General features: G+C 43.8%; 1 protein-coding gene across 3 annotated transcripts; it reads left to right on the top strand.

Annotated features, from left to right (window-relative positions):
* Positions 1-11634: 11634 nt before the first annotated feature.
* LOC147881476 (uncharacterized) lies at positions 11635-75892 on the top strand. 3 transcript variants are annotated; one of them, XR_015540472.1, is made up of 7 exons: positions 11635-12132; positions 31013-31187; positions 31294-31421; positions 31506-31829; positions 74718-74941; positions 75020-75161; positions 75252-75733. XR_015540472.1 is itself a non-coding variant. In XM_087369933.1 (6 exons), the coding sequence occupies exons 1-6, from the start codon at positions 11719-11721 to the stop codon at positions 75063-75065; spliced, it is 1290 nt and encodes a 429-aa protein (XP_087226059.1). In that variant the 5' UTR covers positions 11635-11718; the 3' UTR covers positions 75066-75892. The 3 variants fall into 3 exon arrangements, 2 of the variants coding, with proteins under 2 accessions (XP_087226059.1, XP_087226057.1); XM_087369933.1 differs by having other exon boundaries at positions 74739-74941; positions 75020-75892; XM_087369931.1 differs by having other exon boundaries at positions 75020-75734.
* Positions 75893-111316: the final 35424 nt, after the last annotated feature.

The raw sequence follows: 111316 nt of genomic DNA on the forward strand, positions 1-111316 counted from the left end.
CCAGGCCATGGAACCCCCCCACGTAGTCGAAATTTGGATTATCGCGTGGTTCATTGATGTGATGGTGGGAGTTCTTTGATCTCTGGTAGGACTTTCAAAGATTGTGTTTTCAATTTCAATGCCGATGCCATTAGGAAGAACAAGTGATGTTTATGTCATATCTTTTGTGATGAAAATTATATGGTTTTGAGATGTAATGGCTGTTAACTTTACTATTACCAGTTACTAGGTAACAAGATCAATTTTTTATTAATATAAATGGTAGTTGGTTTCTTTATATTGGTGCATCTTTTAGTTTGGTTTATTACTTTTCAGTATGTGGTTTAATGTACTCTATAATTCCATTGAGTTTTTGCTTGTCAGCTAATCGTTGTTTGTCTTAGTGTTTGATTTGTCAACATCTGGTTATTTATTTTCCCGATGGTTAGTTGCTTGTCAGATTAGTTAGCTTTATTTTCTTAGTTATAGATGAATATGATCAGAATGTTGAGATTTGATCTCTACCAATAAGTGACCTTGATAGCTTGCTAACTACTCCTTGAGGTGCTTGTGTTGGATGTTTCCCCATTGGGCTCCATTGTTGTTTGGCATCCCAATCCATGGGGTTTTTGTTCCTTTGCTCCCTTGGGTGTCTTGTGCATTTACTTCTCACCATGGGTCCCTTTTTGTGGTTGTAGAATCTCATTCCTCTTTGTGTTTGTTTTGACCCTCCCGCTAGTGCTCCTTTTGATTATTCATGTGGTGTGCTTCTTTTGTGGCTAATGGCTATCTATTGGGTCTTGTGTTTCAACCCTACTCCTACAAAATGGACAATCCTTTCCTTCTCAATGATTGAAATTCAAGAAGACTTTGAACTTTTTAAACCTCAATAGTCATTTGTTTCTCCTCCTACGTTCATCTCAACGGATTCTTGATATTTTCTTTAACGGTTTCGAATCCTTTAAAGTTTTGATGTTTGCCTACTGGTGTTTGGAAAGACTAAGGTTAGGGAGGACGTTGCTATAAGCTATAAGCCTCGACAATCATTCTCATCCTTGCCCATAAAAGAACTATGTTCATTTTTGTAGCAAAGACAGAACCTTGGTTGCCTAAAGCTAGTTTCCTTAAGCCAGTCTCTATGCAAGGGGAACGACACTTTGTTTGATATCTCCATTGATTAGCAAGTCCCCATTGAAAATTTTAATGGCCAAAATGGGGGCCTTCCATTATAGGGGATTGGTAGAGGTGAACCCTGGTGCCCAAAAGTTTTCACTCAGTGCATTCTTCACTAAATTAGGTGTCCATTTATGGATGTAGCATGTGAGCATCCTATTGCTGAAGATGACCTTGCCTATGAGCAGCCTATCTAGCTTGCCATGGGGAATTAACCCAGCCTATGAGAAGCCTATCTAGTGATTTGGCCATTTATGATTTGGAGCCATCATCCCATACATATTCCAATGCATGGGGACCGACTCGTAACTTTTGTTAACCATGTGGCAACAAGGGCTAGAAGCACAGCCTAGAGCAACAAAGATGAGATCGTTATGTGTGTAGAGTAGTGGCAAAGCTCTACTTGTATACCTTGAACTTGAAAGATGGTATGTTGAACCTAAAAGGATGAAGATAGCCAAAATCCTCTCTAGAAAATATCCAACCATACTTGCAAAATCAAGATCTAGATAGAGAAATACTAAAACTAGAGAAAGAAAGACTAAAAGCCTATACTTTTTGAGGCCCCCCCAAAAATTGTAAAGACTCTTACCCCATACCTACAAAAGAGGTCCCACCCTTGACGTTCCTACAATTGAACATGTATAAATCTATTTCAATGGAATGAAGCTCCCACTCTGTGATTTAGTGTTCAACTTCACTTATGTGTTCATGTGATTGATCTCCATGCGTCCATGCTTCCATACACTACCATGTTCTAGTATGCCCTTATCCTAGCACTCCCTACCCTGGTACACCTTGATCCCATCTCCTCCCTCTCCTCCTCCTCCCTCCTCCTCCTCCTTCCTTTCTTGATCATCCTCCTCAAGCCTTTACCCCTTGAAGTCATGAAGGAGATTATCTCTCCACTCCCCAACCTTGAACTCCTCCTAAACCCTGCAACCCTTTCCAAACCTTGGAGCTTCTAGTTAGCTTTCTCAACCTATCCCCCTTCTAAACCTGTAACCCACTTGTAAACCCTTGAACCCTTGTGGAAGTGAGAGCCTCCATCCATCGTCATGATCAAGGCCTCTTCCTCACCTATATGTGCATGAGAGCTACTTTTGATGCTTCAATCCACACCTCTCTCTGGAATATGACCCAAGGACCTATGCTACACTTGTGAACACCTATGCTACAATGAGCAACAATATGATTGTAGGTGACCAACATGTTAGAAACTAGACTTGGGAGAGATAGTGACAACATTTTGGCATTGCTGTCAGGGAGGTTAGTGCTTCAAGCATGTCGCATGTGTGAAAAAGGCAAAGAAGTGCAAAATTGCTTTCAATTGATGCAAAATGATGAGATTTACATCCTAAATAATGTTGACTTACATAAGTACATTAATGCACTAATCACAAAAATTAACCTTTAAACCCCCCATATCCTATAAAAGCTACACCTGTCACCCCTCCACCCCCTCTTTTCTTTCCCATCATGTTTTCAAGCCACTTACATCTCCCCTCCATCTCCAAGCTTCGTCAAACCTCCGAATTTTCCATTCACCTCCACTTTCTATCCACCCTCTCCATCCCCTCCACAACCACTTGGTCCATCAAGATCATCCCCTCCATCCTCCACTTTCTACCCACCCTCTCCATCCCCTCCACCACCACTTTTTCGATCAAGCTCCCCCCCTCCCTCCTCTATCTTCCATCCACCCTATCGAGATTGAGAGCATCGAGAATATTAGCACCAAGATTGGGTCTTGTGAATATATACGAGACTAACATATTACCAAAATGCCAATGGTCGTATTTGTATTGCAAGTCAAGCATTTAAATTCTTATATGCACCAATCACATAGTTATCTTTCACTTTTTTAAAAGATGCAAAAAATACATTCAAAAAAATAGGCATATTAAAATACGGTATTATTGAACAACGAATTATTAGTCTAGCTTTTATCAAAAGTTTATATATGAATTACTACATGGAGTGTTGGAATCTAACACAAATTTTTATAGAATGAGCTTATGAAAATATATTATGTTTAGTTTCTTATTAAGGTACACACATATATATGCTTTTAACATACAAGAAGAATCAAAATTTCGACTTTAGTTCTAAGCAAATTGATTTTCTTCTTTAGGAAATAGATTTTAAAAAGCTTTAGCTCAAAATATGTTGTATTTAGTTTGTCATTTAGGTACATAGATATATATGATTTTTACATGCAAGGAAAATAAAAATTTCCTTCACCATATAAGTGTAGCACTTTAAGATAGGATGATGGGATCCACTTTAAATTTCTATTGCATGTTTTTACTTTAGGTTGAAACTTCATTTTCTTCTTTTTTGTATGTGAGGCTTCTTTTGATTAGTAGACTTTTGGATAGTCTTTCAAAAAGGCTTATTTTGATTAATGGGCTCCTGGGTACTTGTTGATGATGTCATTGTTATCAATGTAATGAACAATTCAAAGTTTGAAAATGCTTGATTATAAATAAGCTTACTCTATCAACTTTAAGGCACGGGGTCCTTTCTGAATATTAAAGAATCTCCTAGATCTAGATGAATCACATACCTAAAATCATGCAAATCACTACATCATTTAATTGACAAAGAAAATCATGCAAAATTTCTAACCCTTTAACTATGCAAAAATAGACAATACTATGAAAAACAAAAGAAGGTAATGTAACCATAAAGGTTTAATGCCAATAAATAAAATAACAATCCAACATAATGGTAAACCAAGTTTTACATAATGTCCACAGTATCTAACAGTAAATCACAAAATCTCAATAGTGAGCTCTCTCATTCAACCATCTCCCAACCACCCACAACATCATGCCAGTAGAACCAGCCTCCTCATCCCTTCTTTCATCTTCCTTTTTGGCCTCTTCAATTTCGATCACTAACGAGAGCTAACAAGTTTGCTGTTTTGCAAAGCAACTGCTACATTGCTTCGCTATTGCAATCCTAGGATTTGCATTGCATTGCTGCTTCAATCTGTTGGTTCATATTCAGGATTTGCATTGTGTTGCTACTTCAAAATCTATGGTTTGAATTCAAGATTTGCATTGCACGATGCATAGACACCTCGTGCGCTCATGGTGATTGAGACCACCTTTGACTCTTGCCCTAAACAGAATCAATGGCAACCACTAGCCAACTAGGGACCCCCACTATTGAAGCTCATTGTCCTAATCAAGCAAGAGATGATTTCCACAACATCCTCATCACTTTGATGTCGTCTATGAGGGCACGCAATAAGTGCTGCTGCTTAAAAGCAAGCTGTTCACACTTGATAACAAGATTGGCCTCATGGACCCATTTGCAGTGTTTCAAAGCTTGTTTATAGTTAGCATCCTTGTATTCTTTATGTGCAAGTGTAAGCACTATCCACCATTGAAGTTGCAAGTGACATCAGTGTTGTTTCTGAATTGTGACTCTTGGAAGCACTCAATGAAGATGAAACGATGGATTCTTCTCTCTCTCTCTCTCTCTCTCTCTCTCTCTCTCTCTCTCTCTCCCCCCCCCTTCCTCCCTCCATCCCTCCCTCCCTATGTGTGTGTGTGTGTGTGTGTGTGTGGCTCTTCAATCCTCTACTACACTAACCAATGGTGCTCTCTGCATTGGGATTTGGAAATAACTTGGTTACTCCTCCACCATCACTAATTAATCTAACACAATTCCTCTACTATATTTATCAACCTACATACTTTGCTTACATCACCTTCTAGTCGATTCCCCAGTGTTCTTGTAGCTATCTGATCCTATTGCTCATTTAATCTTGTGATGCTACCTCATTAGATTATTTTGATATGACCATTCTCATTGGTTCCTTCCCTTGCTTATGCTTGGATTTTCTCCACTCCTACTATCGCACTCTTTCTTTGGCTACTTGACTTTAAGAACATCAAATGTAATTGCCTTCATGCTCTTTGCGGATGCATAGAACATATTTGTCACCAAAGGTCTACTCTCCATTGATTTTTGCACCCTACGCTAGCCTAATTTTGCATCATAAGCCATCACCTCCTCAGCATGTACCATGCCTAGTAGTAGCAGAGTTGGAATTTCCAAAGGAAGCTTCCCATCATGCATCTCTACATCCAAACCCTGTGTAGCAACGTTACTTTCATAGAGGTCGCCATAGATGTTCCTCTTGCAAAGTGGATAATGATTCTAGAAGAGCCAGAGTCGCAAGTTGCATTGATCCATATTTAGGCTTTTAATCTTTCATAGTTTCAGCGTTTTGATTAACCACTAGAATCATGACCTGTGGTTATATCCTCCACTTAGAATTCCAAAACTCCAAACTTGTCTGCCAAAAAGTAAAGCAAATAAAGCAAAAATCTATATGATTTCCACCTTTAGATCATAATGAAGATCAATGTCTAAAAGATTGTGACATGTGGCCTCATGAGGGCCCAGAAAGGTAGAACTTCCCTCTAGGCTACCTGCCTGCCGTAAAGAATGAAATTGCTTACATGAATGTATGCCAATGTTTTAATTATTAAACGTTGAAGAAGGAAAAGACCTCGCTACGAACTAAATAGGCAATAGTATGTTGGAGCAAACGAGCTTTATGTTTGCAAAACTAAATAGGCAATAGTATGTTGGAGCAAACGAGCCCTATGTTTGCAAAACGGTAGCATTCCCTTCCGCGAGTACCTCAAGACACAAACAAATGAAAAAGAATTTAGAATATGTAAGAACAAAAGACAACCAAGAATGAGAAATGAAAAAAAATGTTTATATGATAATATATAATATAATTAGTATCAATACACGTAGTATAGGCAGGGAGGCAGCATTCTTCCTTCCCCCAAAGTTATAATCTGAGGGAACAAGCACTTCCCCATGCATCGAGATTGAAAGCATCAAGAATATTAGCACCGAGATTGCATCTCATGAATATATAGGAGACTGCATATAACCAAAATATAAATGGTTGTATTTGTATTGCAAGTCGAGCATTCGAATTCTTGTATGCACCAATCACATAGGTCTCTTTCACTTTTTGAAAAGATGCAAAAAATACATTCAAAAAAATAGGCATATTAAAATATGGTATTATTGAACAACGAACTATTAGTCTAGCTTTTATCAAAAGTTTATTTATGAATTACTACGTGGAGTGTTGGAATCTAACACAAATTTTAACAAAATGCACTTATGAAAATGTCCTCTGTTTAGTTTCTTATTAAGGTACACACATATATATGCTTTTTACATACAAGAAGAATCAAAATTTTGATTGTATAGTTATAGGCAAATTGATTTGCTTCTTTGGGAAATAGAATTAAAAAAGCTTTAGCTCAAAATCTGTTGTATTTAGTTTGTCATTTAGGTACACAGATATATATGATTTTTACATGTAGGGAAAATCAAAGTTTCCTTCGCCATATAAGTGTAGCACTTTAAGATAGGATGATAGGATCCACTTTAAATTTTTATTGTGCATCTTTACTTTACATTGAAACTTCATTTTCTTCTTTTTTGTATGTGAGGCTTCTTTGATTAGTGGACTTCTGAATACTCTTCCAAAAAAGGCTTCTTTTGATTAGTGGGCTCCTGGGTACTTGTTGATGATGTCATTATTATCAATGTAATGAACAATTCAAAGTTTGAAAATGCTTGATTATGAATAAGCTTACTCTATCAACTTTAAGGCATGGGGTCCATTGCTCAATATTGAAGAATTTGCCAGATCCAGATAATCACACCCCTAAAATCACGTGAATCACTACATCATTTAATTGATGAAAAAATCATGCAAAATTTCTAACCCTTTAATTATGCAAAAATAGACAATTCTATAAAAAACAAAAGAAGGTAATGTGACCATAAAGGTTTAATGCCAATAAATAAAATAACAATCCAACATAATAGTAAACTAAATTTTACATAATGTCCACAATATCTAATAGTAAATCACAAAAGCTCAATAGTGAACGCTCTCATTCAGCCATCTCTCAACTGCCCACAACATCATGCCACTAGAACCAACCTCCTCATCCATTCTTTCATCTTCTTTTCCAGCCTCTTCAATTTTGATCCCTGACTAGAGCTAACAAATCGCTGACTAGAGCAAGCCCAATAGCTTGAGAAACAATATGGATATTACGATGCTAAGCAAAGCTTGTTGATAGAATGAGACTAGAAGTGAAATTTGAGAGACAAAGCTGATAAAATGAGACTACAAGCCACATCAAAGAGATGGAGACAAAACACTTTACCTCATGCAAGCCTTTGGATGCCACGAATGAATTTAGATGCCACACCAACCGAATCTAAATGCCAGTTATGCCACCACTAGAAGCTTGTTATGAGACTTTGTTGCTTCTATAGAAATAAGAAGCACTCACATGAAACGCTTATCTAAAGCTTGAAAAGCTTAAATAAGAAAAAGATTGGATATATTGAAAAGCTTTAATATCCTTAAAGCTTCAATATCTTTTTGACAGTTAAAGATCAACCCATATCAATGGGTTACACATAGGACATGTGGCAGAGTTGAACAACCCCAAACTTCCCCCTAGACTGCATACATGGGCACCTAATTGCTCCTATGCCTAAATCTATTAATTAATTTGTCGTCTCCTTCGCTCCCCCCCCCAAGTCATAATCAATCTATGCTTTAAAACCCCTCAATCACAGTTAATTCAGTCTCCTTCCTCCTTCGTTGGTGTGATTAATGGTGAGTCCTCCTTCCCTCTGCTTCCTCCTCTCGTTCCCTCCCCCTCTCTACCTCCTCCCTTGCCTCTCTCACTCCTCTCCCTTAGCTTCCCCCTTCCCTCTCAGTCCTCCCTCCCTCCCCCTTAGCCCCCCTACCTCTACCTCACCCTCACCCTCACCCCCACTTCTCTGTCCCTCCCCCTCTTTCCCCCTCTCTGCCTTCCTCCCTCCCCCACTCCCCTCATATACTCGCGAGAGGCGATTGACGGAAGGATCTGGAAGATTGTAGCAATGGGTGATAACCCACCTCTGTTGAATGAGCTTTGTTACATCTCTAGGACTGAGTCTACATTGAAATACTACCTTAGTTCGCTTGGCATTTTGTTAATGCACATTCATTGATAATCAACTTCACTATTCCTCGGAGTGAGGAGTTCCACGATCAGAGAAGTATGATGAATACGACAGAGTAACTGTCAAATCAAAATAAACCCAATACACCAAGTCGATGTGCTTGCCTCTGCACAATGAGAGCTACAATTAGGCTATAATTGCAGTACGATAAGTTCTCCACATAATCTTTCATTTAGTGCCTGAAGTTTGTCTTTACACTTTAGAATGAATGCTCTTTTCCCCTTCTCATTTGTGTTTATGAATTGGAAGTTCCTATTGGATCTGTGAAACAATAGTGAGAGAGTTATGAACGCTACAAGCTTTGCGCTCATTTGATGGGCGTGTAGAAAAGTATTCCCCATTTTCCTTAATCTCTCTTGCATGGGGTTATTCTCTTGCAAGCATGTTGTCAATATGTCACGCATCGATTGCGTGAGTGTGGTGTCCATTTTTGTGATGTATGAGGTGCAATACGATGCAGCAGCGGATGGGTCCAAGATGAATTGTATGTCCATGTTAGATTGCTAGAGGAAGCTAATCTTTTGGTTGAAAGCATTGGTGAAGATGTCCTTTAGCTCACGTTTTAAAAATAACATTGGTTTTGATATTGAAGCTCTTAGGGATAGGATGTATGTTTGTATGTCTATTTGTAGACTGTCCAACCATTGTGGGAACTTAACATCTTCTATGGTTTCAAATCTTTGAATTCCTTGCCGAATCCGAACACATGCCTCTTTGAATTTATCCCTATCTCCACACTCAAGTGGAGTTAGTATCATTGTTTCATGCATTGGGGCTTGGGATAGTGGAATCTGCAAATTTTGCGTTGACCCTTTGTACATGTTTTTGTATGTTTGTGAGTTTGTATTTTGGCCATTTTTTCACTAAGGAGTTTTTTGTTACATATGATATGGTCATCTATGAAGGCTACTACTTCAGCATCATTATTAACATTGTATTGTGGTGCTTGCTCAACCCACAAAACCCCATGTTCATGTTGGCTACCTCTACTTTGGAACTCTGTGACAAAGAAGTAATCAACTACATCGCCTAGTGTCCTTACACAAGAGGTGGATCATATTTTGTAACTTGTGCGTGTAATATCAGGTGCATAGAGACGGGTTTTATCGAATAAGTTGCATGATGTTTGGGTCTTGGAGTGTTGCACTTTGTGTTGGAGTCTGCACACTATATTTTGTTTTGAGGGCGCTCACTAAGGGTTCCCACATTCGTTCTGCACAACAAAAAGTGAGAAAGAAACATGGTGGCCCTAATTGACGCATCATTGCAAACGCTTCTTTGCGTAGTCTTTCTTTGTGATTGGGTGATGTTCGAAGGTCTTCAAAGTCTCTGTATCCTATCCCTAACTTCATTAATTGTTCGATGTTCATGTTACTTTTTACATATTTTGCACAAAGCAATTTATTTTTTAGCATTCCTTTTCTTAGGTGTACCCATATGGATTGCATCACTTGATGGATCATAACCTTTATAGCTTAAAAAAAAAGATTTGTAATATTATGTGCAAATTTTAATGACTTGTACATTATTTCCCATTTCACTATGTCCAAATATGTTAGCTTGTGATTGTGAACCGTTCTCGGGAAACCAAAATATAGGGATGGGAAATTCAACTCTTCGCTATGCTCATCTTTGAAAACACCCAATGGTTTTTGATTCTCTGAAGGGGCCACATAAATCGGTTGTGTTACAAAATCTATGACTTCCTCTTTGCTAACTAAGTTGTGTATCAATGTGTCAGTTTCTATGTCATCTTCTTCCATGGTGCTTTCATTATTTGTGGGGTCCTCTTCAAAGAAATGTAATGGGGATCAACTCGGGGAGAGCATATTTTTGTACCAATCATTGTTCACAACAACGTTGTTAGCTCTATCTAATGGTGTTGTGACAAGCGTTTTCACTGCTTTCATGAGAGTGTAAGGCCTAACCTTGCCAATTGCAAATCTTGATTTGTATTGCAATCTCCTTTTGATTCCAACAATGACAGCATGATCATCATCCACAAAGCATCGCAAAACTTGTTGTATTTTATTTGTATCTGCTAGTACATTGACAATACTTCCACTAATTGCCATTTGCCCGTTAAAAGTCATCTCCCTAATTTGCGCGAAGGCAAGCCTTGGCGCCACCAAATGTTCCTCCACATCATTGAGGACGCACACATTAGGCAAAGGCATGTTCTGTGATATATTCAATGGAGTAAAAAACTTAGGGAGAACACCTTTTTTTATAGCCTTGTTGCATCCAAGACAAATCCTATGGCCTTTTTTTTGAAATATGACACTCGCATCTTTTTTAAAAAAAATTCAATCAAATGTTGCATTATTGAGATACATGCTTTGTTTCTTGAAAAACATTCTTTCACATGAAAAGCAATCATGCAATGGTGTGTCTTTGATGTTGTTTAAATATCTTTTTACTTGTTGCGAGCAACATCCAAACATTTGAGCAAAATTCGAGGGGGTGATGTTGGTATCAATAAAATTTCTTTCTCTGTGCTTTTCTAGAATGACTGTGGGTAGCGAATAAATTTATTGTGTGGAGTTTTGTGCATCTTTGTTGCATTCAACGGTAATGCTTCCGTGGGTGCGCTTAATTTTTGAGATCTTGCTTTTGATAGTTGATGTCATGCACGAACCCGACCACGAAAACTCCAGAACACTCTACAGAGCATACCACCGAGCATAGCACATACCCATTACATGCTTCATTTACAGAGCAGACTATTGAAACCCCCGCACACCCACGATGCCTCCCTAACGATGAAGCATGCAGACATCCACGCACTTTCCTACTGATTCCATTTCTCAACAACTTCGAAACACAGACGCAACCCACGTTTCCAAAAACTCAATAATCAGCTTCAACCTTCAGAGTCAACCATCTTTGTGTCGAAATCTGCGCAACAAGAGTCACACAATGCATACACAACCATCTCAATCTTGCAAGCCAACAAACCATGCACACCCCTCTTTATACAAACCATGCATGTTCTAGATCGAGTCAAGGCAGATACAGATCTGCCTGACACGATCACCCACTATGCGATTATCTGGAGAGGTGCAAGCCAAGAATGGCTTGCCCCCTCCAAGAATCGAACATATGGTATCCCAAAACAAAACATAGGATGGACGTCCATCTCGAACTCTGCCATTGCCACGCCGCGACTAGACCCAAGAACTGCCAAGGAGCTCTCTGCCATCGCCACGCCGCCCGCAGAAAGCGTCATCCAAAAGAAGGTCGAGCAGCCAAAAAAGGGAGGCGCATTCAGTACCCGCACAGAACAAGGTAAGTATCCCTAATCTTATGCTCTAACCCTAAACTAACAACTAACCTAGGTATTACGTTTGGTCAACGTGACCAAACGTTAACTACAATTCCGGATGGCTTGTCTTCCTTTCGTTCGTATGTGGCCTTGTCCTCCTCAGCCCTTTCCCTCACCCTCGCCAAGCCCCGCGTCTACCCTGACACCCGAAAGAAATGAAGAAGATCAGATTTTGTATTGACAATCCAACCACGAGGAGCCCGAAGTCTTCTGCAGATGACGAGGTTGCAAGAGTTCCTCCTCCCCCTTGTAAACCTAGAGGAAAGCTAATAAAAGATCCAAGGACTACGCCCCCTTCTGAGTTGAATTTGCAGACCCTAAAACTCAAACATCCTTTCTTAGAAGTCCTTAACATGAAGACGATGACCGAGGTACCGGACAAATTCGGTGCGACCGGCGATATGGACCCGAAGACCCTTCAATCATTTATCCTACACTTAGCACCTACAATGGAAAGTCTCTACGAATCTTTTAAAACACCTGCAGGAAAAGAGTTAAACACGAGACCTATGCATACGGGTTTTCTCCACCAGCTTAGAAAGCTTGCGGACGCCTTGCTCGATTTAAAGGTACTTCTCTTTTCTATTATTTCCTCGAATCAATTTCCGTGTATTGAAGGTAGTCCTAGGATTCTCGACTGTGGCAGTGATTTAAAAATATGAGATGCTGTATTGGGAATAAAGTGTAAGGCATTTTTTAAGCACACCTTGCTTGTGAGCCGAAATTCTCCCCTGTAGGGCATTTTTTAAGCACACCATGTCTACGAATGTAGTTATGCCTGCCCTCATCGCCTTGAAAAATTCACCCACCTCCTCCCGTGCTGCCAAACTCTCTCCTAATGCTCATTCCTTGAATGCTTTCTTCCACCCAAACAACTCCGGATACGCCTCGAGCTCAAGACTTAGTTTCGAGGGTTACGATGTCACAAAGTACCCAAGATTCTATCTATGTAGCCCACAGTGGCACCCCCAAAATAGGGGGTTTCCATTGCAATAGTACCCAAGGCTTCGTCCAATAAACTCAGGTAGTCTCATTGTAGTCTTGAAGGGCCGCATTCTACTCCTCTTCTCTTGGTTTGAAGGGCCGAAATAAAACTTCAATCAACGCCAGCAAGGAGATCGACAGAAAAGACCTTGCCTGGTTGAAATTCAGTGTCCTGTAATTGGCCCTTTTGAGACCTCTCGCATCTACGCTGGCGATGGCATCGGCAGTTTGCAATCGAGTGAGGTTATTAACGCTTGATCGAAATATGCATGGCCACACTTTCATCTCCTGATTTGCAGAGACGAGACAACCATATGAGGAAAATGATGGCACATATTCAAAAGGAAGAGAATCCTCTCTCTCTGTCTCTCTCTCTATAAACGGCAGATTCATGCACCAATATTAATATTCATTGTTATACTGGCATGGGTACGCAGCTCCATAGCTCCCACAAACATGCATTGCTGTCAAGAAGCATTCGTGTATGGCACCCGTGCTTTTGCCAAACATAACAGTATCCCCAAACTGGCGAAGCATGCCTTACCGTCTTTCGACACTCTTGATTGCCTCCAACGGTGGAGGCTTCTCGTCAGTGAGGAGTGGAGAGGAAACAGCGGCAACGACTTGCATTTGAGGAGACGTGGTGCCGTGGAGGGGAGCAGTAGCCTTTTGCTCGCCATAGCGCATGGACACAAAACCAAGAGACTTGAAGAGTGTCATGGAAGCGTGAGACAAATGCGAGATGATGAGGGTTATGAGAAACGTTTAGCGTGACTTGTTGTGATCTTACATTCAAGCAAATATGTCGTCCCACATTGATCCTATGAAGGACATGTGGCTAGCCCCTTGATCGACACCTCAATCCCTAAAATAAGGAATATAAGATAAGAAGCAAAGGTGTTGCTGGCCCACTTTCCAAAATTATAAAAGGGGCTTCAGGTGTACTTCATTCTCATTGATCATTAATACAAGTGCACACGTCCCATTGAGAGTTGTGCCTCCTAAGCATCAGCTCCAAGCTGTACATGCAAGGACAGCAGCCTCTAGCAGCCATGCTAGCCAGCCCCATGGAGCTGCACATCCATGCCCTCTTCCAAGTAAGAGTGACCCTCCCTCTGCCCAATTCCTATGTTTTCTAGTAGTTTTTTCTCTTCACAGCTCTCCTAGTCCCTAAACTAGCAGTAGATAGCAGAAATAGTATGCCATGGGTATTTTGAAATCATTTCATGAGCAACAGGGAAATGCAAACCAATAGCTGAACAACTGCTTCATTTGGTATCAAAGCGCTTTTTTGGGAATTTTGTGGGTAAATAGTCCTGAAAATTGGAGCATCCTATCTTGAGCCCAAGAGCTACCTCAATGCAAAATCTCATCGCGGGAAGTGCTCTGGATACTGCTCTTGTTAGAAATGACCCAACAGAGGGTACGCACAGTGGAAGACTGATAGTAATGCCCAGGAGCTCACGGAGTGTGATGTGGGGTGTGGAATCACAAACTTCTTAACTTATGTGCATAGATGTGCAAGCCAGTAAATAGACAATGCTCAGAGACAAATGTAGAAGCAACACTTTATATTTCCGTCCGTCCAGAAACTAGGACAGGATACAATACCAAAGGGCCTTCTACTACAAGCTTGGCACTTCTAGATCTCTGAGCCCACGTGCTTCACCTCGAGCATATGTAGACTCTCTGTCTAGATCCCTTTCACCTTGCTGTCCGGAAGCCATCCTAGGTGGGCAGCACTTTGAGCTCAATCTGCAGCTCTGTGTCAGCCCTCTTCTCCTCCTGTGCATATGTCCAAGGGTAGGCTTTCTGCTGCTGCTGTCTGCTCCCCAACTGCTGCTCCAAGTGATGTAATTGAGGGCATGGAAGCCCTCCTTTTATAGGGCACAAGGCCCCCTTGAATGGACCGACCAGCCAGCCTCATCCTGGCCGACCAGTCTGCTTGCTGGCTGACCTGGTTGGCTGGTCCAACCAGCCCTTTGTAAGGGCCTTTGGCAGCCCCTTTTGGGCTGCTGCCTTTGCCCATTCCTGCGCCTATTGCAGTCCTGTTTGCAGGCCTTATGCCTGCCCATAGACCCCCGCCATGCAGCTGTACTGCAGCCGTACAGTTGCGCCACCTGTCTGCCATTATTCGGGGCCGGTTCCAGCCCGTACAGACAGCCTTTGAGGTGCCTTTGACAGGCTGATGTGCTGTCCTTTCCCTGTGAGGTGCTTCTACGGACAACGCCTCCAGGAAAAGCTTAACTCCAGCAAAGAATGGTAAAGCCCGTTTCCTTCGCACTCTGAGGCTCAAGAAAGAAGGGCGATGCTTCTATTGCGAGGAGCGGGGCCACACAAAGAATGAGTGTCCTAAGCGGAGGAACCAAAAGTTGGTGCTAGGACCGAAGCTCCAGGCGGGTCCACGTACCGCAGCCAAGGGAGCGAACCGAGTCGCGATGACAGGTATTTCAGTAAATGTCATTACCTGCCCACTCTCTTGTAATTGTACTTTCAATACTTCGTTGTTTGGTTCCCATGATCTTTTCCGAGTTTATGGAGCAGTTATGGACCAACAGGTTCACATTCTCTTTGATCCAGGCAGCTCTCACAATTTTGTTAATTACAAATTTGTGCAGAAGATGGGGCTGTCCACAGTACCTAGCGACCACACCTATGAGGTGCAGCTTCCAGCTGGGAAGCAGTTTTGGGATCGCAAGGTTGAAGCGCTTCCTATCCGGATTCAGGCCTACACGGGAGCTCTTACATGTTATGTTATGCATCTGGAGCATGTAGACTTGTTGATCGGGATAGAGTGGTTTAAAACCCATAATATTCAGATCGGATGGACGAAGCATACGCTTTCTTTTGTAGATAAGGACACCCAATTTTGTATTCAGTGTGATAAAATTCCCCCTTCTCAGGGGCCTATTGTATCTGCGATGCAGCTTCGGAATATATTAAACAATTCTCATTATGATGTCTATCATTGTGTTTTGATTCCACTTTCTTCATTTGTTGTTTCGGTAATTAACAAGAATGAATTAAGTGTGTTTGAACATCGTGAATTGAGAATGTTGTTAGATACTTTTAAGGACGTATTCCCAGCTCAACTGCCGGAAGGTTTACCTCCAGAACGGGCAGTAGATCATCACATAGACTTAGTCCCAGGGGCTCAACCTATCAGTGTACCACCTTATAGGATGAGCCAGGTAGAGGAGGATGAGTTAGCTAGCCAGCTGCAGGATTACCTGAATATGGGCTATATCCGCCCTAAGTAAATCACCTTGGGGTGCACCTGTCCTCTTAAGAAAGAAGAAAGATTCTTCCTGGAGAATGTGTATAGATTATAAACGATTAAATAAAGTCACAATTAAGAACCGCTATCCTTTACCTCGTTCCGATGATTTGATAGACCGTTTGGCCGGAGCGAAGTATTTCACTAAGATTGATTTGTGTACGGGTTATCACCAAATCCGTATCTATGCTAAACACATAGATAGGACCGCATTTCGGACTAGGTATGGTCATTACGAGTTCCTCGTATTACCTTTTGGTTTGACCAATGCTCCTGCTACTTTTCAGCAGATGATGAACGATTTGTTCAGGGATTTTCTGGGCAAATTTGTTGTAGTGTTCTTAGATGATATCTTGGTATATAGTAAAACGCTTGAGGATCACATAGGACACCTCCAGGTTGTCTTAGTTGTTCTAAGACAGCATAAGCTTTATGCCAAGATGAGTAAATGTGACTTCTTTATGAAGGAGATCATTTACTTAGGACACAAGATTTCTTCTGAAGGTATTAGCATTGATCTGGATCGTATCCAGAAGGTTTTAGAATGGCCTATCCCTCAGACTGTGAAACAACTGCGTTCTTTCCTAGGATTTACGGTATTTCTTTGGAAGTCAGTGCGTGATTATTCACGTATCACGGCACCCTTGACCAACATATTGAAAGGTTGTGGACGCAGGTCTACCCAGCCGATCTCTTGGAATGATGCAATGAACAAGGCTTTTGAAACCTTGAAGTTTTCTATCAAGGAAGCACCCGTTCTTGCATTACCCGATCCTACCCGGCCTTATGTTTTAGAGGCCGATGCGAGTGATTATGCGATTGGGGCAGCTCTATTCCAAGAGGGCAGACCTGTAGCTTTCGAGAGTAAGAAGCTAGACGACACTCAATATCGTTGGCCCACACTCGAGAAGGAACTTTATGCTGTAGTGTATGCTCTTAAGGTTTGGAGACACTACTTGTATGGTTCAAAGTTCCTTGTATTGACTGATCATTAGTCAATTAAGTATGTGTGTGATGGATCAGAATTGAGAGGAAGGAAAGCTAGATGGGCAGAATTAATGCAGGATTTTGATTTTGAGATACGTTATGTAAGGGTTCGTTGAATAGTGTGGCGGATGCCTTAAGTCGAGTTAAGTTTGTAAATGCTTTGTCATTTACGGAAATATCCTCAGACCTATTTCAATCCTTGAGAGGGCTATACGCAACTGATAGTCATTTCAGTTCTTATTGGTAGAGAGTCCAGGAAGGAAGCTCCATAGTTGACCAAGACTCAGGGATTATGCCATCTATGGTCGAGGCGGCAGGAGGTCAGTGGATGATTAGGAACGGCTTGCTGTTCCGGAATGAAAAGATTTGTGTGCCTGATGTTCTGGACCTTAAATCCAAGATTCTCTGGGAGTGTCATGATGCTCCTAGTGCAGGACATCCAGGTATACATAGGACTTTGTCTCTTGTGAAGCATACCTTTTATTGGCCTAAGATGCGTGCATTTATAGAGAACTATGTAGTAGGTTGCCGGGTTTGTGAGGTTACTAAGGCTGAACGCCTTAGAAGCGCGGACTTATTACAGCCATTACAGATTCCAGGTAATAAATGGGAAAGTATTTCCATGGATTTTATTACTGGTTTGCCTCGAACGCGCAAGGGTCATGACTCCATTTGGGTCATAGTGGACGTTTGATAAAACCGATCTTGGGCACTTCTAATAGACTCCTTGGCAAACTGCAACATTTCCTGCATATCTAGCAAGAAGTTCTTAGCAGCATCATTTTGAATCCCTTTTAATCCAACCATAACTGGTGACTTAGGTTGAAACCCGTACATAAGCATAAAAGGACTATAACCCGTACTAGAATGCTTTGCACTGTTGTAAGCAAATTCAATCATAGGTAGATAATCTTCCCATGAAGACTGTCTCTTAGATACATATGCCCGAAGCATGTCTTCAACCAACTGATTGACCTTCTCTGTACTGCCATCGGATTGTGCATGATCCGAGGAACTCATACTTGGAGTAGTTTCCAACTTCTCAAATACAAGTGTCCAAAAGTTACTTGTAAACTTTGAGTCCCTGTCACTGACTATGTCAGATGGCAAACCATACAGCTTAAATAAGTGGTCCACAAACTCGTGAGCCAGCTAAACAGCTGAAATAGTTGTTCTAGTAGGTAAGAATCTAGCCATTTTTAGGACAGATTTTATGCTAATAGACATCGTTCACCCAGAGAGTTCTCTGAAGGAACGATGGTATATTTGAGAATTCCTAAGGAATCCAAGAGCCTAAGTACTGGTTTGGTTCCAAAATTATCCCCCAGATACTGTGGCCCATTCAAGGTCATTAAAAGAATTGGACCAGTTGCATATCGACTAGAATTGCCTCCTGATGTTAAAGTACATCCAGTCTTTCATGTCAGTAGACTGAAAGAAGTCTTGGGTGCAGATGATCAACTTGTTTCTCCTCATGAGATTATAGAAGTTACAGATTTGACTTTTATTCCTCACGAACCTGAGTGTATTCTTGAATTTCGTGAAAGACAGATTCGTAATCGTACTATCACGGAATACAAGATCAAGTGGAAGGATCGTGTTGAGGAGGATGCAACATGGGAGACATTACAAAACCTCCAAAGAACATTTCCGGGTTTTTTACCGAACTCAGGAGTGAGTTCTTAGAGGAGGGGGAGTATGTCATGTGCACGGATTGGTATCTGACGTGTACTAGGTACACAGAACTAGCTCAGGTTAGCCTGGGGAGGCTTAGAGCTAGGCAGGCTTGATTCTCGGGTTGAGTGGCAAGGGTACGAACTATTTATAGGTCTTCGCTATTTTTGGCGCCGGGGCCCGAGTCTATAAAAGAGGCGCAGGGGGTTCAGTTCTCAGTGTGCAGTTGGGAGCAAGCCTCGTTCCCAGGTGCTAGGTTTGATCCTGGATTGAGTCGCGGACGCGTGCCTGCATCTTAGCGTAGCCCAAGGCCCAGTGGCAGATCCAGGGCTTCACAGCGCCACCTGGTGGTATGGGACACCAGGCTGGTTTGGATCTGATTGGGAGTTCGTGCCAGTAGCTCAGCTCGTGGCTCGGAGGGGACATCTTCTGATTCGGGATCACATCCCGTAGATGTCATGGTTGGGTGGTGAGCAGCCTGCTCAGATCTGATGTTGTGTGTGGTTTGTTTGCAGATCAGGGGTTTCAGGAGTGCTGGGTCGTGTCACGTGGGGTACTGTAGGCCTTGTTAAGCGTAGAGCTATGACCAGGAGATGTCATAGGGCCACATCCGGACAACACTATCGCCGATTTCATGCTTCCATTGCCGCATCCGCCCTGATGTCTTGATGATGATGATGATGAGATTGATATGTAGTCGACCATTGACATGACTATGTTGTACTTAGTACTTAGTACTATCATTTTGCATTTTTTGCATTCTGCATTGGTGTGGATGCTCGTTTAGTAGCTCCACCCTCATAGCTCTTTTGTACTAGCATTTCCATAGGCTCATAGACCCATCAGTCTTCCGAAGACTTTAATAAACTTTCTTTCTCTCCCCCTCTCAGTGTGGTGTGTGTGAGGCGTGCTCTCTCTCTCTCTCTCTCTCTCTCTCCATTTCTATTCATTTTCGCTGCACTTCGCACATGGAATCAGAGCCACAGTTGGCTAGAGACCGGAGGAGCGGAGGGAGTGTTGAGCCAGCTCACAGACAGGAGGTTTAGGGTGCTGTTCGGAGGTTTCATTGAGGAGCGTGTGCGAGGTGTGGACTGTTTGGGTGCCCAACAAGGGGTGACTTTGAAGGGTGTTTTCAGATTAGAGAGGAGGTGCTTTTTAAGGGATGGATAGCAAGGAATGAGGGTACATTGGGCTGTTTGCATCTTCATCCTCTTCTCCAGCCCTCTCCTTTCTTCCACCTTCTGTCACTGTCTATCCCATCCACCGTCTCTTTCAGTTCAGCTCTCTCCTCGAGATGGCAGAGAACCACCCTAGAATTCTTGGTTGCCTGTCAGTTGGATGGGCTCAATTACGACGTCTGGCAGGTGATGATGGAGTTTGTGTTACAGTCATATGATCTGGCAGATTTCATATTAATAGGTGTTGCCAAACCAGACCTCCTTGTGAAGGACCTTGGCATCCTGGAGCAAAGGACGAGATCTTGTCTCAGCTCTGGGACCATGTCAATGTGAGGGTAAGCTCGTTCATTTTTCTTTAACTGTACTCCTCAGGTGATTAATCATGTGAAGCACATGACGGTGATAAGGAAAAAAAAGGAAAGACAACCAGGAATTATGTACTTCACCACGTCAGATAGGTGAGACTTCATAGGGATCAGCTGCAATGTGGGCTCGTAGATGATGAGCTTATGAACTAGATTCCAAAGTATGTGTCTTTGTAATAGGCACCGAGACAAACCCCCACAAAATAAAAAACTGACTGAACATGGATCACACAGACTCAAAGAGAGACAAAAGACTACACAGCCTGAACCAGATAAACTTAGAACCGAACTTCCCCCCAAAACTCAGAGAACAATCAGCCTCAGAATACTATAAACCCACAGCCAAAACTCCTAAGCTTCCATCAAGGACAACAGCTCGTACCCCTCAACATGAGCAAACTGAATGCCCAAATAATAGTGCAGCTGTTCCATGTCTGACATTTCAAAAGCTTGCTGCAAATCAGTCTTGAAAGCTGCAATATGCTGAGTATCAGGCCCCGTGATCAGCATGTCATCCACATATAAAATCAGCACTAAAAAATCAGATCCACTCCCATGGACATAAAGAGTGGGCTCTGTGGGGCTATTTTGAAAACCAAGGGATAGTAAGTGTGCATGAATTTTAGCATACCATGCCCTGGGTGCCTGCTTCAAACCATAAAGGGCTTTTCTAAGCCGGCATACCTTTTTTTCAGAGTCAACAACCTCAAAGCTAGGAGGTTGTGTCACATAAACTTCTTCCTGTAGATCCCCATGAAGAAAGGCAGTCTTGATGTCAAGCTGGTGCACTTGCCAATGGTGATGGGTGTTGGAATATGGAAGCAAGAACTAGAACTAGAAACTGGAAATGAAATAACAAGACTGAAAGACTAGAAATACCTTGAGAAGAGTGTAGACAAGACACAAGCTAGACTGATAGATTACAATGATGTGACCCATTGAATATATGGGCCAAAGTACAAGACATAAAGCAAGAGTGCTTATGGGATAATTGTAGAAGTGCCACATGGCACACACTCAAGACATAAAGACTAGACTTAGACTTAGACAAATGTAGACTAGGAAATAGTACACTTAGTGTGCACTTATCTCCAACACCCTCCTTAAGTGGACACTAGGAGTAAGACAGAAAGACAAGACTAGAAGACAGATAGACTGAGAGACAAGATAGAAGACATGACAGACAAAAGATCCTGAGACACCCCTCCTCAAGTGATATCCTCATATGGGTCCACAAGGGTAGGGACAAGATGGATCTAAAACACAGTCAAATTGATAGACAAATAGACAGACAGATAAGACTAGATAGACAGAAGACTGACTGTAGACAAACAGAAAGACCAAGACACTAGAACCCCTTGACCTACATCATCGGTGGTCAAGGTGGTAGACAAGACATAGAAGTAATCAGAAAGCCCACTTCTCATCATGTGAGGAAGGAACAGCAGGATCAGCTGATGGAGATGTTGCAGCAACATGGGCTGAGGTAGATGCAGGGGCTGATGTAGAGGTTTTGGAGTAGCAGTCCCTCTCCCGGTGATTATCACGGCCACAAATGGTGCATGGATGAGCCTTGAAACAGTCCTTCTCCATATGATTAGTTTTGCCACAATGGGTGCAAGGCTTTCTTACCTTAGAACTTCCTTTCTTTGCTAAAAATGCAGTGTCAGTTACCTTTCGTTGTTGAGTTCTTTCTTCCTCTTGGAGAGCGTTGATGATACCCTCAAGAGAAGGATTATTATGATACTTGAAGGTAGTGACAAGAGTAGCATAGGAGTCAGGTAAGCTTTTGAGAAGCACAGTAATAGCAATATCTTCGGAGATGGGAGACTTGACTGACGCAAGCTGAACCATAAGACTGCGAAGATAATTGACATGAGAGGCTATAGTAGATCCTTCTTGCATATGTAGATCAAAGAATGAGATCATAAGTGCAATCTTAGAGTTTTTAGATCGGGCTCCAAAAAGGGTATCCAAAGTGATCCATGCTTGAGGAGCAGACTGTATGTTGGAGATGTGATGAATGTAATCATCTCCAAGGCCGAGCAATATGATAGCATAGGCTTTGTCGTTCTTGGCAGTGACAACTTGCTCAGAGGGACCTTCGGGAGCAGCACGGTGAACAATGTCCCAAAGACCTTCTTTCATAAGATGGCACTTGATTTTGATCTGCCAAGTATGAAAGTTGGACCCATTGAATTTGTCGATAGATATGAGAGAATGAGAGGAAGATGCCATGTGGGAAGGTCTTACCTCTTGCTAGAATGCAAGGGCAGTGTCTATTCCCTTACAATATTGCAGAAATAAATGAGAGGAAGAGATCCAAGAAGCCGGTTCTCTCACCACTTTGTCAAGGCCATAGCATATGACAGCCCATCGAAGCAGGAGGAACCAGCAAAAAAAGGAGAGACTGTTCAGCAAACTAAAAGAGGCAAAGCTCAGTACCTTAATCCCAGGCAGAGGTAGAGGTGCAAAAAGGACGCAGATCTCCGTGAAGATGGAGCTAGAGAAGTCAGCCTGTGCAGGTACGGAGAAGTCGGCCTGTGCAGGTATGGATTCCGTACAGTCGTACGGACTGTACGGACAGCGGAGTACGGACGACGTACGAAATACGGGTGGCGTACGGACAGCGGAGTACGGACGACTGTACGGACGGCGCTGATCTGTCAGGCGCGACAGCAGGAGCGGGTGCAGAAGTGACAGCAGGTTTGCACAGATCTGGCGCTCAGATCTGTGGCTGAACTGCGCAGATCTGGAGCGCAGAGCGGGTGCAGAAGTGACAGCAGGTTTGCACAGATCTGGCGCTCAGATCTGTGGCTGAACTGCGCAGATCTGGAGCGCAGATCTGGCGCAGATCTGGAGCAGAAACACACAGATCTGTCGCGTAGATCTGGAGCGCAATGGCGGGGCAGAAAGAGGGGAAAATGTGAAGAGGGAGCGCAGATCTGGAGCGCAATGACGGGGCAGGAAGAGGAAGAAATGTGAAGAGGGAGAAATCCGAGAAGAGGGGCAGATCTGCAGCGGGAGAGAGATCTGAGAAAAGGCAGACTGAGGGGAGAGAAGAGGAAGAAGAGGGATCAACCTAGCTCTGATACCATGTTGGAATATGGAAGCAAGAACTAGAACTAGAAACTGGAAATGAAATAACAAGACTGAAAGACTAGAAATACCTTGAGAAGAGTGTAGACAAGACACAAGCTAGACTGATAGATTACAATGATGTGACCCATTGAATATATGGGCCAAAGTACAAGACATAAAGCAAGAGTGCTTATGGGATAATTGTAGAAGTGCCACATGGCACACACTCAAGACATAAAGACTAGACTTAGACTTAGACAAATGTAGATTAGGAAATAGTACTCTTAGTGTGCACTTATCTCCAACAATGGGCTGCAATGGCAATGACACATCTGATAGTAGTAATCCTAGAACTGGGAGCAAAGGTCTCCTCAAAGTCAATGCCTTGTTGTTGGGCATACCCTTTTGCAACAAGACGGGCTTTGTGTCAATCTATGCTGCCATCAGATTTCCTTTTTAATTTGTAGACCCACCGGGTACCAATGGCATGCTTGCCGGGGGGGAGATCTACTAATTCGCATGTGTCATTTTTGGCAATGGATTGTAACTCAGCTCTCATTGCATCCATCCACTCTTTGCTATCAAAAGCATCTTTGTGGCACAAAGGCTCTTCATTGCAGGCTGTAGCAAGGAGTGCAAACTCAAGAAAGTGACCATGCATCTATCTATTCCCTGATCTTGTCCGGGCAGCAAGAGGTTGATCTTGTTTGCTGTCCCTCAATGTGTCAAGAAACCATCTGGAAACTTGCCTTTGCTGTCTATTGACAGCTCTTTCTTCAATCACTACATCATGAATATTGGGATCATTTTGTGCTAGAAGAGGAACCTGCAAATCAGCATGGGTTGCTGGCTGATCATTGCATGTTGGAGGGCCTGCAGGAGGCTTATGTTGCTGGTCAAAGTCCCCCCTAAGAGAAGAAGAGGTAACTAGGAGTCAAAGGCATCAAACATTTCAACTTCTGGCTTAGCTTTGCAGTCCACAAGAGGAGAATCTGAATGTCCAGCAAAGATTTCATCTCTACTAACAATAATCTTCCCAGTATTTGGTTGGTACAACCGATACCCTCTGCTCTCCTGGCTGTAATCAATAAATATGCATTTGATTGCCTTATCATCAAGCTTATGTCTCAGCTGAGATGGTACATGGACATATGCAAGAGACCCAAAAACTCTCATCTGTGAAAGTGAAGGCTTCTTGCCTTTCCATGCTTCATAAGGTGTAATAGTCCTCAATGCCCTTGTAGGTGATCTATTCAGCACATAGTGGGCACACATCACTGCATCAAGCCAAAACTTATTCGGCAAGGACTTGGCGTTAAGCATGCATCTGGCCATCTCCATAGGGGACTTGTTCTTTCTTTTAGAAACATGATTATGCTGAGGAGTGTAAGGAGTAGCACATGAGTGAACAATGCCCCGTGAAGCCAAAAATGCATCAAACTCCTTTGACATATACTCTCCCCCCCTATCTGTGTTGAGGGTGACAAGCTTGCATTCTGATTCATTCTCAACCATATTCAGCCACCTCTGAATGCATGAGAACGGTGCAAAAGCTTTTCGGAGATCTAGTAAGGTCAACATTGGATCCGAAGGATGCTTTTCTTTTAGCATGCAAATGCTGCAATTTCTTTTCCAGCCCATATATAAGTCACTCTCTTCTTGTGTAGTGCATAACCTAGTGACCGAGCTCTTGACCAGCAAAGGTTTCGTGTTGCGCGAACTTTGCAGAGCGTAGTAGGGACGCCATCTGTGACCCAACAACCATTCACAGCCATAATTCGATGTAGCTCCAGCCTTTGAGGCCAACCAAAGTCCCGCCAACGATTCGCGACGCCAGCCAATAGCTCATGCTCACCATCTTGAGGAATGCATCTCCCACGCAACAACTCGCCAACAACTATGAATCACCATCCACGTTCTAATTTTCCCCATGGCCCCTCTTTGGACCACTCCAAGGGTCCAACAAATAATACCAAGAGGGCCCTTGGCACTTTATTTTCTTAAGCTTTCACAATTAATGCCAAGGCTTGCACAAATAATTACAAGGGGCTTGTGGCCACTAAATTCCCCAAGGCCTTGACCACATAATTTCCCAAGATTTTGCCCACATGCAAGCCCAAAATCTCACGCCCTCGTGACAGCTTGCTTTTGAAGAAGGAGACTTTGTCTTTCTGAGGATCCATAAGTCTAGATAGAGGGGGCTGGCTCACAAATACTATGGATCCTACAAGATGTTGCAGAGAATTCGTGAGGTGGCCTATGTTAGAAAATACCCAACAGAGGGTACACGTAGCGGAAGACTTATAGTAATGCCCAGGAGCTCACACAGTGTGCGGTGTGGGTGTGGAATCACAGACTTCTTTACTTATGTGCATACAATAGGTGTGCAGACTCATCAATAGACAATGAACCAATCAGATAGAGAAACCACCAAATAATATATTTCCGTCCACCACTATGGACACAATACAAAAGAGATAGATCCAGAGACCCACCAATGGTGTGGTCCTCTGATCTTACCACAAAAGTCCTTCTCCTATCTGCTGGCTATCTCTAGACTAGAGTCCGCGTGCTCCACCTCGAGCGTGAGTAGACTTTCCGTCTAGAATGATCTTCTCCACCTTGCTGTCTGGAAACCAGTCTAGGTGGGCAGCTTCCTGCAAGCTAAGTCTGCAGCACAAGGTACTACTTTCTCCTTCTGACTGTAGGCCCAAAGATAGCCCTGCTGCTGCTCCTTCTGCTGGTGGAATTGCTGCTCCAGATGATGATGAAATGAGGCCTGAATGGCCTCCTTATATAGCCCTCAAGGGCTGACCAAAAAAACCGACTCAGTCTGTTACAGAAACCGACTCAGTCTGTACAGAAAACCGACCCCACAGTTTCCCATTTATGGGACTGTGGGCTGCCCTTTTGGGGCACTCATTACAAGGGCCCTTGGCCCATCTTTCAAGGGCAGATGCCCTATAAATACAGGGTCCAGCCCTCCCCAAAATCTACTGCAGACAATGCGCCTCCTGTCTAGATCCATCGCAATCTGTCCCAGCCTGTCTTGCTTCTGCTCCGGGCTTGTTCCAGCTCTAAAGCTCCTGCTTGAGCTCCGTACGCCAGCCGTACAGCAGGCTTCTGTATTCTGCCATCCTTCCGTACTTTCCTGGCCCTCTATCCTGCAAATAACAGTCCTAGATGTGCTGCCCACATGACAGCCATGATGCTGTCTATGTGGCAGCCCCTTTCTCTCTTTTCCTGTTGGGTACTGCCCTAGGTCTCCCTCCCCCATGCTCTCCTCATATGGGGGCTTACAGATGGGGAGGTGACCTTTCCAACAGCCTAGAGGTTGGAGCTGCTCCCTTCTTCCAGGATTCATAATGTGTTCCATATATCTCTTTTGGAGAAATACTTGGGCCCCACAGATGGAAGAGCTTCTTGTCATGGAGAGGAGGGATATATTCAATATATGCCTGAGAGGATCATTGGATTTAGAGATCATATCCTCGAAAATAAATCCTACATAGTGTATGTGGATTGCTATCCTAGGCTCTGAACAATCATATATGCTATGCCAGTTTGTAATACATGCTTTCACATGTATTTTAGATGCAATCGAGGTCGCTTGCCATGTTTCAAGAGAGGGGTATGTCACAAGGGTGTGAATTTTAGCGCATGCATGTTTGTGGCCTAGACCCCGAGAAATAAAGCGGGTAGGGCCTTGGGTTGTTGGATGAGCAATTGTGCCTTGGGGTGAATTGAAGTCTGTAGAGGACTCTTAGAGTGGTCCAAGAGGGGCCAAGGGCCACGTGGCACCTTCTAATCCCAACCATGTTACGTGCATGCATGGGAGGGTTGCTACGGGGAGGTGTTGGTCAAGGAAAGAGGCACTTGGTGGTTGATGGGAGAGGGCGATCGCGTGAGCTCTGGGGCTGAACGTAACATGAACGGAGGAGCTCCTAGTTAGATCATGGGGGGGCTAGCTGAAGGCTGTTGGGTGCAGTTTTGGATCGCAAGAATTGAGTGCTAGCGCGAGATCCCGTCTGTTGGCAATCTGTTGCGTAGAGAGGCATTAGACGTGAAGCTCGCAAGGTGGAGAGAAAACATAGAGGCCTTAATTGCCTACACAATTCGAGTTGTGGGAGCTAGGCAGCGCACAAGACCTGGCTTTGTGCCTTCGTACGGTCCAATAGAGGCTGGTTGGTTTCTAGGTCAGCTCTATAGTCGTGAGGGCTAGGAGAAGAAATCGTGCGATCTCATGAGTAGCATCTAGGGCTGCGTGGCAACTAGTGTCATAGGATTGCGGGCTGTTGAGCCTGCCGTATGGTACGGACTGTCAGGGTATGATATGTGTACGGACAGTGTACGGGAGGCTGTAGGGAAGACCGGTGTGTGGTCTGTGTACGGCCTAGGATGTATGGAAGACCAACGTACGGAAGGCAGTATGGAGTTGTGGGTGTGTGGAGCTGTCAGGTCCATAAGCTCAACTGACATACCCTTGAACAGATGAGTGCGTACGAATATGCTCGAATAGTTGCAATTAATGTTGATTTCAGAGACACTTGTGAAGCATTCTGTTGCTTTTGTTGCGTAGAAGTTGTTTCAGTGGGAAGCCTTTCTTTGTGATCAAGTGTTCTTGGATATGGACTTTGTGATTATGCTTTCACCCATTGCTTGGGCATGCCAGTGGCTTAGTGGGCATTTTTGAGAAAATCAAAGGAGTTGTGTGACCCCGCACGGGTTGCTAGTAACATCTAAGTCTCGTGTAAGCATTTGGAAAAGTGTTGGATGCCTATTGTCACTGGAAGTGACAGCAGAATCCAGCAGGGTTATTCGTTGGGATACTGAGGCCTATTAGAGTGTAAAGCATTGTCAATGGATGCTAGCTGTGTGTCCATGCTTTATCTTTGCTTTGAGCAAAGTCGACACTTGGGTCAGTTGTGGAGGATTTTGTGACCTCGCATGGGTTGCTAACAATAATCCTAGGCTGCCTAAAAGCCTTTTTGGAACTGAAATGGATGCTCTCTTTTTTTCTATGCTTGAGGACACTCAGTAGAGAATGTGCTTTGGTTTCCCCAGGAGTCAATGTACATACAGGCAGTGGTTGCTAGGCAGATGGCACACGTTTTCGTGGCTGAATAGAGAGGGGTCAAGAATCCTTGCTTGAGATGGGTAGTATTCCTGGGGCCCAGAGAGAGACGGTATGGGTGTGGCTGCCATAGTGTTTGCTATGTCGAGATGCAAGTTCGCTTATGCGAAACAGACAAATGTTTCAGGATGTGTGCTGCCCATAGGATGAGAGACTATAGATAGTGGCAGTTATGGATAGTGGAGAAAGCTTGTGTATGCTTTCTTTTTCTGCTTGGAGTAGATAGGTGGTTAATTGGGCCCTGGTGATAGCTATGGGGAACCAAGCGTGGTTACTAGTAATAGTTCCGGGCTGTGTGAAAGATTCCTGGATTAGGGATGGAGACTATTGCCAGGATTTGTAAGAGTGGTGAACAGCAGAGGCTATGCAGGGTATGTGGAATGCCCCCAGATGCAAGAAAGAATTTATCCTTTATGTAACCTAAAATTCAGAGCCTCTCACTTTATTAAAGAAATACCGAAAGGGGCGCCAAGGGGGCCAATCTGTGTCTTTATCTTGGTGTAAGGGCACTTTAGCTCCCAATCTACCAGTTGTGTATTTGCTGATTTTTTTAAAAATAGTGTTGCTGGTTGTTAGTTCTACTGCCATTTAATTTATTGAATGTGTAATGAAGGGGAAAAAGAGGCCAAGTTAGGGGCCCTTTAGGTGGAAAATGTGGAGCGACTATATAAGTCTCCATCCACCCCCTACTAGGTACTTTTTGATGTGACATCTAATCCTATCTACTCTCCCTTCCTCCTTCCTGCCTACGCTCACTCACTCTCTGTCTCTTTCCCTACTCCCTCTCAATCTCTCCCTCTCTTTTCTACCTCATTCTCTCTCTCCTACCCTTCTCGTCCCTTCTTCCCCTATCTCTCTCCCCTTCTGCTAGTCTATCCGCCTTTCTCTAAATCTGCCCCTACCCCCTTTTCTACATTGGTATCAGAGCTGCCCATGGCATTTCTGTGCTTGCCAGCATATTAGGCTCAAATACTTCTGCAAGCTGAGCTGCTCTCTCAATTGTTTGAGGGTTGTGTGCCTTCACATGTGCAACGAGAGAAGAATTTAACCCATGGATGAAACGCAACAGCTTTCCCTTTTCAGATACATCCTGCACAAACATGGAAAGCCTCCAAAAGCGCTGCAAGTACTCTTGGACTGTACTGGTCTGTGACAAGGCATAAAATTCAGCCAAGTATTGATCCAATACAAGTGGAGATACAAATGTAGTGACTATCAATTCTTTGAAACCCCTCCAAGTGGTTGGTTTCTGAGGTGAATCCCTCATGTATCGCCACCATGTGTGGTCATAGTCCTGCATATGCATACCTGCAAAAATGATGCATGGTATTGCAGCTTCTAAATTGCAGGTCATTTCAGCAAGGTAGTTGGCTAGAGAGCTCAAGAGGGGCAGCGCCATATATGCATTAAATGCGTTAGTAACTAAAGAGGGTGGCACTCCCTATGTTGATGATTGTGATATGCAGAGATTGCTCTCAGAGTTTGCAGATGTGTTTGCTAATTTGCCATCACAGTTGCCTCCGAGAAGAGATGTAGATCATGCCATAGTCTTGGACCCTGGCAGTAAGCCAATCAATAAGGCCCCATACCGACTCTCTAAGGTAGAAGGGAAAGAAGTGGCAACTCAAGTGAGAGACTTACTTCATAAGAGTTTCATTACTCATAGCACTTCTCCTTTTGCATCCCCTGTACTCCTAGTGAAAAAGAAGGATGGTTCTTACCGTATGTGCATTGACTACAGAGACTTGAATAAGGTCACCATCAAAAATAGGTTTCCAATCCCCAGGATAGATGACTTGTTGGATGAACTCAAGGGTGCTTAGTTTTTCACTAAGATTGATTTGAGGTTCGGCTATCATCAGATTAGAATGAAAGCTGGGGATGAGCACAAGACAACCTTTCGCACAGAGAGGGGACTGTATGAATTCAAGGTGATGCCTTTTGGATTGACCAATGCACCAGCTACCTTCCAGGCACTCGTGAACAAGATTTTGCAGCCTCTCCTTTTCAAATATGTGATGGTATTTTTTTGATGATATCCTCATTTACAGCAAGGATAAGCAGGAGCACATGAGACATGTCAAGCAAGTGCTAGAAATTTTGAGGTTGCATCAGCTTTATGCTAAAGCCAGCAAATGTACTTTTATGGCACAAGAGGTTGAGTATCTTGGTCACATTGTGAGCAAGGATGGCATTCGAGTGGATTCTACAAAGGTGAAATGCATTGAGGATTGGCCGCAGCCACGCAACCCTACTCAGTTGAGGGGATTTCTAGGTCTTGCTTCTTTCTACAGGCGCTTAATTCGCAAGTTTGCCAAGAGGGCAGCCCCTCTGACAGACCTTTTGAAGAAGGATTGCGTCTTATGCTCTAACACAGAGCATTTCAAAAGATCAAGTACAGTGGAGTTAGCCTCTCCTGACGTCTGTGGATTAAAAAAAGATGAGACTTCGAAGTAGTGCTCAATATTCTAAAAAATCCCTCTCTCAAAGTAGGCACATATGATGATTTTGCACATGAAATCTAATGTTCTCATGCTGTCCTATCCATCCACTACCATCTATTGTCATTTCTACTAGCCTAGTCTGAGAAATTAGCATGTTGTAGGCTAGTTTAGCTACAGAGCTCAATCTAGTATTGAAGTTGTTTTTGTGATATTTCTCAATTTCTACATTTGTTCTCCGGTCAATTTTTTATATGATGTGTATAGGGCTCCAATAGATAGTCATTCCTTGTTAATATTGAAACATTTTTTATTTTTGGATATGAAGGGTGGTACAGATGCAGGGGATGATCACGATGGCATGAAGATATTTCTCACATCTGATGAACAAGAAGGAGAAGAAGAAGAAAAAGGAGGAGAAGAAGAAGACGATGAAAGCAAAAGCAGAAGCTCGAGTTCCAAAGAAGGGATCCAAATCGTCCACGAGAGACCTGTGGGCACAGGTGCGCGTAAATTGACATAATAGATTATTGTGAAGCAAATTTTTTAATGAAAAATAAGGTTTTTCTTATCCCTGATGCGAAAAATATTTTGCATGAACTTCCACAGGTGTTGCTGATATTGTTCTATCTGGCTATGATAAAGCTTATTCAAGAAAGTATAAGCTTGCCCCCAAAGATCCAGCATCATTGCGTACGTTTATGATAATCCAGCCAAAAGGCTCGGATCTCAGAAAGGTACTACTCTATATTTGAAGTGAAATCCCTTGTTTTTTGGGTATGTTTTATGGTTTCATATAAATATATGCATGCTGTTTACAGCTATGGCTTGAGGGCAAGGGCGGGCCGGCACAGGCTGGCGCCTATGCCATGGACCAAGCTGCATACAACCTCAGGGTTTTTGGAGCCAAAAGCCCCATATGGATTCATGGCTGGTCCTTGAACCAGTGGGGGTATGCGGTGCTGATTGTGGTGGGAGTGACTCGTGTCTTGTGGCAAGGAGCTGATACACTCGTGGAGGGGTCAGAAAGCCTGCATGTCAAGTTCATGGATAGGCAAACAATGCTGCAGGAGTACCTGGATGACGAGGACGCCTTCTATGTTCCGGGACAGTACCTTGTAGCGAAGTTGTATGTGTGTGATGAAGTAAGTGTTTCTATTGCTCGAGTTTCTTTGTTGTTTCCAGGATGTTTGCATGTAAATTAACATTAGCATTCTTCTTTTTTGTAGGAAAGCATAAGGGGATGAATAGGTACAGTCCTCTTTGCATACATCTGCTGCTCTTGTGGCTGTTTACAGCCCTTGTACCTGCCCCATCTATGGGCCCTGCTGCTGCCCATCTAAGGATAGTAGCAACCTGTTACTGCTGCCCACATGGTAGCCTGCATGCTGCCTATGTGGCAGCCCTCTCTTCCTTGTAGGTCTGCCCATATGGCAGCCTCTCTCAGATCCCTTTCGTTCTGCTGGTTTGCCTCCTTCATAATGGCAACATCCCCTCTCACAGACTGGGGTTGCCAGGTCTCTCAACCAAAACTGACCAGGTTTGCTCCCGGCTTGACCTCCGACCTGTTGCAGATAGATGCATGCCTATAAATAGGGCCTGCCACTGCCTCTTTTTGGGACAGTCCATTCCAGTTTTATCGTGGTTGTTCCTGAAGTCTCTCCAGGTGCACATAGTTGCCCAATCTATCGTCAACAGGTGCGCAATAGCTGACCCTGGTAATTTTAACCGCTCACTAGTCTACTGACCCCTTGTCCTCCCATTTGGGGTCTCATAGGTGGGTTAGTGACTTCTAACACCACCTCTCAATAACTATGGGCCAATCACCATCCAGTGAATCAGGTGCTCTAGTTGGTCTCTTGGAAGTGCCTTCTGAAACATCTGAAATATTGAGAGTGGTTGGATAATACATTAGCTCCACGATCTCGTCGATGATGAGCTCCCGGACGAAGTGGTAATGGACCTTTGTCGCTCATGGAACACGGGGTTATTTGCAATGGCTATGCAACTTTGATTGTGACACAACAAGTAGATCACCATTTCATCCTGCTGAAGCACGTCCATATCCTCTAGAAATCATCCTAACCGCAACATCTTACATGTTGTAATACAAGCAGCTTTGTACTCCGTCTTTGCGGAATAATGGGTGACTGTTGACTGTTTCTTACTCAGCCTACAGGACTCTGATGCAAGAATAAAAGTGCCATTGAGACCACCCAACTCTAAACCTGTGCTGTATGTGATGCCATAAGTGCTAGTACCCTTCAAGTGTTGGAAAATACCCAACAGAGGGTACACGCAGCGGAAGACTTATAGTAATGCCCAGGAGCTCACACAGTGTGCGGTGTGGGTGTGGAATCACAGACTTCTTTACTTACGTGCATACAATAGGTGTGCAAACTCATCAATAGACAATGAACCAACCAGATAGAGAAACCACCAAAATATATATTTCCGTCCACAACTATGGACACAATACAAAAGAGACAGATCCAGAGTCCCACCAATGGTGTGGTCCTCTGATCTCACCACAAAGTCCTTCTCCTATCTGCTGGCTATCTCTAGACTTGAGTCCGCGTGCTCCACCTCGAGCTTCTGTAGACTTTCCGTCGAGATCCCTTCCACCTTGCTGTCTTTGCACCAGCCTGGGTGGGCAGCACTCTTTGCTAAGTCTGCAGCTCCTGTGTGCTCCCTTTACCTTCAGTGATGAGGCCTAAGGCAAGCTCCCTGCTGCTCCTTTCTGCTGGTACTTGTGCTGCTCCAAGTGATGTGAAATGAGGCCCAGGGCCTCTCCTTTTATAGGCCCTAAGGGGGCTGGTAAAAAACCGACCAGCCTGCTACAGACTGGCCGACCAGACTGTGGCTGGTCCAGCCCTAAAAGGGCACACCCCCCAGGGCTTTTGGCCCACACTTTCAGGGTCTTTTGGCCCTCCATTCAAGGCAGGTATCCAGCCTATAAAAGGCCTGCCTCCTGCCCACTGACAGCCACAGTTCCTTCTGCACATGCTGCCATAACTGCGCCTCTGCCAGGCCCTCTCCCAGTTCCGTGCAGAGCCGTACGCTGCTGATGTCATCGTGCCCTGCCAGGTCAGATCTAGGGCTTGCTGTCCCCGCCTTCTGCTCCTTCCACAGGTTGCGTCCTTTGCAGCTTTCTTCTCTTGTGAGGTGCTGCCCATGTGGCAGCCCCCTCTCTCTCTTTCTTCTCTGGGCATCTTCTGCCCTAGGTCTCCCTCCCCCACGCTCTCCTCATTTGGGGGCTTACAGTGGGGGAGGTGACCTTTCCAACATCAAGTGTCTCAGCACTCATGGTCTGTGATACCATAAGTGCTAGTAAGCGCTCATAATCTTGCCTCATAGTGATTTTCCCTAATGGCAAAAGAAATGTCTGGCCAAGTATTGGTTAGATAAAACAAGCGCATCTACGAACTGAGATGTATCCTCAACACTCAGCTTCAGCCCAACCTCCATCGGTGTCATTGCCTCCTTGTAGTCCTCCATTTGGAATTGCTTCAGTATTTCACTTCAATGCTTCTCCTAAGAGATGAAGATTTTGTGTTCCGTCTGCTTGACGTCTATCTTGAGGAAGTAGTGGGTCGAGATCTTCTTGTGACCACCAATAAGTATCAAGTCATCAATGTAAAAGATTACAATTAACCTTTTATTCCCCTTTGAGAAGAGATACAGGTTAGCATTTGATGGACTTCGACAACCCAATTGTGATGAAGAAGTCATCAATGTGCTAGTATCACGCTCTAGGGGCCTGTTTCAGTCTGTATAGAGCTTTCTTCAATCTGCAAACTTGTGAACGGAGCATGAAAATCCTGTGGCTGATCCACATACCTTTACCTCCAGGTATCCATTCAGAAATGCAGACTTCACATCCATTTGGAAAATGGACCACAGCAGTCCACATGGTCACCATCTGTGTTGTAGGAGCAAAGGTCTCATCGAAGTCGACACCCTCTGTCTGAGCATACCCCTTTACCACAAGTTTGGCTTGGTTTTTATTGAAACTCCCATTGGATTTGAACTTTGCCTTGTACACCCACTTTACCTATCATCTTTCTCTTGGCAATTTTGTCCACCAATTCTCTGTCTTCTTGAAGACAATACTCAAGACTACTACCGTGGAAGCTTCTTCTCCATTGTTGGTGTCTTCTTCAGTGGTTTTACTGCTTCTTGCTCTGTTTGTGATTCCTCTAACTCTTCTTCATTCTCCATCCTCTTGAAGACAATTTGTTTCTTATGTGGGTCGAAGAGACGGTAGTCTTTTAACTCTTAGCTATACCTGACAAATGTACATCTCCAGCTCCTGGAATCCAGTTTCTTTTTTTCATCCTTATGAACATGTACAAAGAATTGGAACCAAAAACGAGTGTGAAATGATAGGTTTCTTGCCAGTAGGCTTCATAAGGTGTCATATCGTCAAGTATGATGCGGCTCTACTTCTGGTTGAAGCGGACTTGCTCCGGTGCGAAGTGTGTCATCTCCATTTCGCGCTCACGGATGTAGGCTCACGGAAGGAGGCTCACGGAAGCAAAAGGATGCAAAGAGTGAAGCAAGGAGTGGAAGCCGTCACATCAACTAGAATGAAAATGAAAGTAAAGTACTATAAAAGAGAACCCTAGGACCTAGTGTCCTAGTGGTACCACTAGTACTAGGTGTCATAAGACACTAAAAGTACTAGGTGACCTAAGTGCCAATAACTAAACCTACATGGCACATACTAGGGCCCAGAGGGCATCAATATGAGTAGGAGAAGATGTCCTACAAACCCCCCTCCATGGTATGGGCTGAAGTATTGGCAAGTTTCATTCATGAGGTACTCAGAGCACGGAGGCAGGAATAGACTTCTTCCTTGGTTGATCTCTCTTAGAGCTCTATGACGGAGTTTTTTCAGCCAGATCACACGGACCCCCATGAGACGAGGCCTCGACATGACTGTCGTGACCCTGTGCCAGTGACCCGACAGCTCAGACAGAGGGTTGACACATAGATCACACTTGGGGATATCCCCTCCCTGTTTAGAGTCGGAGCCCGACCGACAAGGGTCACTATAGCCTTGGTTAGACGCAGAGCTATGACCAAGAGACGTGCTAAGGCTGCACCTATGAGTATGGAAAAAACCGGAAAAGGTTGAAAGAAAAACCAGCATGTTTTAGAGAAACCCAGCTCACTGCCTAGGGGATCTCTGGTACTGGGGCTAACAGCCAAGTGGGGGACTATACAACCAGCGAATCCCTTGCGGAGTGAAGATGTAGAAAACTCCTGCAGGCCAAGCCTTGCAGAATCGAGCACGCCTCTCAATAGTCGCTCTAGAGCCTGGAGTCCCATGCCCCTAAGTGGAGCGTAGAGTCTAGATGATATCCTGCTAGATGGCGACCATGGTAGCCAAGGGTGGAACCGGATGCTCACCCATCACGAGACTGCATTGAGCCACCCAAATGTTCCACGCAGTGATACTATCTACCAAACGCCGTCCTCCGGAGGAGAAAGGGGGGTTAGGCTATCAGGAGGGACTGCCTCATGGAGCGCTATCCTATGAATGCTTTGACCTTGTATCCATTAGGTTGGGGAGATCTCATCAATCTGGAACATGTGCCCTACTCAGTCAACCAGGCCACCATCCCATAGGTGTACTCCCTCTGAAGACTCTGCATACGGGTCATGATCCTGAGGGCTCCCATTCAGATCCTCGCTGCGACAGCTTCAAAGGCAATGCGGAATCGTCTCTAGGAAACCACCAGAGCAACAATGGCACTGCCCCTCCACTGGCATGTGCTCCAACCACGGTCCGATGGGCAAGCCTCTGTGGGCGGCCAGCCAGAAGTAGTAGGATATCTTCCTCGGTCGCAAACTGGACCATAACTGTGTCCAAAATCTGGAACGGACGTCCTGGGGCACTCTCTGAGTCACCCAACGCTGCTCCCTCGAGGTGGTCCACCTCGAAGAGTCCATCTAAAGCATCCTGCCAATGCGTCTGGTGTAGGAAAAGAAGGCATCTCGTCCATTTGCTCGGCAGGACTGTAGGCCATCTTTTGGTGGTTCTAGTGATGTCCTATAGGCCATGGTATGTGCCTTGTAGGCATAAATAAAGGCACTTGTAGTATTAGTGTCTTTTAGGCCACATAGGACACTTAGTCCTATGTGACACCTAGGACACTTAGTCCTAGGTCTAGGTACTTGTACCTTGTACTTCTCTTTTTCCTATTATCCAAGTTTGACGTGATGGCTAAGACTTGTGCGACGCTTTGCTACCTGCACTCTCTCTCTTTCATTCGATCCTACAGTGGTATCAAAGCCAGGCTTGACTCGTCTTCTCCTACACCTGGACTCACATCAGCTCTCTTCAGCTTCACTGCCCTTCACCCGTACAGTCGTACCTTCATCCGTACAGTCGTATGGTACGATGATTGTACCTCTAGCCAGATTTACCTGCGTTTCGTACGTTGCACCTGCGTTGTACGTCGTATCTAATCAATACACAGTACTTATTACGTACCTGCGTCGTACGTGTCCGTTTCGTACTAGAGCCACCGTGCGCCGCCGTATAGATCAGTACCTGCATTGCCGTAATGTCCGTACTGATCGTGGTACTGCAATACGTACATCTTCTGTATCTGCACGTGGGAGCCTTCGTACAACTGCAGAACTTCAGATCTTCGTATAACGTACGGCCATACAGTCGTACACCGTACATCGTACGGTGTACTTGATCCGTACAGTCGCTATACATTGTACTTGAGCTGTCCGTACAGCTAGTACTTCTTTCGAGATCTCCATACAGGTGTTGCACGTACAAGGTCACATTCAGGACATTGGTATTTTTTGGGGCTTTCAGTTCATTTCACCTTCTTTGGTTTCAATTTCTTGCAAGAACATTGGGGCTTTGGGATTTGGTCTGCAATCTCTTGTTGTTTGCAATACATTGGGACAGATTGGAGAACTTTGAGTCACATTTGCAGGACACTGAGTCAGATTTTCAGACATCGAGTCTTTTCTGCAAGACTTTGAGTTAGATTTGCATACATTGGGTCACATTTGCAAAAATTTCAGCAAAATTTGGGGCTTTCTGCATTTGCCCTCAATAAATTTGGGGCTTTTGCCAGATTTGCTGTTTTTGTAGTGAACATTGCCTACCACAGTCACATTTGGGTCAGATCTACATTTGCCCTTTGATTAGGGTCGGAAATTTGCAGATATTTGCTGTCATTTTTGGACAGCCAGCTTTTTGCAGTGATAGCCTTGAGGCTTTTGGGTTTTCAGGTTTCTTTTAGGGTATCACATTTGCTATGGCTGGGAACAATTAGGATTTATTTGGAGTTCTTCGTGAAGATGATAAGTTGGATGGCACCAACTATCCGATGTGGTCTTATCTCATGAAACATATTCTTGTTGCAAAGCATTTGTGGAATATTGTTTCTGGGGCTGATCTGAGGCCAGCCAATGCTACAGTGTTGCCTCTACTGTTGGTCCCAGTGCAGGGGGTACTCCTACTGATGCCTCTTCCTCTAGCACTCCTGTTGCTGCTCTTCCAACTCAAGAACAGTCAAGATGGGATGCAAGAGATGCAAATGCACATTCCTGTATTGCTTTATCATGCAAGTGAATCATTATTCCACACATCCGATCTTGCATGACAGAAAAGGATGCTTGGGACAAATTGGCTTCTCTTTATCAGATTCCCAATGAGGCACGTGTTGCATATTTAAGAAGGCAATTGCAGGAAGTCAGTATGAATGAAGGTGACTCTATGGATGCATACCTGGCAAAGGTCAAGGACCTCATGGAACAACTTGCCAATATTGATGAGGTGGTGCCAAATTCTCAGCTTGTCAGTACCACATTGAATGGATTGCCAGATACATATCAAGGGTTTGCTACAACCCTTCGATTAGTGGCCATGGGTAATCCAGACCACTATTCTTTTGATCAGCTAGTTACTTTGCTTTTGCAGGAAGAGCAAAGTAGAGCTAATAGACAAGCCATTATTCCTGATCATGCATTTGCTTCACAGGAAGAGGCAAGGCTTCCAAGCCTATGGGCAAGCCAAAATCTGCGCATAGCAGCTGCAATTCCTCCCATGCATCTAAAAATACAGCAGATAAGTCAAAGAAGAAAAGATGCAACTATTGTCGATTGCCTGGACATGACATTTCAGAATGCAGGAAGCGCATTGCTTCGGAGAAAAAGAAAGCAGGATTGATAGTTAATGCCTCTCATGCTATTGAATCCCATGAGCCAGAAGATGCTTCACATGCACATGCTCTTCAGGATGATTGGGCATGGGCTGTCCATTGATCATTTGATCCCTCCAAAGCTGATGCATTCTTTACTGCTAATGATGCTCAGTCCTGGTACTTTGATAGTGGTGCTTCCAAACATGTCACATCTTGCAGACAGTTGTTTCATTCTTTAGCTGATGCACCTCGAGGGGGGACTGTCACATGTGCTAATAATGCTTCATATGCTGTAAAAGGAATTGGAGATGTGCAGCTCACATCCATTTCAGCCATCCTGTTACTCTGACAAATGTTCTTTTTGGGCTTGGAATTCAAGTCAACTTGATTTCAATTTCAGCAATTGCCACTTCAGGTTTCAGAGTTATTTTTGATGGCTACAGATGCCTAGTTTATGATCTTCGTGATGACAATGCCATAGTTCTCACTGGCACTTTGCAAAAGGGGCTTTATCACCTTGATCATCACTCAGCTGCACTTTCTATTGAAGCATTGGCTATTTCAGATTCATAGCTTGCTGAAACTCATTTTTGGCATGAGAGAATGGGCCATCTTAATTATAGAGCTCTTGCAAAGCTACATTCACAGCAGATGGCAAATGATGTACCTCAAACTCACACAGTTTCAAAACATGTGTGTGAGGGTTGTCTTTTGGGTAAGATGCATTGATGTACTTTCAAAAGAATTGTCCAAAACTCTCACAAAGGAAATTGCAGCTAGTGCATAGTGATGTTTGTGGCCCAATGAGGACAAATGCCATTGGAGGGTACAAATATTTCATGACTCTCACTGATGATTTCACAAGATATTGCTTGGTATATCCTTTAAAAGCCAAATCTGAAGTTTTCTTATGCTTTCAGAGGTGGCTGAATATGGTTGAGAATGAATCAACATGCAAGCTTGTCACCCTCAACACAGATAGGGAGGGAGAGTATATGTCTAAGGAGTTTGATGCATTTCTGTCTTCACGGGGCATTATTCACTCATGCACTACTCCTTACACTCCTCAGCAGAATCCTGTTTCTGAAAGGAAAAACAGGTCCACAATGGAGATGGCCAGAGGCATGCTTAAGGCCAAGTCTTTGCCCAATAAATTTTGGCTTGATGCAGTGATGTGTGCCAACTATGTGCTGAATAGATCACCTACATGGGCATTGAAGACTGTTACACCTTATGAAGCATGGAAAGGTAGGAAGCCTTCACTTTCACACATGAGAGTTTTTGGGTCTCTTGCATATGTTCATGTACCATCTCAGCTGAGACATAAGCTTGATGACAAGGCAATCAAATGCATATTTATTGGTTACAGCCAGGAGAGCAGAGGGTATCGGTTATATCAACCAAATACTGGGAAGATTATTGTCAGTAGAGATGTAATCTTTGCTGAACATTCAGCTTCTCCTCTTGTGGACTGCAAAGCTAAGCCAGATGTTGACATGTTTGATGCTTTTGAATCTTGGTTACCTCTGCCATCCTCAGAAGAGGACTTTGACCAGCAACATGAGCCTCCTGCAGGCCCTCCACCAAGTAATAATCAGCCACTACCTCATGCTGATTTGCAGGTTTCTCTTCTGGCGCAAAATGATCCCACTATTCATGATGCAGTCATTGAAGAAAGAGCTGTCAATAGACAGCAAAGGCAAGTTCCCAGATGGCTTCTTGATACATTGAGGGACAGCAAACAAGATCAGCCTTTTGCTGCCCGGACAAGATCAGGGAATAGACAGCATGGTCACTTTCTTGAGTTTGCACTCCTTGCTACAGCTTGCAATGAAGAGCCTCTATGCCATGAAGATGCTTTTGACAGCAAAGAGTGGATGGATGCAAGCTGAGTTACATTCCATTGCTAAAAAATGACACATGGGAATTAGTAGGTCTCCCTCTTGGCAAGCATGCCATTGGAACCCGGTGGGTCTACAAATTAAAAAGGAAATCTGATGGCAGCATAGATCTATACAAAGCCCGTCTTGTTGCAAAAGGGTATGCCCAACAAGAAGGCATTGACTTTAAGGAGACATTTGCTCCCACTTCCAGGATTACTACTACTAGCTTGACATCAAAACTGCTTTTCTTCATGGGGATCTGCAGGAAGAAGTCTATGTCTCACAACCTCCTGGCTTTGAGGTGGTTAATTCTGAAAATAAGGTATGCCGGCTTAGAAAAGCCCTCTATGGTTCATGCACGCTTACTATCCCTTGGTTTTCAGAATAGTCCCACAGAACCCATTCTTTATGTCCGTGGGAGTGGATTTGATTTTTTAGTGCTGATTTTATATGTGGATGATATGCTCATCACGGGCCCAGATACTCAGCAAATTGCAGCTTTCAAGGGTGATTTGCAGCAGGTTTTTGAAATGTCAGACATGGGACAGCTTCACTATTATTTGGGCATTCAGTTTGCTCATGTTGAGGGGGGTATCATGATGTCTCAGTCCAAGTATATTGGACAGCTCCTTGATCGTTTTCAGTTTGAGGATTGCAAGCCAATTTCTACTCCAGTGGACCCTGGCTTCAAATTCTCAGCTCATGATGGGAGCCCACCATGTGATATCACTCTTTATCAGCAGGCTGTTGGATGCCTTCTTTATTTATGTCACAGTGGACCTGACTTGCAATATGCAGTATCTCAGCTGAGCAAATTTATGCACATGCCTAGTTCACAGCATTGGCAGGCAGTGAAGAGAGTCTTCAGATATCTCAGAGGCACTCAAGATTTAGCCCTCTTCTATGGTGATCAGGGTTCACTTACCATGCATGCTTACACGGATAGTGACTGGGCAGGAAACAGTTGCCACATCTAGTTGTGAGGCTGAGTACAGGGCAGCTTTCACCGCTACAGTAGAGTGTGTTTGGCTTCGACAGTTACTTATAGATCTTGGTATTCGCCAGACGTCCTCCACTATTGTCTACACTGACAGCTCGAGTGCTTTGTGTGAGAGAATGGTGAGTGAGAGAGAGCAAGAGAGAGTGAGAGCTGGAAGCTTGGAAGCTGAAAGCTGAGTTGCAATAGAAGAGTGTGAAGAGTACAACTCAATGAATGAGAGATAAGGTTTTGTCCTAGTGACAAAACCTTAGTAGTCACCAACCATAGTTAGTGAGCTAACTGCGGTTAGGGGGAAAAACCTCTTAAAGAGGGAAAAGTGCCCCTAACTAGCTTATTATATTACATTGGTCACTGCTGAATTATATCTATAATTCTAACACCCCCCTGCAGTGCCAATGTCATGTACAAGGCTGATCAATCACCAAACGGATATAAGTTCAGGGCACTGCGAAATGCCTCAAACTTTTCACGTGGTAGTGCTTTGGTGAAAATATCTGCAACGTTCTCATGTGCCCGAGCATCTGGAACAGCCAACCTAGAATCTGAAATGCAAGATAAAAAGGCATAATCCTGCCCAACAAAGTTGGCTGCAGCATCCCCACTGTCAGATGCATGAGGAGCTGAATCTGAAACAGCCATACCTGAGCTGTTTTTCTTTTCTTTTGCAAGCCTTTTCCTGCATTCTGCTATGTGATGACCTAGCTTTTTGCAGTAGTGACAAAAACCCTTCTTCTTGGGCTTACTTGCATCATTTTTAGCCTTTTGTGAAGGCTGTTCTGACCCACTGGAAGGCTGATTTACTGATGTCTTTGCTTGTCCCTTTGTTTTTGATTTAAATTTTGAGAGCATGGCTTGTTCACCTGCACGTGAAGCCAAATTTTTCCTGGTCTGCTCTTCCTGAAGCAGAAGTCCTATCAACTCATGAAAAGTGAGAGGATTTGCACCCCCCCTCAATGATAAGTTCAGCGAGGTATGAAAGCTGAGATAAGACTCGGGAAGAGAATTCAGAGTGGTTGTAATCATCTCTGAATCAGGAATAATTTCATCTATGTTTAACAATTGCTCTCTGAGATCCTGTAGCTTTGTGAGGTGGACTGACATGGAGTCACCCTCTTCCATATGTGTATTACTCAACTCTCTTTTCAAGAAAGATACCCTCGCATCATTCCGAGCTGCATACATGCTTTCCAAAATATCCCACGCTGCCCTGGAGGTCTTACACGACCGGATATGCGGAATGATAAATCTTTTCACTGAAAGAGAGATGCATGACAAAGCTAAGGCATCCCGTGAATCCCATCTCTTCTGCTCTGGAGTAGTGACTGTAGCTGCACCAACAACTTGTCCTGCAGCTGCACCCTGTGCACGACCTCTTCCACCTCCTTGCTGGGGACGGGTAGCAGGTGCAATATCTGCTGGTCGGATCTCATCCCCATTGACATAATCCCATAAATTGCGAGAAATTAGAATATTGCGTACCATGAAACTCCAGAGGGAGGGAGTAGTTGGTACCATCCAACTTGTCTTTCTGTGAAAGACCACCGAACTGGAAGTCATTTTGATTTTGATGGGCCATATTTAAGAAAGAGATTGAAGCAGATACAAAACTGAATTCCCTTACTGGGAATGAAATGCACAACTCCCAAAAAACACAGCCAAGCACGGGCTGTAAATGCAACTTAGATTTCTGTACTTGCACTGTCAGAAATCTGTCCAAGCATCAAAAAACTCTCCAGAATCTGTCAAAAGTGCTGCAAAATACTCCAAGAAAGGCAGTATGAACTGAAAACTCCGGAAACTGCTCTCCCAACACAAAAGCCCCAAAATAGGCCTGAAATTGCAACCGGAAAGGGGCAAATTGATCAAAAGCCCCAAATGTTGCAAGAATTGCGCTCTGTCTGCAAAAGCCCCAAATTTTACTGCAAAATTGCAGTGTAATCACAAAATTCCCAAATTTCTTCAAGAAATTGTACTGCAGAACTGAAAGCCCCAAATTTCAGACCAAATCTGTAATTTTTGCTCCAAGTGTAGCTCCGAAACTACACAATGATTGCAGTGTCTGCAACAAACAAAATGCCCCAAATGTACTCCTAGAAAACTGAGCCAAACAATGGCTATCTGCAAACAATGCCTGCAGAAATAAAACTCTGCACAGAAGGCCTGCAACAGAAGTGTACGGACAGTGAGCTGACAGTACGGAACTGTCAGTGTTCGGTCTTGTACGGAATTTGTACGTTGTACGGATGACCGTGCGGACGCCGTCGTTGACGGCGCCTGCTTGCAAACGTGGCGCAGATCTGTACGGCGATGAGCTGTACAGCTGGTACGATTGGTACGGGACTGTACGGTTGGTACGGTACAGTCGCGATGTACGGCGAGCAGGTCTGGTACACGTTGCACGGACGAGCAAGTACGGTACGGTACGGTTGATAGGTACGACAAGTACGGTCTGATTTCGAGTCTGCAGGTACGGTACGTGATGTAGCTGGAGCAGTACGACAGGTACGGATATGCAGAAACCACGTGCAGGTTCTGTACAGTTGTACGGGCTGTACGGACGATATGTGTTGCAGCGAAGCTGAGTTGCAGCTGGAGCTCAACGGGGAAGTCGTAGGGGGCTGGATCTAAAGCTCTGATACCAAATGTGAGAGAATGGTGAGTGAGAGAGAGCAAGAGAGAGTGAGAGCTGGAAGCTTGGAAGCTGAAAGATGAGTTGCAATAGAAGAGTGTGAAGAGTACAACTCAATGAATGAGAGATAAGGTTTTGTGCTAGTGACAAAACCTTAGTAGTCACTAACCATAGTTAGTGAACTAACTGCGGTTAGGGGGAAAAACCTCTTAAAGAGGGAAAAGTGCCCCTAACTAGCTTATTATATTACATTGGTCATTGCTGAATTATATCTATAATTCTAACACTTTGGCCATTGCGCGTAACCCAGTGTTTCATGCGCGTACCAAGCATATTGAAGTTCATTATCATTATGTTCGGGAGCGGTTGTGAGCAGGAGACATAGAGTTGTCCTATCTTCCCACAGAGGACAACATAGCAGATATGTTTACAAAGGCACTTCCTCGTCCCAAGTTCGAAGTCTTTCGACAGGCTTTACACTTGGTTCCCTTTGTTACATGATCTGACATCCCTTGTACATTCATAGGTGGCTATATCCTTTTGGATGAACATGTGCCACCATGACTAGGAAATACCAGGTATTCTGAGACGTTTCCAGAGTACTTCAGCCCATCCCATGGAGGGGGGTTTGTAGGCCATCTTTTGGTGGTTCTAGTGATGTCCTATAGGCCATGGTATGTGCCTTGTAGGCATAAATAAAGGCACTTGTAGTGTTAGTGTCTTTTAGGTCACATAGGACACTTAGTCCTATGTGACACCTAGGACACTTAGTCCTAGGTCTAGGTACTTGTACCTTGTACTTCTTTTTTTCCTATTATCCAAGTTTGACGTGACGGCTAAGACTTGTGCGACGCTTTGCTACCTGCACTCTCTCTCTTTCATTCGATCCTACAAAGACCGCGCCTGGAGGGCCAGAACCACTCTCTCGGATCCCACTGGACCTCCCTCAAGGGTCTACCATCCCACAGCTAGAGGCGCCATCTGGGGGCATCCTGCTTTGAGATACTGGGAGGGTCAATGTACCACTCCTTCCCCAAACGTCCCACCACTATGATCATCTGCCAGTGAATCCCATGAAGTGTCCCATCCATCTCAGGGTCTCTCTTAGTGAGTGGATAAAGTAGGCCTTCAGGTTCTACACGGAATAAGCCGGGGAGTGTGGTGCCTCGCTGCATCATCATCCTCAAAGGGACACTAGTTCGAGAAAACTGCCCCAACCAAACGCTGTCTCTCCAGATGCGAAGTCCCTTCCACCAAGAGACAGGGATGGCTAGGTCGATCTCTCTCATCCGCTGCCCTGCCCCTCGCAGATGCGCTAAGGCGCGAAGCCTCGCCTCTGCCTCCATGGGTAATCTGCTCCATCTGCCAAAAGACCCGGCCGGACCACTGCCTCACTGTGCCCAAGTAATGTGCGTCTGCTGTTCGAGCATATATCCCTTAATGATCTCGAATATCTGGGTGCCACATAAGGCGCTAACGCTCAAACTCCTCTCTGCATCTGGGCGGAGCACAAGTCAGACCCCTTGCTAGTCTCTGCCAGAGCCTGTGAAGACTCCTCATCAAGGGGAAACCCTTCCCTGTAAGGGGGGCCTCTGAGAAGATGCACATGTGGGAAGGCTGCCACTGTCCTCCAGTACGTGGGGTGTTCGTGAGAAGCCCTCGCTATAAGAGGAGCTTCCAAGGCTCTGCACTTGGGGTGAGGATGTGAACAACCAACTTGCCCAGAAGGGCTCTGCTTTGCATCTCCGGATCTATGATACCCAAGCCTCCCTGTGCCTGCGGCATGATCACCGTTTGCTGCCAAGCGTCCCGGGCTCTAGTATTCCGCGTGCCGTGCGATCCTATCCAAAGGAATTTCCGAACCAACCGTTGGAGCTGCCCAATGCATCCTCTGTGAAAGCACCAGCAGGAGGCGATATACCAGGCCGTGGCAAGAAGGACTACTTGGTTTGCCACTAAGGCACGCCTTGCTAGGGAGAGCTTGGCCGAGCTCCAGTAAAGAAGCTTGCGTCGAACACTCTCAAGGACTGGGCCGATTTGTTGCTCTGCTATAATGTCAATATCAACCTGGCAATCGAAGTATCTCGCTGTCTGGCCCCGCGGTATCCATCTGAAGCCAAAGTCACTCCCCCACTCACGAATCTCCTGTGTCTCCTCATAGCCCGTGAAGAAACCTATAGGCTTTGTCCAGTTGATCCACGCACCCAAGGCCTCGCAATAGATAGCCAGGGCTCCCCTGACTCTCTCCAAACTCGCTGTGATGCCCTCAACATACAAGGCTGTGTCATCAGCAAACTCGGAGTCAAGCTGTTCCTCTTCCTGTCTGATTGGGAGCCTCAAGCCTATGAGGCCCGCCACCTGTGATCTCAAGTAGTAGCCCAAAGCCTCCGCCACGAATAAGAAGAGGAAGGGAGCAAGTGGGCAGCCCTGGCAGACCGAGTGAGAGAGAGGAAAGGCCTCGCCCGTGTGTCCTCTGATAAGCATCTGGCTAGAGCTCCCCGCATAAAGCATAGAAACTCCTCTGATCCATTTGTCTGAGAAACCCAATCTCCGCATAGTGCCCTCCAAGACGGACCACTCCACCCTATCGTAGGCCTTTTCAAAATCCAAGAGAAGGACGGCCAGCGGCTTTGAGTCCTCCCTGGACCAATCCACTGTCTCCCAGAATGTGAAGATGTTGTCGAGGATGTTGCGCTCCTAGACAAACCCAGTCTGTGTGTGGTGGATGATGTCAGTAACATGGGGCCGTAACTGCAAGCTCAAGACCTTGGCGAGGAGTAAGCGGTATCAAGCAGAGTGATCAGTGTCCATTGTCGGATGTCTGACCTATCTCCCCCTTTCGGGATCAAACAAATCCACCCCTGCTCAAAGACTGAGGGAGGGAGCCCGTGTCAAAAATCTCCTCGCCAGGACACTTCTAGGTCGGGAGAGCCTTGAGGGCTTCCCAGAGCTCCTCATACGTGACAGGCTCCTCCAGCTTGCTGCATAAATCCTACGAGACTTTTGTCGGAACGTGATCTGAAACTACCTCTCGGGCCACAATAGTAGCTGGAGTCATCCTCTCCAGCTGAAATAACTGGCTGTAAAAACCTGTGGTCAGGTCTAATATCTTGTGTGGGCCAGTGTGCATGATGCCTAGTGGATCCCGGAGACGCTACAGCTGTGTGCCTGCCGATCGGGGCCAAGTGGTCTGGAAGAACTGCTTCGTCATCCTGTCCCCCCGCCGTACCCACCGGGCCCGGGAAGAGTGATAGGAGAACTCAGCCCGCTGAATCTCCGTGTCCTTAAGCTCAAGGCGAGCGCTCTTGAACCTGTGACTAAGCCACTGAGAACCTGGGTCCTGCTCCCTGAGCTGCTCTATGGAGGGGAGGTCTCTCCTCAAAGCTCGCTCATGCCCCTAAAGTGTCCTCCGCTTAAGGGCGCAAGCCTGTAACTCCTCATTGCTCCTTTGGATCTCATCGGCCACCCATGAAGCCCAGCCCTCGCCCGGTGTCATCTCTGACTGCTTCCAAATCGCTACCATGACCTGCTGGATCACCTCGTCTTGCAAGATGTCCCTTGGAATGCGGACCTCCTTTTGGAGGAGACCTCGGTGGGGCTGATCTAAATGAAGTACTACGGAAGAGTGGTTTGACATCGTGGTACTTGTCAAAATCCCGATAGAGCCGCCTTTGTGCAGTCAACGTAGAAACGGTCTAGTCTCTCAAGCAGTTCATCGTGTCTCCTTTGTCCGAAAGAGAAGAGGAGGCTGCCAGGTATCCTTTTGAAATCTAGCTCTCGCCACGGGTCTCTACCACCACTGATCATGAAAATGAATTGCTCCTAGGTGCTACGCTCTGCTGTTGGCATCTCAGAGAAGGAGGCGCCGCCCTGCTTGTCTTCCTCAAACTCCAGGTTGTTGAAGTCCCCTCCAACAATCCAAGAGTCTACATCGAGAAGACACTCTGGCAGCCTCCTCCAAAAGGCTGGGTAATGCTGTCTGCACATTGGGGCATACACGTTCAGGACTCTCCAATCCTATCTCCCATCCAAACTGCTTGTCCTGGGATAAGCTTGCTCTGATCGTAGACCTCTAGAGCCAAAGTCTGTGAGACTGAGATGCAGACCCCTTCACTTCGTCCTACTGCAGGGGACCACTCCTCCAGACCTCTCCCTTGGAGAAGGTGGTGGCGTCGTTTGATGTGTGCTGCTGATAACATATGCTCCTGGATGAAAAGGATGTCCACTGTCTGCTTGACCACTACCCTCTGCAACTCTTGCCGGAGTATCAGGTACTGTGGTTGGCTACGAGCACGGTCGTGGAGCTCGTGCATGTTCCAACTCACTATGGTCCAACTCATGACAACGGGGGTGCAGAGAACAAGGCTCGCCTATGAGTGGGTGCATGTTCTAGAAAGACTGCCTTATGTGACTTTGCCGGGGGTTTGGAGGGCGAATAGATTGTACTTAGGATTGGAGGGCGAATAGATTGTTACTTCGAAAATGGAGTAACTATTACTCAACCAAAGATCTCAGTATAAGCTGTATACACATCTTGATTAATCAAACGAGTCTGAACACAATCATAGAATGATTGTTACAGAGATCGTTTGAAAAAAATAAAGGATGAAAAAAGGGGATCACCAAAGACTATGATTTTTGTCCATCCATAAAGTCCATAAACTCTCTCTCTCACACACACACGCACACACACACACAGATGGCAACAACTACGAGGTTTGAAAATCTTAGCTATAAGCCTAAACTGGCTGCAAGTGTATGGCCATAATGCTGAATTCATCTTCCAGTGCCGTTTTGCACAAAATAGTCATACAGAATATGATTCAAACAGGCATTAGTCGGTTTGATGATTCGCATGTAGTATACCCAATGGGTGTACGCAAAGTAGACACCGATTTTGCAATGGCCATATTTAACTCCACTCGCCCACTTCCCCCTCCCTATAATCCCGACACGGCACCTCACCAGGACCCACCTCCACTGTTACTGCCGTCATCGACCCTTCATAGCCTTCCACCTCACAGCATACCACTGCACCACCTGACACCAACACACATCAGCAGTCTCTAGGGCTGGAGGGTTGAGAAGAGATGGGAACGACCACTTGGTACAAAATTGTGAAGCCCATGCTCTACTCGGACGTCGAGGGTCCCTATGAGGAGGAAGATCTTGAAGAAGTCAGTGAGCACCCACATGAAGAAGAGGAGCAACCTCAGGATCCCATGCCCAACCACGAGACCTGGTACATCATTCAAGGTCATCGATGATGTGTCAAGCGTGAACAGATGGAAGGGCAAGCTCCAGAGTTTCTAGCTGACCCAAAAGGACATCATGGAAGTGCCTGCCTTGATTGAGTTGATTCAGATAAGCTTCAGGATGTGGCGGCGTGAAAATCTCATAAGTACCAAGCCCTTTCTTTGCATACGTTTGGCTTTAGAGGTGAACTCTCCGTAGGGTGGTTTTGAGATTCTGAATGTTCTGTCAGAAAACAGAGGTGGAGCTTGCTTGCTGTAGGCCAACACTCCCGCAGCGGTAGATGAAGTAAAACATTTGCCCAGAAATCACACAATGCTAATTCGAATCTCGCTCCTTTTGGTAAATGTACACTAGTGAATATAGTTAGATGTGGACATAGACTTAGATTCTTGGACAGTGCAACGACATAGTTCGTTCCGTACTCGTATGGTTGGCTGAAACATATGCGTCTGAAACAATTATTCCATATGCGTACGGTATGGCCAAGGTGTTGCCTCTAGATGTGGATCCCTGATCACTCAAAATTGTCATCTAGCTCCTCGTAGCACCTTCAATTTGTGTCAGTTTGCGTGCTTTTGTAGAGTTTCACCTTGCACAACCATCAGGCCTATTCAGTTGTTCCCCTCAGAATCTAATGACAGCCTGGATCCTACCAAGCACCACATTGCCGAGGTCTATTTTAGCTTGACTCTATCCTAAAAACGAACTCCCTGTGGCTGATCCTTATGGATCTCCAAGGCCAAGTGTCTCTCCTGAGAGGAGAGTAAGCAGGGAGAAGAGCAAAGGGGGAGAGAGTGAGAGAGAGAAGACTCCAAAATGTGCGGGTGTGAAGTGATGAGCCACACCACAAACTCATTAGGTTTTATTAGGATTAGGTTTTCACCCTATGACTGTCTTAAGACAGTCATAGGTGTCATAACTTTAATAAAGGGGTGGCAATGTGCCTTTACCCCAACAACCTCCCACCTAAAGGCCAATGTGCCTAAAAGGGAGAAAAGAATAAAAATTACAGCAATGTACAGTTACTGTATACAAGACCATAAAATAAGAATGGTCTCATCCTAATCCCATGATGTGGCGGCAATGTGCAAACCGCTCTGTAGGCAAGCTCTTAGTGAGCAAATCTGCAGGATTATCATCAGTATGCACTTTCACAAGCTCAAGCCGCTTGTCTTCCAGTACCTCCCTGATGAAATGATATTTCACATCTATATGCTTGGTCTTCTGATGAAAGACCGGATTCTTTGCCAACATGATAGCACTCTGACTATCACAATGCAAAACTGGCATATCTCCTGTAATGCCCAAATCTCCCACCAGCTGAGTAAGCCATATTGCTTCCTTGCAAGCCTCAGTGGCTGCAACATATTCAGCTTCAGTGGTTGACAGTGCAATGCATTTCTGCAACCAAGACACCCATGATATAGCACCTCCTGCAAAAGTGAAAATATAACCGGTAGTAGATTTCCGGTTATCTGCATTCCCTGCATAGTCTGAATCTGTAAAACCATGCACCAATGCATCCTGCCTACCATAGCATATGCACAAGTCTTTGGTACCCTTGAGATACCTCAAGACACCTTTCACTGCTTCCCAGTGCCGCTTGCCTGGATTTGCCATATACCTGCTGATGACTCCCACCGCAAAAGCAATATCCGGACGAGTGGCAACCATGGCATACATCAAAGAACCAACTGCAGATGCATACGGAACCTTGGCCATTTCAGCCTTATCATCATCTGATCTGGGGCTGTCCTTACTGCTGAGTTTTAAATGAGGAGGCAACGGGGTACTAATAGACTTCCCCCCCTCCATTTTAAACCTCTGCAGTACTTTGTCAATGTACTCCTTCTGTGACAGAAACAAAAGTCCCTTGGACCTGTCACGAGTAATCCGCATGCCAAGAATATGGTTTGCATCACCGAAGTCTTTCATGTCAAAGGACTTATGCAGTTGTTTCTTCAAAGCACTAATCTCATGCTGAGATTTGTTGGCAATTAGCATGTCATCCACATATAGAATGAGTAGCATCAAACTGCCATCCTTTGCCCGTTTGGTGTACAAGCAATGATCGGTCTCACACCTATGATACCCTTGGGACTGCATGAAGGCATCAAACTTCTTGTACCATTCTCTTGGCGCCTGCTTGAGTCCATACAAGCTCCTCTTGAGCTTACACACAAGCTGCTCTTTCCCTTTAACAGCATATCCCTCTGGCTGACTCATATAGATCTCATCATGGAGATCTCCGTGAAGAAAAGCAGTCTTCACATCCATCTGACATAAATCCATGTCCTCATGAGCAACAAGAGCTAACACTGCTCTCAAAGTAGTCATCTTGACTACAGGGGAAAAGATCTCATCAAAGTCAATGCCCTTCTCCTGCTTAAATCCCTTGGCAACCAATCTGGCCTTATACCTCGGTAAAGCATTTGAATCCACTTTGACTTTGTAAACCCACTTGCATGGCAAAACCTTTCTGCCTGCAGGTAGCTGCACCAAGTCCCATGTATCATTTTGAAGTAGGGAGTCCATTTCAGATTGCATGGCTTTCTCCCACTTCCTTTTCTCTGTTCTTCCCATAGCTTCCTTGAAGCTGGAAGGCTCACCACAATCTGTCAGCATGATAAAATCAGCCACATTATTGGCTCCTGGAACAAACCTGTCAGGAGGCCGTTGTACACGGGTGCTCCTCCTAACAAAATGTTCCGGATTAGGCTGCTGTCTAGCCTGTTCGTCATGCATGACGGGTGGCTGTACCACCATATTTGGCTGTTCTACAGCCCCATTTGCTGGCATATCCAGTGGTGCATTATTGGCAAAATTATATGGCTGATTTTCAGCCTGTATACCCTCTTGAACAGGATTATCTGCAGCAGCCTGCTGCTGCATATTAATGGGCATTCTTTGCTGTCCGACATCATCATAAATAACCCTCCTGTATTCCACAGGTTGCATGGGTTCTTTGTGTACACTATCCTCTTTAAAGATGACATCATTGCTGCGTAAAATCTTCTGTTTAACGGGATCCCATAACCTGTACCCCATTTCACCTTCGTCACCATAATCCATAAAGATGCATCTGGAAGACTTTGGCTCCAGTTTGGTGCTCAGTTCTTTGCGTATATGAGCAAAGCACTAGCAGCCAAACACACGTAAGTGCTTATATGAAGGTGGCTTGCCAGACCACATCTCCTCTGGCACTTTCAACTCCAAAGCCTTGTTTGGCGACGTGTTAATAATGTGAACTGCTGTTTGCACGGCTTCTGCCCAAAAGCCATGGGGCAATGCAGCATAAGACAACATACATCGAACCTTCTCCTGAATGGTTCGATTCATCCGCTCACTTACACCATTTTGAGATGCATTATGAGGGGCTGTGAGTTCCTGTTTGATGCCCTTAGCTTCGCAAAACTGCACAAAAGCATGTGACACATACTCACCCCCGTTATCGGACCTGAGGCATTTCAGCCTACGACCTGTCCGATTCTCAACCTGAGCGACAAACTTCTTGAAAGCATCTAAGGCATCGCTCTTATGCTTCAAGAAATTGACCCACACTTTGCGTGTGGGATCATCAATAAAAGTAATAAAATATTTTGCACCCCCTAGTGATAACTGTGGCATCTCACACAAATCAGTGTGCACTAGATCAAGCGGTGCTCTATTCTGGGGAGTTCTCCTCTTATGAGGAGTCACAGAATGCTTTCCAAATATGCAATGATCACAAGTAGGCAAATCTGAAAAAGAAAGAGACGGCAGATAACCCAAACGTGATAGTTCTTGCATTCCTTTAACAGACATGTGTCCCAACCGGCTATGCCACAATGAAACCTTTGGCAGCACGGTTATGGCAACAACATGATTACCTACACTGGAAACATAAAGAGGGTACAAGGTATCACCCTTATAACCCTCAGCCACTACACCCTGGCCATCAGTAATCACCCATTTGGAATCCCCAAATGTGGTGTGGTAACCACTGTCATCCAACAAGCCAGTGCTAATCAGATTTTTCTTGATTTGCGGCACATGGCGAACACCATCAAGCATAAATATGCGTCCATCAGGGAATACTATCTGTATACTGCCAATCCCTGCAATCTGACATGCATAGTTGTTCCCAAGGTGAACAACTCCATGAGTACCTGTGTAGGAAGTAAACCACTCCCTATGAGGAGTAACATGAAAAGAAGCACCTGAATCCAAGAGCCAGGTGTGCATGTCATGGCCATCAATAACCAATGTATGTGCAATTACAGCAGAAGAGCATAAAACATCATGCCTGTCACTTTCACTGTCTTCTGCTGCAACATTCACTGCATCCAAGTCATCTACCTTGGCCTTGCCTTTGCCTTTGCTTCCACTACCTGCATCCTTTGCCTCAGCCTTCTTGGCTTTCTGATCCCGTATAAACTTGAAGCACTTAGACTTCACATGTCCCTTCTTGCCACAATAAAAGCATTCAATATCCTTTTTGCCACGGGACTGACTGCGGGATTTGGACTTACTAGTAGATCTCCCCTTCTGCTGAGTCCTGCCTCTATCCTGTACCTGCAAAGCATTTGAAGACTTGCTGCCCGCATTATTTTTCCTGCTCATCTCCTCCATAAGGAGAGAGCTCTCCACATCAGCATACATAAGAATGACATTTGAATTTGACAGGGTGGTCTTGAAAGTGTCCCAACTCTCAGGGAGGGTACACAACAAGAAAGTAGCCTTGAACTCCTAATAAGCTGTGTAAAGATGGCATTGAACTCACTCAAGTGTGAGGTCATAGGTGTACCTTCCTTCATGCGAAGATCAACCAGCTGCTTCAACCAATAAACCTTACTGGCTGAACTCTTTTGGGCATACAATCCTTCTAGTCTGTGCCATAGACCATAAGAGGTCTTTTCAGCCTGAACATTGAACACAAGGGTATCAGAAATAGTAAGCATGATAGCTGCCCTTGCGGACAAATCAAGCTCCTCCCAGTCATCAGCTGCCATGTCAGATGGCTTGACACCCTTCAGCCTTATGGGCTTAGAAATCTTCTTTAACAGAAGTACATTCAAACACTGTTCTGCCCATAATGCATAGTTGTGTGCTCCTTCCAATTTCTTTATGTTCAGAATTGAAGATTCACTTCCCCCTGATGCCATATCAGATAAGGAAAGTTCCTGTCTCCCTGTAAGTCAAAAATGACTGAATAAAGTTCTGATTTCTCAGAAAAAACCTGCTCTATAAAGAGTCAGGAGCACTCACAATAGTGCTGATTTTTTACTGTCAAGAGAATCTGCAGCAAAACAGTAAATTTCCTCCAGTTACTGTACCTTCTGACACACTGTACCGTGCTCAAATAGGCATAAAATTCTGATTTCTCAAGAAAGAACAGTAATTTCGGAATGCTGCAGTTGCTCCACAAGTGCTTTAACAGTGCATCATCAGCTGACAAAGCACAAACACTGCTGACCTGATCACTTCTCCCACCTCAGATGAGGTACTGCACTGATTTAATATGCATAAACCACTTGGCATACACCCAAAAAAAATCAGACACTTCAGCCTGTCACAAAACCTGCAACAGAAAATGGGATAAATCCCAAGCAATCACCCTTCTGCCAAGGGGATAAAATGCATCTGAAGATCTCTGTCAGTAACCCAAGTGCTCTCAAACAAAATCTGGGAAAAAGCCCCTTGATCTGACACCTAAACCAAGTGAAGAACACCTCAACACTGAGGTAGCATACAATGTGAAAATCTTTCTGACAAAATCAACTAACAGTGTAATGCATATACTGCCCTGTGTAGAAATGACATACACAGATCCCAACGTACAAACACTCAATGAGGAACCTTTTGAGCACTGTCAACGATGGACAGTTAGGGACCGAGTAAACTCGATGCGCCCTGGCCAAGCGTGGCTCAACTGAGGTTCTCTGAGTGTTGCACAAGAAATGTGACCTGCAAGAAAATGTCACCTCCACACTGCGAAAATCGAGACAAATGTGTGCACTCTGGCACCACACTACCTCAAGGCATACAAAGCATCAACTGCCGGGCAAAAGCCCTATGATCTGCTCACTTGTAAACTGAGATTCAAACCCAGTAAAAGCATATATCCTCTGTCAGATGCATAAAACCCGATATCTGTGCACAAGTCCTCCACGAAGAAAATAACTGAAAAAGTACTTGCTGTACTTCATGCAATGCAATGCACCTCGGGTAAGACCAAGATCTCCTCGCTGTACCTGAGCAGGGTACAGATCCAAGGAGAGAGTTCGAAATGCACTCCTTTGACGCAGATCCAAACCAAAAAATGCACCTCCCTGACGCAAAAATTCGGAAGCAACTCCCTGCACAGTTCGTACGGCGATCCGTACTGTTGGAGACGACTGTCCGTACTGCTGTACGGCCGACGCGTGTCCGTACGGCGGTCGAAGGTACCAGACGAAGAAAAAAGTACGGTGTCCGTACGTCCGTACGATTGTACGGCGCGACGTGCGATGCACAGATCTGCTCACGCGTGCGCTGCTTGGCGCCGCCCTCGACCGCGCGATGCCCCGCCCTGCTGCAGTTGTCCCGCGCCGCCCTGCTGCAGCTGCCTGCGCAGCTGCAGCTCAAGAGGCAAGGGGAAGGGTAGAGAGGAGAGTGGGGCTGGAAGGGAGTGAGGCTGGTTCTGATACCAGTTGAGAGGAGAGTAAGCAGGGAGAAGAGCAAAGGGGGAGAGAGTGAGAGAGAGAAGACTCCAAAATGTGCGGGTGTGAAGTGATGAGCCACACCACAAACTCATTAGGTTTTATTAGGATTAGGTTTTCACCCTATGACTGTCTTAAGACAGTCATAGGTGTCATAACTTTAATAAAGGGGTGGCAATGTGCCTTTACCCCAACATCTCCTAGAATCTTGGACCATAAGCTTTACATGAGCTCACAATTGAGTCATCCTCTAGCAAAAAGGTACTCATTAGATGTGTGAATGTCCTCGTCCCACCATGAAGGCTTTAAGATGTTCGCCTTGTTCTTCTTCTAGTATTTGAAGGATCGATAAACGAGAGAGCAAGCACAAGATTCAAGGGTCGATGGATACCAGCTGTCACGTCAACTAGACTTGAGAAAAGAAAGTACAAGGTACTTGAAAGGTAGACCCTAGGACTTAGTGTCCTAGGTGTCACGTAGGACTAAATGTCTTATGTGGCATAAAAGGCACTAAAACACTAGAGTGCCTATAACTATGCCTACAAGGCACATATCAGGGCTCATAGGGCATCACTAGAACCGGGAGAAGATGACCTACAAACCCCGCTCCATGGTATGGGCTAAAGTATTCTGGAAACGTCTCAGAATACTTGGTATTTTTTGGTCATGGTGGCACATGTTCATCCAAAAGGATATAGCCACCTATGAATGTACAAGGTATGTCAGATCATGTAACAAAGGGAACCAAGTGTAAAGCATGTCGGAAGACTTCGAACTTGGGACGAGGAAGTGCCTTTGTAAACATATCTGCTATGTTGTCGTATGTGGAAAAGTAGGACAACTCTATGTCTCCTGCTGACAACCGCTCTCGAACATAATGATAGTGAACTTCAATGTGCTTGGTACGCACATGAAACACTGGGTTACGCACAATGGCCAAAGCACTCTGGCTGTTAGTGTAGACCATAGTGGAGGATGTCTGGCGAATACCAAGATCTGTAAGTAACTATCGAAGCCAAACACACTCTATTGTAGCAGTGAAGGCTGCCCTGTACTCAGCCTCACAGCTAGATGTGGCAACTGTTGGTTGCTTCTTGCTGAGCCAAGAGATACATGAACTGCGAAGCAAAAAACAATTGCCGATATGTGACACTTTGGTGTCGGTACAACCTGCCCCGTCACTATCCGTGTAAGCATGCACGGTAAGTGAACCCTGATCACCATAGAAGAGGGCTAAATCGTGAGTGCCTCTGAGATATCTCAAGACTCTTCACTGCCTGCCAATGCTGTGAATTGGGCATGTGCATGAACTTGCTGAGCTGAGATACTGCGTACTGTAAGTCAGGTCTGGTGTGACATAAGTAAATGAGACATCCAACAACCTGCTGGTAAAGGGCGATATCACATGGTGGGCTCCCATCATGAGCTGAAAATTTGAAGCCAGGGTCCACTGGAGTAGAGATTGGCTTGCAATCCTCGAACTGAAAACGATCAAGGAGCTGTCCAATATACTTGGACTGTGACATCATGATACCCCCCTCAACATGAGCAAACTGAATGCCCAAATAATAGTGTAGCTGTCCCATGTCTGACATTTCAAAAGCTTGCTGCAAATCAGCCTTGAAAGCTGCAATATGTTGAGTATCTGGGCCCATGATTAGCATATTATCCACATATAGAATCAGCACTAAAAAATCAGATCCACTCCCACGGACATAAAGAGTGGGTTTTGTGGGGCTATTCTGAAAACCAAGGGATAGTAAGTGTGCATGAATTTTGGCATACCATGCCCTAGTTGCCTGCTTCAAACCATAAAGGGGCTTTTCTAAGCCAGCATACCTTGTTTCCAGAATTAACAACCTCAAAGCCAGGAGGTTGTGTCACATAAACTTCTTCCTGCAGATCCCCATGAAGAAAAGCAATCTTGATGTCAAGCTGGTGCACTTGCCAATGGTGATGGGCTGCAATGGCAATGATACATCTAGTAGTAGTAATCCTGGATGTGGGAGCAAAGGTCTCTTCAAAGTCAATGCCTTAAAAAGTGTGCCACTAGCCAATGTAAAGCATGACAATAGGAAAGCAAAGTGTCTCACTAGTCATCAAAGGGATTATAAGTGGGATTTGAAGAATATTCATCCTCCCCCATATCCTTGTCATCCCTATGAGGCCTCTTTGCTAGGGATGCCTGCACTAGTGGCAGCACATATGTATCCACCATGATTGTATCCACATCAAATGAATAACATCTTCCACTAGCTTGGCATGCCCTCATGAGAGGGCCTGTGCCACATCCCATCTCTAGAACCAGACCTCTTGGCACACATAGCAAAGCCAAAATCATAGAGACAAATCCTAAGGAGCGCTCGAGAGCACCCCTAGCACCCTCAAGCTGCGAGCTGGAAGATGAGGCACCACGAGTCCGCTGTGTCTCAGGCATGTAGTGGGTCCACATGTCAACGCTCACTCGCACCCCATGCATATCAAACAGAGAACGGCTCTCGGCCTTGAAAATGGGTGTGGAGGCTCCATTGCAACATGCAAATACCAGCATGGAAGTACGAATCTACCTAAAAATATTTAAATCAGCTTCATTGTTCACTTTTTCAATTGCGAAAGGCTTTCAAAAAAATAGATGAAGCATATACCGGCATGTCCTCCCCTGATTGTTTTACGAAGCCGTACTCATTCTTGTCCAACACCATTACTCTTCTTGCTATCTGAAGGTCTTCGACTTTGACATACCTCTCCATCCATGTGAAGCAAGGGCCTAGAAATTTGTTGCATTAGTTCAAATCATAGTAGAAAGCTTAACAAATGCACATATACATATCAAGAATCCTACTAACATCTCACACCACCTGCAATGAGACAAAGCATGGCAAGCCATGCATTGTCTCCTATGGTGGCTGCGGCTGTGGCCAAACCATACTTCACATGGTCCTCAGAAAGAATATTCTAAGAAGGTAATGGATTACTGACACCCAAGTTCGGTCCTGTGGGAAAGTCTAGGAAAATAAAATCTGTTTCCCATTTAACTTTTCTCCCCTTTTTCTTGTATTCCATAGAAGGGTCACCTGTGGACAAAAAGAACTCATGGATCTTAGCATACATATCATTTTTTCTAGCACATGCAAAGTCCTGGCCCATCAAAATGTAGTCTCCCACAGAGCATCCATACGTAGCCAACCCTCCATAACGATAGTGGTGGATAGAAGATAAATGGAGTGACAACTTTCACTATCTTTTTTCCTGTTGACAAAAACAATCCATTGCTGAACATATGCAAGAAGCTCATCCCAAGTCTTATGCACTTCAAATAAAAAAACTCAAAGATTGATGGAACTGAAATAATACCATCTATCCCATCACCAACATCAATAGAAGGCTCCGTAGGCGGTGGAGATGGTGTCCTCTCCACATCCTTGTCTGTCAAGAAAAAAAGGGCAAACGAGCTCAAAATACTTTTGATTTACAACTAGTTTGACTGACCCTACCCCCCTGTAGCATGTTTCAAACACACCAAATAAACCAACCTTCCTTGCAGTCTTTCTTCTCTATTTTTCGTGTTCTTCTTCTTGGATTATCCTGATCCTTGCTTATTTCTATGGTCTTTTTTGTTGTAGAATATTGCTTGTACAAATCAAGCTCTCGTGTAAGCACATTACCACCTGAAAAATCTAACCACCAAGGGCAATGGACAAGCTCCCACTGTGAGTGTCCATGCATGGACTTAGGATACATACAGGTAGTTGGATTGGCCATCTCTGTCCAACCCTTGCAATGTCTCGGAAGCTCATCGATCTTGCCCTCTAAGAATACATGTTGGAAGAATCGACAAAGTGTTCACCTAAAGACGACTCGGCGAGCTGCCTAATCTAGTTCTGTCATCTTGGTAGCTGCCTTCCCCTTCCCAACACCACTGAGTTCACTACACTCTCTAATTTTCAAAGAGGTAAACATACACTTTCTTCCCTCCAATTTGATGTCGTCAAAATACTGACCAAGACTGTACTCAGAAGGTAGGGCAAACAACCGCCCAATGCTTTTAAGCTCCTTAAGCACACCAATGGCATGAGTTTCGATCTTCTCCAAGAAAATTTCTCGGGCCAGCCACTTGTAATAGCAATATGCCATCGCATTGGAATAACAAAACACAAGAAGTAATATTATGATTGCCGAAACAATAGCATAAAAAAAGGAGACCTAATTGGCTTATGCCCGGTATAAAATATCTGAAGGAGGCATGTGATACATATTTCGCATGATTGTGCTAGCCTCCAACAAAGAGAGGTACTGAATTTTCTTCTCCAATTTCAATGGTGCAAGGGAAATGCACTTAATCTTTTCAAGAGTGATAACCTTCTCCGCTGCATCAAAGTTCAAAGAAAATAGCTTGGCTTTCCAAACATCCCCTAGTTGGGGTTCAAGACAATTGAGCACCTACAAAACATTACTGGGCATGATTTTTGGAACTTTTTAAATTGACCAATGTACTTGAGCCATAAACCAAGAGTGAAGTTACCCGTCCCATCCGATCGGATATTTTTTTTTTCTTGTATCTATCTCCTTCTTCTTTGCCGCTGCTCTCTCCTCTACTGGAACTACAGATTTGATCCTCTCTAAAGCTCTCTTGACATCAGTGTTAAATTCAACCTGCAAGACATAATGAAAGCAACCAAGATGCACCTTTTAGCATTGACAGACAATCAATGAGGCTTTTCATAACAATAAAATCTTAGGGTGGATAGAAATATTAGTATCACCTCGAATACAAGCCGTGCCAAATACCCTCTGCTCAAAGGGTACCAACCAGCATTCCCCTTAACCTCCTTGATTCTGGCATTGTTAATTGCCTTGCGCTCTTGTGAGGACAAGGAGTTCATGAAAGCTTGGGCATCGCACTCACAAATGTTGTTGGCATTTATGAGCACATCCCTCAAGCTAGGCTTGATGACAGCATGCTCATTCAATCTAACAAGAAAAAATTTATGAGTTCTTCTACCCAAAATTGAATGCAGACTAGAAAAAAACAGTACTATTAAACAAATCTTACGAGTTCATGCGCTGCAAACTTGCCAAAAGAGAAATTTCAGTTGTCTTTCGTGGGTCAATCAAGGTGCACATCACCCTAATATGCCGTGCTTTGGTCTCTCTATATGATTCCTCAATCGCAGCCATCCAAGCCATGGTTCTATGGTTTTCTTCCCACACATAGAACATCTTGTTAGATAGGTATAGCAAAGCAGGCTTTAATGCAAGTTCCTTCTCGAATACTTCTTCAACTTCTCGCCACATCGGTGACCAAGTCTGCCTGATCTCTGATGTAACCTCTGTCTCCTCTTCACTCCCAGTGCAAACAGAAACTATAAATGCACCCTTCTCAGGGAGATATCCCTCATACTGGAAATCACTCTTAAGTGCAGCCACATCACTTCTCAAACCCCTAACCCTGGCATATGTAAGAAGTCTACACAAGGGCAACCTAGGACACTCATATGAATTGAAAATCCTACATCTTGAAATAACATCACCCCCACTAACAAGATCCAAGAAAATATCTTCCACCACTGAGTCCATCTCATCATCCACAACATCTGCATCATGCACATTAGTAGTCGTGTCTTCTGTGCTAGTTGGAACATCCATCTCTGATTTATCCCAACCTTGATCTCCCGCCTCGAGTTCCTCTTGAACCTTTTTGGTCCTCTTTCCCCCTTTTTTTTAAGGAGGTGTCCGGGATTTCTCTTTGCCCCTCCCTCTCGTCTTGGTAGGACTCACACTTTCTCCTGTTTCCATCTGCACACATGAAGCTCGGTTATGCTAGTCACATAGTATAATAACACGGGTATACCAGTAACATCTCATAGTAACATCCATGTTAATTCGTAAGTATACTAACTATATGTGAGTAAAGTAAGTAGACTACTGACTAGTCACTATTTTGTCATTGTGGATTTGTTAGTATTGTGACATCTAACACTAGTCTGATATATCATAACTACATATGTAAGTATAACTAGTTAATATACTAGTTATAGTCCAATAACATATACGTAACCACTAGAATATACTTACAACTAAGAAATATACAAACATACAACTAACATATACACAGCTCAGACTAGTTAATAGACTAGTAAAAGTTTACTAACATATAACTAGTTGTAGCTAAAATGTACTAAGATGAAACTAGTTATAGTTATAGGGAATTGAACTGGATGGAATTTGCTCAACAATTCAGCCAATATGAGGGAGGAACCATTCCAAAAAACAGCATACGAAAGAGATTTTGAAGTGGCTTCTAGCCACATAGGCTGCTCTTGAGAGCCCCATGAAATGGGGCAAAGCATGCTCCTAGGAGCCCGCGATATATGGGCTGGTGGGCTGCCCCATTTCATGGGCCCTCTGCTCATGAGAGCCCCATGAAATGGGGCAAAGCATGCTCCCAGGGGGCCGCGATAGCTCCCAGGGGGAGGCGATATCGCGGCCCCCTCGGAGCATGCTTTGCCCCATTTCATGGGCTGCTGGGCTGCTCATGAGAGCCCCATGAAATGGGGCAAAGCATGCTCCGAGGGGGCCGCGATATCGCCTCCCCCTGGGAGCATGCTTTGCCCCATTTCATGGGGCTCTCAAGAGCATGCTTATATCGCGGCCCCCTGGGAGCATGCTTTGCCCCATTTCATGGGCTGTTGGGCTGCTCATGAGAGCCCCATGAAATGGGGCAAAGCATGCTCCGAGGGGCCGCGATATCGCCTCCCCCTGGGAGCATGCTTTGCCCCATTTCATGGGGCTCTCAAGAGCATGCTTATATCGCGGCCCCCTGGGAGCATGCTTCGCCCCATTTCATGGGCTGCTGGGCTGCTCATGAGAGCCCCATGAAATGGGGCAAAGCATGCTCCGAGGGGGCCACGATATCGCCTCCCTCTGGGAGCATTCTTTGCCCCATTTCATGGGGCTCTCATGAGCAGCCCGGGTCTCTCAAGAGCATGCTTTGCCCCATTTTATGGGCTGCTGGGATGCTCTTGAGAGCCCCATGAAATGGGGCAAAGCATGCTCCTAGGGGGCCGTGATATCGCGGTCCCCTGGGAGCATGCTTTGCCCCATTTCATGGGCTGCTGGGCTGCTCATGAGAGCCCCATGAAATGGGGCAAAGGAAAAAGGTATCAATTCAAAAATTCAGGCCTCCCCACATCGCTACCCCAAAATAATTCGTAAGGAAACAATGAATCATACCTATGCACCTCTCTTCTCCAGACAAAGCTTTCCTCCTGGATTTGTATTTGGCGCTCTCATAAAACCTAATAAGCCAGGAAGATGCACGCTTCCTCCCCTCTAGGACAAACACAATTCTGTCCACGCCCTTCAACAAGATCGGCCGAAAATCACCATATTCGGATCTCGATCCACAAAATTGCCCACCGCCCAGACGTTTAGATTCACCAAGATCGTTTGTAGCACATAGATCGGCTAGCCTACGATGGTGGTGTTCTGGCTCGCCATCAGGCTACTCTTGCTGTCCTGCCTGGATCTCTTATTATATCAGCTACATATCCACAGGTCGAAGGTGCAATCAAGGAGCAGGGACGCGGACTCAGCATTTGGGATACCTTCTGCCATAGACTTGGTTAGTGAACTTGCAACGTTCTCTGCATCCTTATGCATCGATCTATACGTGACGAGTATTGCAATGTTCAGTCCTAAGTTGTCATAGAAACTTGCGGCCAATCTGCTATCGACAATCGTATTGCAGGGTGCATTATCGACTTTAGCAATGGCGACATTGTAATGGGGACTGTGAATTGGTCCTAGCCAAGGATGCGCGATGGGCCTAGCTGCCACGTCTGTCTGATTTCTATTGTAGCCGTGACCACCTCTCTTCAGTGCTTAACGAGTTAGCGGTTAAGCACTCGTTTGCATTCCAACTTAAATCTCACTCTACGTTAAAAAAGTAGATGTGAGAAATTGAGAATGGAAAGAGTCTATGTCTATGTTTGGTAAAAAGACCAAGACCTCAAATGAGGCAGGCATGCATTTGACGTTGACTCTTTGGGGGGGAAGTAGCCACGTCAGGGTTTTTGGTGTTCCAAAGGAGGTGGGCGACCCAAAGGAGGTGATGGCGAAGGAGGTGGAGGAGGTGGGCGACCCAAAGGAGGTGACGGCGAAGGAGATGGTTAGGAGGAGGGGAGAGGTGTCCAAAGATGATGGGATTGGGTTTAGGGAACTAGCACTATCTGGTTAGTTTTGAATGGCTGAATTTGTTGACACCTCACTTGCCGTCATTTAGGCTACTGCCACCTTGTGAGCATCAACGACTTGCCATCATTTAGGGTAATGCCTCCTTGTGAGCATTTATACGTGATCTTTGCACATCCCATGTAATGATAAGATGTCCTGTTCAAAGATTTATTGGATGGCGGCTATGTGGTGTCCTGTTCAAAGATTTATTGGATGGCGGCCACCAAACCTTGGATACTCTGCTACGTCATTCATTTGGATACTCTGTTGAAACTCCTTCTTGGATACTCAGCTGAGTCTCCTTCTTTCGCATCATTTGGGTCTCCTTCATGGATACTCAGCTGAATCTCCTTCTAGCTAGTCATTCGTGTCTCCTTCTTTGATACTCAGATGAATCTCCTTCGTGCCAGTCATCCTAGCTCTTGCTTTTCGCTTGCTATCCATACTCGTATCTAACTATGCCATCTTTCCTTTTGATCAAGCATGGAGCTCAAACTTTGGATATCAGATATGACACAAGTATCTGTGAGGTTTCTCTTTTGGAGCTGAGATATTTCTTTCAACTGCAAAACAAAAACATTCTTCTCCAAGAGGAGATTGGACTAGAGGATGTTGGTGTCATTCATCGACCCATTGAGCTTGAAGCAGGAGAGCTTGGGTTCAAGATAGAAGCAAAGTCGGAATGTGTTTTTTCTATCGTCACAGAGCAAAGGCATGCACCTGTTTTGACTTGTAAGGAGACTGTAAGTGTGATGACCTTGCTCAGACAGCTCCCACTTAGTAGTGCTTTGCATGTTGCCTTTGCCTGTGCTCAGACTATAGAGCAAGTATCAGAGTTGCCACAAAACTATAATGGTTGTGTTTTGTTTGAGCTCCCACCTTGTCTTGAAGGGTTTGCTATGATTGGAATGGACCAAAAGAATGATACTCTACTAGCTCGCAAGAGTCATTCGACGGGATGGTTAAAATAAGTAGGTGTACATGCTACTTGAGGTGTTGCAATTTGGATTGTCCATATATGGAACGGACTGGTCTCTACAATGAGACACAATGGAGGGGAAAACTAAGAAAAATATGTCCTGTGGGTCCAGTTGAAAGGGAATGTGGTTCCTTGCTTTGCATTCATTGTTGTCAGATTCCTATCTGTGTTTCGCAATGTAAAGCTTATATATACTACTGCATTCCACATGATCGTGAACATACTACAAGATGTGCCATTCATGTGGGAGTGCATGAGCATCCAATTGGTGAGGGAAGTAGTCGAGGTAAATGGAGAAAAGTGGATGAAATGGTATCTGACCGTGCTAGAAAGAACCTTGCACTCTCTTGCAAAATATTGAGGTGGATGTTGCCAAAGATATTGTTATGGAAATGATGCTTGGTGGCAAAGAGGAAGCCATAGAGGAGATGGATGAAGCTGGCCTCCATGAAGTTCTTGACACAATAACACCATTGTCACAAAGGAGGAGGCTTCAAAGAGGTGTGCAATCATCTAGACATGGATCAGAACGATTCGATTGTGGCTTGGATTCACTGTTGGAGTTGAAACGTCGATGTAGATACCCTTTTTCGCAAAGTGTTCTTTTCCCAGGACAACTATCAGCTAATCAACAATCTCATGTCTTTAAGATGTCAACTATTGGTCCAGGTTTTGGGCTTGACTTGGTGAATAGGATGAGGCCAAGTGGTAACTTGGGTTTTCAATGGTTGCACTTTGACCATGTTCACCGGGTGAAAGGATGGTCCACCATGGGTGCCCATGTGTATGACCCTTTCATCAGGGAGCTTCTCACCATTGCATTATGTGAATTTAAGCTTAAAGATGCTGGTGCACAAGTAAAGTTCTGGCAACTGATGAATGAGCAAATGTTGAAGAATGGATTCCCTTTGCCTAAATTCAGAGGGTTCATGGCAGATGGTGCGGGAGCGAATTGGCTTGGAGTTAGAACAGTATATGGAAGGTAAAGAGAGAACATGTGGTTTTCACTGGGAGATGAGCATGGTAGAGCATACTAGAAGATGCATCAGGGGTCCATTTCAGGAAGAGCATAAGCATCTGTGTAGGAATTGGAGAAGAGTAACATCAGATAGTAGTGCAAGAATTTGTAAGGAGGCAATAAAGGAATTTTGGACACCTACTCATGTTAAGGAGGATGAGTTGTGTGCCCTTGAGACATGGTTGGCATGGTGGGATGTGCGGGTTTCCCAGTGGGGAGGTTCATTCATGCAACAACATAAGGACACTGGATTTGTGCCCTGTGTGAATTTAGCTGAGACCAAGCACTCTAGCATGAGGGCTGCTCATGGGTATGCTAAATACATAAGCTTATATGAGGCCACCGCAACAGATTTGGCAATGTCTGTGCTTCAAAGTGCACACTACAAAGCTTACATGGAAGGCAAACACTTGGGAACATGACCTGCATTGGAGAAGCTGAGGGAGAGGATTTTGATTTGGGATTCTGGCAATGTGTCAACAAAGAGACTTGTTGATGTTGCCCACGGTGTTATGGAAGAGGCTGGCCTTCACACACCTGAAATGAAAAGGCCCACAATGGAGCAAACTCAAATTAGAAGGAGAAGAGATTCTGCCACTCCAACTACAATTAAGAAACATGACAGTCATAGGCCAGAGTATATTTATGTCTCTGCTAAGCAACCAATGGGAGGGAGGAGACCTCCCACTAGAATTGTAAATGGAGATGAGATTAGTTGCAAGGAGAGTGTTGTGCATGAGACAAATCGGGCTATCAGAAGAACAGAGCCAAGAAGTGTGGTGACATGCTTTGGATTCATTTCTGAATCTAAGTCTTGTTGTGGAGCACTCATAAATACATTGGGTCGGAGTGCAACTGAGGGTGTACCTGCACCTTGCTTCAAGGGGAGAAGACAACATCCTAATGGTATCAACGAACAGTTTGTGTGGTTTTGCAATACCTCTGTTGCCCATACGTGGTGTGTTGATCAGTCTATACTTGGTGTGCCTGGCCACTCCCCAGGGTTGTGGAAGGTGACCGTTGGGACTTCCATAAAGCAAAATGAAAAGGATCAATTGAAGGAGGCAGGTTTTGTGCTTGAGGAGGATGAGAGTTTTCATGTGCAAGGACCTAACTTGCAGAGGACAACAACACCATTGAGTCACGATCGGGCCAGTAGAAGGGATAACGAGATAGTGAGATGGAGATCCAAGCTAAGTAAGGAGTTTCAAGACAGGATTCAAAAAGCTCAATGTTTGATTGCAGAAGTGGTGCAAGAGAAAATTATCTGAATGAAATGCATCTGTTCCATGTGCGAACAGAAAGTTCTATTGCAAAGGGCCTTACCTACACCGTGACAATATCAGAGTTTCCACGGTGTTCTTGCAAGGACTTCATTCAACGAGATGCAAAGAAAGGGATGTATATTCCATGCAAACACATGGACTTTGTCTTCATTGGTGTTTTGCAAATGAGTGACAAAGTGCATCAGTTTATGCACTAGGCAGCTCTTACAAAAGTTGAATTGTTTCAAGCTCTTAGTTCTTGCAGAAACCAGCCAAGTGTGTCACATCCACTTGGTTGAACTTTGGGACTATTTTGCATAAGCTTACCTTTGTAGTTGTTAAGGAAACCAAGCAACTGTTTGCCACATGCTTGGTTGATTTTTGAGATTGGGTTTATCTTTGAAAAACCATTTTGTACAATTGGCATATCTATTGTGTCAATTTGGGACATATACAAGTATATTAAGCTCTCAAGCGGCTTCGGAATGTATTTGGGGAAGCTTTGGATTATCTTTGGGAACTTATGGAAGCATATTGTATGCTCAAGCTGTTTTGGATAATGCTACTTAATTAATGTTATTTTGCCGATGCTGTTAGACTTGTTAGAAATTTATGCTTGTAGTATTAGTTAGATGCTTAAAGGTTTCCTGTTTCCTATCTTTAAGAAAGTATTGAATATATCATGGATTGAATTGCTCTATTGAGAACATTGCTACCTTTCTTTTTTTTTGAATGCTAAGAAATAATTTTTTCATTTTCCAAATTATAAGGGTGCCGTTTTATTTCTATGTAAGAACATATTTTATTCAAAGTCAAATGACACTTTTGCAACATAAATATTTGCAAATTGAAATGTGGAAATCAATAGCCATGTTCGCTCGAACCTCCACCTCGCTCGAACTTTGGTAATCCTCCTGTGAATGTAACTTGGCAAGAGCTCTATAATTGAGATGACCGATTCTCTCATGCCAAAGATGAGTTTCATCAAGCTGTGAATCTGAAATAGCAAATGCTTCAATAGAGAGTGCAGCTGAGTGATCATCAATGTGATAAAGCCCCCCTTTTAAAGTGCCAGTGAGAACTATGGCATTGTCATCATGAAGATCATATACTAGACATCTGTATCCATCAAAAATCACTTTGAAACCTGAAGTGGCAATCGCTGAAATTGAAATCAAGTTGACTTCTATTCCAGGCACGAAAAGAACATTAGTTAGAGTGACAGGATGGCTTGAAATGGATGTGAGCTGCACATCTCCAATTCCTTCATTGTTAGCGCATGTGACAGTTCCCCCACGAGGTGCATCAGCTAAGGAATGAAACAATTGTCTGCAAGATGTGACGTGCTTGGAAGCACCACTATCAAAATACCAAGACTGAGCATCATTAGCAGTAAAGAATGCATCAACTTGGGAGGGATCAAAGGAGCAATGGACAGCCCATGCCCAATCATCTTGGAGAGCATGTGCATGTGAGGCATCTGCTGGCTCGTGGGATTCAATTGCATGTGAGGCATTAACTATCAATCCTGCTTTATTTTTCTTTGAAGCAATGCGCTTCCTGCATTCTGAAATTTCATGCCCAGGCTTGCGACAATAGTTGCATCTTTTTTCTTTGACTTATCTGCTGTATTTTTAGATGCATTGGAGGAATTGCCACTATTAGGCCCATACTTAGGCTTGCCCATAGGCTTGGAAGCCTTGCCTCTTCCTGTCTGCTGTGAAGCAAATGCATGATCAGGAATAATGGCTTGTCTATTAGCACGACTTTGCTCTTCCTGCAAAAGCAAAGTGACTAGTTGATCAAAAGAGTAGTGGTTTGGATTAACCATGGCCACTAATCGAAGGGTTGTAGCAAACCCTTGATATGTATTTGGCAGTCCATTCAATGTGGTACTGACAAGCTGAGAATTTGGCACCACCTCATCAATATTGGCAAGTTGTTCCATGAGGTCCTTGACCTTTGTCAGGTATGCATCCATAGAGTCACCGTCATTCATACTGACTTCCTGCAATTGCCTTCTTAAATATGCAACACGTGCCTCATTGGGAATCAGATAAAGAGAAGCCAATTTGTCCCAAGCATCCTTTGCTGTCCTGCAAGATCGGATGTGTGGAATAATGATTCACTTGCATTTTAAAGCAATAGAGGAATGTGCATTTGCATCTCTTGCATCCCATCTTGATTGTTCCTGAGTTGGGGGAGCAGCAGCAGGGGTGCTAGAAGATAAGGCATTAGGAGTAGTACCTGTAGAGGGACCAGCAGTAGGAGCAGCCACTGTAGCATTGGCTGGCCTTAGATCAACCCCAGAAACAATATTCCAAAAGTGCCTTGCTACAAGAATATGTTTCACATCGGATAGTTGGTCCCATCCAATTTATTATCTTCACGAATAATACCAAATAAGTCGTGATTGTTCCCAGCCATTGTAAATAGTACTGATAGAAATGCACTGACAAAGTGACCAAAGGATAGCCTCAAGGCTTTAAATTGCAATAAATATGTCTTACTGTCCCAAATACCTGTGAGCCAACAATAGATATTTCCAGGAGGCTGAATTGGGCCTCAAGGCAACACAGTGCCTTTTCTTGCTCAAATGATAAAATAGAGATAGCAAAAAGAGATACCAGCTGAAATTGAGCTCCCAACACAAAAGCCCCAAATTTTGTTGGCCTGAGTGATGACGTGGCACAATGTGACAGTCCTGAACTTGAATTTTACTGAAAACTTCAATTTTTGGAAGGATTTCAGTTGTCAACCTTGTCCAAAGTGTTGTATTGACAGGTTGAAGGTCCAAATGTCAAAAGCCCTAAATTTTCCTGTTGGAAATTAGGGTTTGACAGTAAAAACTGTCAAAAAATAGTAAGAGACAGCAAATGTTGCTTGTAAATCAGCTTCTGGTCCCCTGAACTTAAGGCTGAGACCCAAAATACCTCTGTAGGTAGGATATGACAGACCACGGTGCTGCTGCAGCAAGTTGAAGTAAAGGCTTGGAGCAAAGCTGGAACAGCCCTCAGACACCTCGAAATGAGTGCGTGGCTGCAAGTGTCTCCTGTGGAGGGCTCTGGACAGGTCGCGACAGCAGGACGCCTCCTGCAGATGACTCTGGAGAGGTTGCGGGAGCTGGGTGCCTGGATCTGAGTCTAGTTGAAGTGATCTGCAGCAACAAAAATGGCGATAGATGGCCACGGGTGCTGTAGGAGACCTCGAAAATGCTGCAGCAGGAACTAGAAGCAATTGCCTCAGCCTGGAAACAGCAATGAGGCAATTTATGTCGACAAAAAGACTTTGGAAGCCGTGGACAGCAGCTGAAGAGCCTCGAACAGGCTGGAAATGTGACGACCAGCAGAGCAGCAGAATCCCAAAGAGCAATGGAGGACTCGGGGGCTGAGGAGAGCTGGAAGATAAATGTAAAACCTGGGCTCTGATACCACTGAAGGATCGATAAACGAGAGAGCAAGCACAAGATTCAAGGGTCGATGGATATCAGCTGTCACGTCAAGTACAAGGTACTTGAAAGGTAGACCCTAGGACTAAGTGTCCTAGGTGTCACATAGGACTAAATGTCCTATGTGGCATAAAAGGCACTAAAACACTAGAGTGCCTATAACTATGCCTACAAGGCACATACCAGGGCTCATAGGGCATCACTAGAACCGGGAGAAGATGACCTACAGTATTCTGCAAAACTAAGCTTATAAGAAACCTCCGAACCTCTTGTCCTTTTCAGCAACTCATGCTCCTCAAAGCAATCATCACTCCCTTTGACAAAAGTTTGCAGTGGGCATTGATGTCAAGACTTCTCCCTCTGCCTATCAGGAAGGCTTTCACCCTCCAATCCCTCAGCTCCCAAGAAACACAAGACAAACACTTTGCCCAAAGCATGCTACTGAAGTCTGAATATATGCCCAAAGAATATACATACCGATAGATCCATCCGTTCAAATGTTTGCAAGCCAATTACCTCCGGGAGGCACCCACAGCATCCATGTGTAATCTTGTACTTCCATCTCTAGTGTTCGTGTAACCGTTCGTCTCTGATCCTTGAGGTCTCCTAAAAGACACCTTCCTTATGCAAGTGATATCAGCTTTGTGCTCAGAACAACCTATGCAAACGTCGTTGTCCTTCACCTTCACAAACGTCTCTAGTCCCTTTGTCTCAATAGACCATCTCTCAATGTCAGACATACAAACAAGCTCACTTAGATCTGCACCAAAAAGTTCTCTTGTTTCTGTTACCACATTTATTGTTGGCTTTGACTCCTCTAAATTTTGATTGGACTTTCCCTTCTTCTTTGATCGGCCTTCTTTTTATAGTGCTTCGCAAATTGTCCCGGCTGGTCATAGCAGAAGCATAGCTGCATTGAAGACGACTCCTCTCCATCATTTTTTAAATTCCTTTTCTTGTTGTTATGTTAGACTTGCCCTTGCTTCTTGTCTTGTCCTACAAAGGCTTTGTTACCGGATCTGTCGAACTTCTTCTCCATAGCAATAAGTAGAGGTACTAGCTCCTCGAAAGTATCCAGTGCCGACCATTGCCTTGCAATCATGGTTATTAGAAACCCTTAATAACTCTTGGGGAGCATGCCAAGGAAAGCCTAGCTATTCGAGCCCCATCCGTTTGTTGACCAACTATTGACAACTATGATGTCGCCCTCCTCCATACGCATGTTGAAGAGTTACATCTCTAGGTCGAGGATTTTGGTTGCTTTATTGATCTCATACATGTCCTTCATAGTGACTCTTTGTCCGCCGGTTGAATATGAGGGAGGGCTGAGTCCGCAGTCATGCCAATGATTATGGGCTATGGCCAAGGCCTCTGCATCACGTAGTATCAATCCCTGACAACATCTGGATCTGCTGAGGTCTCCACTACCCTAGCAACGTTTTGGATATTTTGAGGCCTTAACTCCACTCTCATCGTAATCTCTTTAATCATCTGTACAACTAGGTGGATCTGCATCTTCATCTCATAGAGAGAGTAGTTTGTTTCTTGAGCTTACCCGATTCCCTAAAGCTTGTGATGGGTAGTTTACTAGCCTTGATGAGCATGTGAAGGGGCTTAAGAGGAGTACACTTGTCTGAATCTTGATCACCCTCCGTCTTGCGAGGCTACCTGTCCTTCAGATGTAGGAGACGATTTCTATAAGCCTAAACGGAGATCTTCTTCCAAAGGTTCTCGCCTTGCTTCCAATAGCTTTCAGTCTTCCTTAGGCTCTGATATCATGTTGGAAAACAAGGGTGGAGAGTGCTGTTGTGATAAGTATGATCAAGGGCTTGCTCTATGGTGCATGTGTGCATCTAGGGGAGTCACATGTGTGTTTGTGTGTGTTGTAAAGGCACATCAAGTGCTATGATGTGTCTAGTGTGTGACCTAAGTGATGATGTAAGCCAAAGGCAATCCCACTGATGTAGGGACTGATTCCCACTGATGTAGGGGCTGATTGCCACTTATGTATATTACCTTCTCCCCCTTTCTATAAGAGAGAGTCCTCTCTCTCACAATCCATAATAGAGAACTACCATTTTGTTTCATTGTGCTCTCACACCTCTTGCAAGATGCAGCTATTCTATCTTACGGGATTCTACACTTGGTATTAGAGCTTTAGGTTCTAGTTCTAGCCTAGCCTAGCATTAGATGCTTTCTCTAGCATAAACTACTAGTTTTTCAAAGTTTCTTCATCTTCTTCATTTTTCTCCTCCTTCCCCAAATGTGTGAGAGCTCTGTTCTCTACCTACAAGCGACCATTGTTCAAACCCTTTGAGCTGTAGACTCCTTGTGTACGGGCGACCTTCCAGCTGCAAGCAATTAGGGAAATTTCTTCTGTACACGCAACGCCATCACGAAGACTGCTCGTCGATCTTTCACGTAATGCCGCCTCTGTGCTTACCTATCTGCAAGTCCCTCTGAGCCCGAGTTGGACGACACTGCAGGCAAGCTGCTGAGCCCGTTTGGTCAAGATTTGGAGGAGAAAACGCCAAAAAACCAGTCGTTTTTCTCAAGCTTGGCTATGGCGACCTGGCGCAACATTGTGCCCTTAGATTTTTTGTGCAAGAAACCCCAAGGGGCTGCAAGGAAGGGGGGAAGGGTTCACAAGTGATTGCAACTGAGCAGGATTAGACGTGTTGGTTGCTTGAAACAGAGCGAGGCACTACTGTAACTTATTCGCATGATCTTGTGGGTGTTGGGTTGCTGAAATAGGTGGTAGTTGGTTGTTTGTTGGAGGGCCCCCCCCCCCCCCCCCCCCCGCCCAAGGCTACCGAATGATCACAATTCAGAGTGGGCTGTTAGAACAAACAAAAACAAGAACTATGCTGTAGACAATCACCCAAGATGGGACTCGGTGCTAGCCAGGGCATTAAAGTGAGGTTCGCACCTGGTGATGGCTGTAGAAACAAATGTGCATGTGCTGCTGGCACCTGCTCTTGTAGATAACCGCTGCTGCGGGGCTGCCTGGGAGGATACTGGCCATGCGTTGAAGAGCTGGCTGATTGGTGCAAATGAACACCAGGATAACGCTGGTGGTGAGATGCAGAAGGTGAGCGAGTTCTTTAGATTGATGGTTTGAGATAGAGGGAGGTGACATAACCAGGGGTACCACACACGAAGATGAGTACTGTTTAGGGGAGGGAAGGTAGTTGGACATACCAGCAGCAGAAACTTCTCCATTTTTATGTAAACCAAATATCCATTTCTTGCTAGTTAGTTTGGTGCCTGTTCGTTTTTTCCAACAATACAAGTGTAGCGCTGGAGTTCTTTGCATTCAACATTAATTGTATGGGACAATGAATGTGTGGAGTAAGTTGATTGATTAAACCTTTATCAGAATAAACAATTGCTTATCAGCATTAATTATAATCCCTCTCTGATCATGAGTTATTTTGTGATTTCTCACCTTGAATTACAGGTTTTTGTCCTTCCTTACCAGGAGACGAGGGCGGCAGGGTCGTGCAGGTTCATTGAAGGCATGTTGAGAACATGCTTCGGGGAGCAAGTGACCGAATGGACAGCAGAGGACGCGGATGACTTGTTTGAAGCAGTGAAAGAAGCAAGAAAAAGGAAACGAGCAGAGGTGAAGCGGGAACTGGTATGTTTTGAGGAGCAATATACCTCACGCCCCAACTATAAAAGGTAAGGTTCCTTGACCTACTACTGTATATGTGCTGAATGTTGTGCGGGTGCTAAATGTGTTGAACTGGTTTGTGGCAGGCAGGACAGAAAGAAGAGGCTTGGGAAGGCAAGACGGCAAATATAGCAATAATGGTTACAAGTTTTCTGATTGTGAGAAGCTCTCTTTTCTTTGAGAACAAACTGAAAAAAAAGGGATACAAGGAGCACTTTGAATGTCAAAGTATGGCTATAAAATCCTTTTGGTTTACTAGTAGAATTATTGAAAAGGTGGTTAGTGTAGTCTACTAAAGATGGGCTTTTTTGGTATCAGATGGATTTCATGTCACAGGAAGTGTAACAACACAATGCTGTCTAACAGAGCCAGTTCTTGGTGAAATCATAGTTGAGTTCTCTGCTATGCCTATGCGATGATCACTAACCTCCACAAATAACAATTCTTTTAGAAGATTAGGTTTATACATACCATATAGTATACAATAGGCCAAGGGGGAGTTAGGATTAGAAGGGTCACTTTGAGCCCCCAAATGAGAACACGAGGCGGTATACAGCAGGGTTTGAGAGATGCCACGTGGGCAGAGAAGAGGGCTGCCACGGGGGCAGATATGTGGACAGTGGATTGCTGCCACATGGGCAGCATGCAGCCTGCCATGTGGGCAGCATAACAGGCTGAGGTAGGCCTTATAGGCTCTGCAGACAGGGCTGAAGATAGCAGCAGACTGGCGGGGGCGGGGCTCTGCAGACAGTCTGGCTTCTACAGCAGCAAGTTGGAGCAGAACTTCGGGTCGAGGGCAAATAAGTATGGCTGCCGCAGCACCTGGGGCATGTGATCTGGTGGGCCCAAGCACTGGGCATTGCTATTCACTCTTTGTGCCTCACAGAAGGCTGCCTAGGAGAGCAGCAAGGAGGCCAACCTTTTCCAAGCTTTTTTGCCTAGAAGTACTTGGGAGAGATTAATGTAAGAACTTGTCTTCACATGCAATTGTAGCTTGGACGGAAGCACTTCGCGCGTGCGTGTGTGTGTGTGTGTGTGTGTGTGTGTGTGTAGTGTGTGTGAGACAGAGGCTGCAGCCCTTGCTCGAGCCCTCCCATGCTCCTTAGCCTGTTCAGATAAGCCTGTTTGCTTTCAGTTACCTGCTGCATCCAATAAGCGTCCATAAACAGCTGCCTCAGGTCTTAAATCCCTGCCATACAGTCCCACCACAGTTCCGTACAATTCCGTACAGGTGTACGGACCTGTACGGCCTGTTCCGCCTTGTTCAGGCTGCTGCTGCCGGCTGATTCCCTGCTCCCGGGTTGCTGATTGTATAGGGTTTGCTCACGAGCTACTTCTACACGCTGGTTCTGAGGGTTTTCTCTTCCCCCTGTCTCCTTTCTGGTTCCTGGGTCTTGTGTACTCTTTCCATCGCCAGAACCTCTCTTTTGTCTCTGATTTATAGTTCATTTTGGATCTTTTCTCTTTTCCTTCTCCAGAACTTGTATTTTCTTCTATCCAAATCCCAAATGATCTCTTTCCCCTTCTCCTTGCAAATACACTATTTCCTTTTCTTTGTGGGCTTTATTTCGGGACTGTTTTTTCTCTTTTATCACTTTACAGGTACCCCCTTTTTGGGTTAAGCCATCTTCTTCAAAAAACATGGCTTAATACTCTTATGAAAAAACATTTTAAAAGGATTGATCGGTTCAAAGCAAAAAGCAAAAGCAGGTTGAGGGTCAGCATAACCCTGTGCATGATTCTGTTGAAGCACAACTGGTTTATGAAGTCATGCACGAAGGAATCGCACACACAAGGAAAGAGTGGAAAGACTCTGTTCCATCGGTTGGTCTCATGGTTGAAGTGGATGAAATTGTGGATCCAGTTAGAGAATATGCCAAAAATGCAGTCATTTTATTTTTCCGAAGTTGATGCCACCTGCTGCAGAGGTAGGCAGCTGGTTGACCCGCACACTGGCTGGCTCGTTTGTTCGAAAGGTACACTATGCAGCCAAAGGCTTTTTTGAGGTCATCAAGGTAGATGAGATTCATAGGAAAATGCTTTTGGAACATTCGCCACTCTTTTTTGGGCAGCAAATGGTGCACGTTTTGCCATGGTTGCCCATAAGGGATTATCAGGCTTTGATTTGACATCGATGTCCGGTCTAGGTTGAAGTTGTAGAGTTCCCACAATGCATGGCTTCACTCTTGCCTAAAATTGCAGCAACTTTAGGCAAAGTGGTTTGCCCACCGCAGCCTAACGGTAACTCTAATCGATTTTGCATTCTCTGGGATACTGATAATCCCACACCGGAGTCTTATTCAGTCACGGTGAACAATGTTGACATGGGCAGTGCATTTTATAAATTGAAATGGGGATTATTTGCAGGGGCTTGTTTTGAATGCAAAAAATTTGGACACATGGCTTCACAATGTCCAATAAGTCAGCATAAAATGCTTCCTGCTACTTCGCCTCCTCATATGCCCACTAAGGATGCTTCTGCCTCTATGAGGAATAAAAATAAAGGTAATAGATAGTTTTTTGTGAATCAGGATAAAGGCAAAGCCCCAGTTGTTGCAAATGGGAGTGCTTCTTCCCCTTCGCTTCCTATTATTCAATCCTCAGCAAAGGGACCAAAAACTCCAATTGATGGATGGCAAAGTCCAAGAAAAGTTATTTCTGTTCAATGACCTCCACCCCCTCACACTTGGAATGGTGCATCTTCTAGTGGAAACTCTCCAGAGGTCAACTCAGGAATTGGACTCACATGGGCTACAGTGACAGTTAGCAAAACCTTCTTTCTTGAAGAAGAGGTTACTGCACTGCTGTCTATTCCTCAAGTGGATGTTTTCTCTCAGGAAAGAGGTCCTGATCCTGAGGTAGAAATGCAGGATTGACATCTTGAATGTTGTTGTTGTACATAGCTGTTTTTTTCCTATAAATATTTGTAAATATGACTGCTCGTATCAAATGCTTTACACTAAATGTGCAGGGACTGTGTGACAGTAGGAAATGGAAATCTGCGTGGATGTATATCAATCGATTTCAGCCTGATATAGTGGCATTACAAGAACACAATCAAAATGTCTATGTAGGAAAGACAGGTCATTACTGTGGATATGATATCTTTTATGCTGGGGAGCACTCTTTCTTAGGTGTAGTCATTTTGATCAAGCATGAGCTTCAGTTAGTTATTGCTTTAAATAACAATCAAGGCAGATGGATTATTCTTCAATGCATCATTCAAGGTGAGGTGTTTGAATTTGCTTCTGTACATGCACCTTAATCTTCTCGAGATAGAAGTGCAATTTGGAATGCCATGCAACGATATCCGTGGAGATATCATGTCTTTATATGTGGGGATTTCAATAATGCTCCACAACAGGGTGACAATACATAAGGAAATACTCATATGTTAACCTCTGAAAGACATGCATGGTCTCAATTACTGATTCATCTTGATTTGGTTGATCTTTGGAAGGAGTTGCAGCCTTTGTCACCTAGATACACTTTCCAACATAATACCCTTTCTTCTTATCAGGCACGTTTGGATCGCTGGTAGCTCTGCAACAAAATGATGATTTTACATGCAAAATGTGGGTTGACTATGCCTTTGTGCATTCAGATCATGCACCGGTATGGTTGAGGTTATCTTTTCATGACATGCCAGAGGATAGATTGCCTCAAAGGCGACATCTGATTGTGAACAATAGCTATTTGCAGCATGTTGCTTTCAAGGCAATGGTTACTGAAGCATATCAATCTCTGTCTTCTCAGAGTCACTTTGATATTGATAAAGCATGGGATTCTTTTATTTTTAAAATGCAAGTTGTAATTAGAGGTTATGGCAAGTCTTTCATGAAGACTCTAAGGGAAACTGTTGCTCAGGCCAAATTGACTTGTCAAGACTTCACTGAACTCAGTCACCTTTGTCCTCTGTCCGTGCATGAGCAAACAACACTATGCGAAGCTAAACATTGTCTTCAAATCAATGATCACAGGAAACTTGCTAAATGGGAGACCAGAGCAAGATAAAGAGCTTTCACAGATAAAGGCTTCTCTTCCAAACAATTTTTTAAAAGCTTGCATCAGAAGAGATTAAAAACAAATATTTGCAGGGTGCTTATGACTGATGGTTCATGGACTACATCACGGTTACAGCTTGCTTCTATTTGTGTACCTCATTTCTCTCAGCAGTTTGGTTATGGAGATCCTCTCTCATAACAGGTAAGGGAAATTGTTGCTCAGGCCAAATTGACTTGTCAAGACTTCACTGAACTCAGTCATCTTTGTCCTCTGTCCGTGCATGAGCAAACAACACTATGCGAATCTAAACATTGTCTTCAAATCAATGATCACAGGAAACTTGCTAAATGGGAGACCAGAGCAAGATAAAGAGCTTTCACAGATAAAGGCTTCTCTTCCAAACAATTTTTTAAAAGCTTGCATCAGAAGAGATTAAAAACAAATATTTGCAGGGTGCTTATGACTGATGGTTCATGGACTACATCACGGTTACAGCTTGCTTCTATTTGTGTACCTCATTTCTCTCAGCAGTTTGGTTATGCAGATCCTCTCTCATAACAGGTTTTGTTTGCAAGAAATTTACTTGTACAGCATGTTTCTCCTATTATCTCCACTACTTAAGCTTTAGAATTTGAGGAATCTTTTACTGAAAGGGAATTATCAGATGCAATCAAATCTTGTGGTAGATGAAAATCTCTAGGATGGGATGGTCTTACAGTTGAGTTTTTAAAGAATATTAGCCTCTTTTGAAGCATACCTTGTTGCATATGGTGAATTCTACTTGGCAAAATCAGAAAATGCCAGACACATGGAAGAGAGGTTTTGTTAAACTCCTTACAAAAAAGCAAATTTGTGAATCTTTGGCTGATTGGAGAGCTATCACGCTTATGCCAGTCATTTATAAATTTACTACCAAAATGATTGTGAAATAAATAAAAGATCATTTACATGAGATGGGTTGCATTCTGTGCAATATGGTTTTGTTCCTCGTAGGCATATCACAGACAACATTGCTAATGCCTATGTTGGAATCGAATATGCCAAATATATGTAGCAAGATGTCTTGCTATTGCAAGTTGATATTGCCAAAGCTTTTGATATTGTTAAGTGGGACCACGTATCCAATGCTTCAATATATGGACCACCTTTTGGACACTGGCATGTTGCACGGATTGAAAATTCCTGGCAGCCGTAGCATGATCGCTCTAGCAGATGCTGATGATTCTTTCTTTACCTCGAAAAATACTCAGAGCGATCTTTCTATGACTATGCAGGCTCTTTCTACATATGGTTTAGCTGCTGTTCTTTATGTGAATTTTCATAAGTCCAAGCTTTTACCGTTGCACGCTAAAGACTGGCATAGTCTTTTGTGGCTTGGGAAAATTGTTCCAACTTCTCAATTGATTCGACATCTTGGCTATCCTCTAGGGTGGGGGCTTACTCGTTCTCAACAAACTGATTGGGTGCTCACAATGCTGAAGGCAAAACTTGAATATTGGAAGCTTGCAACTTGGCCATTACATGTTCGTTTGCGAATAACGCAATCCATTTTGATAGCATACATACAATTCTATCTATCCCTCATCATGTTTACTAAGGCAGATCTGGTTTCCTTTGTCTGCTATCATGGAGATTTTCTGGTGTTCAAGAATTGGCAAGAAAAGTCTCAGATTACTCTCTATGCATCGTCTCTATTCTCCAAAGATGCACGGGGGTTTGAACATACTCAATATTCAAATGCATATACTTGCTCACAGGGAAAAAATGATGTTGCAGTTTATGCAAGGGAATCAGCCTTGGGCTTTCATGATCCGCTCTCTTTTGTTGCATATTGATACTTTTGCTTTTGGGCATTGGTAGCCTACACAGTGGGATTTTCTATTTGGCTCCATTCAAGGCAAGATCAGAGGTTGTCCTTTTATCTCTCGTTTGCTTCTTGATTGGAAGCATATTTTATCTCACTTGGAATGGAATGGCAGGGATTCTTTGTCGGGAAATTCCGTGAGGGTTGAGAATATTTATTGGTCTAAAGTATTCCACCCTCCTTTGGCTATACAAGAATCCTTTCTTTCAAAGGTATTTCTTTTGTGGTGGATGTACTTCAGGAGGATGGCACTCTTTTATCTTTTTCTGCGGCTGCTAGCAAGTATGGTTTGGGAGCTCATTATCGTCCTTTATGGCATAAAATTTCAGAAATGATTCAACCTTTCTTGCCAGTATCTCGTTTGGAACTTCAGGACAGGCTTGAGGATTGAACTCTCTATTCTTCAGCTTGTCATTTGAAGCTCTCACATATCATAGTGTCTTCTTTATATAAAGTGTTGTTATATCTGCTTTGGGTTTCTGACAGAGCCAATTCTATTTGGCATATGAATCGCCCACTAAAGTGGTGGAGAAAGTGACTGCGTCTCCTTTGGCATTATAAAATCCCTCTTCGACATAAGCTTTTCCTTTAACGACTTGGCATTTTTCCATCTGGGCAGTTACTCGCGCAGACATATTGCCCTGGCTGTTTGTCACAGATGTCTACATTCTGTTGAATCTGTGCTTCACATTTTCTGGCACTGTCCACATACTTGTGATGTCCTCGCTCTCATTCGTCAGGAGCTTTGAGCGAGATTTCCTACTGTTACTTTTGGTAGGTTCTTCTGGTTATTTGGTTTTCATCCCGCTAGACACAGTTTTGATTTATTTTTTGTTTGGGTGCGCTACTGGGCACTTTGGACTCTATGGATGGAAAGAAATCATAGTCTTTGGTGATCCTACTTTTCCACCTTTCATTTTTTTCAGACGATCTCTGCAGCAATCGTTTTATGATTGCTTTCAGACTCATTTGATAGATCATGATGTATATATGGCTTATATTGAGATTTTCAGTTGAGTAGTAGTTACTCCGCTTTTGAAGTAACTATGAATGCAATTATTTCACAGCAATAAAATATTTCTTCTCATTAAAACAAAAAGTGTGTTTGGGGGGGGGGGGGGCTGGATATGTGTGTATGTGTGGGTTTAAATTATGTGTTTTTTTAAAAAAGCAATCTGACTCTGGTGCCCATGTACCCTTGGGATTTGCCAGTGTAGTTATACTATCATATATTCCGGTGCTAACCATGGAAATGCCTTAGGAGGAGCATAAGCCAACTCTTGTGGATATCGAGTTTCGGTCCAATGGAGGCTTCTTCCCCAATCTATAATCCCAAATCAAACAGACATGTCATCCCTCGTGAAGTCTAGCATGTAGTTGGTTGCTTGCAGATCGATGTGCGCATATCTTTGTTTGTGAACTGCTTTTAAATAACTGGCAATAGCAATAGCAATGGACAATCCATGATGATAGAACAACCTTGCTCGCAACCTGGTAAGTGGAGAGTTTCAGTCAAAGTAAGGGTCTTCTTTGGGATGTGTGGTTCTAACCCATCTCATATGTCCCTCAGGGTTGTGGGAGGCACATCAGCATATCGTGCACACTTCCACCATTGAAAAACGGAGTGACGACCTAGAGCTCTTGGGTGTGTGAGTATCCCCAATACTCGACAGACAGCTCTATGGACAACTGTCATCGTTAGCTCATTCTTTAGTGTTAGATGAGCATGGGCATCGTCTCTATTACTCTTTTTGCCAGCATACCACGATGTTGGTCTAAGACCTGGGACACCCATAACCTGTATCTTGAATACCTTCCCTTCTCCTCCCTTGCCCACTTGTTTGTGCAAGGTCAATGCTTGCAATGGAAAGTGTACTGTGTGGAAGCACAGGTCGGCAAATGTAGTACATAGTTTTATATGTAGTCTCCCTTCAGCTTGGGATGGATTGACATTTGCTTTTGGACCACTAGGTGTTGCCTTTCCAACGAACCCTTTCTCCTTTTAGTTTTCCATTCAGTCGTCCACATTGCAAGCTTATCCTCTCCATTGATAGGCAAGGATACATTGCTCACCTTTGCATATAATTTCCATTGTGCTATTGGATCTCAAAACACTCGAGGGATAAATTGATCAAGTATCACTTGAACATCTAATCGTGCTATTTGACCGCGATTGGGCCAGCTCATGTATATAAGGTCAAGTATTTGGAATACCATTTGATTGTGTAGGAATTTTGAGCTTGCATGGGCATGGATTTCTTTGTCACTCAATCCTATCAAGTGTTCGATTGTTGTCTTACGGGCAAGCATCTGAATCTCAGTCTTCAACTACTCGTGTTGCCATCAAAGATGGGTGTGTAGACAGTGTAGTGATCTAGTGCATACAACAATTGTTTTGTAAGCACTCAAACTTCAAAATAAAGAACATCCGAAATACACATGAAAAATTGCAATGTTGGTGTAAACTAAACCACTCAAAAGCAACATGCATGCAACATTATTAACGTTTCTAAATAACTTGTGATCCTTAGAATAAACTACTAATTTTTCAAGGTAATGGTATATTATGTCAAGGTTGGGATTTGATTGTGCACATGGCTTTTCATCTTGAGTCGTGGGACTTGTGATGCTACTTCCCATCGAGCTATCTTGTGTCGCAACTGCTTATACTACTAATGCTTGTGTTAATATCATTCAAAGACCTATAATTAATACTTCTCACATTAAAATCGAAGTATTGCAAAGTCGCACAAAGCTCCTCGTAATTTTGTGAGAGACACATTGCGGATATCTCAACTACCCAGCCTCTCAAGGAACTTGAAACAATTCAAAACCACTATCCCATCCTGCAATTTGATGGTGCGGATGGATTTCCATTCTAAGTCGTGAGAATATTGAGGCTTGCTACTTCCTGTCAGGCAATTTCATGTGTCACAACTGCATATACTACTATTGCTTGTGTTAAGATCGTTTGAATACTTGTAACTAACACTTCTAAGATCAATATCAAAGTATTGTAGCTCACTAACGCTTGTGTTAAGATCGTTTGAAGACCTATAACTAACACTTCTAAGATCAATATCAAAGTATTATAGATCACTAAAATTGTTCACAGACAGCTCATACTGTGCAATCTTTTGCAGATGTCTTGAGGTATAACTCTCTAGGTCAGACTCTCAGATGGAGTCACACATTGTCAATACAAGTTTTTGGGATTGAATGTCTTGCAACAAGGATGGCTAATTCAATATATTATTCTAGGCAAGCAAATGTAAACCAAATATTAATACATTAAAGCAGACCGGAATTAACATTTTGTGCGAGATTTGCGACTCGGTGTTTCAACTCCAGGACAAAGAGTAAGAAAACGCAGGAGCTCTTGAGGATGAGCTACTCTGGAGACCAATTGAAAAGTTCAAACTATGTGTGTTTTTTTTTGGGAGGCTGGATATGTGTGTATGTGTGAGAACATGTGTTTAAACTACGTGTGTTTTTTTTTTGGGGGGGGGTTGGATATGTCTGAGAACATGTGTTTAATACGATCACCCTTGGGTGTTGATGATGCTGATAAGGATGTCATAGTCAATACTCCTTGCTGTGCGTAACTGTCATGAGGTTAAAATTGCATTGTTTGTTTTGTTTTGTTAACCTCAGTACTCCTTGCTGTGCATAATTGTCATGAGGTTAAAATTACATTGTTTGTTTTGTTTTTAGATGAGGTTGGGCATGTATTTCAAAGAGAAAAATAGAATAAAATTTTACAATTGACATTTGTTGGCACCTCACACCGGTTGTCAAAGAATTGTTTCAAATGTAGCAACACTTCAAGACAAGGATGGCCAAGGGGGAAGGTCTAGTGAATATATTTTTTAGCAATGGGTTGTATCAGTAAACTAACATGTCAAAAGAGTATAAGTACATAAACACAGTGCAATGATGCAAAGATCCACATACACAGAGGTGTGAAATTGTAGTACCATACACGACCTCTTTGGTAGGCAAAAGCCTCACCATGCACCCATGAAACGTTCACACCAATGGGGATATGAATGGTTGAGTGTTATAATAAGAAATGAGTAATGCATACATGGATTCAAAACATTTTGGCTTAATATTAATTTTTTTAGGGGCGGGTTCTATCCACATGACAACAAGTCTAGTCCTCTTTTCACTAGTTATGATTTTTATGGACAAGTAGAGTTTTACAAAGGGTCGAAAACAAAGTATCGAAAGCTAGCCTCTCAGTGCATTTTTTGAAGGTGGGGGGACAACTAGATGATGGGAAAGGAAGGAAGTGAAGGAGGGAGGAGTTAATTATGAGGAGGAAAGCCCTCCTTTAATGGTGCATGTAGCACCTTGGCATTCGTGTCGCAACGCCATTAAAAGAGGGCTCTTCCAATAATATATGTATACAATATAATGCCCCCCACATTACACAAACTATTTGGCATTGTGGTTGAGCTCCCAAGTGAGAAAACAAAGGTTGTGGGAGTGAGTTTAAGTCCTCTTGGGCTTTTTTGGAGATGGCCTTTAAAGTTGGTGCAACCATAGATAAATTGAATTTGTGGCATTAAAAAACAATTGGCTCATGACAATTGACACTCATTTCATTTGAGAGGAATCAAGTGAGTCCAAATGTAGCTTATTTTAATTGGGTCCATATTTAATGGTAGAGCTTAATTAAATGAATGCCATGTAAACTAAATTATTAATGGCTATGGGAATTTTTGAGAGCCGTTATGTAATTGTGCTTATACCAACATGATGTGTGTTATCCTTGGCTAAAGAGGGAGCCTTACCTTGTTATAATCTAGCCAAGTGCCTTATTGCCAACTCCATATTTTATTACCAACGCTATAAGTCAACTATAAAGACTTTAGAAGGTGAGAAATGCATTCAACTGTGGAATGGGCAAGATTGCAATTTTATTAATTTCAAAGATATATAAACCCTTCAAAAGAGGTAATGATGATGTCACCACATTTAAGTATTATGAGAGCCAAACTAATTAACTCATTAGTTGAATTCTTGTAAAGCAATAGAATCATATATACTTATTGATGGTCATAAAATTCTCGTTGACGCGTTTGTGTGATCGTTTGTACCATGCATAGCAATAGGGTTATATGATAGTAATCTTCTTTCCATGATCTTCACAATGCACATGTTTTATTGTGAAATATCAAGATCAGAGACCTCATGCGTTTACAAAACTATAGTTTGCTTCTCATTTGGCAGAACTTAAATTTAACGTCTTTTTCATGTAATTGCATGTGAGCATTACGATTAAGTCCATGATGCTCAAAAGTTGGGATAAATAAATGGACTCAAAACAATATATCAATATATCAAGCTAGGAAAACGTGTGACTGTATCATTGCTAGAAAGTGCCATATCTTGTAAATTTGAAAGTTGTACACTGGCGGTAATGTAAGAAAAATGAGATAATCATATCCTTTTCGGAGGTTAGCCTGAAATCGAGAAGCCATTCAAGTTGTCAACACCCTCGAGGTGAGCCTTGTGGCTTGATTGCACATGTGCCATAGCTTTACATAAGTTTTTTCATGTCCTTTTCTACTAGTGTTGTTACCCCTTTATGCTACTATTGTAGTGAATCATGAGCTACCAAAAGTGGCCCAAATGGAATGCGCACCTACGTAAGCAAAGAAAAACAAGAACTGCCAGAATGTTGTGCATACGGCATACTACCTTACACTGGGTCAAGTCTAAGGGCTTACCCACAGAGATTGACATCCTATGCTGCCTTTAAAGTAGGTGACGTCTGGCCTATGTCGTGATGGACAACACTCTATTGCGTACATATATTCCTGCATCTGGTCGTGCATATGATGTACGCATCTTATCTTATAGCCCTCCCCTTGTGAGGAGAGCATGAATGTTGGTGGGCACTATCTTCTGGTGGAGAGAGAGAGAGAGAGAGAGTTTCTTTTTAACACGTGCCCACAAGCATTCATTTTCTCTTAGGGTGTTTACAGAATAGCATACCATGAGTACCATGGGCATTGCCCTCGGATCATGCACAGGCGAGATTGCCCATTCATGTCTAGCCAACGGCCTAGATGCATTCAATGTAGGATGGGAGGGAATGGGCGGCGCTAGTCTGTAAACACCCTTATTTTCAATGAGAAATCTAATCTTCTCTTAAAGATAATGCAATCGTGTGCTTTTCTTAGTCCATCTTTCTAAAAGATAGACACTTCAGCTAGCTCTCAAATCAGTGTAGTCACTGAGCACGAGGGCAGGGACTTGACTGAACGGATTTTTTAATAGAGCAAACATCTCCTTGACTAAAAGCATGATGAGTATGTAGTTATTTACCTAAGCCCATGTAACATTTTGTGCCTCATTTGCTCAAGGAGTCGATGTGCCCATACACATTCATTTTCTCTTACAGTGTTGAATAGCGTACCATGAGTACCATCGGCGTCACCCTTGGATCATGCACAAGCAAGATTGCCCATCTATGTCTATGCAATGGCCCAGATGCATTCAATGTAGGATGGGAGGGAATAAGGCAAAAAGCCAAGGGTGGCTCCTACTAGTCTAAGAATGATTCTAAATAGTAAAGGAAAGAGTGATGCAAATCAGCCTAATGAGAAAGGCAAGTGTCATTATTGCAAAATGCTAGGGCATAACAACATTCAATGTAGAAAGACACTAGCCAAGGAGAAGAAGAAAGAATCTGAATCTAGCTTGGAATTGGCTTCTATTGATGGTTGCAAAGTGAATGTTTTAGCTGATTTTGTGCTAGATGATTGGGCTTTTTTGGCTTGCAGTTATGGTGCATCATGAGAGCACTTGTCTCTCAAGGTAAATGAGAAGAATTCTTTTGGTATTTTAACAATGGAGCTTCTACCATATCACCTCTAGGAGAGATTTGTTCACTAAGCTAGAACATGCAAACGGTCCTATCAAAGGCTTTGGTGAGATCATACTCGGTGCCTCTTTGGAGGTTCCTGTTCTCCATATCTGACCTAGCTGCTCCAACAGATTGGAGGCTAGCTCACTCACATCCAAGCTTTTAGGCTCATTAGCCTCCTTCTTACTTGACTCTACACTCAAGGACCTAATTGATGGGGCTATTTCATAGGGGGCTGAGGCCTTGTTTGGATCCACTTTGTCCATCATATTGTCATAAATATGGATGGCCACCTTGATGCATAGATGAAAGGAGGTCGGGTTCATCACCATGAGGTGGTCACGCAGCTTTGGGTCTGCTAACCTGATAAGGAAGAGATGCAGCATTCATTCATCGCTCATCCGCTCATAGGGTTCATAGCGGGCATTGAGATGCTTAATCATCGCAATGTAATCCCTTAGGGATTCCTTGTCGTTCTGTTTTACCCCATACAATTGGTTGATCGGGCTCCATTTATGGCCATTGGGGGCGAATCCCACAATAAAAGCCTTTCTCAATGTCTCCCAGTTGATCTTTTCCTCTGGGATGAGAGCCCTATACCATTGACCTGCCTTGCCATCCAGGCTAAGGCCAAATGCATTGGCCATCTCAAGGTCACCTGGTGCACCAAAGGCTTCACAAATCTGCTCAAATTGTTCCACGTGGGAGACCGGGTCTCCTTCTCCGAGGAACTTGGTCATTAGCTTGGAAATGGCTATGGAATAGCTTCTTGAGGGATTTGCCATCCCTGCTGGGAACACTGGGGTGGGTGGAGGTGGTGTTGCCCCCCTTCCTAGGGCGTTCATCAAAATACGCATTGCCTCGTCAGTCAACACCATTTGAGTAGCTAGTGGAGGTGGTGTTGCTGTGGGCCTGATGGGTCGCAGGGCTGGTCTTAGGCCTGGCCTAGGTGGTGGTGTCCATGTAGTTGCTGGTGTCAGCATTAGGACAGAAGTACCCATGCCTACATTCATTGGTGCAACTAGAATAGACGGGAAGGAACGGACTCTCGAAGGCGGTGGGTCCTAGGGCATGGTAATGTTGGTTCCATGCGGGCGGTAAGGTGGAAACTGCGGTGCCCCATAGTTGACGAAGGCTAGTGGGGCCGGGGCTGTTAGAGGGTCATAAGACATTCCATCTTGGAAGTTCCTAGTAACCCCTCGACTCAGGTCTTGTCTACGGAGTTCCTCGTCCATGTTCTCCCACTAGGGGGGTCTGGCATAGGTGGAGGGACCTGGATCGGTGAAGGTAGTTTCTATCCCGATCTTTGGAGCAGACTTTGGGTACTTGGGGATCAAACTCCCTGAGTTTGAGCTATACTCCTTCCGTGTGCACATTGCTTGTAATCATTGACCTTGGTGTATTTGGGTATCAAACTCCCTTGAGCTTGTCATGTTGATGTAGATCATTCAACTTGGTCACCTTTACTCATTGATTACCTTGCATTTGGCGGCTATACTCTGTGGATGTTAATAGTGGTGGTTTGCTTTCCTTGGTAGACCATCTAAGTTGTTGTTGCTCTGCTCGAGGTGCTTCTAGAAATTCTTGCTCTTCTTCATCAACCTTTTTTGTAGGTGATTGAGTAATCAGCGTGTCTATCTCCTGTGTATTTGAGGTTTTCCATTCTAACTCCTCTCCAAAGATTACATCTCTAGAGATAATGACCTTTTGATTAATGGGATCATACAACTTGTATGCTTTGCTTTCTTCACACTATAGCCAACGATAATACATTTAAGGTTGGAGGTTTTTGGCTCTAGATCTTTGGCTGGGCTAAATGTGAGGTGATGGCCTCTTTTGGGCGCCATATGTAGAGGAGGCTCATGGGAAAAACTTCTGTTGATCATTCTTGCAATGGACGATCCATCAGTGCCACATGCAATGAACTTGCATTAGTTTTTGGCATGTGTGAGGGACTACTTATCGTCTTACATTTGGCACCGCGGGAGGTATTCTTGATGATGGAGTTCATCGGGGAGGGGTCGAGGAGAATGGCTATTATGGGGGTGTGAGCCTCATCCGAGTAAACATGCTTCTCGATAAGGGTCGAATTCATAGCATGTACGTCCTTTGGCTATCCTATTGGTATGGAGGATGGAGCGCACATGAGACAGATTCCCTTGTTGTTGGAGTAGGTTGGAGTAGGGTCGGGGCATTGTTAGAGACTCATCTGTATGTCAAAGCTGTGTTGGATGGCAAAATAGTAGTTGGATCAGAAGCGTAGTGTTCCCTTTTATGTGTGAAGTGGAGCAAAAGCAGATGTTAGAGTCTGATGTGAGTCAAAGTGGGGTTGGATGGGATGAGTAATGTTGCACATGCCGAGTTGTATCCATCAAAGTGGAGTCGGAGTCAGAGTCAAAGCCAAAGCTAGATCTTGTCTCGTCGGACTATTGTCGGATGGTCGTTAGGGCTAGGCTCACCACTATGGGCACATCAGCTAATTTTGGCATACCTGCACCAGTTACAAGATTGGAATGGTAAGGATTAGGGCATACCTGAATGTTGCTATAGATGAAACAACACATTTCATTTGTGTATGTCAAACTGGTGTCAGACTACTATCAGAGTCTGTTGAACACAAACCCATCAATTTGAATAGAGCTGAAACATATATATCATGTTGTTTGAGGTCTGTGCAGAGTTGTAGAGAGATTGATTTATCTTTGCTTGAGTGGGTTCAGGTCCAATATAAGGTTTTAGCTTGAAACCATTGACTGGTTTGTCAAATGCATGCCTATGAAGGTCATCTAATTTGAGGTACCTTGATCAAAAACTTCAAGCACCTTGAAGGGGCCATCATATTTGAGCTTAAACTTTCCTGGAATTTCCCTCAACTTTGTGTTAAACATTAACACTAAATCACCTTTCTTGAACAATTTGAACTTGATGTTTCTATTAATCCATGCTGCCCTCCAGTATGTGAAGTTGTGAGCCTATCCTCATCCAATTGTAGAAGTTGTTCTAATCTTGCATTGATGGAATCTTCTAGGGATAATCTATTATCTATTGCCACTCTTAGGCTACCTTCCAGAAATTCCATAGGTACTCTGCTTCACAGCTAGACACCAACCTGAAAGGTGTTAATCCAGTTGCAACCTTGTGTGTTGTTCTAAGTGGCCATAGTACTGAATCCAAGTGCTGATCCCAATTCTATGGGTTATCATCTACTACTATCCTTTTGTAGACTTTTTTCATCAGCTTGTTGGATCTCTCAGCTACGCATTGGCTTGTGGGTAATAGGCTGTAGACTTCTTATGCAATATCATGTGCATTTTAGTCATCTTCCTAATTGTTTTGTTGAGGAAATGGGTCCCTCTGTCTAACACTATTTCAATAGGAACACCAAACCTGGTGACAATGTTGTGATAAAGGAAATGTGCCACAATCCTAGCCTTGCATGTTTTGAGTGCTACAGCTTCAACCCATTTTGTACAATAGTCAGTGGCACCCAAAATATATTGATTACCTGAAAACTTTGCTGGAGGTTTGATGGGTGCAATAAAATCCAGTCCCTATTTCTGAAAAGGTCCCAAGGGGAGAATTGGTTGATGAGGCATCCTATCACTCTCCAGTGGTCTATCATCTCTTTGACATGGCAAACATGCTTTGGCCAAATTATGAGCATCTTTTAAACCGTAGGCCACCATAAACTAGCTAGCAAAATCTTCTTACTTGTAATGTCTCCAGAAAAGTGCCCTCCTACTGGTCCTCCATGGGCTTTAGCTAGGATAGCTTTCTGCTCATGATCTTGGACATATCTTTTGATTACCTGGTCAATTCCTCTTCTATACAAAACACCAGCAATGACTAGGAAAGTTTTGCTCTGTAAAATAAGTTTCTTTCTTTAATCCCTAGTTAATTTTTTAGGGATCAAACCATCGGTAAGAAAGAATAGCATTTTATCATACCAATTTGGTGGTTCTTCAATTCTTATCATGAAAATGCCTGCATCAGGAAGTTCATCTGCTATTCCTATTGGAGCTTCTTTTGATAGCAACCTACTCAAGTAATCAGCAATGGCATGTTTCTTTCCAGGCCTATGCGCAATGCTATAGTCAAACTCCTGCAAGAAGAGCATCCATCTAGCCAATCTCCCTATTAATTGTAGTTTATTCACTAAGTAAATGAGATCTTGATGATCCACATGAAAATGCACGCGGTGACTTTATTTTTTTGATTCGAGGCCATTTCGGGGCCCGTTTTGAAGGCGAAAGTTCTTCGCAGGCACTCAGAAAAAGGTCCTGTTTTTGCTATGCGACCACTGCTCGGCTGGTCGGTGAAAAGTTGCCACAGAAATTGCATCATCTGCCTGTGTGTAGAGATATTGGGAGTTGCAGAATCATGCTTGTTGCCTGTTGATGCAAAATCGTCACAAGGAAGTGACTCTGTGGTCAAATACCACTTTCGTCAGTTTTGTAGATCTACCCGTGTGAGGCAAAACCTATGTTTTTTCGTAGTGACAGAATATTTTGCAGTGTTCTGTAATGGCGTCTGATTCTCTTTCACAGATTGTCACTGAAAAGCTTGACAAGAACAACTTCCAGGCATGGAAGTTTAGAATGACGAATTTCCTTATGGGAAAAGGCTATTGGGAGTTCATTACAGGAAATGAAGAAGAACCAGTTCTTCCTAATGTTCCCAATCAACAGGAAATGCAGGCATTTAAAGGATGGCATGAGAGAGCCAGAAAAGTTATGTACTGGCTGTCTATCAGTATTTCGGATTCTATGATTGTGCATATTCAGGATGCAAGTACGCCAAAGGAGGCATGGGATACTTTGGCAAAAATGTACAGCACAAATATGCAAGCCAGGAAAATGCAGCTCAAACAGGAGTTGCACAATGTGCAGAGAGAAAATTTGAGCATCAATGACTACCACATGAAGGTGAAGAAAATTGCAGATGCACTTGCTTCCATTGGGTCGCCAGTGGAAGATGATGATCTAGTTTCTGTGACCTTGAATGATCTAGGAAAGGATTATGCACAGTTCCGGACATCCATTGCCGTCCGTGAAAAATTTCCTGATTTTGAAGAGTTGTTTGCTCTTCTAATTTCTGAAGAGCAGAGAAATGGGGGTGCATCTTCTTCAGGAGGAACTTCAAAAGAAACTGTCTTCTACTCAAATGCTGGAAGAGGTAGAGGTAGAGGTAGAGGAGGCCGATCTGCAGGCCATGGTAGAAATCAGAATATGTAGCAAACTCAACAGCTCTATGCAAGAGGACGTGGTAACTCTAGAGGCAGGGGGAGCCAAAGAGGCCGTGGTGGATGGCAAAGAGGCCAAAATGCAAGCAACAATGTTAAATGCTACTACTGTGGTAAAATGGGTCATATGGCTAAGGACTGCTACAAAAAGCAGAATGACATCATGAATAGAAAATTGCAGCAAGGCAATTATGCATCTTCTAGTAGACAGGGTGATGACAGAAATGAGCATCTATTTATGGTGCAGCATATGACCAATTCTGTGACAAGTGCAGAAGAACGAAATGATGTGTGGTATGTTGACTCACGTGCATCAAACCACATGACAGGTCATGCAGAATGGATGCAGGATGCAAGGAAAATGGAAAAACCAGGATTTGTGGAGACTGGTGATGATACTGCACATCCTATTGTGCAGATTGGTAAAATTCCTTTGTCTATGCAGGATGGGAAAAAGAAATACCTGTCTGATGTATTTCATGTCCCGAACATCACCAAGAACCTGGTTTCTATTGGTCAAATGGTTGAGCAGGGCTTGCAGGTCAGATTTAATCCTCATGGATGCTTTGTTGAGGATATGAAAAATAACAGTCGCTTGACTAAGATCAGGAGAATCTCCTCAAAGCAATGCAGATAGTGGTACGCAGGTATCACAAAAAGGAAAAGAGAAGGTAGATCAGCCCATGTTTGATGTGAATGCAGGTCACTCTTATGTGGATGGTGAATCCAGTGGCTCAAAACAGAGCATTAATGATGAGTTGGGTATTCCTTCTGTTGTTGCACCTGGAGTAAGGAAGACCAAGGATGTTTTGAGAACACCTGGAAGTGAGCCTATTTTGCGTAGGTCTACCAGAGCTAGGTATCCTGTGGATAGGCTAAAATATGATGGATTTACAGCCATTCATATGCCTATATGGTCAAAGTGATACAGGAACCAGAACCCACTTCTTTTGAGCAAGCCATGGGAAATGAAAAATGGGAGAAAGCCATGGATGAAGAAATGGATGCCTTGGAAGCCAATGCTACATGGGAATTGTTGCCTTTGCCTAAAAACAAGAATGCAATAAGATCAAACACAATGTAGATGGTCCTATGAATAGATACAAGGCAAGATTAGTTGTCAAGGGGTATGCACAGACATATGGCATTGATTATGAAGAAACATTCAGTCCGGTTGCAAGGATGGCAACTGTAAGAGCAGTCATTGCTATGGCTGCATCAAAGGGATGGTCTTTACATCAGATGGATGTAAAGAATGCCTTCTTGCATGGTGATTTGCAAGAAGAGGTCTTTATGGAGCAGCCAGTAGGTTATGTTCATGCTATTCATCCTGAGTTTGTTTGTAGGTTGAAGAAAGCCTTGTATGGCTTGAAGCAAGCACCTAGAGCATGGTCTGACAAGATAGGACAGTATCTTGTCACTATTGGCTTTCAGATTTCCAAGGCAGATTTCTCACTCTATGTGAGAAAAATAGAGAAAGGGATTATGCTGCTTGTCATTTATGTTGATGATTTGATCATCACAAATGATAGTGATGAAGATATCCTTTATGTGAAAATGCTATTGAAGCAGAAGTTTGAGATGAAGGATTTGGGAGAGCTACATTATTTCTTGGGCATTGAGGTGATTAGATCACCAAGTGGACCTGCAGTGTCCTCTAGCAGTGGTTCACATACTTCGCCATGGACAGGTAGATTGAGATCAGGAGAATCTCCTCAAAGCAATGCAAATAGTGGTACGCAGGTATCACAAAAAGAAAAAGAGAAGGTAGATCAGCCCATGTTTGATGTGAATGCAGGTCACTCTTATGTGGATGGTGAATCCAGTGGCTCAAAACAGAGCATTAATGATGAGTTGGGTATTCCTTCTATTGTTACACCTGGAGTAAGGAAGACCAAGGATGTTTTGAGAACACCTGGAAGTGAGCCTATTTTGCGTGGGTCTACCAGAGCTAGGTATCCTATGGATAGGCTGAAATATGATGGACTTACAGCCATTCACTATGCCTATATGGTCAAAGTGATACGGGAACCAGAATCCACTTCTTTTGAGCAAGCCATGGGAAATGAAAAATGGAAGAAAGCCATGGATGAAGAAATGGATGCCTTGGAAGCCAATGCTACATGGGAATTGTTGCCTTTGCCTAAAAACAAGAATGCAATTAGCTGTAAGTGGGTTTATAAGATCAAGCACAATGTAGATGGTTCTATGAATAGATACAAGGCAAGATTAGTTGTCAAGGGGTATGCACAAACATATGGCATTGATTATGAAGAAACATTCAGTCCGGTTGCAAGGATGGCAACTGTAAGAGCAGTCATTGCTATGGCTACATCAAAGGGATGGTCTTCACATCAGATGGATGTAAAGAATGCCTTCTTGCATGGTGATTTGCAAGAAGAGGTCTTTATGGAGCAGCCAGTAGGTTATGTTCATGCTATTCATCCTGAGTTTGTTTGTAGGTTGAAGAAAGCCTTGTATGGCTTGAAGCAAGCACCTAGAGCATGGTCTGACAAGATAGGACAGTATCTTGTCACTATTGGCTTTCAGATTTCCAAGGCAGATTTCTCACTCTATGTGAGAAAAACAGAGAAAGGCATTATGCTACTTGTCATTTATGTTGATGATTTGATCATCACAAGTGATAGTGATGAAGATATCCTTCATGTGAAAATGCTATTGAAGTAGAAGTTTGAGATGAAGGATTTGGGAGAGCTGCGTTATTTCTTGGACATTGAGGTGATTAGATCACCAAGTGGGATACAGCTCTTGCAGAGGCAGTATGGATTGGACATGCTATCCAAATATGGGATGACAGGCTGTAAGCCTATTTCAGTTCCTTTGGAGCAGAATGTGAAGCTGAGCACAGATGCAGGTGAGCTTCTGGAAGACCCTACTATGTACAGACGCATAGTAGGAAGTTTGATTTATATGACTATTACCAGGCCAGATTTAAGCTATGCTATTGGATTGGTAAGTCAGTTTATGCAGGCTCCAAGGAAACCGCATTTGGATGCGGCTAGACGCATACTAAGGTATGTGAAGTCCACATTGCAGTATGGACTATTTTATGAGGTTGGGGTTCAGATACAGTTGCATGGATACACTGATGCTGATTGGGCTGGTAGTACTTCTGATAAACGATCTACCAGTGGATATGTGTTCTCTTTTGGGAGTGCTGCAGTCACTTGGAGTAGCAAGAGACAGCCTACAGTTGCCTTTTGTTGAGCACAAAGGCTGAGTACAAGGGTGCAGCAATGGCTGCATGTGAGGTAGCTTGGTTGCATAAGCTACTTTATGATATGCATCAGTCTACAGATGGGCCAGTTGTCATTTATTGTGACAACATGAGCAGTATACACTTGGCAAATAACCCAGTCTATCATGCTAGGACAAAGCACATTGAGGTGCATTATCACTATGTGCGGGAGAAGGTTTTACTAGGTCTTATTGATCTAGTTTATGTCAGCATAGAGGATCAGGTCGCTGATATATTCACGAAGGCATTGGGTGCAGAGAAGTTGTGCAAGTTCAGAGACCTGCTTGGTGTGCAAGGATTGGGATTGAGCTCGAGGGGGAGTGTTGAGATATCGAGCTCCACTCGCGATATGCCAGGGTGACCGTTGTGCACTTATGTCACTGACTTGTTAGCTGCACATGCGATTGGTACACCGCCCACGAATAATAGCTAGATGACAGCTATCCTTATCTATTCTAGTTCGTGGCTCAGTTAGTATGCCACCTTAGTTAGTTGAGTTTGGTTTGAGACCCACATATAGGGTTCTTCTATTTCTTTGTACTAGAGTTCTTTTGGCTTTCACAACTAAGAAGAGAAAAACTATTTTCAGCCTCCACCTTTGTGTGTATTCCCCCATTGTGCATGTGAGAAAGCTGCAAGTGAGACTCCTTCCCTCTCTCCCACTATCTTCACAATACTTGATACGAGTTTACTGACTTTGGAAGATCATCAGAAAGGTCCTCAAGGACATTGCTCAAAAGAAGGATGCCAGACCGCACACCCCTTGAAGAAATAGCATGGCGCCTACAAGAACTGGAAGAAGATAAAGGTGATGTGCAAGCTCTCCAACTGTTGACATTTGTCATGGCATTCTTGTTTGCCTTGATGAACAACCTCATGCAGCGCCGTGTCTCTAACCCTCGCTTGTAAAGATGGATGTGATATCATGAAGGTTGGTCCTTTTAAGATTTCCTATGAGCTATTCGATGCTGAAAATTCTTCCCATGTAGTATTTCACAATACACCAGTCACACCCTACCCTGCCTATGTGTGCTTTGTGTATGTATCTTCACCTGATTTTTAGTTCAAGCTTCCCCTTTCCATTGTTTGCCAATAGATAAGCCTCATTTCATCTCTCTCTTTTCTATTTTCCAAGCATGGCAGACATTCCAAGTGAAGAAAATCTAAGTGAGTATCTTGTGGCCTTTAAGCGCTATTGTGTTTCTCTCAACTTTCTTACTGAAGATAGATGGTTGTTGGTTCTTCCCACATTCTTAGATGATTTTGCCAAGGTGTGGTACAAGAGGCAGACTGATGAAATTCAAGAAAGCTGGCCCCGTTTGACTGCAGCATTGGTCGAGTATTTCGGCAAAGAAGAGGAGCCCGAGAATGTTCATCTATTGATAGCGAGGTTGAGGCAAGAAGAAGGAGAGATAGCACGTCGATATGTGGATCGAGCGGCTGGGCTCTTGGATTGCCTAGTAGCTATGTATCCAAATAATGAGGGGTTTGTTGCCGGAATGGACTCAGTATGTGTTGAGCCATATGGTGTCTGGTTCAGCTGATGAGTTTCATCTCAAGTTGAAGTGGGAGGACCCAAAGACCATGGAGCATGCAAAGGCAATTGCAGTGAAGTTTGATAGAATGTCTAGTGATTTAGTCATCATTCCTCCTTTCCCTTTTGCAACGATAGTCAAGGTGTCTCATGGTGGATCCATCTTAGCAAAACCTCTTCCTCCCCCATCTTCTCCCCCTCCTCTGCAATATGTATCCCCTACCCCTATTGGTGTACCTCCAACTCCTGATATTGTGAAGATTATTGATGAACTCCACATTGAATCATGTAGTCTACATCCTAGGGTGGCTACTTTGATTCTTTCCTATACCATACCTTAGCCTCTAATTATGTGCTCATGGCACCATATCTCAACACCTCCCCTTGGTGCCATGACCCTTTGGCTACTTCAAGGTGGTCATATGTGAGTTACAAATCCATCACCTCCCCTTAGTGCATACATTGCTCCTTAAGGTGGTCAAGTGTGGTTTACATGTCAATACCTCCCCTAGGTGCTTACATGGCTACTCTCAGGTAGTCAAGTTTGATTTACAAAACATATGGGCTGAAGGTGGCAAGGCTTTTGCTTCTCAATGCTTGATGTCGATGGTGTTCGCTTCTTTGCTTGATGTAGCTTGATGCATGATGCTTTGTTCTACCATGTGCCTTGATGCTTTATGTGTGGATGCCATGCTTTGTGCTATGGTCATCTCATGCACTTGTGCTTTTGTTATGCTTTTTGCATTCATGCGTTGCTTTAGCATTTGTTGCAAAGGTCTTACCAATTGATTTCTTTCAATATTAGCAGTGTCGTATTGCTAACAATGATTTTGACTTAACAAGCATATAGAGCTCAAAAAGACGATCACTTTTCCTTTTTTTCCTTTTTCGAGCATGTCCAAATTCTTCCTGGATTGGAAGTTACGGCTTCTCGAAGATTCTATGAAGAAGAGGGGGCCTTGATAATGTGGCAGAGGCTGTTCCTATGCAGCTTCCAGGATTGTGCTTAGCAAGGGTGCTGAGTGCTTAGGTGGCACTTGGTGATGTGGCACTTTAACTAACCCCATAACCTAAATCTAACCATGGTTTAGTATGGGTTGAGTTGACCAGACTTGGGTTTACTTAAACATTGACAAAGGTAGAGTTAGATTTAACCATAGTTAATTCTTATCCTGCCATGTGGCATTTATCTGAAACCTTGGAGACTTTGTGAAAGAAATTTGAGCAGAGAAAGCGACGACGACATCATGGTTTCGGAAGCCTGTGGTGTGCTGGAAGATCACAGGGAGCTTGATGGAGGCACTTGAGGCTGAGTGTGGGAGTCTAGCTATGCTTTTGCATGACTCATGAGGAGAGGCTATGAGCAGAGCATCGCAGTTGGTTGGAGGTCGCTCAGTCGGAGTTTGGAGCTCGTCGTCTATACCAGATGGTCGCCATTTGGTGTGGAGTGCCATGGCCCGTTGCTGAGTTGCAGAGTCATTTGGTGCCCATTCTGTTGGAGCGCTGTGAAGACACCTATTCAGCCAACTAGAAGACAAGGCTGTTCGTTGTCGGAGTGAGATGTGGGCATGAAGAGCTGATGTAACGCGCTGTAAGAGTCAGCAGTTTGAGGGAGCTTTACTGTAGAGAGCGATGGCGCTGCAGAGTTGTGGGAAGCGCTTTAGCTGGTGAGGCTGTTGTGGAGAAGCCTAGAGAGCCGGGAGTTTGTTGTGCTGTGGGATGTGTTCGTTGGAGGCTGCTCTTGCTCGACATTATTGAAGGAGGATTACATGCTTGAGGAGGGTAGAAGCTGCATCAGACCATGGGAGTTTCCAACATAGGGGATGTGCTAACCATAGAGCAAAGTGAGCTTGAAGATTTGTTTGAGGAGACACTTCATAAGAGGTAAAGAGCTTGTGGATATTCGTGCAAGAAAATTTGTCACCGAATGGATTGGTTATAGGGCAGGCAAAAGTTTGTAGAAGGAAACCATGCATGCTTTTTGCAACATAGAATGAACCCCTCATGGAAATTGCTTAATCTCAAGCTTTGCCAATGCAATCACTTTTGACTTGTTGATGCATTCGATGTGCTTGACAGGATGGCTGTTGTAGAAGGTTTAAGGCAGAGGCAGTTCATGGAGAAGGTTTTTGCTGTAGCGAGCTGTGGAGGCTGGAGCAGAGCACTGCTGATTGCTGGAATTGCACATCAGATTGCTAGAGAGGTCTATGGCAGCCTGTGAGTCCGTCGTTTGTGGAGCCGACAGGTCGTTGAGGAGCTTTAGATGACTATATGCAAAGGGTGTGTTGCAGGAGACAAGGTCTTTGGACCTCTCTTTCTACTCAGAACCTCTCAAAGATGGGTGTAGGTAGAGCTTCGGGCTCTCTCTCTCTCAAACAATAGGATAACCATTCACTCTCTTTCTCTCAAAATGAACGCGCTCTCTCTCTCTCACACAGAATCTCATGGACATAATTTCACAATCTCTCCCTAACATCAAGATAAGAGTGTGCCACTCACTCTAAACTACCTAGGCTTGTGGACAACCTATGCTCTGATACCATGTCAAAGAGCCAGAATGTGATCGCCACTAAGCCTAGTGCACACAAGATCAATGGAAGAACTAAGGAGGCTCAAAGCACACTAAATAAGACATGAGAGGGAGATTGCAAATCTATATCTCTTGCAATGTGTGTGTACTTGACAATACATGATGGGCCTCTTATATAGAGAGTGCCCTTTGAATAGTCAACACTTGTGGGATCCTCTGATCCACATCTCTCCTTGTGGATATCCTTGATCCACATCTCCACATCATGTAGTCCACATCCTAGGGTGGCTACTTTGATTCTTTCCTATACCATACCTTAGCCTCTAATTATGTGCTCATGGCACCATATCTCAACAAAGGCACCACACTGAGCTGCGTTGATGATAACCCACTGCTCAGGAAACTCGCAGTGTTGATGTCATGACTGCATGGGAAGGAGTAAGGAGAGCAATAGAAGGAAGCACAGTAACCCATACTCCCTACATGCTACGAGGACCCTCTCGACCAAACGAGCCTTCAACCACGTCTTGTAGAGGACCTTCTGGCTCCAGGGTAAAAATTAGTGTCGTATTCCTTCAAGGAACAATAGAGTCAAGCTGTAAGGGAAACAAAACTTCCAAAATCTACCCGATCTTTGAATTCATAGCTTGTTTCTTCTCTACCACTATCGCCACCGTTTGTGCCTCTACATGGATTCTATCCTTCAAAATTCATGCTTAAGGCACTGATCGTTACTCTGCTATCGCGATCATTCCATGAGATCTGGGAGTAATTGCATAGGTCTTCGCTTGCAAACAAATCGACTCCATAATCCATTGATAGAGATCACGAACTTGAACATCATTGCAAGCACTCAGCTTATACTCACCTCGACCTAGGTTGCCAAACTCTGCCACCATCTCCTCAATCAAACACGATGGTTGCACCAACAGCTCCCCGTCCATTGGCAAGAACAGCCGCTGATAGGTCAACTGAGTGGTGAGCAACCAATTCTCACCCAAAAACCCCATAGATGATCCGATTGTCAGCTACTGGACAAAGTGCTAAAGCCGCTGGGTGAATGTTAAACTTCAAACAATCAATGCTAGTAAAGCTTCTAATCCTCAGCCTTTACAGATGCACGTTGATGACTGAGAATCGATATACACTAGTGGGATGAAAGGATGAAATTGTGCATTTACCATCACCATAGTGATGAGAAGGAGTTAGCAGCAAGGAGAGCTGAATGCAAGGAAGGCGAAGGAAGCTGAAAGAATTGATAGTTTGACAAGGAAGACCCTCAATGCTACAGGTACATGCAGAAAAGTGACAAAAGATTGCATTCCGGATTTCCAATACCCCTCCTTGATGACAGGGTGTTGCATGGTGGCTAGGACAAGACCTTGTAGAACACTTTTGTCATCATGCATCCTACCACACTGCCACATGTCCTCTTGTGATTGCTCCCTTGCCTCCACCTCAACCCAAGAAATTTGTGCCTCATTAGATATAAGAAATGGGCACTGAAGACTCCCGTTGTGATGATAAGGATGCAATCAACAAAAGCCATTAACTGGATGTGGGAGAACGAGCCCTTGCAGGTCCCCAAGATAGAATGACGTAGATCCACACCCATTAAATATCCAAAAAGGTCCCGACCATAGCAACTTCAACTTCCCAAGCATCCTCCCTAGACGACTGTTGAATAGCAACACCAATTGTCTGCGTTCAAACAGCTTTTTTTTAAAAGCAAAATCCATCCTCCGCTTCCGCCTTGCTTGAACTTTCAGGGTAAGATAATAGCTTTCCAACCGCATATCATCCAATTGATCTAGCAGATCCAAACGGAACACCATAGACTCCTACAGAAGAAGCCTATCCTCCACTGCAATCTGCAAGCTTGGAACTATGTGCTTAATCGGTGTGATTGCTTCCATCCCAAATGCCAGCTTGAAGGGAGTCAGCCTAGTTGCCACATTGAAGGACGCATGGTAGGCCCATAATGCGGCCAACAACTTTTTGTCCCAATCTGTGCGGTGCTCATTACCTAGCAACGAGATGATATGCTTGAATGTATGATTGGTTGATTTAGCCAACCCATTGGCCTGCGGGTAATAAGGAGAGGACTTCTTGTGAATCACCATGTAAAAGGAATTCATCCGCTTAATAACCTTGTTGAAAAAGTGCGTACCCCTGTCACACTGACCAGCTCAATCTGACAACCAAACCGTGTGAACACATCTCAATAGAGGCATTTTGCAACAAAATTTGCGGGGTTATCTCGCAAGGCCCATGCCTCCACCCATTTAGTACAGTAATCGGTTGTCACAATCGTATAACAATTCCGCATTCAGAGGTTGCAGCCGGCCAGAATGGACCCATGAAGTCCAAGCCCCATTTTTGAAATGGTTCAAGTGGCAAAATGAGATTTAGTGGCATCCGATCAGGATCTATGGGTTGACCCAACCACTGCTGCCATAGATCGCAACTCTTCGTGAACCATCAGGCATCTTTCTACATGGTTGGCCACCATAGGCCTGCTTGTAGAATCTTCTTTGTAGTTATTGGCCACATCAGGAGGAGATGGACCGAGACCATATGGTATAGTTAACATCTTGAAGGAGCAACAATGCAACATCAGGAGCAAGAGGGATATTTTGAGGCTTGTACTTTGTGTGTTTTTTGGTGATGACTCAATAACAACACTCGATTTCCCCCCCCCCCTCTCCCCATCCAAAAAAAAATGGTGGCAATATTTGCATGGATCTCATGGTAGTGCAACAAACTCTCATATCTTTTATTACTGCAAGGTCAACCTTAAATACATTTAAACCACAAACTATAATACCTATTAAAAATCCCCATTACAAATAACAAAAGAACATCTCAAAAAGTCTTTGCAAGGTCAACCTTTACATTAGAACCCCAAAAGCTAATCCCATTACAAAATATCAAAAGAGTTATGTTAAATATCCCATTACAAATAACAAAAGAAAATCTCAAAAAGTCTTTGCAAGGTCAACCTTTACATTCAAACCCCAAAAGCTAATCCCATTACAAAATATCAAAAAAGTTATGTTAAAAAGCCTTTCATGCACTTGTGCTCCTATACCCTAATCAAGGGGCTGGGGTGGGTGGGTTGGAGGGGAGGGGATTTGAGGGTCCAAGGATGCTGGGGTGGGTGGGTGAGGGTGTGTTCGACAGCCCAAGGGGGGCCCAAGGTATCTGAGGGTGGGGGGAAAGGGGTATATATAAACCAATTTATGCCACTCAACTTCAATCCTTTTCTCCATTGACTTAATGGCTTCCTCTAGAATCTCCATGTTGCTATTTCTAAGGTCCTCTAGATTTGTGTTGGAGTATATAGAGTGCGAACAAGGTGTGTTATAGGGAGGAGCACTCAGTCTACCTTCTTGTTCATAATCTCGCCATATTGTTAGCATAGGGCTTCCAATTGTGCTTTGGTAGGGACCCTTACAACCATGCTTGATGATATTGCTGGTGCACTGTCCTCAACCACACCATATTGCTAGCATGGTGCCTCAAACCGTGCTTCTAGTTGTGCTTTGGTAGGGGCCCTTTCAGCCATGTCTAAAAAGGTCATAATCAATTTAAGTCATTGCTCTTTCTCTCTTTCTCTCTCTCTCTCTCTCTCTCTCTCTCTCCCCCCATATGTGCCAATAACTCAAATAACCATATAGAGACTCAAACCCAAGTTTGAACATCCATGGCCATTTTAGGCACATGCAATTGAAGTGGGACTATGGTGAGAAAGTGAGAGGGGTGAGAGGAGAAGGGCATAAGCAATGGCAGGGCGAGGGGTTCAAAGTGAGAGAGAAGGGGAGAGAGAAGGGGGTTGGGGAAAGCAATCCAAACCTACTATCTCACAATGAGAAAGGGGGAGGGAGATGGCACTGAGGGGTGGTAGACTGAGGGGGAGGGGCTCAAAGGGGCGCAAACATGGAGGGTGGGGTGGTAGGCTAAGGTGAAGGCAGGAAGAGAGGGGGGAGATGGAGGCAAGGGGGAGATGGAGCCACATAGGGAGGAAGAGAGGGGAGATGAAGGCAAGAAGGAGATGACATGCATGCTGAATCTCAAATGTGCTCTCCCTTGAAAGTTGAAGGCAACCTAGAGGTAGATCGTGTTCCCGATTTGGACTAGAAAAACCAAAGAATAACCAAGTTGTGGTTTCCTTTTTGTTCACATGTAGAATTTCTTTAAGAGGTTTTCCTCAAATGTTCAGGCATTGCATTCAAAAATCTGATGTATCTGCACATTACATCTGGTTTTTTCTCCTTCAAAAGAGGAGCCCCTTAGAAACTCATTGGAATGTTCATGGCATTGGTGGAAAATCCAAAATTTTATCCTTTGAGTAGAAAAGTAGTTTTTCTGCCCGATGGTATTTTCCTTGTTGGAGTAATGATCACTCATCTCCCAACTTTCATTTGTCTCTTTCAGAGGAGAAATGATCATTCATCTCTTTCATAGGAGATATAAGCATTTCTTGATGGTGTTAATAATATTGTTTGATCGATTGAACTCTCTTAAGGTGTACATGCAAGTAAGTGATTCACATATGGGAATGGAAGGAATGGAACCCTTAACCTCTATTTTAGCTTTTGTTGTTTTCCCTACCATAAGGATGAGTCAGTGTTCTTTACTCACTCCTAATACGTTCTAGATTGCACCCTTCTTGGTCCTCTCATACTGGGGAATAGAGATTGATAGATCATTTGTCGGATTAGCTCTACTTAGTCTTTGCACGTATCTCATCATTCGAATCCTAAGGAGGAGATGTAAGGATTTCATGATGGTCTCCATATTTTTGTTTAATCTTTTGCAATAGGAACCATCTTACATGGTACATGTGACAAGTGATTCAAATATGGGATTAGAAGGAATAGAACCCTTAGCCTTTGCTCCGATTTTTCGTATTCTCCCTAGCATAAAAATGAGTCGATTTTCTTTACTCATTCCCAATACCTTCTAGATTGCACCCTTCCACTACAACGCACTGAATGGTGTTTGTAATAGGACCCAAAATTATTTTCACCTGCAAGTTTGATAAGATGAAAAATGTAAGAGTATCTACACCAAGTTTGAGTAAAAAATACTCAAATATTCATTATGAACTTAATATACAAATCAACATAATGCAAAAAGTAAAGTGAAGCAACCAAGGAAGAAGCCTTCCCTATGGCAAAAGAATCAATTAGTAGCATTTACATCAAAGGTTGTGTCTTCAGCCAAGTCCATAAGTCTATCTCTAGTTCTATGCTCAACTCACCTATATCATTAGGGTCTATAAAACTACCTAATACTTCTTCCTCTAATTCACTCTCTTTAATAATATCAGGTGATACAAGATCCCCATCTTCTTTCCCAAAGTCGTGATTTCCACCTTTCTCTATTACAATATCCTTATTTCCACCTTCTTCTTGATCCATATTGTGATCTTCATCTTCTTTTGTGGATCCATTGGCATCAACTGGATCCATTGCATCTCTATATCTGCATCGTGATCTTCATCTTCTTTTGTAGATCCATTGGGATCAACTGGATGCATTGCATCTCTGTATCTTCATGGTGATCTTCATCTCCTTCTGTAGATCCATTGGGATCAACTGTTTGCTCGGCTATCTAGTATGAAGTTAGCCATGACTCCACAATCAAAAGTGGCTCTCTTCAAATTGATGCATTCCACATGAAAATGTCCTCCGTATGACCATAATGCATTGTGCTTTTTGTACTATTTAAGAAAATAATTAAAACAACGAGGTTGCATTTTGTAGCAATTGTATCCATGATTGACTTAAGTAAATAAAAAAGTAAGAAACTTTCATGATGTTGTTTTGTAGAAATTGTGTCCATGATTGACTTCAATAAATAAAAAAGTTGCTCTCTTAGAATTGATGCGTTCCACATGAAAATGTCCTATGTATGACCATAATGCACTATGCTTTTTGTACTACTGAAGAAAATAATTAAATCAATGAGGTTGATTTTTGTAGCAATTGTGTCCCCACGTGCAGACTCCCACTCTCGCTTAGTTACTATATCTACATTACTTTCGGCTTTATGAAGAGCATGTTGTAGCCAATCGCATGACAAGCTTTTTGGGAGAAGAGAAAGGTCTTGTGGGTATGGTTGCATTTGCCTACGTAAGGCTCTAAATCTCCTCCTCACATTTTCTCCTTTTTTTTTGGCCTCTTAATATCTTTGAATCCACTTTTGCATGTCCTTTCTATTGAGTATTGACCATGTTTCCTTGTATCCCTATTCCTCAAGCGACCCTGACAACGATACAATAATCATCTGCATTATGCCAAGTGTGTGGCATATCAGTATCAATAGTTGCAAGAAACTCACTGATATATACTAATGACTCTAGCACAAGCCATCCCTTTGCCATTCTTTCTTTGGGTCTTGCTTTTTGTCTTACAAGTCCCTTTAAAGTTTTCATAAAATTTTCAAGGAAAGACATCGAAGCCTATGACCTATCCTTGCATTGTGACCTCCTCTACTATATGTACAAGTAAGTGCACCTGAATCGTCATAATGCTTGAGAGAAAGTGCTTCTCAAGCATGCACATAGCTTTGATGGAGTCCACCCTAGCCCTCTTGATGCTCAATAGAGAGATATGTTTTTAAGAAATCCATCTATTTCACGTACCCATATAAGATTCAAAAATTGTGCATCATTCAAAATTGAATAGAATATCAGGTGATATGGTAGTAAGCCTACCTCACAATACCAATGATCTTGTAGATAGATATTCTAACATTCCTCATTTTATCTCCTTCCCTTTCTCTCCCTTTCATTTTCTCTATTTTCTCCTTTTCTCATTTACTCTCTTTTTTGCTTCCTTTTCTTGTCTTTCCCTCTCTTTTCTTCAGCCTTTCTAATTTGCTCTCCTTCCCTCTCTTTTTCTCTCTTTTCTCTCTTTTTTTATGTTTTCTCTCTTTCTCATTTGCTCTCTTTTTTGCCTCCTTTTCTTGTCTTTCCCTCACTTTTCCCTTCATCCCCTCTCTTTTCCATCTAAGCCCTCTCTTTTCCCCCTCTTTTCCACCTCGTTTCTGCATCTTTTCCTCTCTTTTCTTCAAGCTTTTGATTTTCTCTCCTTCCCTCTCTTTTTCTCTTTTTTCTCTTTTTCTCTCCTTCTTCCCGTCTCTTTCCCCTCTCTTCCTCTCTATTCCGCATCTTTCCTTGTCTTTTCTTCAACCTTTTTTATTTGCTCTTATTCTCGCTCCCTCCCACATTCCGCTTTCTACATTCCACATAATGTATTCTTCTTTTCTTTTTATCTGCATTCTGCATTTTGCATTCCACTTTTCTATATTTTTCATTTTGCATTCCGCATTCCCTCTTTACTTCTTCTCTGTATTCCTCTTTTGCTTTTGGTATTCCGCATTCCACATTCCCTCTAGACTTCTTCTCCGCACTCCGTATTCCACTTTTGCATTCCTCTCTTTTCCACATTCTGTATTCCGCATTCCCTCTTCTCTTCTTATTGCCATTCTACATTTCACTTTTCTACATTCCCTCTTCACTTATTCTCTCCACCACTTTTGCATTTCTCTTTTCCATATTTTGTTTTTGGTATTCCTCTCCTCTCATTGTGCTTTGTTAATTTGTTTATTTATTTTCAATTTCTTCAATTGTTTGCTTATTCAGTTTTGCTAATGTAGTTTGTCATTTTGTTTGTTTGCACCTTTCCATTATAATAGCCAATGTTTTCATGTCAGTCTTCGACATCAGAGTCAGGCCATTCAACACGCATCTCCGAGATAAGCCTTGAGGAGATTGTGGATAGTATGAGTCCATCCTAGCTAGATACATTACAGTGTGCTCTTTAGTCTCACATGACCTCATCTTGCACCTCTTCGATCTCCCTCTATAGCAGGCAAGCCTAGCCCTAGTGGAGGGAAGTCACCTCTCCCTTATGGGAGAGAGCTTGCCTCTCCATCGTGAAGCATCATCGACCGTGGGGTGTCGACACCATCACAAGAAGAATTGAGGGTGTTGTGTTCTAGGCACCAACAAGACCGATGTAGATGAGATGACGCATTCTAGCCGAGGCAAAGTTCTTGAGGCACAAGTTGCCACTAGTCCTATCGCCATGGGCTCCACCCCTCCACCTCTCCCATTGGCACAACCACCCCTTCTTCTAGCACCCTAGGTCCATCTAGACACTTTTGGACTCCCCCTAATGAAAACTTGCATTATAATTTCAATAACTTAAAGGAAATCATTGAAGATGATAAAGGAGTGGTTGTGATGTGGTCGCATGAGGTAGCTTATGTACGTCACGTTGGAGAGGGGTATTTTTGTTGATGGGAACAAGCAAGAGAAAAAAGAAAAAAATGTATCAAAGACATGCTAAAAGAGAGTGTCTGAACCCCCTAAATACGAGTTTGATACTAGATACATGCTTAGACGCATGGGTGATGTAATCAAACATCATATGTAAGACATCCATGAAGTGGTGAGGGAGGGTAGACCGAGGCCACCGCAGTCAAGCTTTAGTTATTTTTCTAAAGTGTTTCATGCAATATTCTTAGGATGGCATGCCTGACCCAAGAAAGGATATACGCAAGGGAGGAGATGAGATCAAAGGCAGGGGAGAAGGAGGCAAGGGAGAAGGAGATGAGGAAGGAGAAGATGAAGGAGGCAAAGGAGTCGAGGAAGGAGCGAAGGAGGAGATGAGGATGAGGAGTAGGAGTAGTTTACCTTGATTTAGCCACCCTTAGGGCATTTTGCCATTTGTATCTCTCATTCATTCTTGTAATACCCTCTTTGGAAGGGAATTTTTGTATACGTAATAATACATGATGAGAGAGTTTTAAGAAATTTTGTAGCTCAAGTGGCATGTATTCATTCCTGTACCACCTTGTAATATATATATATATATATATATATATATATAGTAGGGTAGAATGGGGCTATAACAAGTCCCATTCTGCCCCACTAAAGTTTTTCAAACATTAGTGTCGGTATATATGTCATGATGCTGTAGCTATTTGGGGCCCAATGAACATTCCAACATAAATACCTACGAATCGTTTTCGATAGCTATACTGATGGAAATACCGACACTTCCTGCCCACAGCAAAAAAACTCCACGAGTGTATTTTCCATTGAAAATTGCATTGGAAAATGACCAATGCCTTTCAGTCCTCTCATACTAGGGAATAAAAATTAAAAGATCATTTGTTGAAAGAGCTTCTATCTAGTCCCTACACGTATCTCATCATCTAAATCTTGCTTCTAAAATGAGATTTGGCTCATACTCACCCACTAGATAATCCTAGGTTTCCCTGACACACCACACTAGGCTTGATGAAATGGAGTTTGCAGCATCTACCATTTTGCCATATCTAGCGATAGGAAAGTACTTGCTGAATGCCAGGTAGAAGGGAAGGAGCCTATTGTCAAATGCAAATTTTAGTGACTACATGGTACCTATATTTTGTGGTGCAAATTTTGGTGGTGGCTAGTTCTACGAATAGTTTGTGAAGGAGTAAATTTTGTGTGACATATGTTAGTTAAAAGACGAATGAAGTTGATACAATATTGATGGTAAAATGTATTTATAGAAAAACTTTGATGATGATAGATAAGGATTTTCAACTTGATTTGTTAATTTAATTTATATTGTTTGAAAATGTGATACATTTTGAAGGTGTAGGCTTAGTTTTTACAATATGGGGATTACACCAAAATGTACAATTTCAATGTAGGTTTGGTTTTTTTTGTTTTGATTATGTTATGATTGTTACAATGTATGGCCTCGTGGAAAGCACTTGAGTATGTCCAAAAGTAGCTAACCTAGTGGACCACTATAGCTCAATGGAGTTGGTCCAAAACTATGTTACCTACTAGGGATGGTGATTGTTGACTCAATGATGGGTGAGAAAACAAGTAATTGAATGACAAAGGGCATGTTTTGATTGCTCTATTCTTAGGTTGTCACCACCATTCAATACCTTGCATGTCGGCACCCTCAAAGGCTGATACTTGATGCTCAAACCACATAGAGGTGTAAGGTCTTATCAGGTCAAATGTGAGCCATCCAATAGGACCTCTTCCATACTCATCGTCTCCAAGAGCGGTTATAGATCATGAGACACATCGCTTGCATCAGTAAGAAGTAAAATCTTTGGAATGAGCAATTGTAGTTGCACACCTCGAGGTTCCACATGCTTTTTTTAGGCTAGGTTTAGATCTACTGGTGCCTGCTTCACCCCTTCGAAATCCTTTTCTGTGTGGAAAGGGTTACCAACTTGAAGTCGCTTGTCGAATTGTTCACATGAAGGCTCACTGTGAGAGTTCAAATGTGGGAGGTTGTTTTGACAGGAGTTGCTATGATTGGACTTGCACAGAGCATTGGAAGGGGGGGGGGAGGCTGGAAGCAAACTTTCCCAAATGTGGATGTGAGGTGTCTGTCCATGTAGGATGTTGCTAAACATTGCCGCCCAAGACGGTGTGAATGGTCATTTCTAGGTGCTCATGCCTGATTGGCCCTTGTGATGTTCTATGCATGTCCGCCTCTTCATTTGAACTTGACCTTAGGACCTATTTCTTGGTGGGCAAAATGTGTGCACCCTGGTGCCCATTCTACATGTTGGCCGGCTCACATGTGTAAATTGAATGAAGGGAATGACTTTTGGTTGTATTGTGGGTGCACCAGAATCGTTACACACATTCTTGCCTTGGGACAGAGTGCATGGCAAACAAGCTTTCGCGGCTCGTCCACCCAGGCTCCCACCAATTGATTGCACTCACTAGCCCTGAACAATGCCTAGAGCATGTGACCAAGATGGTTGGTGCTCATGCCGCGACGCCTGTGCCACCTGCCTCAGGGTGGGTGGCCACACTGCCACCACCGTAGGGGCCTGGCTTGGAAATAAGTCCGTAGGTCAGGTTCACACCATCGCCCCACCACCGAGGAGAAAAGAAGAAGAGAAAAGAAGAAGAAGAAGAAGAAGGTGGGTAGGTGGGGTGCTTTTCGCCAGCTAGTGCTCAAGGTGTATATCTATTAACACTCTTCTTTATCACAACAAAATAGGATTGGCTAAGTGGATAGAGG

The sequence above is a fragment of the Dipteris shenzhenensis genome, chromosome 31, assembly GCF_047967505.1.
Source record: "Dipteris shenzhenensis isolate YYH24624 ecotype China chromosome 31, Dip_SZ_1.0, whole genome shotgun sequence".
In the NCBI taxonomy this organism is placed as follows: domain Eukaryota; kingdom Viridiplantae; phylum Streptophyta; class Polypodiopsida; order Gleicheniales; family Dipteridaceae; genus Dipteris; species Dipteris shenzhenensis.

Coding starts and splice junctions, on each gene's coding strand:
- LOC147881476 (XM_087369931.1), top strand. CDS start 11,719: ATGAAGAAGATCAGATTTTGTATTGACAATCCAACCACGAGGAGCCCG. Junction 31,830..74,717: donor AGTTGTATGTGTGTGATGAA/GTAAGTGTTTCT, acceptor CTTGAATTACAG/GTTTTTGTCCTTCCTTACCA. Junction 74,942..75,019: donor TCACGCCCCAACTATAAAAG/GTAAGGTTCCTT, acceptor GGTTTGTGGCAG/GCAGGACAGAAAGAAGAGGC.